A 144179-nucleotide genomic window follows, 5' to 3' on the forward strand; every position below is an offset into this window, starting at 1 on the left:
TTCCTGACCTCCATCAAGTGAGAATAGGGATCCTTTGTGTCAAATGAGTCCTTCAAAGCCATGCAGAGGCTAGCCCATAGGTGCTTGGGTTTTCTCATGACTCCAGTTCACACAAAGAATCTATACCCGGCAGTCAGTAGGCCTCCAATTGGAGAAGTAGAGCAGTATTAAAGGCAGGCCTATTTGATCACTCCAGGTTCACAGGAAGGGTGTCCAGTCCACCCTGACATTAGGCAAATGAGAGGCAAGGGAGCTTATTGTGGACACTGTCTTGGGCTGTGCCCCTCATGGAAACCTCCAGCCAGAGGTTATGATGAGTGTCTATATGGAAGAAGATGAGGGCCATGTGGCAGTGTTTTGGTTTGAATTGTGGTGTGGCAGTGGGAAGAGATGACTGGGTCCACCTGGGCTTGAACTCTGGTGTGATTCCCCTTGGAGACTGAGTTCTGGAACTGACCTCAGAGAAGTATTGCCGTGAATTGTGTCAGGATGTTAGGAGGCCACGCATGAGAGTCGCCCTTGGAAACTGAGATCTAGGCCCAGGCTGGCTTTCCACAGAGCACTGGGAATCTCAGCCCGGATATCACATGATTTTATTCTTAAAGACCTGGCAGCCATCGTGGAGAGTCCAAACACACGTGGACCTCACATTGTAGACCTCAATGGGCCTGGCTTCCTGTGACCTTTTGGCCACTCTTTGGGAAGCCCTGTTTGTGAGAGTTCCCCAGAGCTTTCGTTGAAATGAGCTTCCTCACCATTTAATGGTTCCTGAAGGAATGGAAACCCACAGTGCCTCCAACTTCATCCTTTAAAAATGGCTAGCTAGATAAATACCATGACATTTTTGAAATTCCCATGACCAGGTGGCACTGGAGAACCTTTGGATGTCCTGTTGCTGATCATGAGTGGACCAGACAGTGCCTTGATTGACTGGGTTTCATGAAAATGGTGTAAAACAGAGATGCCAGTAAGTTGGGGCCTGCTGAGTAGTGGGCCTAGAGCAGTGGTGTGCAGGTGTGTGATAAAACATCTGTGGTGGGGCCATGTGGATCTGCCATTGGCTTCCAAATGGCTTGTGACTGACATGGTGCAGTGAGCAGACCCTTCTATGTAAAGGCATCTTGTTATATGGAGAGGTTTCAGGGCAATGTTCAGAATCAGGTTGCTATGGTCAAGGGGGCAAGCTCTGTGGGATAGAAGCCTGGCTGGTGCATTCTCCTAGGACCTTGACCCACCACACGTGACAGAACTCCCTCCAGCACTGTGTCCCAGTTGAACTCCTTGTATTTCCTGAAGCAAATTCCAAACTCCCAGTGCAGCAGCAAGAAACACCAGGAAAAGTGGAGGATGACCAAATGGCTTCACAGTCCACACAGGGAGACACTTAGACCCCAGTGGCCACAGTTTACCTGCAAAGAGAGAATTCAGCACTTCTGCCTCATGTTCATTGGAAAATCAGAAACCATGTCCTCCAGGTCACATAGATGCAGACCTGGTTTGATGGTCTCACTACAAAGGAAGCTAAAGCTCCTGACAACAACATATATTTCAAGTGCCCAACCTCAGAAGCAGTTTCTCACAAAGTCTTTAGGCCAGCAGAGCTCCACGTTTGTGGAGTGTTTACCCTGTCCCTTACTCATGGAAACTAGTCTACCACCTCCAAGGTTGTGAACTCCTGAGCATTTTCCATTCCACATATGTATTCACAGCATTTCTAACTCTTCTCCTCAAATTGTGTCTTACTTATTGTGAAGGTAATCTCAAGGCAATGTTCTGGATGAGAGTGGGAAGATTTTTTTGTAGCACATATTGGCCTACACATTGGATTCATTTTCCTACTTTCCGTTCAAAATACTGAATCCCTGACACTAACCCATACCCTACTAGATTGTGACTACGAATACTAATATGATGGAGAAAAATAACTCAAACAGAATAGAAATACAGGCAGTTCAGAGCAGGCCTGGTGTATAGTTGGACTGGCCTTTGGCATTATAAAGGGTAGGTGTTATAAATCTAGTCCAATTTAATAGAAATAGTTCTCCATGTGCTTTGAATGTTAACAAATATGTGAATTCTGTCTCCCTTTCTCTGTAGCCTATTCAGCAACATGCATTTTCACATGCACATAGAGAATCCCACCTCCTATCCCACGTCCATTCTTGTGAGGTGGCTGACTTGGCAGATACAAACTGTGAGAAGAGATCACTCCTCCTAAACGCTGTTGGAACTGAGAATTCAACCTCCAGGTGAGCTTCCCACTTGAACAACATGGTACATAAATACATGTTCAGTAAAATAAATATTTTTGGATCTGTGGATGATAAATATTTCATGATGAATTTCGATTGGCATATATATTTCTACTCTTTAATGTCTGTGTTTGTGTGTGTGTGTTTTTTGTGTGTATATATATATATATATATATATATATATGTATACACACACACACACATACACACACTGTCCAGATTTTTCAAAATATGAAATGTATGTGTCATATTATATACTCCCTAAATTCATTCATGTTCATATATGTGGATTTATAATCAACTTTTCACAAGATTATTCTCAGAAATAGTCATCCACCTGCAATACATATTTGTTTCCTAGTGCTGAAATCCTAATATTTCTACAGTAACTGACCCAGTTTAACATGAATGCAAGTAGATTCCTATGGGACATGATGTGTATTTTGACGTTCATTTTTATTCTACACTGGTACATTACTATTTCTTCAGTTGATTCACATCACAGGATATGTATTTCATCCTCAAGTTCACAAATTTCCAGGCATTTATTTCCCTTTCAATCACTTCCTGCTTCAGAACACATGTATTCCTCCACGTTTCTTGACTGGTCTTTTCATGAGACTTCTTTCCAAACACATTCTTTTCCATTTCCATAATCCGTTGTGAAGCAAAACTCACACCCCCTTCATGGTGAACCATAACCCCAATATCACCATTAGATGTATAACTGGTTAGAATGAATGGTTGTGTATCAATATTAGATTTCCTATATATTTTCAGATATCAATGCAATCCATTATTTAAATTGGAACCTGTTATAATATTTATTCACAGTATGGTCTATTCATGCATTATCTCTATATTCATAGACCCAGGGTACACCTATTTGTACCCCCAAAGGCTAATTTATTTGTCTTCAACATATTACTCCCAGAAATGGTGGAAGAAACACTCATGTCACCTGATCTACATATACATTTTATCACAGTGATATTCTGGACACAAAATGCAAAGGTCACACTTATGATTGCACCAAAGCCTCATTGGAAAGTGAGCATGGATTACTAAAAACATCCTTGTCCAGGTTGCCTAATGCTCTCAAATGTCAATGCTATTGGTGACTACACATTTGTTTCTTCCTAAGATGATATATTCAACCTCAACCCCGTTGAAAATGTCTAATCCACTCACTCACTTCATATTTTGCCTGATTTCCTCATGTCTCTATTGATATCTGCTTTCCTACATATGTTCCCCAGTTCATCATTGTGACTGACTCTTCACATGTGCTGACGTTTACATTCACTCTCTAACCGACACCCTATTGCTAAAGAACTTTTGGTGCAAATTGCATACTCACTCTTCTTCCAAAACTTACCAACTATCTTCCTAATCCTACCTACTATCCCTTTTTGACTGGATGTTCTCTTCTACATTCAATCATCCAAGGTACAAGGTCCTATGCCATTGTATATCGATTTATCTGAGACATCTGTGCAGAAAGTCATTCAAAGCTAAGTATCCCAATCAAGGGCCCAATGCCCTTCTGGCCTTCAAATCTTACTTGGATTTCTGTTTTCATACATATATTTCACCTATATATTATTATAAATATCGCAGGTTCCCAATACCATTCTTCATCCAGCAGAGTGATTCCTAAGCCACATCAAACAGGTTCTTAACCCTAACCATACACTGTTCCCTCAATCTAACTTTACAGAAGAGCAGGGACAGAGTGGGTCTTACAATACAGGAATGTGGGGGATCTTCCACCTGCTGAGAACCTCAAAGGTCCATGCAGAAATGATCCCTGGAGAAGATGTAGGCAGCTATGAAGGACCTGAGAGAGCAGAAGTCATCTTCCATGGCAAACAACCTGGTCAGGATGAAGGGATGTGTCTGAATGAGCCTCTCTCTTCTTAATGTAGACAAGATGGACCAAAGCAGGCCTGTGTGGAGAGCTGTTCCTTGGTGCCTATGGTTGATATTCCATTCTAACTTGTGAAAGTGTCACAGGAAGGAGGGGCAGCCTCCATCTCATGGGAGCCTTGGAAGCAACTGTTAGGACACAGTGGTTGCCAAGGCAGTGACCTCATTCAGTTCCTGAAGGAAGTGACCTCACCTCACTTCCTTGGTGATGGAACTCTCTGAACTTGGGATCCAGGAAGCCAGGCACCCAGAGCCAGTCCCAGTCCCAGTCCCAGTGGGCTCACTTGTTTGGATTTACCAAGGACAGAGTCAGTCTTTCTTGGTACCCACTGAGGTGAGGATTGCCAAATGCCAGGAAAGCTCTGCAGAGGGGCCTTTCCTGAGAAAGCAGGTAGTGGCTCACCGCTGGCTCCTGACAACTTCACAGAGTTGGCCAAGGAGGCCAGATGTGAGACAGGACAGGCCCTTTCGGGGGAACATAGTATGGCCCACCAGTCAGACGACACTCCGGGCAGTCACAGACCAACTTGGAAGGAGGTGCCTTTGTGGGTGTGGGTGTGAGTTTGTGGTTTTGTCTCATGTTCTGAGAATAGGTAGGAAAGGCGGTTTGTTTGGTTTGGAGTGGACTGTTTCTAGTAAGGCTTTTGACAAGGCGAGTGTTTCTATGTTTGTGTATCCCACTGTGTCCCTGGTTGTAGACATTAGAAAAGAGAATGCATCAATGGATGTGTCCTGTCTAGTAGAAAGCTTCCCAGCATTCATCCTGCCCAATTGATGAATGGACTGCGGCTTGCCTTATGGATGGGCAACACCTACTATCTTCCTAAGTTCCTGTTTTCTTCCTGAATTCTGGCCACTCTCCAGAACAGGCTCATGGTTTTGTGTCCAAGATATGTACCACCTCCAAGCTCGGTGACATGGCCATGTACTGGATAGTTGAAAGGAATGGTGAGCATCTCAGAAAACTCAGATATCAGTGTGACCAGTAAAGTCTCCCTGGAGAACCCCTGCTTTGGGCCTTTGGCTTACCTATTGTTCTGTTGCCCTGAATGTCAGGAAGGCCTTTGCCTCAGGGCACCCCTTTGTGAAGCCTGAAGAAAACAGTTTTCAAATGGAAATGAATGGGCATCACCTATGGCTCTTTGCTTAATTGCTTTGCAAAGGGATGTGTCTGAATCAGCCTCTTGGCCCTGTGTGAGGCTGTGGCTTAGATAGTCAGCACCTCATGGATCCAAAGAAAGATCCCATGTGTGCATCCAAAGCCAAATTGGCACAAAAGCAGTCATCCTGGATGAGGTCTCTCGCCTTCCTCTGTAAGGTTCCTGACCTCCATCAAGTGAGAATAGGGATCCTTTGTGTCAAATGAGTCCTTCAAAGCCATGCAGAGGCTAGCCCATAGGTGCTTGGGTTTTCTCATGACTCCAGTTCACACAAAGAATCTATACCCGGCAGTCAGTAGGCCTCCAATTGGAGAAGTAGAGCAGTATTAAAGGCAGGCCTATTTGATCACTCCAGGTTCACAGGAAGGGTGTCCAGTCCACCCTGACATTAGGCAAATGAGAGGCAAGGGAGCTTATTGTGGACACTGTCTTGGGCTGTGCCCCTCATGGAAACCTCCAGCCAGAGGTTATGATGAGTGTCTATATGGAAGAAGATGAGGGCCATGTGGCAGTGTTTTGGTTTGAATTGTGGTGTGGCAGTGGGAAGAGATGACTGGGTCCACCTGGGCTTGAACTCTGGTGTGATTCCCCTTGGAGACTGAGTTCTGGAACTGACCTCAGAGAAGTATTGCCGTGAATTGTGTCAGGATGTTAGGAGGCCACGCATGAGAGTCGCCCTTGGAAACTGAGATCTAGGCCCAGGCTGGCTTTCCACAGAGCACTGGGAATCTCAGCCCGGATATCACATGATTTTATTCTTAAAGACCTGGCAGCCATCGTGGAGAGTCCAAACACACGTGGACCTCACATTGTAGACCTCAATGGGCCTGGCTTCCTGTGACCTTTTGGCCACTCTTTGGGAAGCCCTGTTTGTGAGAGTTCCCCAGAGCTTTCGTTGAAATGAGCTTCCTCACCATTTAATGGTTCCTGAAGGAATGGAAACCCACAGTGCCTCCAACTTCATCCTTTAAAAATGGCTAGCTAGATAAATACCATGACATTTTTGAAATTCCCATGACCAGGTGGCACTGGAGAACCTTTGGATGTCCTGTTGCTGATCATGAGTGGACCAGACAGTGCCTTGATTGACTGGGTTTCATGAAAATGGTGTAAAACAGAGATGCCAGTAAGTTGGGGCCTGCTGAGTAGTGGGCCTAGAGCAGTGGTGTGCAGGTGTGTGATAAAACATCTGTGGTGGGGCCATGTGGATCTGCCATTGGCTTCCAAATGGCTTGTGACTGACATGGTGCAGTGAGCAGACCCTTCTATGTAAAGGCATCTTGTTATATGGAGAGGTTTCAGGGCAATGTTCAGAATCAGGTTGCTATGGTCAAGGGGGCAAGCTCTGTGGGATAGAAGCCTGGCTGGTGCATTCTCCTAGGACCTTGACCCACCACACGTGACAGAACTCCCTCCAGCACTGTGTCCCAGTTGAACTCCTTGTATTTCCTGAAGCAAATTCCAAACTCCCAGTGCAGCAGCAAGAAACACCAGGAAAAGTGGAGGATGACCAAATGGCTTCACAGTCCACACAGGGAGACACTTAGACCCCAGTGGCCACAGTTTACCTGCAAAGAGAGAATTCAGCACTTCTGCCTCATGTTCATTGGAAAATCAGAAACCATGTCCTCCAGGTCACATAGATGCAGACCTGGTTTGATGGTCTCACTACAAAGGAAGCTAAAGCTCCTGACAACAACATATATTTCAAGTGCCCAACCTCAGAAGCAGTTTCTCACAAAGTCTTTAGGCCAGCAGAGCTCCACGTTTGTGGAGTGTTTACCCTGTCCCTTACTCATGGAAACTAGTCTACCACCTCCAAGGTTGTGAACTCCTGAGCATTTTCCATTCCACATATGTATTCACAGCATTTCTAACTCTTCTCCTCAAATTGTGTCTTACTTATTGTGAAGGTAATCTCAAGGCAATGTTCTGGATGAGAGTGGGAAGATTTTTTTGTAGCACATATTGGCCTACACATTGGATTCATTTTCCTACTTTCCGTTCAAAATACTGAATCCCTGACACTAACCCATACCCTACTAGATTGTGACTACGAATACTAATATGATGGAGAAAAATAACTCAAACAGAATAGAAATACAGGCAGTTCAGAGCAGGCCTGGTGTATAGTTGGACTGGCCTTTGGCATTATAAAGGGTAGGTGTTATAAATCTAGTCCAATTTAATAGAAATAGTTCTCCATGTGCTTTGAATGTTAACAAATATGTGAATTCTGTCTCCCTTTCTCTGTAGCCTATTCAGCAACATGCATTTTCACATGCACATAGAGAATCCCACCTCCTATCCCACGTCCATTCTTGTGAGGTGGCTGACTTGGCAGATACAAACTGTGAGAAGAGATCACTCCTCCTAAACGCTGTTGGAACTGAGAATTCAACCTCCAGGTGAGCTTCCCACTTGAACAACATGGTACATAAATACATGTTCAGTAAAATAAATATTTTTGGATCTGTGGATGATAAATATTTCATGATGAATTTCGATTGGCATATATATTTCTACTCTTTAATGTCTGTGTTTGTGTGTGTGTGTTTTTTGTGTGTATATATATATATATATATATATATATATGTATACACACACACACACATACACACACTGTCCAGATTTTTCAAAATATGAAATGTATGTGTCATATTATATACTCCCTAAATTCATTCATGTTCATATATGTGGATTTATAATCAACTTTTCACAAGATTATTCTCAGAAATAGTCATCCACCTGCAATACATATTTGTTTCCTAGTGCTGAAATCCTAATATTTCTACAGTAACTGACCCAGTTTAACATGAATGCAAGTAGATTCCTATGGGACATGATGTGTATTTTGACGTTCATTTTTATTCTACACTGGTACATTACTATTTCTTCAGTTGATTCACATCACAGGATATGTATTTCATCCTCAAGTTCACAAATTTCCAGGCATTTATTTCCCTTTCAATCACTTCCTGCTTCAGAACACATGTATTCCTCCACGTTTCTTGACTGGTCTTTTCATGAGACTTCTTTCCAAACACATTCTTTTCCATTTCCATAATCCGTTGTGAAGCAAAACTCACACCCCCTTCATGGTGAACCATAACCCCAATATCACCATTAGATGTATAACTGGTTAGAATGAATGGTTGTGTATCAATATTAGATTTCCTATATATTTTCAGATATCAATGCAATCCATTATTTAAATTGGAACCTGTTATAATATTTATTCACAGTATGGTCTATTCATGCATTATCTCTATATTCATAGACCCAGGGTACACCTATTTGTACCCCCAAAGGCTAATTTATTTGTCTTCAACATATTACTCCCAGAAATGGTGGAAGAAACACTCATGTCACCTGATCTACATATACATTTTATCACAGTGATATTCTGGACACAAAATGCAAAGGTCACACTTATGATTGCACCAAAGCCTCATTGGAAAGTGAGCATGGATTACTAAAAACATCCTTGTCCAGGTTGCCTAATGCTCTCAAATGTCAATGCTATTGGTGACTACACATTTGTTTCTTCCTAAGATGATATATTCAACCTCAACCCCGTTGAAAATGTCTAATCCACTCACTCACTTCATATTTTGCCTGATTTCCTCATGTCTCTATTGATATCTGCTTTCCTACATATGTTCCCCAGTTCATCATTGTGACTGACTCTTCACATGTGCTGACGTTTACATTCACTCTCTAACCGACACCCTATTGCTAAAGAACTTTTGGTGCAAATTGCATACTCACTCTTCTTCCAAAACTTACCAACTATCTTCCTAATCCTACCTACTATCCCTTTTTGACTGGATGTTCTCTTCTACATTCAATCATCCAAGGTACAAGGTCCTATGCCATTGTATATCGATTTATCTGAGACATCTGTGCAGAAAGTCATTCAAAGCTAAGTATCCCAATCAAGGGCCCAATGCCCTTCTGGCCTTCAAATCTTACTTGGATTTCTGTTTTCATACATATATTTCACCTATATATTATTATAAATATCGCAGGTTCCCAATACCATTCTTCATCCAGCAGAGTGATTCCTAAGCCACATCAAACAGGTTCTTAACCCTAACCATACACTGTTCCCTCAATCTAACTTTACAGAAGAGCAGGGACAGAGTGGGTCTTACAATACAGGAATGTGGGGGATCTTCCACCTGCTGAGAACCTCAAAGGTCCATGCAGAAATGATCCCTGGAGAAGATGTAGGCAGCTATGAAGGACCTGAGAGAGCAGAAGTCATCTTCCATGGCAAACAACCTGGTCAGGATGAAGGGATGTGTCTGAATGAGCCTCTCTCTTCTTAATGTAGACAAGATGGACCAAAGCAGGCCTGTGTGGAGAGCTGTTCCTTGGTGCCTATGGTTGATATTCCATTCTAACTTGTGAAAGTGTCACAGGAAGGAGGGGCAGCCTCCATCTCATGGGAGCCTTGGAAGCAACTGTTAGGACACAGTGGTTGCCAAGGCAGTGACCTCATTCAGTTCCTGAAGGAAGTGACCTCACCTCACTTCCTTGGTGATGGAACTCTCTGAACTTGGGATCCAGGAAGCCAGGCACCCAGAGCCAGTCCCAGTCCCAGTCCCAGTGGGCTCACTTGTTTGGATTTACCAAGGACAGAGTCAGTCTTTCTTGGTACCCACTGAGGTGAGGATTGCCAAATGCCAGGAAAGCTCTGCAGAGGGGCCTTTCCTGAGAAAGCAGGTAGTGGCTCACCGCTGGCTCCTGACAACTTCACAGAGTTGGCCAAGGAGGCCAGATGTGAGACAGGACAGGCCCTTTCGGGGGAACATAGTATGGCCCACCAGTCAGACGACACTCCGGGCAGTCACAGACCAACTTGGAAGGAGGTGCCTTTGTGGGTGTGGGTGTGAGTTTGTGGTTTTGTCTCATGTTCTGAGAATAGGTAGGAAAGGCGGTTTGTTTGGTTTGGAGTGGACTGTTTCTAGTAAGGCTTTTGACAAGGCGAGTGTTTCTATGTTTGTGTATCCCACTGTGTCCCTGGTTGTAGACATTAGAAAAGAGAAAGCATCAATGGATGTGTCCTGTCTAGTAGAAAGCTTCCCAGCATTCATCCTGCCCAATTGATGAATGGACTGTGGCTTGCCTTATGGATGGGCAACACCTACTATCTTCCTAAGTTCCTGTTTTCTTCCTGAATTCTGGCCACTCTCCAGAATAGGCTCATGGTTTTGTGTCCAAGATATGTACCACCTCCAAGCTCGGTGACATGGCCATGTACTGGATAGTTGAAAGGAATGGTGAGCATCTCAGAAAACTCAGATATCAGTGTGACCAGTAAAGTCTCCCTGGAGAACCCCTGCTTTGGGCCTTTGGCTTACCTATTGTTCTGTTGCCCTGAATGTCAGGAAGGCCTTTGCCTCAGGGCACCCCTTTGTGAAGCCTGAAGAAAACAGTTTTCAAATGGAAATGAATGGGCATCACCTATGGCTCTTTGCTTAATTGCTTTGCAAAGGGATGTGTCTGAATCAGCCTCTTGGCCCTGTGTGAGGCTGTGGCTTAGATAGTCAGCACCTCATGGATCCAAAGAAAGATCCCATGTGTGCATCCAAAGCCAAATTGGCACAAAAGCAGTCATCCTGGATGAGGTCTCTCGCCTTCCTCTGTAAGGTTCCTGACCTCCATCAAGTGAGAATAGGGATCCTTTGTGTCAAATGAGTCCTTCAAAGCCATGCAGAGGCTAGCCCATAGGTGCTTGGGTTTTCTCATGACTCCAGTTCACACAAAGAATCTATACCCGGCAGTCAGTAGGCCTCCAATTGGAGAAGTAGAGCAGTATTAAAGGCAGGCCTATTTGATCACTCCAGGTTCACAGGAAGGGTGTCCAGTCCACCCTGACATTAGGCAAATGAGAGGCAAGGGAGCTTATTGTGGACACTGTCTTGGGCTGTGCCCCTCATGGAAACCTCCAGCCAGAGGTTATGATGAGTGTCTATATGGAAGAAGATGAGGGCCATGTGGCAGTGTTTTGGTTTGAATTGTGGTGTGGCAGTGGGAAGAGATGACTGGGTCCACCTGGGCTTGAACTCTGGTGTGATTCCCCTTGGAGACTGAGTTCTGGAACTGACCTCAGAGAAGTATTGCCGTGAATTGTGTCGGGATGTTAGGAGGCCACGCATGAGAGTCGCCCTTGGAAACTGAGATCTAGGCCCAGGCTGGCTTTCCACAGAGCACTGGGAATCTCAGCCCGGATATCACATGATTTTATTCTTAAAGACCTGGCAGCCATCGTGGAGAGTCCAAACACACGTGGACCTCACATTGTAGACCTCAATGGGCCTGGCTTCCTGTGACCTTTTGGCCACTCTTTGGGAAGCCCTGTTTGTGAGAGTTCCCCAGAGCTTTCGTTGAAATGAGCTTCCTCACCATTTAATGGTTCCTGAAGGAATGGAAACCCACAGTGCCTCCAACTTCATCCTTTAAAAATGGCTAGCTAGATAAATACCATGACATTTTTGAAATTCCCATGACCAGGTGGCACTGGAGAACCTTTGGATGTCCTGTTGCTGATCATGAGTGGACCAGACAGTGCCTTGACTGACTGGGTTTCATGAAAATGGTGTAAAACAGAGATGCCAGTAAGTTGGGGCCTGCTGAGTAGTGGGCCTAGAGCAGTGGTGTGCAGGTGTGTGATAAAACATCTGTGGTGGGGCCATGTGGATCTGCCATTGGCTTCCAAATGGCTTGTGACTGACATGGTGCAGTGAGCAGACCCTTCTATGTAAAGGCATCTTGTTATATGGAGAGGTTTCAGGGCAATGTTCAGAATCAGGTTGCTATGGTCAAGGGGGAAAGCTCTGTGGGATAGAAGCCTGGCTGGTGCATTCTCCTAGGACCTTGACCCACCACACGTGACAGAACTCCCTCCAGCACTGTGTCCCAGTTGAACTCCTTGTATTTCCTGAAGCAAATTCCAAACTCCCAGTGCAGCAGCAAGAAACACCAGGAAAAGTGGAGGATGACCAAATGGCTTCACAGTCCACACAGGGAGACACTTAGACCCCAGTGGCCACAGTTTACCTGCAAAGAGAGAATTCAGCACTTCTGCCTCATGTTCATTGGAAAATCAGAAACCATGTCCTCCAGGTCACATAGATGCAGACCTGGTTTGATGGTCTCACTACAAAGGAAGCTAAAGCTCCTGACAACAACATATATTTCAAGTGCCCAACCTCAGAAGCAGTTTCTCACAAAGTCTTTAGGCCAGCAGAGCTCCACGTTTGTGGAGTGTTTACCCTGTCCCTTACTCATGGAAACTAGTCTACCACCTCCAAGGTTGTGAACTCCTGAGCATTTTCCATTCCACATATGTATTCACAGCATTTCTAACTCTTCTCCTCAAATTGTGTCTTACTTATTGTGAAGGTAATCTCAAGGCAATGTTCTGGATGAGAGTGGGAAGATTTTTTTGTAGCACATATTGGCCTACACATTGGATTCATTTTCCTATTTTCCGTTCGAAATACTGAATCCCTGACACTAACCCATACCCTACTAGATTGTGACTACGAATACTAATATGATGGAGAAAAATAACTCAAACAGAATAGAAATACAGGCAGTTCAGAGCAGGCCTGGTGTATAGTTGGACTGGCCTTTGGCATTATAAAGGGTAGGTGTTATAAATCTAGTCCAATTTAATAGAAATAGTTCTCCATGTGCTTTGAATGTTAACAAATATGTGAATTCTGTCTCCCTTTCTCTGTAGCCTATTCAGCAACATGCATTTTCACATGCACATAGAGAATCCCACCTCCTATCCCACGTCCATTCTTGTGAGGTGGCTGACTTGGCAGATACAAACTGTGAGAAGAGATCACTCCTCCTAAACGCTGTTGGAACTGAGAATTCAACCTCCAGGTGAGCTTCCCACTTGAACAACATGGTACATAAATACATGTTCAGTAAAATAAATATTTTTGGATCTGTGGATGATAAATATTTCATGATGAATTTCGATTGGCATATATATTTCTACTCTTTAATGTCTGTGTTTGTGTGTGTGTGTTTTTTGTGTGTATATATATATATATATATATATATATATATATATATATATATATATATACACACACACACACACATACACACACTGTCCAGATTTTTCAAAATATGAAATGTATGTGTCATATTATATACTCCCTAAATTCATTCATGTTCATATATGTGGATTTATAATCAACTTTTCACAAGATTATTCTCAGAAATAGTCATACACCTGCAATACATATTTGTTTCCTAGTGCTGAAATCCTAATATTTCTACAGTAACTGACCCAGTTTAACATGAATGCAAGTAGATTCCTATGGGACATGATGTGTATTTTGACGTTCATTTTTATTCAACACTGGTACATTACTATTTCTTCAGTTGATTCACATCACAGGATATGTATTTCATCCTCAAGTTCACAAATTTCCAGGCATTTATTTCCCTTTCAATCACTTCCTGCTTCAGAACACATGTATTCCTCCACGTTTCTTGACTGGTCTTTTCATGAGACTTCTTTCCAAACACATTCTTTTCCATTTCCATAATCCCTTGTGAAGCAAAACTCACACCCCCTTCATGGTGAACCATAACCCCAATATCACCATTAGATGTATAACTGGTTAGAATGAATGGTTGTGTATCAATATTAGATTTCCTATATATTTTCAGATATCAATGCAATCCATTATTTAAATTGGAACCTGTTATAATATTTATTCACAGTATGGTCTATTCATGCATTATCTCTATATTCATAGACCCAGGGTACACCTATTTGTACCCCCAAAGGCTAATTTATATGTCTTCAACATATTACTCCCAGAAATGGTGGAAGAAACACTCATGTCACCTGATCTACATATACATTTTATCACAGTGATATTCTGGACACAAAATGCAAAGGTCACACTTATGATTGCACCAAAGCCTCATTGGAAAGTGAGCATGGATTAATAAAAACATCCTTGTCCAGGTTGCCTAATGCTCTCAAATGTCAATGCTATTGGTGACTACACATTTGTTTCTTCCTAAGATGATATATTCAACCTCAACCCCGTTGAAAATGTCTAATCCACTCACTCACTTCATATTTTGCCTGATTTCCTCATGTCTCTTTTGATATCTGCTTTCCTACATATGTTCCCCAGTTCATCATTGTGACTGACTCTTCACATGTGCTGACGTTTACATTCACTCTCTAACCGACACCCTATTGCTAAAGAACTTTTGGTCCAAATTGCATACTCACTCTTCTTCCAAAACTTACCAACTATCTTCCTAATCCTACCTACTATCCCTTTTTGACTGGATGTTCTCTTCTACATTCAATCATCCAAGGTACAAGGTCCTATGCCATTGTATATCGATTTATCTGAGACATCTGTGCAGAAAGTCATTCAAAGCTAAGTATCCCAATCAAGGGCCCAATGCCCTTCTGGCCTTCAAATCTTACTTGGATTTCTGTTTTCATACATATATTTCACCTATATATTATTATACATATCGCAGGTTCCCAATACCATTCTTCATCCAGCAGAGTGATTCCTAAGCCACATCAAACAGGTTCTTAACCCTAACCATACACTGTTCCCTCAATCTAACTTTACAGAAGAGCAGGGACAGAGTGGGTCTTACAATACAGGAATGTGGGGGATCTTCCACCTGCTGAGAACCTCAAAGGCCCATGCAGAAATGATCCCTGGAGAAGATGTAGGCAGCTATGAAGGACCTGAGAGAGCAGAAGTCATCTTCCATGGCAAACAACCTGGTCAGGATGAAGGGATGTGTCTGAATGAGCCTCTCTCTTCTTAATGTAGACAAGATGGACCAAAGCAGGCCTGTGTGGAGAGCTGTTCCTTGGTGCCTATGGTTGATATTCCATTCTAACTTGTGAAAGTGTCACAGGAAGGAGGGGCAGCCTCCATCTCATGGGAGCCTTGGAAGCAACTGTTAGGACACAGTGGTTGCCAAGGCAGTGACCTCATTCAGTTCCTGAAGGAAGTGACCTCACCTCACTTCCTTGGTGATGGAACTCTCTGAACTTGGGATCCAGGAAGCCAGGCACCCAGAGCCAGTCCCAGTCCCAGTCCCAGTGGGCTCACTTGTTTGGATTTACCAAGGACAGAGTCAGTCTTTCTTGGTACCCACTGAGGTGAGGATTGCCAAATGCCAGGAAAGCTCTGCAGAGGGGCCTTTCCTGAGAAAGCAGGTAGTGGCTCACCGCTGGCTCCTGACAACTTCACAGAGTTGGCCAAGGAGGCCAGATGTGAGACAGGACAGGCCCTTTCGGGGGAACATAGTATGGCCCACCAGTCAGACGACACTCCGGGCAGTCACAGACCAACTTGGAAGGAGGTGCCTTTGTGGGTGTGGGTGTGAGTTTGTGGTTTTGTCTCATGTTCTGAGAATAGGTAGGAAAGGCGGTTTGTTTGGTTTGGAGTGGACTGTTTCTAGTAAGGCTTTTGACAAGGCGAGTGTTTCTATGTTTGTGTATCCCACTGTGTCCCTGGTTGTAGACATTAGAAAAGAGAATGCATCAATGGATGTGTCCTGTCTAGTAGAAAGCTTCCCAGCATTCATCCTGCCCAATTGATGAATGGACTGCGGCTTGCCTTATGGATGGGCGACACCTACTATCTTCCTAAGTTCCTGTTTTCTTCCTGAATTCTGGCCACTCTCCAGAACAGGCTCATGGTTTTGTGTCCAAGATATGTACCACCTCCAAGCTCGGTGACATGGCCATGTACTGGATAGTTGAAAGGAATGGTGAGCATCTCAGAAAACTCAGATATCAGTGTGACCAGTAAAGTCTCCCTGGAGAACCCCTGCTTTGGGCCTTTGGCTTACCTATTGTTCTGTTGCCCTGAATGTCAGGAAGGCCTTTGCCTCAGGGCACCCCTTTGTGAAGCCTGAAGAAAACAGTTTTCAAATGGAAATGAATGGGCATCACCTATGGCTCTTTGCTTAATTGCTTTGCAAAGGGATGTGTCTGAATCAGCCTCTTGGCCCTGTGTGAGGCTGTGGCTTAGATAGTCAGCACCTCATGGATCCAAAGAAAGATCCCATGTGTGCATCCAAAGCCAAATTGGCACAAAAGCAGTCATCCTGGATGAGGTCTCTCGCCTTCCTCTGTAAGGTTCCTGACCTCCATCAAGTGAGAATAGGGATCCTTTGTGTCAAATGAGTCCTTCAAAGCCATGCAGAGGCTAGCCCATAGGTGCTTGGGTTTTCTCATGACTCCAGTTCACACAAAGAATCTATACCCGGCAGTCAGTAGGCCTCCAATTGGAGAAGTAGAGCAGTATTAAAGGCAGGCCTATTTGATCACTCCAGGTTCACAGGAAGGGTGTCCAGTCCACCCTGACATTAGGCAAATGAGAGGCAAGGGAGCTTATTGTGGACACTGTCTTGGGCTGTGCCCCTCATGGAAACCTCCAGCCAGAGGTTATGATGAGTGTCTATATGGAAGAAGATGAGGGCCATGTGGCAGTGTTTTGGTTTGAATTGTGGTGTGGCAGTGGGAAGAGATGACTGGGTCCACCTAGGCTTGAACTCTGGTGTGATTCCCCTTGGAGACTGAGTTCTGGAACTGACCTCAGAGAAGTATTGCCGTGAATTGTGTCGGGATGTTAGGAGGCCACGCATGAGAGTCGCCCTTGGAAACTGAGATCTAGGCCCAGGCTGGCTTTCCACAGAGCACTGGGAATCTCAGCCCGGATATCACATGATTTTATTCTTAAAGACCTGGCAGCCATCGTGGAGAGTCCAAACACACGTGGACCTCACATTGTAGACCTCAATGGGCCTGGCTTCCTGTGACCTTTTGGCCACTCTTTGGGAAGCCCTGTTTGTGAGAGTTCCCCAGAGCTTTCGTTGAAATGAGCTTCCTCACCATTTAATGGTTCCTGAAGGAATGGAAACCCACAGTGCCTCCAACTTCATCCTTTAAAAATGGCTAGCTAGATAAATACCATGACATTTTTGAAATTCCCATGACCAGGTGGCACTGGAGAACCTTTGGATGTCCTGTTGCTGATCATGAGTGGACCAGACAGTGCCTTGATTGACTGGGTTTCATGAAAATGGTGTAAAACAGAGATGCCAGTAAGTTGGGGCCTGCTGAGTAGTGGGCCTAGAGCAGTGGTGTGCAGGTGTGTGATAAAACATCTGTGGTGGGGCCATGTGGATCTGCCATTGGCTTCCAAATGGCTTGTGACTGACATGGTGCAGTGAGCAGACCCTTCTATGTAAAGGCATCTTGTTATATGGAGAGGTTTCAGGGCAATGTTCAGAATCAGGTTGCTATGGTCAAGGGGGAAAGCTCTGTGGGATAGAAGCCTGGCTGGTGCATTCTCCTAGGACCTTGACCCACCACACGTGACAGAACTCCCTCCAGCACTGTGTCCCAGTTGAACTCCTTGTATTTCCTGAAGCAAATTCCAAACTCCCAGTGCAGCAGCAAGAAACACCAGGAAAAGTGGAGGATGACCAAATGGCTTCACAGTCCACACAGGGAGACACTTAGACCCCAGTGGCCACAGTTTACCTGCAAAGAGAGAATTCAGCACTTCTGCCTCATGTTCATTGGAAAATCAGAAACCATGTCCTCCAGGTCACATAGATGCAGACCTGGTTTGATGGTCTCACTACAAAGGAAGCTAAAGCTCCTGACAACAACATATATTTCAAGTGCCCAACCTCAGAAGCAGTTTCTCACAAAGTCTTTAGGCCAGCAGAGCTCCACGTTTGTGGAGTGTTTACCCTGTCCCTTACTCATGGAAACTAGTCTACCACCTCCAAGGTTGTGAACTCCTGAGCATTTTCCATTCCACATATGTATTCACAGCATTTCTAACTCTTCTCCTCAAATTGTGTCTTACTTATTGTGAAGGTAATCTCAAGGCAATGTTCTGGATGAGAGTGGGAAGATTTTTTTGTAGCACATATTGGCCTACACATTGGATTCATTTTCCTATTTTCCGTTCGAAATACTGAATCCCTGACACTAACCCATACCCTACTAGATTGTGACTACGAATACTAATATGATGGAGAAAAATAACTCAAACAGAATAGAAATACAGGCAGTTCAGAGCAGGCCTGTTGTATAGTTGGACTGGCCTTTGGCATTATAAAGGGTAGGTGTTATAAATCTAGTCCAATTTAATAGAAATAGTTCTCCATGTGCTTTGAATGTTAACAAATATGTGAATTCTGTCTCCCTTTCTCTGTAGCCTATTCAGCAACATGCATTTTCACATGCACATAGAGAATCCCACCTCCTATCCCACGTCCATTCTTGTGAGGTGGCTGACTTGGCAGATACAAACTGTGAGAAGAGATCACTCCTCCTAAACGCTGTTGGAACTGAGAATTCAACCTCCAGGTGAGCTTCCCACTTGAACAACATGGTACATAAATACATGTTCAGTAAAATAAATATTTTTGGATCTGTGGATGATAAATATTTCATGATGAATTTCGATCGGCATATATATTTCTACTCTTTAATGTCTGTGTTTGTGTGTGTGTGTTTTTTTGTATATATATATATATATATATATATATATATATATATATATATATACATACACACACACACATACACACACTGTCCAGATTTTTCAAAATATGAAATGTATGTGTCATATTATATACTCCCTAAATTCATTCATGTTCATATATGTGGATTTATAATCAACTTTTCACAAGATTATTCTCAGAAATAGTCATACACCTGCAATACATATTTGTTTCCTAGTGCTGAAATCCTAATATTTCTACAGTAACTGACCCAGTTTAACATGAATGCAAGTAGATTCCTATGGGACATGATGTGTATTTTGACGTTCATTTTTATTCAACACTGGTACATTACTATTTCTTCAGTTGATTCACATCACAGGATATGTATTTCATCCTCAAGTTCACAAATTTCCAGGCATTTATTTCCCTTTCAATCACTTCCTGCTTCAGAACACATGTATTCCTCCACGTTTCTTGACTGGTCTTTTCATGAGACTTCTTTCCAAACACATTCTTTTCCATTTCCATAATCCCTTGTGAAGCAAAACTCACACCCCCTTCATGGTGAACCATAACCCCAATATCACCATTAGATGTATAACTGGTTAGAATGAATGGTTGTGTATCAATATTAGATTTCCTATATATTTTCAGATATCAATGCAATCCATTATTTAAATTGGAACCTGTTATAATATTTATTCACAGTATGGTCTATTCATGCATTATCTCTATATTCATAGACCCAGGGTACACCTATTTGTACCCCCAAAGGCTAATTTATATGTCTTCAACATATTACTCCCAGAAATGGTGGAAGAAACACTCATGTCACCTGATCTACATATACATTTTATCACAGTGATATTCTGGACACAAAATGCAAAGGTCACACTTATGATTGCACCAAAGCCTCATTGGAAAGTGAGCATGGATTAATAAAAACATCCTTGTCCAGGTTGCCTAATGCTCTCAAATGTCAATGCTATTGGTGACTACACATTTGTTTCTTCCTAAGATGATATATTCAACCTCAACCCCGTTGAAAATGTCTAATCCACTCACTCACTTCATATTTTGCCTGATTTCCTCATGTCTCTTTTGATATCTGCTTTCCTACATATGTTCCCCAGTTCATCATTGTGACTGACTCTTCACATGTGCTGACGTTTACATTCACTCTCTAACCGACACCCTATTGCTAAAGAACTTTTGGTGCAAATTGCATACTCACTCTTCTTCCAAAACTTACCAACTATCTTCCTAATCCTACCTACTATCCCTTTTTGACTGGATGTTCTCTTCTACATTCAATCATCCAAGGTACAAGGTCCTATGCCATTGTATATCGATTTATCTGAGACATCTGTGCAGAAAGTCATTTAAAGCTAAGTATCCCAATCAAGGGCCCAATGCCCTTCTGGCCTTCAAATCTTACTTGGATTTCTGTTTTCATACATATATTTCACCTATATATTATTATACATATCGCAGGTTCCCAATACCATTCTTCATCCAGCAGAGTGATTCCTAAGCCACATCAAACAGGTTCTTAACCCTAACCATACACTGTTCCCTCAATCTAACTTTACAGAAGAGCAGGGACAGAGTGGGTCTTACAATACAGGAATGTGGGGGATCTTCCACCTGCTGAGAACCTCAAAGGCCCATGCAGAAATGATCCCTGGAGAAGATGTAGGCAGCTATGAAGGACCTGAGAGAGCAGAAGTCATCTTCCATGGCAAACAACCTGGTCAGGATGAAGGGATGTGTCTGAATGAGCCTCTCTCTTCTTAATGTAGACAAGATGGACCAAAGCAGGCCTGTGTGGAGAGCTGTTCCTTGGTGCCTATGGTTGATATTCCATTCTAACTTGTGAAAGTGTCACAGGAAGGAGGGGCAGCCTCCATCTCATGGGAGCCTTGGAAGCAACTGTTAGGACACAGTGGTTGCCAAGGCAGTGACCTCATTCAGTTCCTGAAGGAAGTGACCTCACCTCACTTCCTTGGTGATGGAACTCTCTGAACTTGGGATCCAGGAAGCCAGGCACCCAGAGCCAGTCCCAGTCCCAGTCCCAGTGGGCTCACTTGTTTGGATTTACCAAGGACAGAGTCAGTCTTTCTTGGTACCCACTGAGGTGAGGATTGCCAAATGCCAGGAAAGCTCTGCAGAGGGGCCTTTCCTGAGAAAGCAGGTAGTGGCTCACCGCTGGCTCCTGACAACTTCACAGAGTTGGCCAAGGAGGCCAGATGTGAGACAGGACAGGCCCTTTCGGGGGAACATAGTATGGCCCACCAGTCAGACGACACTCCGGGCAGTCACAGACCAACTTGGAAGGAGGTGCCTTTGTGGGTGTGGGTGTGAGTTTGTGGTTTTGTCTCATGTTCTGAGAATAGGTAGGAAAGGCGGTTTGTTTGGTTTGGAGTGGACTGTTTCTAGTAAGGCTTTTGACAAGGCGAGTGTTTCTATGTTTGTGTATCCCACTGTGTCCCTGGTTGTAGACATTAGAAAAGAGAATGCATCAATGGATGTGTCCTGTCTAGTAGAAAGCTTCCCAGCATTCATCCTGCCCAATTGATGAATGGACTGTGGCTTGCCTTATGGATGGGCGACACCTACTATCTTCCTAAGTTCCTGTTTTCTTCCTGAATTCTGGCCACTCTCCAGAACAGGCTCATGGTTTTGTGTCCAAGATATGTACCACCTCCAAGCTCGGTGACATGGCCATGTACTGGATAGTTGAAAGGAATGGTGAGCATCTCAGAAAACTCAGATATCAGTGTGACCAGTAAAGTCTCCCTGGAGAACCCCTGCTTTGGGCCTTTGGCTTACCTATTGTTCTGTTGCCCTGAATGTCAGGAAGGCCTTTGCCTCAGGGCACCCCTTTGTGAAGCCTGAAGAAAACAGTTTTCAAATGGAAATGAATGGGCATCACCTATGGCTCTTTGCTTAATTGCTTTGCAAAGGGATGTGTCTGAATCAGCCTCTTGGCCCTGTGTGAGGCTGTGGCTTAGATAGTCAGCACCTCATGGATCCAAAGAAAGATCCCATGTGTGCATCCAAAGCCAAATTGGCACAAAAGCAGTCATCCTGGATGAGGTCTCTCGCCTTCCTCTGTAAGGTTCCTGACCTCCATCAAGTGAGAATAGGGATCCTTTGTGTCAAATGAGTCCTTCAAAGCCATGCAGAGGCTAGCCCATAGGTGCTTGGGTTTTCTCATGACTCCAGTTCACACAAAGAATCTATACCCGGCAGTCAGTAGGCCTCCAATTGGAGAAGTAGAGCAGTATTAAAGGCAGGCCTATTTGATCACTCCAGGTTCACAGGAAGGGTGTCCAGTCCACCCTGACATTAGGCAAATGAGAGGCAAGGGAGCTTATTGTGGACACTGTCTTGGGCTGTGCCCCTCATGGAAACCTCCAGCCAGAGGTTATGATGAGTGTCTATATGGAAGAAGATGAGGGCCATGTGGCAGTGTTTTGGTTTGAATTGTGGTGTGGCAGTGGGAAGAGATGACTGGGTCCACCTAGGCTTGAACTCTGGTGTGATTCCCCTTGGAGACTGAGTTCTGGAACTGACCTCAGAGAAGTATTGCCGTGAATTGTGTCGGGATGTTAGGAGGCCACGCATGAGAGTCGCCCTTGGAAACTGAGATCTAGGCCCAGGCTGGCTTTCCACAGAGCACTGGGAATCTCAGCCCGGATATCACATGATTTTATTCTTAAAGACCTGGCAGCCATCGTGGAGAGTCCAAACACACGTGGACCTCACATTGTAGACCTCAATGGGCCTGGCTTCCTGTGACCTTTTGGCCATTCTTTGGGAAGCCCTGTTTGTGAGAGTTCCCCAGAGCTTTCGTTGAAATGAGCTTCCTCACCATTTAATGGTTCCTGAAGGAATGGAAACCCACAGTGCCTCCAACTTCATCCTTTAAAAATGGCTAGCTAGATAAATACCATGACATTTTTGAAATTCCCATGACCAGGTGGCACTGGAGAACCTTTGGATGTCCTGTTGCTGATCATGAGTGGACCAGACAGTGCCTTGATTGACTGGGTTTCATGAAAATGGTGTAAAACAGAGATGCCAGTAAGTTGGGGCCTGCTGAGTAGTGGGCCTAGAGCAGTGGTGTGCAGGTGTGTGATAAAACATCTGTGGTGGGGCCATGTGGATCTGCCATTGGCTTCCAAATGGCTTGTGACTGACATGGTGCAGTGAGCAGACCCTTCTATGTAAAGGCATCTTGTTATATGGAGAGGTTTCAGGGCAATGTTCAGAATCAGGTTGCTATGGTCAAGGGGGAAAGCTCTGTGGGATAGAAGCCTGGCTGGTGCATTCTCCTAGGACCTTGACCCACCACACGTGACAGAACTCCCTCCAGCACTGTGTCCCAGTTGAACTCCTTGTATTTCCTGAAGCAAATTCCAAACTCCCAGTGCAGCAGCAAGAAACACCAGGAAAAGTGGAGGATGACCAAATGGCTTCACAGTCCACACAGGGAGACACTTAGACCCCAGTGGCCACAGTTTACCTGCAAAGAGAGAATTCAGCACTTCTGCCTCATGTTCATTGGAAAATCAGAAACCATGTCCTCCAGGTCACATAGATGCAGACCTGGTTTGATGGTCTCACTACAAAGGAAGCTAAAGCTCCTGACAACAACATATATTTCAAGTGCCCAACCTCAGAAGCAGTTTCTCACAAAGTCTTTAGGCCAGCAGAGCTCCACGTTTGTGGAGTGTTTACCCTGTCCCTTACTCATGGAAACTAGTCTACCACCTCCAAGGTTGTGAACTCCTGAGCATTTTCCATTCCACATATGTATTCACAGCATTTCTAACTCTTCTCCTCAAATTGTGTCTTACTTATTGTGAAGGTAATCTCAAGGCAATGTTCTGGATGAGAGTGGGAAGATTTTTTTGTAGCACATATTGGCCTACACATTGGATTCATTTTCCTATTTTCCGTTCGAAATACTGAATCCCTGACACTAACCCATACCCTACTAGATTGTGACTACGAATACTAATATGATGGAGAAAAATAACTCAAACAGAATAGAAATACAGGCAGTTCAGAGCAGGCCTGGTGTATAGTTGGACTGGCCTTTGGCATTATAAAGGGTAGGTGTTATAAATCTAGTCCAATTTAATAGAAATAGTTCTCCATGTGCTTTGAATGTTAACAAATATGTGAATTCTGTCTCCCTTTCTCTGTAGCCTATTCAGCAACATGCATTTTCACATGCACATAGAGAATCCCACCTCCTATCCCACGTCCATTCTTGTGAGGTGGCTGACTTGGCAGATACAAACTGTGAGAAGAGATCACTCCTCCTAAACGCTGTTGGAACTGAGAATTCAACCTCCAGGTGAGCTTCCCACTTGAACAACATGGTACATAAATACATGTTCAGTAAAATAAATATTTTTGGATCTGTGGATGATAAATATTTCATGATGAATTTCGATTGGCATATATATTTCTACTCTTTAATGTCTGTGTTTGTGTGTGTGTGTTTTTTGTGTGTATATATATATATATATATATATATATATATATATGTATACACACACACACACATACACACACTGTCCAGATTTTTCAAAATATGAAATGTATGTGTCATATTATATACTCCCTAAATTCATTCATGTTCATATATGTGGATTTATAATCAACTTTTCACAAGATTATTCTCAGAAATAGTCATACACCTGCAATACATATTTGTTTCCTAGTGCTGAAATCCTAATATTTCTACAGTAACTGACCCAGTTTAACATGAATGCAAGTAGATTCCTATGGGACATGATGTGTATTTTGACGTTCATTTTTATTCAACACTGGTACATTACTATTTCTTCAGTTGATTCACATCACAGGATATGTATTTCATCCTCAAGTTCACAAATTTCCAGGCATTTATTTCCCTTTCAATCACTTCCTGCTTCAGAACACATGTATTCCTCCACGTTTCTTGACTGGTCTTTTCATGAGACTTCTTTCCAAACACATTCTTTTCCATTTCCATAATCCCTTGTGAAGCAAAACTCACACCCCCTTCATGGTGAACCATAACCCCAATATCACCATTAGATGTATAACTGGTTAGAATGAATGGTTGTGTATCAATATTAGATTTCCTATATATTTTCAGATATCAATGCAATCCATTATTTAAATTGGAACCTGTTATAATATTTATTCACAGTATGGTCTATTCATGCATTATCTCTATATTCATAGACCCAGGGTACACCTATTTGTACCCCCAAAGGCTAATTTATATGTCTTCAACATATTACTCCCAGAAATGGTGGAAGAAACACTCATGTCACCTGATCTACATATACATTTTATCACAGTGATATTCTGGACACAAAATGCAAAGGTCACACTTATGATTGCACCAAAGCCTCATTGGAAAGTGAGCATGGATTAATAAAAACATCCTTGTCCAGGTTGCCTAATGCTCTCAAATGTCAATGCTATTGGTGACTACACATTTGTTTCTTCCTAAGATGATATATTCAACCTCAACCCCGTTGAAAATGTCTAATCCACTCACTCACTTTATATTTTGCCTGATTTCCTCATGTCTCTATTGATATCTGCTTTCCTACATATGTTCCCCAGTTCATCATTGTGACTGACTCTTCACATGTGCTGCCGTTTACATTCACTCTCTAACCGACACCCTATTGCTAAAGAACTTTTGGTCCAAATTGCATACTCACTCTTCTTCCAAAACTTACCAACTATCTTCCTAATCCTACCTACTATCCCTTTTTGACTGGATGTTCTCTTCTACATTCAATCATCCAAGGTACAAGGTCCTATGCCATTGTATATCGATTTATCTGAGACATCTGTGCAGAAAGTCATTCAAAGCTAAGTATCCCAATCAAGGGCCCAATGCCCTTCTGGCCTTCAAATCTTACTTGGATTTCTGTTTTCATACATATATTTCACCTATATATTATTATAAATATTGCAGGTTCCCAATACCATTCTTCATCCAGCAGAGTGATTCCTAAGCCACATCAAACAGGTTCTTAACCCTAACCATACACTGTTCCCTCAATCTAACTTTACAGAAGAGCAGGGACAGAGTGGGTCTTACAATACAGGAATGTGGGGGATCTTCCACCTGCTGAGAAACTCAAAGGCCCATGCAGAAATGATCCCTGGAGAAGATGTAGGCAGCTATGAAGGACCTGAGAGAGCAGAAGTCATCTTCCATGGCAAACAACCTGGTCAGGATGAAGGGATGTGTCTGAATGAGCCTCTCTCTTCTTAATGTAGACAAGATGGACCAAAGCAGGCCTGTGTGGAGAGCTGTTCCTTGGTGCCTATGGTTGATATTCCATTCTAACTTGTGAAAGTGTCACAGGAAGGAGGGGCAGCCTCCATCTCATGGGAGCCTTGGAAGCAACTGTTAGGACACAGTGGTTGCCAAGGCAGTGACCTCATTCAGTTCCTGAAGGAAGTGACCTCACCTCACTTCCTTGGTGATGGAACTCTCTGAACTTGGGATCCAGGAAGCCAGGCACCCAGAGCCAGTCCCAGTCCCAGTCCCAGTGGGCTCACTTGTTTGGATTTACCAAGGACAGAGTCAGTCTTTCTTGGTACCCACTGAGGTGAGGATTGCCAAATGCCAGGAAAGCTCTGCAGAGGGGCCTTTCCTGAGAAAGCAGGTAGTGGCTCACCGCTGGCTCCTGACAACTTCACAGAGTTGGCCAAGGAGGCCAGATGTGAGACAGGACAGGCCCTTTCGGGGGAACATAGTATGGCCCACCAGTCAGACGACACTCCGGGCAGTCACAGACCAACTTGGAAGGAGGTGCCTTTGTGGGTGTGGGTGTGAGTTTGTGGTTTTGTCTCATGTTCTGAGAATAGGTAGGAAAGGCGGTTTGTTTGGTTTGGAGTGGACTGTTTCTAGTAAGGCTTTTGACAAGGCGAGTGTTTCTATGTTTGTGTATCCCACTGTGTCCCTGGTTGTAGACATTAGAAAAGAGAATGCATCAATGGATGTGTCCTGTCTAGTAGAAAGCTTCCCAGCATTCATCCTGCCCAATTTATGAATGGACTGCGGCTTGCCTTATGGATGGGCAACACCTACTATCTTCCTAAGTTCCTGTTTTCTTCCTGAATTGTGGCCACTCTCCAGAACAGGCTCATGGTTTTGTGTCCAAGATATGTACCACCTCCAAGCTCGGTGACATGGCCATGTACTGGATAGTTGAAAGGAATGGTGAGCATCTCAGAAAACTCAGATATCAGTGTGACCAGTAAAGTCTCCCTGGAGAACCCCTGCTTTGGGCCTTTGGCTTACCTATTGTTCTGTTGCCCTGAATGTCAGGAAGGCCTTTGCCTCAGGGCACCCCTTTGTGAAGCCTGAAGAAAACAGTTTTCAAATGGAAATGAATGGGCATCACCTATGGCTCTTTGCTTAATTGCTTTGCAAAGGGATGTGTCTGAATCAGCCTCTTGGCCCTGTGTGAGGCTGTGGCTTAGATACTCAGCACCTCATGGATCCAAAGAAAGATCCCATGTGTGCATCCAAAGCCAAATTGGCACAAAAGCAGTCATCCTGGATGAGGTCTCTCGCCTTCCTCTGTAAGGTTCCTGACCTCCATCAAGTGAGAATAGGGATCCTTTGTGTCAAATGAGTCCTTCAAAGCCATGCAGAGGCTAGCCCATAGGTGCTTGGGTTTTCTCATGACTCCAGTTCACACAAAGAATCTATACCCGGCAGTCAGTAGGCCTCCAATTGGAGAAGTAGAGCAGTATTAAAGGCAGGCCTGTTTGATCACTCCAGGTTCACAGGAAGGGTGTCCAGTCCACCCTGACATTAGGCAAATGAGAGGCAAGGGAGCTTATTGTGGACACTGTCTTGGGCTGTGCCCCTCATGGAAACCTCCAGCCAGAGGTTATGATGAGTGTCTATATGGAAGAAGATGAGGGCCATGTGGCAGTGTTTTGGTTTGAATTGTGGTGTGGCAGTGGGAAGAGATGACTGGGTCCACCTGGGCTTGAACTCTGGTGTGATTCCCCTTGGAGACTGAGTTCTGGAACTGACCTCAGAGAAGTATTGCCGTGAATTGTGTCGGGATGTTAGGAGGCCACGCATGAGAGTCGCCCTTGGAAACTGAGATCTAGGCCCAGGCTGGCTTTCCACAGAGCACTGGGAATCTCAGCCCGGATATCACATGATTTTATTCTTAAAGACCTGGCAGCCATCGTGGAGAGTCCAAACACACGTGGACCTCACATTGTAGACCTCAATGGGCCTGGCTTCCTGTGACCTTTTGGCCACTCTTTGGGAAGCCCTGTTTGTGAGAGTTCCCCAGAGCTTTCGTTGAAATGAGCTTCCTCACCATTTAATGGTTCCTGAAGGAATGGAAACCCACAGTGCCTCCAACTTCATCCTTTAAAAATGGCTAGCTAGATAAATACCATGACATTTTTGAAATTCCCATGACCAGGTGGCACTGGAGAACCTTTGGATGTCCTGTTGCTGATCATGAGTGGACCAGACAGTGCCTTGATTGACTGGGTTTCATGAAAATGGTGTAAAACAGAGATGCCAGTAAGTTGGGGCCTGCTGAGTAGTGGGCCTAGAGCAGTGGTGTGCAGGTGTGTGATAAAACATCTGTGGTGGGGCCATGTGGATCTGCCATTGGCTTCCAAATGGCTTGTGACTGACATGGTGCAGTGAGCAGACCCTTCTATGTAAAGGCATCTTGTTATATGGAGAGGTTTCAGGGCAATGTTCAGAATCAGGTTGCTATGGTCAAGGGGGCAAGCTCTGTGGGATAGAAGCCTGGCTGGTGCATTCTCCTAGGACCTTGACCCACCACACGTGACAGAACTCCCTCCAGCACTGTGTCCCAGTTGAACTCCTTGTATTTCCTGAAGCAAATTCCAAACTCCCAGTGCAGCAGCAAGAAACACCAGGAAAAGTGGAGGATGACCAAATGGCTTCACAGTCCACACAGGGAGACACTTAGACCCCAGTGGCCACAGTTTACCTGCAAAGAGAGAATTCAGCACTTCTGCCTCATGTTCATTGGAAAATCAGAAACCATGTCCTCCAGGTCACATAGATGCAGACCTGGTTTGATGGTCTCACTACAAAGGAAGCTAAAGCTCCTGACAACAACATATATTTCAAGTGCCCAACCTCAGAAGCAGTTTCTCACAAAGTCTTTAGGCCAGCAGAGCTCCACGTTTGTGGAGTGTTTACCCTGTCCCTTACTCATGGAAACTAGTCTACCACCTCCAAGGTTGTGAACTCCTGAGCATTTTCCATTCCACATATGTATTCACAGCATTTCTAACTCTTCTCCTCAAATTGTGTCTTACTTATTGTGAAGGTAATCTCAAGGCAATGTTCTGGATGAGAGTGGGAAGATTTTTTTGTAGCACATATTGGCCTACACATTGGATTCATTTTCCTATTTTCCGTTCGAAATACTGAATCCCTGACACTAACCCATACCCTACTAGATTGTGACTACGAATACTAATATGATGGAGAAAAATAACTCAAACAGAATAGAAATACAGGCAGTTCAGAGCAGGCCTGGTGTATAGTTGGACTGGCCTTTGGCATTATAAAGGGTAGGTGTTATAAATCTAGTCCAATTTAATAGAAATAGTTCTCCATGTGCTTTGAATGTTAACAAATATGTGAATTCTGTCTCCCTTTCTCTGTAGCCTATTCAGCAACATGCATTTTCACATGCACATAGAGAATCCCACCTCCTATCCCACGTCCATTCTTGTGAGGTGGCTGACTTGGCAGATACAAACTGTGAGAAGAGATCACTCCTCCTAAACGCTGTTGGAACTGAGAATTCAACCTCCAGGTGAGCTTCCCACTTGAACAACATGGTACATAAATACATGTTCAGTAAAATAAATATTTTTGGATCTGTGGATGATAAATATTTCATGATGAATTTCGATTGGCATATATATTTCTACTCTTTAATGTCTGTGTTTGTGTGTGTGTGTTTTTTGTGTGTATATATATATATATATATATATATATATGTATACACACACACACACATACACACACTGTCCAGATTTTTCAAAATATGAAATGTATGTGTCATATTATATACTCCCTAAATTCATTCATGTTCATATATGTGGATTTATAATCAACTTTTCACAAGATTATTCTCAGAAATAGTCATACACCTGCAATACATATTTGTTTCCTAGTGCTGAAATCCTAATATTTCTACAGTAACTGACCCAGTTTAACATGAATGCAAGTAGATTCCTATGGGACATGATGTGTATTTTGACGTTCATTTTTATTCAACACTGGTACATTACTATTTCTTCAGTTGATTCACATCACAGGATATGTATTTCATCCTCAAGTTCACAAATTTCCAGGCATTTATTTCCCTTTCAATCACTTCCTGCTTCAGAACACATGTATTCCTCCACGTTTCTTGACTGGTCTTTTCATGAGACTTCTTTCCAAACACATTCTTTTCCATTTCCATAATCCCTTGTGAAGCAAAACTCACACCCCCTTCATGGTGAACCATAACCCCAATATCACCATTAGATGTATAACTGGTTAGAATGAATGGTTGTGTATCAATATTAGATTTCCTATATATTTTCAGATATCAATGCAATCCATTATTTAAATTGGAACCTGTTATAATATTTATTCACAGTATGGTCTATTCATGCATTATCTCTATATTCATAGACCCAGGGTACACCTATTTGTACCCCCAAAGGCTAATTTATATGTCTTCAACATATTACTCCCAGAAATGGTGGAAGAAACACTCATGTCACCTGATCTACATATACATTTTATCACAGTGATATTCTGGACACAAAATGCAAAGGTCACACTTATGATTGCACCAAAGCCTCATTGGAAAGTGAGCATGGATTAATAAAAACATCCTTGTCCAGGTTGCCTAATGCTCTCAAATGTCAATGCTATTGGTGACTACACATTTGTTTCTTCCTAAGATGATATATTCAACCTCAACCCCGTTGAAAATGTCTAATCCACTCACTCACTTTATATTTTGCCTGATTTCCTCATGTCTCTATTGATATCTGCTTTCCTACATATGTTCCCCAGTTCATCATTGTGACTGACTCTTCACATGTGCTGCCGTTTACATTCACTCTCTAACCGACACCCTATTGCTAAAGAACTTTTGGTCCAAATTGCATACTCACTCTTCTTCCAAAACTTACCAACTATCTTCCTAATCCTACCTACTATCCCTTTTTGACTGGATGTTCTCTTCTACATTCAATCATCCAAGGTACAAGGTCCTATGCCATTGTATATCGATTTATCTGAGACATCTGTGCAGAAAGTCATTCAAAGCTAAGTATCCCAATCAAGGGCCCAATGCCCTTCTGGCCTTCAAATCTTACTTGGATTTCTGTTTTCATACATATATTTCACCTATATATTATTATAAATATTGCAGGTTCCCAATACCATTCTTCATCCAGCAGAGTGATTCCTAAGCCACATCAAACAGGTTCTTAACCCTAACCATACACTGTTCCCTCAATCTAACTTTACAGAAGAGCAGGGACAGAGTGGGTCTTACAATACAGGAATGTGGGGGATCTTCCACCTGCTGAGAAACTCAAAGGCCCATGCAGAAATGATCCCTGGAGAAGATGTAGGCAGCTATGAAGGACCTGAGAGAGCAGAAGTCATCTTCCATGGCAAACAACCTGGTCAGGATGAAGGGATGTGTCTGAATGAGCCTCTCTCTTCTTAATGTAGACAAGATGGACCAAAGCAGGCCTGTGTGGAGAGCTGTTCCTTGGTGCCTATGGTTGATATTCCATTCTAACTTGTGAAAGTGTCACAGGAAGGAGGGGCAGCCTCCATCTCATGGGAGCCTTGGAAGCAACTGTTAGGACACAGTGGTTGCCAAGGCAGTGACCTCATTCAGTTCCTGAAGGAAGTGACCTCACCTCACTTCCTTGGTGATGGAACTCTCTGAACTTGGGATCCAGGAAGCCAGGCACCCAGAGCCAGTCCCAGTCCCAGTCCCAGTGGGCTCACTTGTTTGGATTTACCAAGGACAGAGTCAGTCTTTCTTGGTACCCACTGAGGTGAGGATTGCCAAATGCCAGGAAAGCTCTGCAGAGGGGCCTTTCCTGAGAAAGCAGGTAGTGGCTCACCGCTGGCTCCTGACAACTTCACAGAGTTGGCCAAGGAGGCCAGATGTGAGACAGGACAGGCCCTTTCGGGGGAACATAGTATGGCCCACCAGTCAGACGACACTCCGGGCAGTCACAGACCAACTTGGAAGGAGGTGCCTTTGTGGGTGTGGGTGTGAGTTTGTGGTTTTGTCTCATGTTCTGAGAATAGGTAGGAAAGGCGGTTTGTTTGGTTTGGAGTGGACTGTTTCTAGTAAGGCTTTTGACAAGGCGAGTGTTTCTATGTTTGTGTATCCCACTGTGTCCCTGGTTGTAGACATTAGAAAAGAGAATGCATCAATGGATGTGTCCTGTCTAGTAGAAAGCTTCCCAGCATTCATCCTGCCCAATTTATGAATGGACTGCGGCTTGCCTTATGGATGGGCAACACCTACTATCTTCCTAAGTTCCTGTTTTCTTCCTGAATTGTGGCCACTCTCCAGAATAGGCTCATGGTTTTGTGTCCAAGATATGTACCACCTCCAAGCTCGGTGACATGGCCATGTACTGGATAGTTGAAAGGAATGGTGAGCATCTCAGAAAACTCAGATATCAGTGTGACCAGTAAAGTCTCCCTGGAGAACCCCTGCTTTGGGCCTTTGGCTTACCTATTGTTCTGTTGCCCTGAATGTCAGGAAGGCCTTTGCCTCAGGGCACCCCTTTGTGAAGCCTGAAGAAAACAGTTTTCAAATGGAAATGAATGGGCATCACCTATGGCTCTTTGCTTAATTGCTTTGCAAAGGGATGTGTCTGAATCAGCCTCTTGGCCCTGTGTGAGGCTGTGGCTTAGATACTCAGCACCTCATGGATCCAAAGAAAGATCCCATGTGTGCATCCAAAGCCAAATTGGCACAAAAGCAGTCATCCTGGATGAGGTCTCTCGCCTTCCTCTGTAAGGTTCCTGACCTCCATCAAGTGAGAATAGGGATCCTTTGTGTCAAATGAGTCCTTCAAAGCCATGCAGAGGCTAGCCCATAGGTGCTTGGGTTTTCTCATGACTCCAGTTCACACAAAGAATCTATACCCGGCAGTCAGTAGGCCTCCAATTGGAGAAGTAGAGCAGTATTAAAGGCAGGCCTGTTTGATCACTCCAGGTTCACAGGAAGGGTGTCCAGTCCACCCTGACATTAGGCAAATGAGAGGCAAGGGAGCTTATTGTGGACACTGTCTTGGGCTGTGCCCCTCATGGAAACCTCCAGCCAGAGGTTATGATGAGTGTCTATATGGAAGAAGATGAGGGCCATGTGGCAGTGTTTTGGTTTGAATTGTGGTGTGGCAGTGGGAAGAGATGACTGGGTCCACCTGGGCTTGAACTCTGGTGTGATTCCCCTTGGAGACTGAGTTCTGGAACTGACCTCAGAGAAGTATTGCCGTGAATTGTGTCGGGATGTTAGGAGGCCACGCATGAGAGTCGCCCTTGGAAACTGAGATCTAGGCCCAGGCTGGCTTTCCACAGAGCACTGGGAATCTCAGCCCGGATATCACATGATTTTATTCTTAAAGACCTGGCAGCCATCGTGGAGAGTCCAAACACACGTGGACCTCACATTGTAGACCTCAATGGGCCTGGCTTCCTGTGACCTTTTGGCCACTCTTTGGGAAGCCCTGTTTGTGAGAGTTCCCCAGAGCTTTCGTTGAAATGAGCTTCCTCACCATTTAATGGTTCCTGAAGGAATGGAAACCCACAGTGCCTCCAACTTCATCCTTTAAAAATGGCTAGCTAGATAAATACCATGACATTTTTGAAATTCCCATGACCAGGTGGCACTGGAGAACCTTTGGATGTCCTGTTGCTGATCATGAGTGGACCAGACAGTGCCTTGATTGACTGGGTTTCATGAAAATGGTGTAAAACAGAGATGCCAGTAAGTTGGGGCCTGCTGAGTAGTGGGCCTAGAGCAGTGGTGTGCAGGTGTGTGATAAAACATCTGTGGTGGGGCCATGTGGATCTGCCATTGGCTTCCAAATGGCTTGTGACTGACATGGTGCAGTGAGCAGACCCTTCTATGTAAAGGCATCTTGTTATATGGAGAGGTTTCAGGGCAATGTTCAGAATCAGGTTGCTATGGTCAAGGGGGAAAGCTCTGTGGGATAGAAGCCTGGCTGGTGCATTCTCCTAGGACCTTGACCCACCACACGTGACAGAACTCCCTCCAGCACTGTGTCCCAGTTGAACTCCTTGTATTTCCTGAAGCAAATTCCAAACTCCCAGTGCAGCAGCAAGAAACACCAGGAAAAGTGGAGGATGACCAAATGGCTTCACAGTCCACACAGGGAGACACTTAGACCCCAGTGGCCACAGTTTACCTGCAAAGAGAGAATTCAGCACTTCTGCCTCATGTTCATTGGAAAATCAGAAACCATGTCCTCCAGGTCACATAGATGCAGACCTGGTTTGATGGTCTCACTACAAAGGAAGCTAAAGCTCCTGACAACAACATATATTTCAAGTGCCCAACCTCAGAAGCAGTTTCTCACAAAGTCTTTAGGCCAGCAGAGCTCCACGTTTGTGGAGTGTTTACCCTGTCCCTTACTCATGGAAACTAGTCTACCACCTCCAAGGTTGTGAACTCCTGAGCATTTTCCATTCCACATATGTATTCACAGCATTTCTAACTCTTCTCCTCAAATTGTGTCTTACTTATTGTGAAGGTAATCTCAAGGCAATGTTCTGGATGAGAGTGGGAAGATTTTTTTGTAGCACATATTGGCCTACACATTGGATTCATTTTCCTATTTTCCGTTCGAAATACTGAATCCCTGACACTAACCCATACCCTACTAGATTGTGACTACGAATACTAATATGATGGAGAAAAATAACTCAAACAGAATAGAAATACAGGCAGTTCAGAGCAGGCCTGGTGTATAGTTGGACTGGCCTTTGGCATTATAAAGGGTAGGTGTTATAAATCTAGTCCAATTTAATAGAAATAGTTCTCCATGTGCTTTGAATGTTAACAAATATGTGAATTCTGTCTCCCTTTCTCTGTAGCCTATTCAGCAACATGCATTTTCACATGCACATAGAGAATCCCACCTCCTATCCCACGTCCATTCTTGTGAGGTGGCTGACTTGGCAGATACAAACTGTGAGAAGAGATCACTCCTCCTAAACGCTGTTGGAACTGAGAATTCAACCTCCAGGTGAGCTTCCCACTTGAACAACATGGTACATAAATACATGTTCAGTAAAATAAATATTTTTGGATCTGTGGATGATAAATATTTCATGATGAATTTCGATTGGCATATATATTTCTACTCTTTAATGTCTGTGTTTGTGTGTGTGTGTTTTTTGTGTGTATATATATATATATATATGTATATATATATATATATATATATATACACACACACACACACATACACACACTGTCCAGATTTTTCAATATATGAAATGTATGTGTCATATTATATACTCCCTAAATTCATTCATGTTCATATATGTGGATTTATAATCAACTTTTCACAAGATTATTCTCAGAAATAGTCATACACCTGCAATACATATTTGTTTCCTAGTGCTGAAATCCTAATATTTCTACAGTAACTGACCCAGTTTAACATGAATGCAAGTAGATTCCTATGGGACATGATGTGTATTTTGACGTTCATTTTTATTCAACACTGGTACATTACTATTTCTTCAGTTGATTCACATCACAGGATATGTATTTCATCCTCAAGTTCACAAATTTCCAGGCATTTATTTCCCTTTCAATCACTTCCTGCTTCAGAACACATGTATTCCTCCACGTTTCTTGACTGGTCTTTTCATGAGACTTCTTTCCAAACACATTCTTTTCCATTTCCATAATCCCTTGTGAAGCAAAACTCACACCCCCTTCATGGTGAACCATAACCCCAATATCACCATTAGATGTATAACTGGTTAGAATGAATGGTTGTGTATCAATATTAGATTTCCTATATATTTTCAGATATCAATGCAATCCATTATTTAAATTGGAACCTGTTATAATATTTATTCACAGTATGGTCTATTCATGCATTATCTCTATATTCATAGACCCAGGGTACACCTATTTGTACCCCCAAAGGCTAATTTATATGTCTTCAACATATTACTCCCAGAAATGGTGGAAGAAACACTCATGTCACCTGATCTACATATACATTTTATCACAGTGATATTCTGGACACAAAATGCAAAGGTCACACTTATGATTGCACCAAAGCCTCATTGGAAAGTGAGCATGGATTAATAAAAACATCCTTGTCCAGGTTGCCTAATGCTCTCAAATGTCAATGCTATTGGTGACTACACATTTGTTTCTTCCTAAGATGATATATTCAACCTCAACCCCGTTGAAAATGTCTAATCCACTCACTCACTTCATATTTTGCCTGATTTCCTCATGTCTCTTTTGATATCTGCTTTCCTACATATGTTCCCCAGTTCATCATTGTGACTGACTCTTCACATGTGCTGACGTTTACATTCACTCTCTAACCGACACCCTATTGCTAAAGAACTTTTGGTGCAAATTGCATACTCACTCTTCTTCCAAAACTTACCAACTATCTTCCTAATCCTACCTACTATCCCTTTTTGACTGGATGTTCTCTTCTACATTCAATCATCCAAGGTACAAGGTCCTATGCCATTGTATATCGATTTATCTGAGACATCTGTGCAGAAAGTCATTCAAAGCTAAGTATCCCAATCAAGGGCCCAATGCCCTTCTGGCCTTCAAATCTTACTTGGATTTCTGTTTTCATACATATATTTCACCTATATATTATTATACATATCGCAGGTTCCCAATACCATTCTTCATCCAGCAGAGTGATTCCTAAGCCACATCAAACAGGTTCTTAACCCTAACCATACACTGTTCCCTCAATCTAACTTTACAGAAGAGCAGGGACAGAGTGGGTCTTACAATACAGGAATGTGGGGGATCTTCCACCTGCTGAGAACCTCAAAGGCCCATGCAGAAATGATCCCTGGAGAAGATGTAGGCAGCTATGAAGGACCTGAGAGAGCAGAAGTCATCTTCCATGGCAAACAACCTGGTCAGGATGAAGGGATGTGTCTGAATGAGCCTCTCTCTTCTTAATGTAGACAAGATGGACCAAAGCAGGCCTGTGTGGAGAGCTGTTCCTTGGTGCCTATGGTTGATATTCCATTCTAACTTGTGAAAGTGTCACAGGAAGGAGGGGCAGCCTCCATCTCATGGGAGCCTTGGAAGCAACTGTTAGGACACAGTGGTTGCCAAGGCAGTGACCTCATTCAGTTCCTGAAGGAAGTGACCTCACCTCACTTCCTTGGTGATGGAACTCTCTGAACTTGGGATCCAGGAAGCCAGGCACCCAGAGCCAGTCCCAGTCCCAGTCCCAGTGGGCTCACTTGTTTGGATTTACCAAGGACAGAGTCAGTCTTTCTTGGTACCCACTGAGGTGAGGATTGCCAAATGCCAGGAAAGCTCTGCAGAGGGGCCTTTCCTGAGAAAGCAGGTAGTGGCTCACCGCTGGCTCCTGACAACTTCACAGAGTTGGCCAAGGAGGCCAGATGTGAGACAGGACAGGCCCTTTCGGGGGAACATAGTATGGCCCACCAGTCAGACGACACTCCGGGCAGTCACAGACCAACTTGGAAGGAGGTGCCTTTGTGGGTGTGGGTGTGAGTTTGTGGTTTTGTCTCATGTTCTGAGAATAGGTAGGAAAGGCGGTTTGTTTGGTTTGGAGTGGACTGTTTCTAGTAAGGCTTTTGACAAGGCGAGTGTTTCTATGTTTGTGTATCCCACTGTGTCCCTGGTTGTAGACATTAGAAAAGAGAATGCATCAATGGATGTGTCCTGTCTAGTAGAAAGCTTCCCAGCATTCATCCTGCCCAATTGATGAATGGACTGCGGCTTGCCTTATGGATGGGCAACACCTACTATCTTCCTAAGTTCCTGTTTTCTTCCTGAATTCTGGCCACTCTCCAGAACAGGCTCATGGTTTTGTGTCCAAGATATGTACCACCTCCAAGCTCGGTGACATGGCCATGTACTGGATAGTTGAAAGGAATGGTGAGCATCTCAGAAAACTCAGATATCAGTGTGACCAGTAAAGTCTCCCTGGAGAACCCCTGCTTTGGGCCTTTGGCTTACCTATTGTTCTGTTGCCCTGAATGTCAGGAAGGCCTTTGCCTCAGGGCACCCCTTTGTGAAGCCTGAAGAAAACAGTTTTCAAATGGAAATGAATGGGCATCACCTATGGCTCTTTGCTTAATTGCTTTGCAAAGGGATGTGTCTGAATCAGCCTCTTGGCCCTGTGTGAGGCTGTGGCTTAGATAGTCAGCACCTCATGGATCCAAAGAAAGATCCCATGTGTGCATCCAAAGCCAAATTGGCACAAAAGCAGTCATCCTGGATGAGGTCTCTCGCCTTCCTCTGTAAGGTTCCTGACCTCCATCAAGTGAGAATAGGGATCCTTTGTGTCAAATGAGTCCTTCAAAGCCATGCAGAGGCTAGCCCATAGGTGCTTGGGTTTTCTCATGACTCCAGTTCACACAAAGAATCTATACCCGGCAGTCAGTAGGCCTCCAATTGGAGAAGTAGAGCAGTATTAAAGGCAGGCCTATTTGATCACTCCAGGTTCACAGGAAGGGTGTCCAGTCCACCCTGACATTAGGCAAATGAGAGGCAAGGGAGCTTATTGTGGACACTGTCTTGGGCTGTGCCCCTCATGGAAACCTCCAGCCAGAGGTTATGATGAGTGTCTATATGGAAGAAGATGAGGGCCATGTGGCAGTGTTTTGGTTTGAATTGTGGTGTGGCAGTGGGAAGAGATGACTGGGTCCACCTGGGCTTGAACTCTGGTGTGATTCCCCTTGGAGACTGAGTTCTGGAACTGACCTCAGAGAAGTATTGCCGTGAATTGTGTCAGGATGTTAGGAGGCCACGCATGAGAGTCGCCCTTGGAAACTGAGATCTAGGCCCAGGCTGGCTTTCCACAGAGCACTGGGAATCTCAGCCCGGATATCACATGATTTTATTCTTAAAGACCTGGCAGCCATCGTGGAGAGTCCAAACACACGTGGACCTCACATTGTAGACCTCAATGGGCCTGGCTTCCTGTGACCTTTTGGCCACTCTTTGGGAAGCCCTGTTTGTGAGAGTTCCCCAGAGCTTTCGTTGAAATGAGCTTCCTCACCATTTAATGGTTCCTGAAGGAATGGAAACCCACAGTGCCTCCAACTTCATCCTTTAAAAATGGCTAGCTAGATAAATACCATGACATTTTTGAAATTCCCATGACCAGGTGGCACTGGAGAACCTTTGGATGTCCTGTTGCTGATCATGAGTGGACCAGACAGTGCCTTGATTGACTGGGTTTCATGAAAATGGTGTAAAACAGAGATGCCAGTAAGTTGGGGCCTGCTGAGTAGTGGGCCTAGAGCAGTGGTGTGCAGGTGTGTGATAAAACATCTGTGGTGGGGCCATGTGGATCTGCCATTGGCTTCCAAATGGCTTGTGACTGACATGGTGCAGTGAGCAGACCCTTCTATGTAAAGGCATCTTGTTATATGGAGAGGTTTCAGGGCAATGTTCAGAATCAGGTTGCTATGGTCAAGGGGGCAAGCTCTGTGGGATAGAAGCCTGGCTGGTGCATTCTCCTAGGACCTTGACCCACCACACGTGACAGAACTCCCTCCAGCACTGTGTCCCAGTTGAACTCCTTGTATTTCCTGAAGCAAATTCCAAACTCCCAGTGCAGCAGCAAGAAACACCAGGAAAAGTGGAGGATGACCAAATGGCTTCACAGTCCACACAGGGAGACACTTAGACCCCAGTGGCCACAGTTTACCTGCAAAGAGAGAATTCAGCACTTCTGCCTCATGTTCATTGGAAAATCAGAAACCATGTCCTCCAGGTCACATAGATGCAGACCTGGTTTGATGGTCTCACTACAAAGGAAGCTAAAGCTCCTGACAACAACATATATTTCAAGTGCCCAACCTCAGAAGCAGTTTCTCACAAAGTCTTTAGGCCAGCAGAGCTCCACGTTTGTGGAGTGTTTACCCTGTCCCTTACTCATGGAAACTAGTCTACCACCTCCAAGGTTGTGAACTCCTGAGCATTTTCCATTCCACATATGTATTCACAGCATTTCTAACTCTTCTCCTCAAATTGTGTCTTACTTATTGTGAAGGTAATCTCAAGGCAATGTTCTGGATGAGAGTGGGAAGATTTTTTTGTAGCACATATTGGCCTACACATTGGATTCATTTTCCTACTTTCCGTTCAAAATACTGAATCCCTGACACTAACCCATACCCTACTAGATTGTGACTACGAATACTAATATGATGGAGAAAAATAACTCAAACAGAATAGAAATACAGGCAGTTCAGAGCAGGCCTGGTGTATAGTTGGACTGGCCTTTGGCATTATAAAGGGTAGGTGTTATAAATCTAGTCCAATTTAATAGAAATAGTTCTCCATGTGCTTTGAATGTTAACAAATATGTGAATTCTGTCTCCCTTTCTCTGTAGCCTATTCAGCAACATGCATTTTCACATGCACATAGAGAATCCCACCTCCTATCCCACGTCCATTCTTGTGAGGTGGCTGACTTGGCAGATACAAACTGTGAGAAGAGATCACTCCTCCTAAACGCTGTTGGAACTGAGAATTCAACCTCCAGGTGAGCTTCCCACTTGAACAACATGGTACATAAATACATGTTCAGTAAAATAAATATTTTTGGATCTGTGGATGATAAATATTTCATGATGAATTTCGATTGGCATATATATTTCTACTCTTTAATGTCTGTGTTTGTGTGTGTGTGTTTTTTGTGTGTATATATATATATATATATATATATATATGTATACACACACACACACATACACACACTGTCCAGATTTTTCAAAATATGAAATGTATGTGTCATATTATATACTCCCTAAATTCATTCATGTTCATATATGTGGATTTATAATCAACTTTTCACAAGATTATTCTCAGAAATAGTCATCCACCTGCAATACATATTTGTTTCCTAGTGCTGAAATCCTAATATTTCTACAGTAACTGACCCAGTTTAACATGAATGCAAGTAGATTCCTATGGGACATGATGTGTATTTTGACGTTCATTTTTATTCTACACTGGTACATTACTATTTCTTCAGTTGATTCACATCACAGGATATGTATTTCATCCTCAAGTTCACAAATTTCCAGGCATTTATTTCCCTTTCAATCACTTCCTGCTTCAGAACACATGTATTCCTCCACGTTTCTTGACTGGTCTTTTCATGAGACTTCTTTCCAAACACATTCTTTTCCATTTCCATAATCCGTTGTGAAGCAAAACTCACACCCCCTTCATGGTGAACCATAACCCCAATATCACCATTAGATGTATAACTGGTTAGAATGAATGGTTGTGTATCAATATTAGATTTCCTATATATTTTCAGATATCAATGCAATCCATTATTTAAATTGGAACCTGTTATAATATTTATTCACAGTATGGTCTATTCATGCATTATCTCTATATTCATAGACCCAGGGTACACCTATTTGTACCCCCAAAGGCTAATTTATTTGTCTTCAACATATTACTCCCAGAAATGGTGGAAGAAACACTCATGTCACCTGATCTACATATACATTTTATCACAGTGATATTCTGGACACAAAATGCAAAGGTCACACTTATGATTGCACCAAAGCCTCATTGGAAAGTGAGCATGGATTACTAAAAACATCCTTGTCCAGGTTGCCTAATGCTCTCAAATGTCAATGCTATTGGTGACTACACATTTGTTTCTTCCTAAGATGATATATTCAACCTCAACCCCGTTGAAAATGTCTAATCCACTCACTCACTTCATATTTTGCCTGATTTCCTCATGTCTCTATTGATATCTGCTTTCCTACATATGTTCCCCAGTTCATCATTGTGACTGACTCTTCACATGTGCTGACGTTTACATTCACTCTCTAACCGACACCCTATTGCTAAAGAACTTTTGGTGCAAATTGCATACTCACTCTTCTTCCAAAACTTACCAACTATCTTCCTAATCCTACCTACTATCCCTTTTTGACTGGATGTTCTCTTCTACATTCAATCATCCAAGGTACAAGGTCCTATGCCATTGTATATCGATTTATCTGAGACATCTGTGCAGAAAGTCATTCAAAGCTAAGTATCCCAATCAAGGGCCCAATGCCCTTCTGGCCTTCAAATCTTACTTGGATTTCTGTTTTCATACATATATTTCACCTATATATTATTATAAATATCGCAGGTTCCCAATACCATTCTTCATCCAGCAGAGTGATTCCTAAGCCACATCAAACAGGTTCTTAACCCTAACCATACACTGTTCCCTCAATCTAACTTTACAGAAGAGCAGGGACAGAGTGGGTCTTACAATACAGGAATGTGGGGGATCTTCCACCTGCTGAGAACCTCAAAGGTCCATGCAGAAATGATCCCTGGAGAAGATGTAGGCAGCTATGAAGGACCTGAGAGAGCAGAAGTCATCTTCCATGGCAAACAACCTGGTCAGGATGAAGGGATGTGTCTGAATGAGCCTCTCTCTTCTTAATGTAGACAAGATGGACCAAAGCAGGCCTGTGTGGAGAGCTGTTCCTTGGTGCCTATGGTTGATATTCCATTCTAACTTGTGAAAGTGTCACAGGAAGGAGGGGCAGCCTCCATCTCATGGGAGCCTTGGAAGCAACTGTTAGGACACAGTGGTTGCCAAGGCAGTGACCTCATTCAGTTCCTGAAGGAAGTGACCTCACCTCACTTCCTTGGTGATGGAACTCTCTGAACTTGGGATCCAGGAAGCCAGGCACCCAGAGCCAGTCCCAGTCCCAGTCCCAGTGGGCTCACTTGTTTGGATTTACCAAGGACAGAGTCAGTCTTTCTTGGTACCCACTGAGGTGAGGATTGCCAAATGCCAGGAAAGCTCTGCAGAGGGGCCTTTCCTGAGAAAGCAGGTAGTGGCTCACCGCTGGCTCCTGACAACTTCACAGAGTTGGCCAAGGAGGCCAGATGTGAGACAGGACAGGCCCTTTCGGGGGAACATAGTATGGCCCACCAGTCAGACGACACTCCGGGCAGTCACAGACCAACTTGGAAGGAGGTGCCTTTGTGGGTGTGGGTGTGAGTTTGTGGTTTTGTCTCATGTTCTGAGAATAGGTAGGAAAGGCGGTTTGTTTGGTTTGGAGTGGACTGTTTCTAGTAAGGCTTTTGACAAGGCGAGTGTTTCTATGTTTGTGTATCCCACTGTGTCCCTGGTTGTAGACATTAGAAAAGAGAATGCATCAATGGATGTGTCCTGTCTAGTAGAAAGCTTCCCAGCATTCATCCTGCCCAATTGATGAATGGACTGCGGCTTGCCTTATGGATGGGCAACACCTACTATCTTCCTAAGTTCCTGTTTTCTTCCTGAATTCTGGCCACTCTCCAGAACAGGCTCATGGTTTTGTGTCCAAGATATGTACCACCTCCAAGCTCGGTGACATGGCCATGTACTGGATAGTTGAAAGGAATGGTGAGCATCTCAGAAAACTCAGATATCAGTGTGACCAGTAAAGTCTCCCTGGAGAACCCCTGCTTTGGGCCTTTGGCTTACCTATTGTTCTGTTGCCCTGAATGTCAGGAAGGCCTTTGCCTCAGGGCACCCCTTTGTGAAGCCTGAAGAAAACAGTTTTCAAATGGAAATGAATGGGCATCACCTATGGCTCTTTGCTTAATTGCTTTGCAAAGGGATGTGTCTGAATCAGCCTCTTGGCCCTGTGTGAGGCTGTGGCTTAGATAGTCAGCACCTCATGGATCCAAAGAAAGATCCCATGTGTGCATCCAAAGCCAAATTGGCACAAAAGCAGTCATCCTGGATGAGGTCTCTCGCCTTCCTCTGTAAGGTTCCTGACCTCCATCAAGTGAGAATAGGGATCCTTTGTGTCAAATGAGTCCTTCAAAGCCATGCAGAGGCTAGCCCATAGGTGCTTGGGTTTTCTCATGACTCCAGTTCACACAAAGAATCTATACCCGGCAGTCAGTAGGCCTCCAATTGGAGAAGTAGAGCAGTATTAAAGGCAGGCCTATTTGATCACTCCAGGTTCACAGGAAGGGTGTCCAGTCCACCCTGACATTAGGCAAATGAGAGGCAAGGGAGCTTATTGTGGACACTGTCTTGGGCTGTGCCCCTCATGGAAACCTCCAGCCAGAGGTTATGATGAGTGTCTATATGGAAGAAGATGAGGGCCATGTGGCAGTGTTTTGGTTTGAATTGTGGTGTGGCAGTGGGAAGAGATGACTGGGTCCACCTGGGCTTGAACTCTGGTGTGATTCCCCTTGGAGACTGAGTTCTGGAACTGACCTCAGAGAAGTATTGCCGTGAATTGTGTCAGGATGTTAGGAGGCCACGCATGAGAGTCGCCCTTGGAAACTGAGATCTAGGCCCAGGCTGGCTTTCCACAGAGCACTGGGAATCTCAGCCCGGATATCACATGATTTTATTCTTAAAGACCTGGCAGCCATCGTGGAGAGTCCAAACACACGTGGACCTCACATTGTAGACCTCAATGGGCCTGGCTTCCTGTGACCTTTTGGCCACTCTTTGGGAAGCCCTGTTTGTGAGAGTTCCCCAGAGCTTTCGTTGAAATGAGCTTCCTCACCATTTAATGGTTCCTGAAGGAATGGAAACCCACAGTGCCTCCAACTTCATCCTTTAAAAATGGCTAGCTAGATAAATACCATGACATTTTTGAAATTCCCATGACCAGGTGGCACTGGAGAACCTTTGGATGTCCTGTTGCTGATCATGAGTGGACCAGACAGTGCCTTGATTGACTGGGTTTCATGAAAATGGTGTAAAACAGAGATGCCAGTAAGTTGGGGCCTGCTGAGTAGTGGGCCTAGAGCAGTGGTGTGCAGGTGTGTGATAAAACATCTGTGGTGGGGCCATGTGGATCTGCCATTGGCTTCCAAATGGCTTGTGACTGACATGGTGCAGTGAGCAGACCCTTCTATGTAAAGGCATCTTGTTATATGGAGAGGTTTCAGGGCAATGTTCAGAATCAGGTTGCTATGGTCAAGGGGGCAAGCTCTGTGGGATAGAAGCCTGGCTGGTGCATTCTCCTAGGACCTTGACCCACCACACGTGACAGAACTCCCTCCAGCACTGTGTCCCAGTTGAACTCCTTGTATTTCCTGAAGCAAATTCCAAACTCCCAGTGCAGCAGCAAGAAACACCAGGAAAAGTGGAGGATGACCAAATGGCTTCACAGTCCACACAGGGAGACACTTAGACCCCAGTGGCCACAGTTTACCTGCAAAGAGAGAATTCAGCACTTCTGCCTCATGTTCATTGGAAAATCAGAAACCATGTCCTCCAGGTCACATAGATGCAGACCTGGTTTGATGGTCTCACTACAAAGGAAGCTAAAGCTCCTGACAACAACATATATTTCAAGTGCCCAACCTCAGAAGCAGTTTCTCACAAAGTCTTTAGGCCAGCAGAGCTCCACGTTTGTGGAGTGTTTACCCTGTCCCTTACTCATGGAAACTAGTCTACCACCTCCAAGGTTGTGAACTCCTGAGCATTTTCCATTCCACATATGTATTCACAGCATTTCTAACTCTTCTCCTCAAATTGTGTCTTACTTATTGTGAAGGTAATCTCAAGGCAATGTTCTGGATGAGAGTGGGAAGATTTTTTTGTAGCACATATTGGCCTACACATTGGATTCATTTTCCTACTTTCCGTTCAAAATACTGAATCCCTGACACTAACCCATACCCTACTAGATTGTGACTACGAATACTAATATGATGGAGAAAAATAACTCAAACAGAATAGAAATACAGGCAGTTCAGAGCAGGCCTGGTGTATAGTTGGACTGGCCTTTGGCATTATAAAGGGTAGGTGTTATAAATCTAGTCCAATTTAATAGAAATAGTTCTCCATGTGCTTTGAATGTTAACAAATATGTGAATTCTGTCTCCCTTTCTCTGTAGCCTATTCAGCAACATGCATTTTCACATGCACATAGAGAATCCCACCTCCTATCCCACGTCCATTCTTGTGAGGTGGCTGACTTGGCAGATACAAACTGTGAGAAGAGATCACTCCTCCTAAACGCTGTTGGAACTGAGAATTCAACCTCCAGGTGAGCTTCCCACTTGAACAACATGGTACATAAATACATGTTCAGTAAAATAAATATTTTTGGATCTGTGGATGATAAATATTTCATGATGAATTTCGATTGGCATATATATTTCTACTCTTTAATGTCTGTGTTTGTGTGTGTGTGTTTTTTGTGTGTATATATATATATATATATATATATATATGTATACACACACACACACATACACACACTGTCCAGATTTTTCAAAATATGAAATGTATGTGTCATATTATATACTCCCTAAATTCATTCATGTTCATATATGTGGATTTATAATCAACTTTTCACAAGATTATTCTCAGAAATAGTCATCCACCTGCAATACATATTTGTTTCCTAGTGCTGAAATCCTAATATTTCTACAGTAACTGACCCAGTTTAACATGAATGCAAGTAGATTCCTATGGGACATGATGTGTATTTTGACGTTCATTTTTATTCTACACTGGTACATTACTATTTCTTCAGTTGATTCACATCACAGGATATGTATTTCATCCTCAAGTTCACAAATTTCCAGGCATTTATTTCCCTTTCAATCACTTCCTGCTTCAGAACACATGTATTCCTCCACGTTTCTTGACTGGTCTTTTCATGAGACTTCTTTCCAAACACATTCTTTTCCATTTCCATAATCCGTTGTGAAGCAAAACTCACACCCCCTTCATGGTGAACCATAACCCCAATATCACCATTAGATGTATAACTGGTTAGAATGAATGGTTGTGTATCAATATTAGATTTCCTATATATTTTCAGATATCAATGCAATCCATTATTTAAATTGGAACCTGTTATAATATTTATTCACAGTATGGTCTATTCATGCATTATCTCTATATTCATAGACCCAGGGTACACCTATTTGTACCCCCAAAGGCTAATTTATTTGTCTTCAACATATTACTCCCAGAAATGGTGGAAGAAACACTCATGTCACCTGATCTACATATACATTTTATCACAGTGATATTCTGGACACAAAATGCAAAGGTCACACTTATGATTGCACCAAAGCCTCATTGGAAAGTGAGCATGGATTACTAAAAACATCCTTGTCCAGGTTGCCTAATGCTCTCAAATGTCAATGCTATTGGTGACTACACATTTGTTTCTTCCTAAGATGATATATTCAACCTCAACCCCGTTGAAAATGTCTAATCCACTCACTCACTTCATATTTTGCCTGATTTCCTCATGTCTCTATTGATATCTGCTTTCCTACATATGTTCCCCAGTTCATCATTGTGACTGACTCTTCACATGTGCTGACGTTTACATTCACTCTCTAACCGACACCCTATTGCTAAAGAACTTTTGGTGCAAATTGCATACTCACTCTTCTTCCAAAACTTACCAACTATCTTCCTAATCCTACCTACTATCCCTTTTTGACTGGATGTTCTCTTCTACATTCAATCATCCAAGGTACAAGGTCCTATGCCATTGTATATCGATTTATCTGAGACATCTGTGCAGAAAGTCATTCAAAGCTAAGTATCCCAATCAAGGGCCCAATGCCCTTCTGGCCTTCAAATCTTACTTGGATTTCTGTTTTCATACATATATTTCACCTATATATTATTATAAATATCGCAGGTTCCCAATACCATTCTTCATCCAGCAGAGTGATTCCTAAGCCACATCAAACAGGTTCTTAACCCTAACCATACACTGTTCCCTCAATCTAACTTTACAGAAGAGCAGGGACAGAGTGGGTCTTACAATACAGGAATGTGGGGGATCTTCCACCTGCTGAGAACCTCAAAGGTCCATGCAGAAATGATCCCTGGAGAAGATGTAGGCAGCTATGAAGGACCTGAGAGAGCAGAAGTCATCTTCCATGGCAAACAACCTGGTCAGGATGAAGGGATGTGTCTGAATGAGCCTCTCTCTTCTTAATGTAGACAAGATGGACCAAAGCAGGCCTGTGTGGAGAGCTGTTCCTTGGTGCCTATGGTTGATATTCCATTCTAACTTGTGAAAGTGTCACAGGAAGGAGGGGCAGCCTCCATCTCATGGGAGCCTTGGAAGCAACTGTTAGGACACAGTGGTTGCCAAGGCAGTGACCTCATTCAGTTCCTGAAGGAAGTGACCTCACCTCACTTCCTTGGTGATGGAACTCTCTGAACTTGGGATCCAGGAAGCCAGGCACCCAGAGCCAGTCCCAGTCCCAGTCCCAGTGGGCTCACTTGTTTGGATTTACCAAGGACAGAGTCAGTCTTTCTTGGTACCCACTGAGGTGAGGATTGCCAAATGCCAGGAAAGCTCTGCAGAGGGGCCTTTCCTGAGAAAGCAGGTAGTGGCTCACCGCTGGCTCCTGACAACTTCACAGAGTTGGCCAAGGAGGCCAGATGTGAGACAGGACAGGCCCTTTCGGGGGAACATAGTATGGCCCACCAGTCAGACGACACTCCGGGCAGTCACAGACCAACTTGGAAGGAGGTGCCTTTGTGGGTGTGGGTGTGAGTTTGTGGTTTTGTCTCATGTTCTGAGAATAGGTAGGAAAGGCGGTTTGTTTGGTTTGGAGTGGACTGTTTCTAGTAAGGCTTTTGACAAGGCGAGTGTTTCTATGTTTGTGTATCCCACTGTGTCCCTGGTTGTAGACATTAGAAAAGAGAAAGCATCAATGGATGTGTCCTGTCTAGTAGAAAGCTTCCCAGCATTCATCCTGCCCAATTGATGAATGGACTGTGGCTTGCCTTATGGATGGGCAACACCTACTATCTTCCTAAGTTCCTGTTTTCTTCCTGAATTCTGGCCACTCTCCAGAATAGGCTCATGGTTTTGTGTCCAAGATATGTACCACCTCCAAGCTCGGTGACATGGCCATGTACTGGATAGTTGAAAGGAATGGTGAGCATCTCAGAAAACTCAGATATCAGTGTGACCAGTAAAGTCTCCCTGGAGAACCCCTGCTTTGGGCCTTTGGCTTACCTATTGTTCTGTTGCCCTGAATGTCAGGAAGGCCTTTGCCTCAGGGCACCCCTTTGTGAAGCCTGAAGAAAACAGTTTTCAAATGGAAATGAATGGGCATCACCTATGGCTCTTTGCTTAATTGCTTTGCAAAGGGATGTGTCTGAATCAGCCTCTTGGCCCTGTGTGAGGCTGTGGCTTAGATAGTCAGCACCTCATGGATCCAAAGAAAGATCCCATGTGTGCATCCAAAGCCAAATTGGCACAAAAGCAGTCATCCTGGATGAGGTCTCTCGCCTTCCTCTGTAAGGTTCCTGACCTCCATCAAGTGAGAATAGGGATCCTTTGTGTCAAATGAGTCCTTCAAAGCCATGCAGAGGCTAGCCCATAGGTGCTTGGGTTTTCTCATGACTCCAGTTCACACAAAGAATCTATACCCGGCAGTCAGTAGGCCTCCAATTGGAGAAGTAGAGCAGTATTAAAGGCAGGCCTATTTGATCACTCCAGGTTCACAGGAAGGGTGTCCAGTCCACCCTGACATTAGGCAAATGAGAGGCAAGGGAGCTTATTGTGGACACTGTCTTGGGCTGTGCCCCTCATGGAAACCTCCAGCCAGAGGTTATGATGAGTGTCTATATGGAAGAAGATGAGGGCCATGTGGCAGTGTTTTGGTTTGAATTGTGGTGTGGCAGTGGGAAGAGATGACTGGGTCCACCTGGGCTTGAACTCTGGTGTGATTCCCCTTGGAGACTGAGTTCTGGAACTGACCTCAGAGAAGTATTGCCGTGAATTGTGTCGGGATGTTAGGAGGCCACGCATGAGAGTCGCCCTTGGAAACTGAGATCTAGGCCCAGGCTGGCTTTCCACAGAGCACTGGGAATCTCAGCCCGGATATCACATGATTTTATTCTTAAAGACCTGGCAGCCATCGTGGAGAGTCCAAACACACGTGGACCTCACATTGTAGACCTCAATGGGCCTGGCTTCCTGTGACCTTTTGGCCACTCTTTGGGAAGCCCTGTTTGTGAGAGTTCCCCAGAGCTTTCGTTGAAATGAGCTTCCTCACCATTTAATGGTTCCTGAAGGAATGGAAACCCACAGTGCCTCCAACTTCATCCTTTAAAAATGGCTAGCTAGATAAATACCATGACATTTTTGAAATTCCCATGACCAGGTGGCACTGGAGAACCTTTGGATGTCCTGTTGCTGATCATGAGTGGACCAGACAGTGCCTTGATTGACTGGGTTTCATGAAAATGGTGTAAAACAGAGATGCCAGTAAGTTGGGGCCTGCTGAGTAGTGGGCCTAGAGCAGTGGTGTGCAGGTGTGTGATAAAACATCTGTGGTGGGGCCATGTGGATCTGCCATTGGCTTCCAAATGGCTTGTGACTGACATGGTGCAGTGAGCAGACCCTTCTATGTAAAGGCATCTTGTTATATGGAGAGGTTTCAGGGCAATGTTCAGAATCAGGTTGCTATGGTCAAGGGGGAAAGCTCTGTGGGATAGAAGCCTGGCTGGTGCATTCTCCTAGGACCTTGACCCACCACACGTGACAGAACTCCCTCCAGCACTGTGTCCCAGTTGAACTCCTTGTATTTCCTGAAGCAAATTCCAAACTCCCAGTGCAGCAGCAAGAAACACCAGGAAAAGTGGAGGATGACCAAATGGCTTCACAGTCCACACAGGGAGACACTTAGACCCCAGTGGCCACAGTTTACCTGCAAAGAGAGAATTCAGCACTTCTGCCTCATGTTCATTGGAAAATCAGAAACCATGTCCTCCAGGTCACATAGATGCAGACCTGGTTTGATGGTCTCACTACAAAGGAAGCTAAAGCTCCTGACAACAACATATATTTCAAGTGCCCAACCTCAGAAGCAGTTTCTCACAAAGTCTTTAGGCCAGCAGAGCTCCACGTTTGTGGAGTGTTTACCCTGTCCCTTACTCATGGAAACTAGTCTACCACCTCCAAGGTTGTGAACTCCTGAGCATTTTCCATTCCACATATGTATTCACAGCATTTCTAACTCTTCTCCTCAAATTGTGTCTTACTTATTGTGAAGGTAATCTCAAGGCAATGTTCTGGATGAGAGTGGGAAGATTTTTTTGTAGCACATATTGGCCTACACATTGGATTCATTTTCCTATTTTCCGTTCGAAATACTGAATCCCTGACACTAACCCATACCCTACTAGATTGTGACTACGAATACTAATATGATGGAGAAAAATAACTCAAACAGAATAGAAATACAGGCAGTTCAGAGCAGGCCTGGTGTATAGTTGGACTGGCCTTTGGCATTATAAAGGGTAGGTGTTATAAATCTAGTCCAATTTAATAGAAATAGTTCTCCATGTGCTTTGAATGTTAACAAATATGTGAATTCTGTCTCCCTTTCTCTGTAGCCTATTCAGCAACATGCATTTTCACATGCACATAGAGAATCCCACCTCCTATCCCACGTCCATTCTTGTGAGGTGGCTGACTTGGCAGATACAAACTGTGAGAAGAGATCACTCCTCCTAAACGCTGTTGGAACTGAGAATTCAACCTCCAGGTGAGCTTCCCACTTGAACAACATGGTACATAAATACATGTTCAGTAAAATAAATATTTTTGGATCTGTGGATGATAAATATTTCATGATGAATTTCGATCGGCATATATATTTCTACTCTTTAATGTCTGTGTTTGTGTGTGTGTGTTTTTTTGTATATATATATATATATATATATATATATATATATATATATATATATATATATATATATACATACACACACACACATACACACACTGTCCAGATTTTTCAAAATATGAAATGTATGTGTCATATTATATACTCCCTAAATTCATTCATGTTCATATATGTGGATTTATAATCAACTTTTCACAAGATTATTCTCAGAAATAGTCATCCACCTGCAATACATATTTGTTTCCTAGTGCTGAAATCCTAATATTTCTACAGTAACTGACCCAGTTTAACATGAATGCAAGTAGATTCCTATGGGACATGATGTGTATTTTGACGTTCATTTTTATTCAACACTGGTACATTACTATTTCTTCAGTTGATTCACATCACAGGATATGTATTTCATCCTCAAGTTCACAAATTTCCAGGCATTTATTTCCCTTTCAATCACTTCCTGCTTCAGAACACATGTATTCCTCCACGTTTCTTGACTGGTCTTTTCATGAGACTTCTTTCCAAACACATTCTTTTCCATTTCCATAATCCCTTGTGAAGCAAAACTCACACCCCCTTCATGGTGAACCATAACCCCAATATCACCATTAGATGTATAACTGGTTAGAATGAATGGTTGTGTATCAATATTAGATTTCCTATATATTTTCAGATATCAATGCAATCCATTATTTAAATTGGAACCTGTTATAATATTTATTCACAGTATGGTCTATTCATGCATTATCTCTATATTCATAGACCCAGGGTACACCTATTTGTACCCCCAAAGGCTAATTTATATGTCTTCAACATATTACTCCCAGAAATGGTGGAAGAAACACTCATGTCACCTGATCTACATATACATTTTATCACAGTGATATTCTGGACACAAAATGCAAAGGTCACACTTATGATTGCACCAAAGCCTCATTGGAAAGTGAGCATGGATTAATAAAAACATCCTTGTCCAGGTTGCCTAATGCTCTCAAATGTCAATGCTATTGGTGACTACACATTTGTTTCTTCCTAAGATGATATATTCAACCTCAACCCCGTTGAAAATGTCTAATCCACTCACTCACTTCATATTTTGCCTGATTTCCTCATGTCTCTTTTGATATCTGCTTTCCTACATATGTTCCCCAGTTCATCATTGTGACTGACTCTTCACATGTGCTGACGTTTACATTCACTCTCTAACCGACACCCTATTGCTAAAGAACTTTTGGTCCAAATTGCATACTCACTCTTCTTCCAAAACTTACCAAATATCTTCCTAATCCTACCTACTATCCCTTTTTGACTGGATGTTCTCTTCTACATTCAATCATCCAAGGTACAAGGTCCTATGCCATTGTATATCGATTTATCTGAGACATCTGTGCAGAAAGTCATTCAAAGCTAAGTATCCCAATCAAGGGCCCAATGCCCTTCTGGCCTTCAAATCTTACTTGGATTTCTGTTTTCATACATATATTTCACCTATATATTATTATACATATCGCAGGTTCCCAATACCATTCTTCATCCAGCAGAGTGATTCCTAAGCCACATCAAACAGGTTCTTAACCCTAACCATACACTGTTCCCTCAATCTAACTTTACAGAAGAGCAGGGACAGAGTGGGTCTTACAATACAGGAATGTGGGGGATCTTCCACCTGCTGAGAACCTCAAAGGCCCATGCAGAAATGATCCCTGGAGAAGATGTAGGCAGCTATGAAGGACCTGAGAGAGCAGAAGTCATCTTCCATGGCAAACAACCTGGTCAGGATGAAGGGATGTGTCTGAATGAGCCTCTCTCTTCTTAATGTAGACAAGATGGACCAAAGCAGGCCTGTGTGGAGAGCTGTTCCTTGGTGCCTATGGTTGATATTCCATTCTAACTTGTGAAAGTGTCACAGGAAGGAGGGGCAGCCTCCATCTCATGGGAGCCTTGGAAGCAACTGTTAGGACACAGTGGTTGCCAAGGCAGTGACCTCATTCAGTTCCTGAAGGAAGTGACCTCACCTCACTTCCTTGGTGATGGAACTCTCTGAACTTGGGATCCAGGAAGCCAGGCACCCAGAGCCAGTCCCAGTCCCAGTCCCAGTGGGCTCACTTGTTTGGATTTACCAAGGACAGAGTCAGTCTTTCTTGGTACCCACTGAGGTGAGGATTGCCAAATGCCAGGAAAGCTCTGCAGAGGGGCCTTTCCTGAGAAAGCAGGTAGTGGCTCACCGCTGGCTCCTGACAACTTCACAGAGTTGGCCAAGGAGGCCAGATGTGAGACAGGACAGGCCCTTTCGGGGGAACATAGTATGGCCCACCAGTCAGACGACACTCCGGGCAGTCACAGACCAACTTGGAAGGAGGTGCCTTTGTGGGTGTGGGTGTGAGTTTGTGGTTTTGTCTCATGTTCTGAGAATAGGTAGGAAAGGCGGTTTGTTTGGTTTGGAGTGGACTGTTTCTAGTAAGGCTTTTGACAAGGCGAGTGTTTCTATGTTTGTGTATCCCACTGTGTCCCTGGTTGTAGACATTAGAAAAGAGAATGCATCAATGGATGTGTCCTGTCTAGTAGAAAGCTTCCCAGCATTCATCCTGCCCAATTGATGAATGGACTGCGGCTTGCCTTATGGATGGGCGACACCTACTATCTTCCTAAGTTCCTGTTTTCTTCCTGAATTCTGGCCACTCTCCAGAACAGGCTCATGGTTTTGTGTCCAAGATATGTACCACCTCCAAGCTCGGTGACATGGCCATGTACTGGATAGTTGAAAGGAATGGTGAGCATCTCAGAAAACTCAGATATCAGTGTGACCAGTAAAGTCTCCCTGGAGAACCCCTGCTTTGGGCCTTTGGCTTACCTATTGTTCTGTTGCCCTGAATGTCAGGAAGGCCTTTGCCTCAGGGCACCCCTTTGTGAAGCCTGAAGAAAACAGTTTTCAAATGGAAATGAATGGGCATCACCTATGGCTCTTTGCTTAATTGCTTTGCAAAGGGATGTGTCTGAATCAGCCTCTTGGCCCTGTGTGAGGCTGTGGCTTAGATAGTCAGCACCTCATGGATCCAAAGAAAGATCCCATGTGTGCATCCAAAGCCAAATTGGCACAAAAGCAGTCATCCTGGATGAGGTCTCTCGCCTTCCTCTGTAAGGTTCCTGACCTCCATCAAGTGAGAATAGGGATCCTTTGTGTCAAATGAGTCCTTCAAAGCCATGCAGAGGCTAGCCCATAGGTGCTTGGGTTTTCTCATGACTCCAGTTCACACAAAGAATCTATACCCGGCAGTCAGTAGGCCTCCAATTGGAGAAGTAGAGCAGTATTAAAGGCAGGCCTATTTGATCACTCCAGGTTCACAGGAAGGGTGTCCAGTCCACCCTGACATTAGGCAAATGAGAGGCAAGGGAGCTTATTGTGGACACTGTCTTGGGCTGTGCCCCTCATGGAAACCTCCAGCCAGAGGTTATGATGAGTGTCTATATGGAAGAAGATGAGGGCCATGTGGCAGTGTTTTGGTTTGAATTGTGGTGTGGCAGTGGGAAGAGATGACTGGGTCCACCTAGGCTTGAACTCTGGTGTGATTCCCCTTGGAGACTGAGTTCTGGAACTGACCTCAGAGAAGTATTGCCGTGAATTGTGTCGGGATGTTAGGAGGCCACGCATGAGAGTCGCCCTTGGAAACTGAGATCTAGGCCCAGGCTGGCTTTCCACAGAGCACTGGGAATCTCAGCCCGGATATCACATGATTTTATTCTTAAAGACCTGGCAGCCATCGTGGAGAGTCCAAACACACGTGGACCTCACATTGTAGACCTCAATGGGCCTGGCTTCCTGTGACCTTTTGGCCACTCTTTGGGAAGCCCTGTTTGTGAGAGTTCCCCAGAGCTTTCGTTGAAATGAGCTTCCTCACCATTTAATGGTTCCTGAAGGAATGGAAACCCACAGTGCCTCCAACTTCATCCTTTAAAAATGGCTAGCTAGATAAATACCATGACATTTTTGAAATTCCCATGACCAGGTGGCACTGGAGAACCTTTGGATGTCCTGTTGCTGATCATGAGTGGACCAGACAGTGCCTTGATTGACTGGGTTTCATGAAAATGGTGTAAAACAGAGATGCCAGTAAGTTGGGGCCTGCTGAGTAGTGGGCCTAGAGCAGTGGTGTGCAGGTGTGTGATAAAACATCTGTGGTGGGGCCATGTGGATCTGCCATTGGCTTCCAAATGGCTTGTGACTGACATGGTGCAGTGAGCAGACCCTTCTATGTAAAGGCATCTTGTTATATGGAGAGGTTTCAGGGCAATGTTCAGAATCAGGTTGCTATGGTCAAGGGGGAAAGCTCTGTGGGATAGAAGCCTGGCTGGTGCATTCTCCTAGGACCTTGACCCACCACACGTGACAGAACTCCCTCCAGCACTGTGTCCCAGTTGAACTCCTTGTATTTCCTGAAGCAAATTCCAAACTCCCAGTGCAGCAGCAAGAAACACCAGGAAAAGTGGAGGATGACCAAATGGCTTCACAGTCCACACAGGGAGACACTTAGACCCCAGTGGCCACAGTTTACCTGCAAAGAGAGAATTCAGCACTTCTGCCTCATGTTCATTGGAAAATCAGAAACCATGTCCTCCAGGTCACATAGATGCAGACCTGGTTTGATGGTCTCACTACAAAGGAAGCTAAAGCTCCTGACAACAACATATATTTCAAGTGCCCAACCTCAGAAGCAGTTTCTCACAAAGTCTTTAGGCCAGCAGAGCTCCACGTTTGTGGAGTGTTTACCCTGTCCCTTACTCATGGAAACTAGTCTACCACCTCCAAGGTTGTGAACTCCTGAGCATTTTCCATTCCACATATGTATTCACAGCATTTCTAACTCTTCTCCTCAAATTGTGTCTTACTTATTGTGAAGGTAATCTCAAGGCAATGTTCTGGATGAGAGTGGGAAGATTTTTTTGTAGCACATATTGGCCTACACATTGGATTCATTTTCCTATTTTCCGTTCGAAATACTGAATCCCTGACACTAACCCATACCCTACTAGATTGTGACTACGAATACTAATATGATGGAGAAAAATAACTCAAACAGAATAGAAATACAGGCAGTTCAGAGCAGGCCTGGTGTATAGTTGGACTGGCCTTTGGCATTATAAAGGGTAGGTGTTATAAATCTAGTCCAATTTAATAGAAATAGTTCTCCATGTGCTTTGAATGTTAACAAATATGTGAATTCTGTCTCCCTTTCTCTGTAGCCTATTCAGCAACATGCATTTTCACATGCACATAGAGAATCCCACCTCCTATCCCACGTCCATTCTTGTGAGGTGGCTGACTTGGCAGATACAAACTGTGAGAAGAGATCACTCCTCCTAAACGCTGTTGGAACTGAGAATTCAACCTCCAGGTGAGCTTCCCACTTGAACAACATGGTACATAAATACATGTTCAGTAAAATAAATATTTTTGGATCTGTGGATGATAAATATTTCATGATGAATTTCGATCGGCATATATATTTCTACTCTTTAATGTCTGTGTTTGTGTGTGTGTGTTTTTTTGTATATATATATATATATATATATATATATATATATATATATATATATATATATATATATATACATACACACACACACATACACACACTGTCCAGATTTTTCAAAATATGAAATGTATGTGTCATATTATATACTCCCTAAATTCATTCATGTTCATATATGTGGATTTATAATCAACTTTTCACAAGATTATTCTCAGAAATAGTCATACACCTGCAATACATATTTGTTTCCTAGTGCTGAAATCCTAATATTTCTACAGTAACTGACCCAGTTTAACATGAATGCAAGTAGATTCCTATGGGACATGATGTGTATTTTGACGTTCATTTTTATTCAACACTGGTACATTACTATTTCTTCAGTTGATTCACATCACAGGATATGTATTTCATCCTCAAGTTCACAAATTTCCAGGCATTTATTTCCCTTTCAATCACTTCCTGCTTCAGAACACATGTATTCCTCCACGTTTCTTGACTGGTCTTTTCATGAGACTTCTTTCCAAACACATTCTTTTCCATTTCCATAATCCCTTGTGAAGCAAAACTCACACCCCCTTCATGGTGAACCATAACCCCAATATCACCATTAGATGTATAACTGGTTAGAATGAATGGTTGTGTATCAATATTAGATTTCCTATATATTTTCAGATATCAATGCAATCCATTATTTAAATTGGAACCTGTTATAATATTTATTCACAGTATGGTCTATTCATGCATTATCTCTATATTCATAGACCCAGGGTACACCTATTTGTACCCCCAAAGGCTAATTTATATGTCTTCAACATATTACTCCCAGAAATGGTGGAAGAAACACTCATGTCACCTGATCTACATATACATTTTATCACAGTGATATTCTGGACACAAAATGCAAAGGTCACACTTATGATTGCACCAAAGCCTCATTGGAAAGTGAGCATGGATTAATAAAAACATCCTTGTCCAGGTTGCCTAATGCTCTCAAATGTCAATGCTATTGGTGACTACACATTTGTTTCTTCCTAAGATGATATATTCAACCTCAACCCCGTTGAAAATGTCTAATCCACTCACTCACTTCATATTTTGCCTGATTTCCTCATGTCTCTTTTGATATCTGCTTTCCTACATATGTTCCCCAGTTCATCATTGTGACTGACTCTTCACATGTGCTGACGTTTACATTCACTCTCTAACCGACACCCTATTGCTAAAGAACTTTTGGTGCAAATTGCATACTCACTCTTCTTCCAAAACTTACCAACTATCTTCCTAATCCTACCTACTATCCCTTTTTGACTGGATGTTCTCTTCTACATTCAATCATCCAAGGTACAAGGTCCTATGCCATTGTATATCGATTTATCTGAGACATCTGTGCAGAAAGTCATTCAAAGCTAAGTATCCCAATCAAGGGCCCAATGCCCTTCTGGCCTTCAAATCTTACTTGGATTTCTGTTTTCATACATATATTTCACCTATATATTATTATACATATCGCAGGTTCCCAATACCATTCTTCATCCAGCAGAGTGATTCCTAAGCCACATCAAACAGGTTCTTAACCCTAACCATACACTGTTCCCTCAATCTAACTTTACAGAAGAGCAGGGACAGAGTGGGTCTTACAATACAGGAATGTGGGGGATCTTCCACCTGCTGAGAACCTCAAAGGCCCATGCAGAAATGATCCCTGGAGAAGATGTAGGCAGCTATGAAGGACCTGAGAGAGCAGAAGTCATCTTCCATGGCAAACAACCTGGTCAGGATGAAGGGATGTGTCTGAATGAGCCTCTCTCTTCTTAATGTAGACAAGATGGACCAAAGCAGGCCTGTGTGGAGAGCTGTTCCTTGGTGCCTATGGTTGATATTCCATTCTAACTTGTGAAAGTGTCACAGGAAGGAGGGGCAGCCTCCATCTCATGGGAGCCTTGGAAGCAACTGTTAGGACACAGTGGTTGCCAAGGCAGTGACCTCATTCAGTTCCTGAAGGAAGTGACCTCACCTCACTTCCTTGGTGATGGAACTCTCTGAACTTGGGATCCAGGAAGCCAGGCACCCAGAGCCAGTCCCAGTCCCAGTCCCAGTGGGCTCACTTGTTTGGATTTACCAAGGACAGAGTCAGTCTTTCTTGGTACCCACTGAGGTGAGGATTGCCAAATGCCAGGAAAGCTCTGCAGAGGGGCCTTTCCTGAGAAAGCAGGTAGTGGCTCACCGCTGGCTCCTGACAACTTCACAGAGTTGGCCAAGGAGGCCAGATGTGAGACAGGACAGGCCCTTTCGGGGGAACATAGTATGGCCCACCAGTCAGACGACACTCTGGGCAGTCACAGACCAACTTGGAAGGAGGTGCCTTTGTGGGTGTGGGTGTGAGTTTGTGGTTTTGTCTCATGTTCTGAGAATAGGTAGGAAAGGCGGTTTGTTTGGTTTGGAGTGGACTGTTTCTAGTAAGGCTTTTGACAAGGCGAGTGTTTCTATGTTTGTGTATCCCACTGTGTCCCTGGTTGTAGACATTAGAAAAGAGAATGCATCAATGGATGTGTCCTGTCTAGTAGAAAGCTTCCCAGCATTCATCCTGCCCAATTGATGAATGGACTGTGGCTTGCCTTATGGATGGGCGACACCTACTATCTTCCTAAGTTCCTGTTTTCTTCCTGAATTCTGGCCACTCTCCAGAACAGGCTCATGGTTTTGTGTCCAAGATATGTACCACCTCCAAGCTCGGTGACATGGCCATGTACTGGATAGTTGAAAGGAATGGTGAGCATCTCAGAAAACTCAGATATCAGTGTGACCAGTAAAGTCTCCCTGGAGAACCCCTGCTTTGGGCCTTTGGCTTACCTATTGTTCTGTTGCCCTGAATGTCAGGAAGGCCTTTGCCTCAGGGCACCCCTTTGTGAAGCCTGAAGAAAACAGTTTTCAAATGGAAATGAATGGGCATCACCTATGGCTCTTTGCTTAATTGCTTTGCAAAGGGATGTGTCTGAATCAGCCTCTTGGCCCTGTGTGAGGCTGTGGCTTAGATAGTCAGCACCTCATGGATCCAAAGAAAGATCCCATGTGTGCATCCAAAGCCAAATTGGCACAAAAGCAGTCATCCTGGATGAGGTCTCTCGCCTTCCTCTGTAAGGTTCCTGACCTCCATCAAGTGAGAATAGGGATCCTTTGTGTCAAATGAGTCCTTCAAAGCCATGCAGAGGCTAGCCCATAGGTGCTTGGGTTTTCTCATGACTCCAGTTCACACAAAGAATCTATACCCGGCAGTCAGTAGGCCTCCAATTGGAGAAGTAGAGCAGTATTAAAGGCAGGCCTATTTGATCACTCCAGGTTCACAGGAAGGGTGTCCAGTCCACCCTGACATTAGGCAAATGAGAGGCAAGGGAGCTTATTGTGGACACTGTCTTGGGCTGTGCCCCTCATGGAAACCTCCAGCCAGAGGTTATGATGAGTGTCTATATGGAAGAAGATGAGGGCCATGTGGCAGTGTTTTGGTTTGAATTGTGGTGTGGCAGTGGGAAGAGATGACTGGGTCCACCTAGGCTTGAACTCTGGTGTGATTCCCCTTGGAGACTGAGTTCTGGAACTGACCTCAGAGAAGTATTGCCGTGAATTGTGTCGGGATGTTAGGAGGCCACGCATGAGAGTCGCCCTTGGAAACTGAGATCTAGGCCCAGGCTGGCTTTCCACAGAGCACTGGGAATCTCAGCCCGGATATCACATGATTTTATTCTTAAAGACCTGGCAGCCATCGTGGAGAGTCCAAACACACGTGGACCTCACATTGTAGACCTCAATGGGCCTGGCTTCCTGTGACCTTTTGGCCACGCTTTGGGAAGCCCTGTTTGTGAGAGTTCCCCAGAGCTTTCGTTGAAATGAGCTTCCTCACCATTTAATGGTTCCTGAAGGAATGGAAACCCACAGTGCCTCCAACTTCATCCTTTAAAAATGGCTAGCTAGATAAATACCATGACATTTTTGAAATTCCCATGACCAGGTGGCACTGGAGAACCTTTGGATGTCCTGTTGCTGATCATGAGTGGACCAGACAGTGCCTTGACTGACTGGGTTTCATGAAAATGGTGTAAAACAGAGATGCCAGTAAGTTGGGGCCTGCTGAGTAGTGGGCCTAGAGCAGTGGTGTGCAGGTGTGTGATAAAACATCTGTGGTGGGGCCATGTGGATCTGCCATTGGCTTCCAAATGGCTTGTGACTGACATGGTGCAGTGAGCAGACCCTTCTATGTAAAGGCATCTTGTTATATGGAGAGGTTTCAGGGCAATGTTCAGAATCAGGTTGCTATGGTCAAGGGGGAAAGCTCTGTGGGATAGAAGCCTGGCTGGTGCATTCTCCTAGGACCTTGACCCACCACACGTGACAGAACTCCCTCCAGCACTGTGTCCCAGTTGAACTCCTTGTATTTCCTGAAGCAAATTCCAAACTCCCAGTGCAGCAGCAAGAAACACCAGGAAAAGTGGAGGATGACCAAATGGCTTCACAGTCCACACAGGGAGACACTTAGACCCCAGTGGCCACAGTTTACCTGCAAAGAGAGAATTCAGCACTTCTGCCTCATGTTCATTGGAAAATCAGAAACCATGTCCTCCAGGTCACATAGATGCAGACCTGGTTTGATGGTCTCACTACAAAGGAAGCTAAAGCTCCTGACAACAACATATATTTCAAGTGCCCAACCTCAGAAGCAGTTTCTCACAAAGTCTTTAGGCCAGCAGAGCTCCACATTTGTGGAGTGTTTACCCTGTCCCTTACTCATGGAAACTAGTCTACCACCTCCAAGGTTGTGAACTCCTGAGCATTTTCCATTCCACATATGTATTCACAGCATTTCTAACTCTTCTCCTCAAATTGTGTCTTACTTATTGTGAAGGTAATCTCAAGGCAATGTTCTGGATGAGAGTGGGAAGATTTTTTTGTAGCACATATTGGCCTACACATTGGATTCATTTTCCTATTTTCCGTTCGAAATACTGAATCCCTGACACTAACCCATACCCTACTAGATTGTGACTACGAATACTAATATGATGGAGAAAAATAACTCAAACAGAATAGAAATACAGGCAGTTCAGAGCAGGCCTGGTGTATAGTTGGACTGGCCTTTGGCATTATAAAGGGTAGGTGTTATAAATCTAGTCCAATTTAATAGAAATAGTTCTCCATGTGCTTTGAATGTTAACAAATATGTGAATTCTGTCTCCCTTTCTCTGTAGCCTATTCAGCAACATGCATTTTCACATGCACATAGAGAATCCCACCTCCTATCCCACGTCCATTCTTGTGAGGTGGCTGACTTGGCAGATACAAACTGTGAGAAGAGATCACTCCTCCTAAACGCTGTTGGAACTGAGAATTCAACCTCCAGGTGAGCTTCCCACTTGAACAACATGGTACATAAATACATGTTCAGTAAAATAAATATTTTTGGATCTGTGGATGATAAATATTTCATGATGAATTTCGATTGGCATATATATTTCTACTCTTTAATGTCTGTGTTTGTGTGTGTGTGTTTTTTGTGTGTATATATATATATATATATATATATATATATGTATACACACACACACACATACACACACTGTCCAGATTTTTCAAAATATGAAATGTATGTGTCATATTATATACTCCCTAAATTCATTCATGTTCATATATGTGGATTTATAATCAACTTTTCACAAGATTATTCTCAGAAATAGTCATACACCTGCAATACATATTTGTTTCCTAGTGCTGAAATCCTAATATTTCTACAGTAACTGACCCAGTTTAACATGAATGCAAGTAGATTCCTATGGGACATGATGTGTATTTTGACGTTCATTTTTATTCAACACTGGTACATTACTATTTCTTCAGTTGATTCACATCACAGGATATGTATTTCATCCTCAAGTTCACAAATTTCCAGGCATTTATTTCCCTTTCAATCACTTCCTGCTTCAGAACACATGTATTCCTCCACGTTTCTTGACTGGTCTTTTCATGAGACTTCTTTCCAAACACATTCTTTTCCATTTCCATAATCCCTTGTGAAGCAAAACTCACACCCCCTTCATGGTGAACCATAACCCCAATATCACCATTAGATGTATAACTGGTTAGAATGAATGGTTGTGTATCAATATTAGATTTCCTATATATTTTCAGATATCAATGCAATCCATTATTTAAATTGGAACCTGTTATAATATTTATTCACAGTATGGTCTATTCATGCATTATCTCTATATTCATAGACCCAGGGTACACCTATTTGTACCCCCAAAGGCTAATTTATATGTCTTCAACATATTACTCCCAGAAATGGTGGAAGAAACACTCATGTCACCTGATCTACATATACATTTTATCACAGTGATATTCTGGACACAAAATGCAAAGGTCACACTTATGATTGCACCAAAGCCTCATTGGAAAGTGAGCATGGATTAATAAAAACATCCTTGTCCAGGTTGCCTAATGCTCTCAAATGTCAATGCTATTGGTGACTACACATTTGTTTCTTCCTAAGATGATATATTCAACCTCAACCCCGTTGAAAATGTCTAATCCACTCACTCACTTTATATTTTGCCTGATTTCCTCATGTCTCTATTGATATCTGCTTTCCTACATATGTTCCCCAGTTCATCATTGTGACTGACTCTTCACATGTGCTGCCGTTTACATTCACTCTCTAACCGACACCCTATTGCTAAAGAACTTTTGGTCCAAATTGCATACTCACTCTTCTTCCAAAACTTACCAACTATCTTCCTAATCCTACCTACTATCCCTTTTTGACTGGATGTTCTCTTCTACATTCAATCATCCAAGGTACAAGGTCCTATGCCATTGTATATCGATTTATCTGAGACATCTGTGCAGAAAGTCATTCAAAGCTAAGTATCCCAATCAAGGGCCCAATGCCCTTCTGGCCTTCAAATCTTACTTGGATTTCTGTTTTCATACATATATTTCACCTATATATTATTATACATATCGCAGGTTCCCAATACCATTCTTCATCCAGCAGAGTGATTCCTAAGCCACATCAAACAGGTTCTTAACCCTAACCATACACTGTTCCCTCAATCTAACTTTACAGAAGAGCAGGGACAGAGTGGGTCTTACAATACAGGAATGTGGGGGATCTTCCACCTGCTGAGAAACTCAAAGGCCCATGCAGAAATGATCCCTGGAGAAGATGTAGGCAGCTATGAAGGACCTGAGAGAGCAGAAGTCATCTTCCATGGCAAACAACCTGGTCAGGATGAAGGGATGTGTCTGAATGAGCCTCTCTCTTCTTAATGTAGACAAGATGGACCAAAGCAGGCCTGTGTGGAGAGCTGTTCCTTGGTGCCTATGGTTGATATTCCATTCTAACTTGTGAAAGTGTCACAGGAAGGAGGGGCAGCCTCCATCTCATGGGAGCCTTGGAAGCAACTGTTAGGACACAGTGGTTGCCAAGGCAGTGACCTCATTCAGTTCCTGAAGGAAGTGACCTCACCTCACTTCCTTGGTGATGGAACTCTCTGAACTTGGGATCCAGGAAGCCAGGCACCCAGAGCCAGTCCCAGTCCCAGTCCCAGTGGGCTCACTTGTTTGGATTTACCAAGGACAGAGTCAGTCTTTCTTGGTACCCACTGAGGTGAGGATTGCCAAATGCCAGGAAAGCTCTGCAGAGGGGCCTTTCCTGAGAAAGCAGGTAGTGGCTCACCGCTGGCTCCTGACAACTTCACAGAGTTGGCCAAGGAGGCCAGATGTGAGACAGGACAGGCCCTTTCGGGGGAACATAGTATGGCCCACCAGTCAGACGACACTCCGGGCAGTCACAGACCAACTTGGAAGGAGGTGCCTTTGTGGGTGTGGGTGTGAGTTTGTGGTTTTGTCTCATGTTCTGAGAATAGGTAGGAAAGGCGGTTTGTTTGGTTTGGAGTGGACTGTTTCTAGTAAGGCTTTTGACAAGGCGAGTGTTTCTATGTTTGTGTATCCCACTGTGTCCCTGGTTGTAGACATTAGAAAAGAGAATGCATCAATGGATGTGTCCTGTCTAGTAGAAAGCTTCCCAGCATTCATCCTGCCCAATTGATGAATGGACTGCGGCTTGCCTTATGGATGGGCGACACCTACTATCTTCCTAAGTTCCTGTTTTCTTCCTGAATTCTGGCCACTCTCCAGAACAGGCTCATGGTTTTGTGTCCAAGATATGTACCACCTCCAAGCTCGGTGACATGGCCATGTACTGGATAGTTGAAAGGAATGGTGAGCATCTCAGAAAACTCAGATATCAGTGTGACCAGTAAAGTCTCCCTGGAGAACCCCTGCTTTGGGCCTTTGGCTTACCTATTGTTCTGTTGCCCTGAATGTCAGGAAGGCCTTTGCCTCAGGGCACCCCTTTGTGAAGCCTGAAGAAAACAGTTTTCAAATGGAAATGAATGGGCATCACCTATGGCTCTTTGCTTAATTGCTTTGCAAAGGGATGTGTCTGAATCAGCCTCTTGGCCCTGTGTGAGGCTGTGGCTTAGATAGTCAGCACCTCATGGATCCAAAGAAAGATCCCATGTGTGCATCCAAAGCCAAATTGGCACAAAAGCAGTCATCCTGGATGAGGTCTCTCGCCTTCCTCTGTAAGGTTCCTGACCTCCATCAAGTGAGAATAGGGATCCTTTGTGTCAAATGAGTCCTTCAAAGCCATGCAGAGGCTAGCCCATAGGTGCTTGGGTTTTCTCATGACTCCAGTTCACACAAAGAATCTATACCCGGCAGTCAGTAGGCCTCCAATTGGAGAAGTAGAGCAGTATTAAAGGCAGGCCTATTTGATCACTCCAGGTTCACAGGAAGGGTGTCCAGTCCACCCTGACATTAGGCAAATGAGAGGCAAGGGAGCTTATTGTGGACACTGTCTTGGGCTGTGCCCCTCATGGAAACCTCCAGCCAGAGGTTATGATGAGTGTCTATATGGAAGAAGATGAGGGCCATGTGGCAGTGTTTTGGTTTGAATTGTGGTGTGGCAGTGGGAAGAGATGACTGGGTCCACCTGGGCTTGAACTCTGGTGTGATTCCCCTTGGAGACTGAGTTCTGGAACTGACCTCAGAGAAGTATTGCCGTGAATTGTGTCGGGATGTTAGGAGGCCACGCATGAGAGTCGCCCTTGGAAACTGAGATCTAGGCCCAGGCTGGCTTTCCACAGAGCACTGGGAATCTCAGCCCGGATATCACATGATTTTATTCTTAAAGACCTGGCAGCCATCGTGGAGAGTCCAAACACACGTGGACCTCACATTGTAGACCTCAATGGGCCTGGCTTCCTGTGACCTTTTGGCCACTCTTTGGGAAGCCCTGTTTGTGAGAGTTCCCCAGAGCTTTCGTTGAAATGAGCTTCCTCACCATTTAATGGTTCCTGAAGGAATGGAAACCCACAGTGCCTCCAACTTCATCCTTTAAAAATGGCTAGCTAGATAAATACCATGACATTTTTGAAATTCCCATGACCAGGTGGCACTGGAGAACCTTTGGATGTCCTGTTGCTGATCATGAGTGGACCAGACAGTGCCTTGATTGACTGGGTTTCATGAAAATGGTGTAAAACAGAGATGCCAGTAAGTTGGGGCCTGCTGAGTAGTGGGCCTAGAGCAGTGGTGTGCAGGTGTGTGATAAAACATCTGTGGTGGGGCCATGTAGATCTGCCATTGGCTTCCAAATGGCTTGTGACTGACATGGTGCAGTGAGCAGACCCTTCTATGTAAAGGCATCTTGTTATATGGAGAGGTTTCAGGGCAATGTTCAGAATCAGGTTGCTATGGTCAAGGGGGAAAGCTCTGTGGGATAGAAGCCTGGCTGGTGCATTCTCCTAGGACCTTGACCCACCACACGTGACAGAACTCCCTCCAGCACTGTGTCCCAGTTGAACTCCTTGTATTTCCTGAAGCAAATTCCAAACTCCCAGTGCAGCAGCAAGAAACACCAGGAAAAGTGGAGGATGACCAAATGGCTTCACAGTCCACACAGGGAGACACTTAGACCCCAGTGGCCACAGTTTACCTGCAAAGAGAGAATTCAGCACTTCTGCCTCATGTTCATTGGAAAATCAGAAACCATGTCCTCCAGGTCACATAGATGCAGACCTGGTTTGATGGTCTCACTACAAAGGAAGCTAAAGCTCCTGACAACAACATATATTTCAAGTGCCCAACCTCAGAAGCAGTTTCTCACAAAGTCTTTAGGCCAGCAGAGCTCCACGTTTGTGGAGTGTTTACCCTGTCCCTTACTCATGGAAACTAGTCTACCACCTCCAAGGTTGTGAACTCCTGAGCATTTTCCATTCCACATATGTATTCACAGCATTTCTAACTCTTCTCCTCAAATTGTGTCTTACTTATTGTGAAGGTAATCTCAAGGCAATGTTCTGGATGAGAGTGGGAAGATTTTTTTGTAGCACATATTGGCCTACACATTGGATTCATTTTCCTATTTTCCGTTCGAAATACTGAATCCCTGACACTAACCCATACCCTACTAGATTGTGACTACGAATACTAATATGATGGAGAAAAATAACTCAAACAGAATAGAAATACAGGCAGTTCAGAGCAGGCCTGGTGTATAGTTGGACTGGCCTTTGGCATTATAAAGGGTAGGTGTTATAAATCTAGTCCAATTTAATAGAAATAGTTCTCCATGTGCTTTGAATGTTAACAAATATGTGAATTCTGTCTCCCTTTCTCTGTAGCCTATTCAGCAACATGCATTTTCACATGCACATAGAGAATCCCACCTCCTATCCCACGTCCATTCTTGTGAGGTGGCTGACTTGGCAGATACAAACTGTGAGAAGAGATCACTCCTCCTAAACGCTGTTGGAACTGAGAATTCAACCTCCAGGTGAGCTTCCCACTTGAACAACATGGTACATAAATACATGTTCAGTAAAATAAATATTTTTGGATCTGTGGATGATAAATATTTCATGATGAATTTCGATTGGCATATATATTTCTACTCTTTAATGTCTGTGTTTGTGTGTGTGTGTTTTTTGTGTGTATATATATATATATATATATATATATATATATATATATATACACACACACACACACATACACACACTGTCCAGATTTTTCAAAATATGAAATGTATGTGTCATATTATATACTCCCTAAATTCATTCATGTTCATATATGTGGATTTATAATCAACTTTTCACAAGATTATTCTCAGAAATAGTCATACACCTGCAATACATATTTGTTTCCTAGTGCTGAAATCCTAATATTTCTACAGTAACTGACCCAGTTTAACATGAATGCAAGTAGATTCCTATGGGACATGATGTGTATTTTGACGTTCATTTTTATTCAACACTGGTACATTACTATTTCTTCAGTTGATTCACATCACAGGATATGTATTTCATCCTCAAGTTCACAAATTTCCAGGCATTTATTTCCCTTTCAATCACTTCCTGCTTCAGAACACATGTATTCCTCCACGTTTCTTGACTGGTCTTTTCATGAGACTTCTTTCCAAACACATTCTTTTCCATTTCCATAATCCCTTGTGAAGCAAAACTCACACCCCCTTCATGGTGAACCATAACCCCAATATCACCATTAGATGTATAACTGGTTAGAATGAATGGTTGTGTATCAATATTAGATTTCCTATATATTTTCAGATATCAATGCAATCCATTATTTAAATTGGAACCTGTTATAATATTTATTCACAGTATGGTCTATTCATGCATTATCTCTATATTCATAGACCCAGGGTACACCTATTTGTACCCCCAAAGGCTAATTTATATGTCTTCAACATATTACTCCCAGAAATGGTGGAAGAAACACTCATGTCACCTGATCTACATATACATTTTATCACAGTGATATTCTGGACACAAAATGCAAAGGTCACACTTATGATTGCACCAAAGCCTCATTGGAAAGTGAGCATGGATTAATAAAAACATCCTTGTCCAGGTTGCCTAATGCTCTCAAATGTCAATGCTATTGGTGACTACACATTTGTTTCTTCCTAAGATGATATATTCAACCTCAACCCCGTTGAAAATGTCTAATCCACTCACTCACTTTATATTTTGCCTGATTTCCTCATGTCTCTATTGATATCTGCTTTCCTACATATGTTCCCCAGTTCATCATTGTGACTGACTCTTCACATGTGCTGCCGTTTACATTCACTCTCTAACCGACACCCTATTGCTAAAGAACTTTTGGTCCAAATTGCATACTCACTCTTCTTCCAAAACTTACCAACTATCTTCCTAATCCTACCTACTATCCCTTTTTGACTGGATGTTCTCTTCTACATTCAATCATCCAAGGTACAAGGTCCTATGCCATTGTATATCGATTTATCTGAGACATCTGTGCAGAAAGTCATTCAAAGCTAAGTATCCCAATCAAGGGCCCAATGCCCTTCTGGCCTTCAAATCTTACTTGGATTTCTGTTTTCATACATATATTTCACCTATATATTATTATAAATATTGCAGGTTCCCAATACCATTCTTCATCCAGCAGAGTGATTCCTAAGCCACATCAAACAGGTTCTTAACCCTAACCATACACTGTTCCCTCAATCTAACTTTACAGAAGAGCAGGGACAGAGTGGGTCTTACAATACAGGAATGTGGGGGATCTTCCACCTGCTGAGAAACTCAAAGGCCCATGCAGAAATGATCCCTGGAGAAGATGTAGGCAGCTATGAAGGACCTGAGAGAGCAGAAGTCATCTTCCATGGCAAACAACCTGGTCAGGATGAAGGGATGTGTCTGAATGAGCCTCTCTCTTCTTAATGTAGACAAGATGGACCAAAGCAGGCCTGTGTGGAGAGCTGTTCCTTGGTGCCTATGGTTGATATTCCATTCTAACTTGTGAAAGTGTCACAGGAAGGAGGGGCAGCCTCCATCTCATGGGAGCCTTGGAAGCAACTGTTAGGACACAGTGGTTGCCAAGGCAGTGACCTCATTCAGTTCCTGAAGGAAGTGACCTCACCTCACTTCCTTGGTGATGGAACTCTCTGAACTTGGGATCCAGGAAGCCAGGCACCCAGAGCCAGTCCCAGTCCCAGTCCCAGTGGGCTCACTTGTTTGGATTTACCAAGGACAGAGTCAGTCTTTCTTGGTACCCACTGAGGTGAGGATTGCCAAATGCCAGGAAAGCTCTGCAGAGGGGCCTTTCCTGAGAAAGCAGGTAGTGGCTCACCGCTGGCTCCTGACAACTTCACAGAGTTGGCCAAGGAGGCCAGATGTGAGACAGGACAGGCCCTTTCGGGGGAACATAGTATGGCCCACCAGTCAGACGACACTCCGGGCAGTCACAGACCAACTTGGAAGGAGGTGCCTTTGTGGGTGTGGGTGTGAGTTTGTGGTTTTGTCTCATGTTCTGAGAATAGGTAGGAAAGGCGGTTTGTTTGGTTTGGAGTGGACTGTTTCTAGTAAGGCTTTTGACAAGGCGAGTGTTTCTATGTTTGTGTATCCCACTGTGTCCCTGGTTGTAGACATTAGAAAAGAGAATGCATCAATGGATGTGTCCTGTCTAGTAGAAAGCTTCCCAGCATTCATCCTGCCCAATTTATGAATGGACTGCGGCTTGCCTTATGGATGGGCAACACCTACTATCTTCCTAAGTTCCTGTTTTCTTCCTGAATTGTGGCCACTCTCCAGAACAGGCTCATGGTTTTGTGTCCAAGATATGTACCACCTCCAAGCTCGGTGACATGGCCATGTACTGGATAGTTGAAAGGAATGGTGAGCATCTCAGAAAACTCAGATATCAGTGTGACCAGTAAAGTCTCCCTGGAGAACCCCTGCTTTGGGCCTTTGGCTTACCTATTGTTCTGTTGCCCTGAATGTCAGGAAGGCCTTTGCCTCAGGGCACCCCTTTGTGAAGCCTGAAGAAAACAGTTTTCAAATGGAAATGAATGGGCATCACCTATGGCTCTTTGCTTAATTGCTTTGCAAAGGGATGTGTCTGAATCAGCCTCTTGGCCCTGTGTGAGGCTGTGGCTTAGATACTCAGCACCTCATGGATCCAAAGAAAGATCCCATGTGTGCATCCAAAGCCAAATTGGCACAAAAGCAGTCATCCTGGATGAGGTCTCTCGCCTTCCTCTGTAAGGTTCCTGACCTCCATCAAGTGAGAATAGGGATCCTTTGTGTCAAATGAGTCCTTCAAAGCCATGCAGAGGCTAGCCCATAGGTGCTTGGGTTTTCTCATGACTCCAGTTCACACAAAGAATCTATACCCGGCAGTCAGTAGGCCTCCAATTGGAGAAGTAGAGCAGTATTAAAGGCAGGCCTGTTTGATCACTCCAGGTTCACAGGAAGGGTGTCCAGTCCACCCTGACATTAGGCAAATGAGAGGCAAGGGAGCTTATTGTGGACACTGTCTTGGGCTGTGCCCCTCATGGAAACCTCCAGCCAGAGGTTATGATGAGTGTCTATATGGAAGAAGATGAGGGCCATGTGGCAGTGTTTTGGTTTGAATTGTGGTGTGGCAGTGGGAAGAGATGACTGGGTCCACCTGGGCTTGAACTCTGGTGTGATTCCCCTTGGAGACTGAGTTCTGGAACTGACCTCAGAGAAGTATTGCCGTGAATTGTGTCGGGATGTTAGGAGGCCACGCATGAGAGTCGCCCTTGGAAACTGAGATCTAGGCCCAGGCTGGCTTTCCACAGAGCACTGGGAATCTCAGCCCGGATATCACATGATTTTATTCTTAAAGACCTGGCAGCCATCGTGGAGAGTCCAAACACACGTGGACCTCACATTGTAGACCTCAATGGGCCTGGCTTCCTGTGACCTTTTGGCCACTCTTTGGGAAGCCCTGTTTGTGAGAGTTCCCCAGAGCTTTCGTTGAAATGAGCTTCCTCACCATTTAATGGTTCCTGAAGGAATGGAAACCCACAGTGCCTCCAACTTCATCCTTTAAAAATGGCTAGCTAGATAAATACCATGACATTTTTGAAATTCCCATGACCAGGTGGCACTGGAGAACCTTTGGATGTCCTGTTGCTGATCATGAGTGGACCAGACAGTGCCTTGATTGACTGGGTTTCATGAAAATGGTGTAAAACAGAGATGCCAGTAAGTTGGGGCCTGCTGAGTAGTGGGCCTAGAGCAGTGGTGTGCAGGTGTGTGATAAAACATCTGTGGTGGGGCCATGTGGATCTGCCATTGGCTTCCAAATGGCTTGTGACTGACATGGTGCAGTGAGCAGACCCTTCTATGTAAAGGCATCTTGTTATATGGAGAGGTTTCAGGGCAATGTTCAGAATCAGGTTGCTATGGTCAAGGGGGCAAGCTCTGTGGGATAGAAGCCTGGCTGGTGCATTCTCCTAGGACCTTGACCCACCACACGTGACAGAACTCCCTCCAGCACTGTGTCCCAGTTGAACTCCTTGTATTTCCTGAAGCAAATTCCAAACTCCCAGTGCAGCAGCAAGAAACACCAGGAAAAGTGGAGGATGACCAAATGGCTTCACAGTCCACACAGGGAGACACTTAGACCCCAGTGGCCACAGTTTACCTGCAAAGAGAGAATTCAGCACTTCTGCCTCATGTTCATTGGAAAATCAGAAACCATGTCCTCCAGGTCACATAGATGCAGACCTGGTTTGATGGTCTCACTACAAAGGAAGCTAAAGCTCCTGACAACAACATATATTTCAAGTGCCCAACCTCAGAAGCAGTTTCTCACAAAGTCTTTAGGCCAGCAGAGCTCCACGTTTGTGGAGTGTTTACCCTGTCCCTTACTCATGGAAACTAGTCTACCACCTCCAAGGTTGTGAACTCCTGAGCATTTTCCATTCCACATATGTATTCACAGCATTTCTAACTCTTCTCCTCAAATTGTGTCTTACTTATTGTGAAGGTAATCTCAAGGCAATGTTCTGGATGAGAGTGGGAAGATTTTTTTGTAGCACATATTGGCCTACACATTGGATTCATTTTCCTATTTTCCGTTCGAAATACTGAATCCCTGACACTAACCCATACCCTACTAGATTGTGACTACGAATACTAATATGATGGAGAAAAATAACTCAAACAGAATAGAAATACAGGCAGTTCAGAGCAGGCCTGGTGTATAGTTGGACTGGCCTTTGGCATTATAAAGGGTAGGTGTTATAAATCTAGTCCAATTTAATAGAAATAGTTCTCCATGTGCTTTGAATGTTAACAAATATGTGAATTCTGTCTCCCTTTCTCTGTAGCCTATTCAGCAACATGCATTTTCACATGCACATAGAGAATCCCACCTCCTATCCCACGTCCATTCTTGTGAGGTGGCTGACTTGGCAGATACAAACTGTGAGAAGAGATCACTCCTCCTAAACGCTGTTGGAACTGAGAATTCAACCTCCAGGTGAGCTTCCCACTTGAACAACATGGTACATAAATACATGTTCAGTAAAATAAATATTTTTGGATCTGTGGATGATAAATATTTCATGATGAATTTCGATTGGCATATATATTTCTACTCTTTAATGTCTGTGTTTGTGTGTGTGTGTTTTTTGTGTGTATATATATATATATATATATATATATATATGTATACACACACACACACATACACACACTGTCCAGATTTTTCAAAATATGAAATGTATGTGTCATATTATATACTCCCTAAATTCATTCATGTTCATATATGTGGATTTATAATCAACTTTTCACAAGATTATTCTCAGAAATAGTCATACACCTGCAATACATATTTGTTTCCTAGTGCTGAAATCCTAATATTTCTACAGTAACTGACCCAGTTTAACATGAATGCAAGTAGATTCCTATGGGACATGATGTGTATTTTGACGTTCATTTTTATTCAACACTGGTACATTACTATTTCTTCAGTTGATTCACATCACAGGATATGTATTTCATCCTCAAGTTCACAAATTTCCAGGCATTTATTTCCCTTTCAATCACTTCCTGCTTCAGAACACATGTATTCCTCCACGTTTCTTGACTGGTCTTTTCATGAGACTTCTTTCCAAACACATTCTTTTCCATTTCCATAATCCCTTGTGAAGCAAAACTCACACCCCCTTCATGGTGAACCATAACCCCAATATCACCATTAGATGTATAACTGGTTAGAATGAATGGTTGTGTATCAATATTAGATTTCCTATATATTTTCAGATATCAATGCAATCCATTATTTAAATTGGAACCTGTTATAATATTTATTCACAGTATGGTCTATTCATGCATTATCTCTATATTCATAGACCCAGGGTACACCTATTTGTACCCCCAAAGGCTAATTTATATGTCTTCAACATATTACTCCCAGAAATGGTGGAAGAAACACTCATGTCACCTGATCTACATATACATTTTATCACAGTGATATTCTGGACACAAAATGCAAAGGTCACACTTATGATTGCACCAAAGCCTCATTGGAAAGTGAGCATGGATTAATAAAAACATCCTTGTCCAGGTTGCCTAATGCTCTCAAATGTCAATGCTATTGGTGACTACACATTTGTTTCTTCCTAAGATGATATATTCAACCTCAACCCCGTTGAAAATGTCTAATCCACTCACTCACTTTATATTTTGCCTGATTTCCTCATGTCTCTATTGATATCTGCTTTCCTACATATGTTCCCCAGTTCATCATTGTGACTGACTCTTCACATGTGCTGCCGTTTACATTCACTCTCTAACCGACACCCTATTGCTAAAGAACTTTTGGTCCAAATTGCATACTCACTCTTCTTCCAAAACTTACCAACTATCTTCCTAATCCTACCTACTATCCCTTTTTGACTGGATGTTCTCTTCTACATTCAATCATCCAAGGTACAAGGTCCTATGCCATTGTATATCGATTTATCTGAGACATCTGTGCAGAAAGTCATTCAAAGCTAAGTATCCCAATCAAGGGCCCAATGCCCTTCTGGCCTTCAAATCTTACTTGGATTTCTGTTTTCATACATATATTTCACCTATATATTATTATAAATATTGCAGGTTCCCAATACCATTCTTCATCCAGCAGAGTGATTCCTAAGCCACATCAAACAGGTTCTTAACCCTAACCATACACTGTTCCCTCAATCTAACTTTACAGAAGAGCAGGGACAGAGTGGGTCTTACAATACAGGAATGTGGGGGATCTTCCACCTGCTGAGAAACTCAAAGGCCCATGCAGAAATGATCCCTGGAGAAGATGTAGGCAGCTATGAAGGACCTGAGAGAGCAGAAGTCATCTTCCATGGCAAACAACCTGGTCAGGATGAAGGGATGTGTCTGAATGAGCCTCTCTCTTCTTAATGTAGACAAGATGGACCAAAGCAGGCCTGTGTGGAGAGCTGTTCCTTGGTGCCTATGGTTGATATTCCATTCTAACTTGTGAAAGTGTCACAGGAAGGAGGGGCAGCCTCCATCTCATGGGAGCCTTGGAAGCAACTGTTAGGACACAGTGGTTGCCAAGGCAGTGACCTCATTCAGTTCCTGAAGGAAGTGACCTCACCTCACTTCCTTGGTGATGGAACTCTCTGAACTTGGGATCCAGGAAGCCAGGCACCCAGAGCCAGTCCCAGTCCCAGTCCCAGTGGGCTCACTTGTTTGGATTTACCAAGGACAGAGTCAGTCTTTCTTGGTACCCACTGAGGTGAGGATTGCCAAATGCCAGGAAAGCTCTGCAGAGGGGCCTTTCCTGAGAAAGCAGGTAGTGGCTCACCGCTGGCTCCTGACAACTTCACAGAGTTGGCCAAGGAGGCCAGATGTGAGACAGGACAGGCCCTTTCGGGGGAACATAGTATGGCCCACCAGTCAGACGACACTCCGGGCAGTCACAGACCAACTTGGAAGGAGGTGCCTTTGTGGGTGTGGGTGTGAGTTTGTGGTTTTGTCTCATGTTCTGAGAATAGGTAGGAAAGGCGGTTTGTTTGGTTTGGAGTGGACTGTTTCTAGTAAGGCTTTTGACAAGGCGAGTGTTTCTATGTTTGTGTATCCCACTGTGTCCCTGGTTGTAGACATTAGAAAAGAGAATGCATCAATGGATGTGTCCTGTCTAGTAGAAAGCTTCCCAGCATTCATCCTGCCCAATTTATGAATGGACTGCGGCTTGCCTTATGGATGGGCAACACCTACTATCTTCCTAAGTTCCTGTTTTCTTCCTGAATTGTGGCCACTCTCCAGAATAGGCTCATGGTTTTGTGTCCAAGATATGTACCACCTCCAAGCTCGGTGACATGGCCATGTACTGGATAGTTGAAAGGAATGGTGAGCATCTCAGAAAACTCAGATATCAGTGTGACCAGTAAAGTCTCCCTGGAGAACCCCTGCTTTGGGCCTTTGGCTTACCTATTGTTCTGTTGCCCTGAATGTCAGGAAGGCCTTTGCCTCAGGGCACCCCTTTGTGAAGCCTGAAGAAAACAGTTTTCAAATGGAAATGAATGGGCATCACCTATGGCTCTTTGCTTAATTGCTTTGCAAAGGGATGTGTCTGAATCAGCCTCTTGGCCCTGTGTGAGGCTGTGGCTTAGATACTCAGCACCTCATGGATCCAAAGAAAGATCCCATGTGTGCATCCAAAGCCAAATTGGCACAAAAGCAGTCATCCTGGATGAGGTCTCTCGCCTTCCTCTGTAAGGTTCCTGACCTCCATCAAGTGAGAATAGGGATCCTTTGTGTCAAATGAGTCCTTCAAAGCCATGCAGAGGCTAGCCCATAGGTGCTTGGGTTTTCTCATGACTCCAGTTCACACAAAGAATCTATACCCGGCAGTCAGTAGGCCTCCAATTGGAGAAGTAGAGCAGTATTAAAGGCAGGCCTGTTTGATCACTCCAGGTTCACAGGAAGGGTGTCCAGTCCACCCTGACATTAGGCAAATGAGAGGCAAGGGAGCTTATTGTGGACACTGTCTTGGGCTGTGCCCCTCATGGAAACCTCCAGCCAGAGGTTATGATGAGTGTCTATATGGAAGAAGATGAGGGCCATGTGGCAGTGTTTTGGTTTGAATTGTGGTGTGGCAGTGGGAAGAGATGACTGGGTCCACCTGGGCTTGAACTCTGGTGTGATTCCCCTTGGAGACTGAGTTCTGGAACTGACCTCAGAGAAGTATTGCCGTGAATTGTGTCGGGATGTTAGGAGGCCACGCATGAGAGTCGCCCTTGGAAACTGAGATCTAGGCCCAGGCTGGCTTTCCACAGAGCACTGGGAATCTCAGCCCGGATATCACATGATTTTATTCTTAAAGACCTGGCAGCCATCGTGGAGAGTCCAAACACACGTGGACCTCACATTGTAGACCTCAATGGGCCTGGCTTCCTGTGACCTTTTGGCCACTCTTTGGGAAGCCCTGTTTGTGAGAGTTCCCCAGAGCTTTCGTTGAAATGAGCTTCCTCACCATTTAATGGTTCCTGAAGGAATGGAAACCCACAGTGCCTCCAACTTCATCCTTTAAAAATGGCTAGCTAGATAAATACCATGACATTTTTGAAATTCCCATGACCAGGTGGCACTGGAGAACCTTTGGATGTCCTGTTGCTGATCATGAGTGGACCAGACAGTGCCTTGATTGACTGGGTTTCATGAAAATGGTGTAAAACAGAGATGCCAGTAAGTTGGGGCCTGCTGAGTAGTGGGCCTAGAGCAGTGGTGTGCAGGTGTGTGATAAAACATCTGTGGTGGGGCCATGTGGATCTGCCATTGGCTTCCAAATGGCTTGTGACTGACATGGTGCAGTGAGCAGACCCTTCTATGTAAAGGCATCTTGTTATATGGAGAGGTTTCAGGGCAATGTTCAGAATCAGGTTGCTATGGTCAAGGGGGAAAGCTCTGTGGGATAGAAGCCTGGCTGGTGCATTCTCCTAGGACCTTGACCCACCACACGTGACAGAACTCCCTCCAGCACTGTGTCCCAGTTGAACTCCTTGTATTTCCTGAAGCAAATTCCAAACTCCCAGTGCAGCAGCAAGAAACACCAGGAAAAGTGGAGGATGACCAAATGGCTTCACAGTCCACACAGGGAGACACTTAGACCCCAGTGGCCACAGTTTACCTGCAAAGAGAGAATTCAGCACTTCTGCCTCATGTTCATTGGAAAATCAGAAACCATGTCCTCCAGGTCACATAGATGCAGACCTGGTTTGATGGTCTCACTACAAAGGAAGCTAAAGCTCCTGACAACAACATATATTTCAAGTGCCCAACCTCAGAAGCAGTTTCTCACAAAGTCTTTAGGCCAGCAGAGCTCCACGTTTGTGGAGTGTTTACCCTGTCCCTTACTCATGGAAACTAGTCTACCACCTCCAAGGTTGTGAACTCCTGAGCATTTTCCATTCCACATATGTATTCACAGCATTTCTAACTCTTCTCCTCAAATTGTGTCTTACTTATTGTGAAGGTAATCTCAAGGCAATGTTCTGGATGAGAGTGGGAAGATTTTTTTGTAGCACATATTGGCCTACACATTGGATTCATTTTCCTATTTTCCGTTCGAAATACTGAATCCCTGACACTAACCCATACCCTACTAGATTGTGACTACGAATACTAATATGATGGAGAAAAATAACTCAAACAGAATAGAAATACAGGCAGTTCAGAGCAGGCCTGGTGTATAGTTGGACTGGCCTTTGGCATTATAAAGGGTAGGTGTTATAAATCTAGTCCAATTTAATAGAAATAGTTCTCCATGTGCTTTGAATGTTAACAAATATGTGAATTCTGTCTCCCTTTCTCTGTAGCCTATTCAGCAACATGCATTTTCACATGCACATAGAGAATCCCACCTCCTATCCCACGTCCATTCTTGTGAGGTGGCTGACTTGGCAGATACAAACTGTGAGAAGAGATCACTCCTCCTAAACGCTGTTGGAACTGAGAATTCAACCTCCAGGTGAGCTTCCCACTTGAACAACATGGTACATAAATACATGTTCAGTAAAATAAATATTTTTGGATCTGTGGATGATAAATATTTCATGATGAATTTCGATTGGCATATATATTTCTACTCTTTAATGTCTGTGTTTGTGTGTGTGTGTTTTTTGTGTGTATATATATATATATATATGTATATATATATATATATATATATATACACACACACACACACATACACACACTGTCCAGATTTTTCAATATATGAAATGTATGTGTCATATTATATACTCCCTAAATTCATTCATGTTCATATATGTGGATTTATAATCAACTTTTCACAAGATTATTCTCAGAAATAGTCATACACCTGCAATACATATTTGTTTCCTAGTGCTGAAATCCTAATATTTCTACAGTAACTGACCCAGTTTAACATGAATGCAAGTAGATTCCTATGGGACATGATGTGTATTTTGACGTTCATTTTTATTCAACACTGGTACATTACTATTTCTTCAGTTGATTCACATCACAGGATATGTATTTCATCCTCAAGTTCACAAATTTCCAGGCATTTATTTCCCTTTCAATCACTTCCTGCTTCAGAACACATGTATTCCTCCACGTTTCTTGACTGGTCTTTTCATGAGACTTCTTTCCAAACACATTCTTTTCCATTTCCATAATCCCTTGTGAAGCAAAACTCACACCCCCTTCATGGTGAACCATAACCCCAATATCACCATTAGATGTATAACTGGTTAGAATGAATGGTTGTGTATCAATATTAGATTTCCTATATATTTTCAGATATCAATGCAATCCATTATTTAAATTGGAACCTGTTATAATATTTATTCACAGTATGGTCTATTCATGCATTATCTCTATATTCATAGACCCAGGGTACACCTATTTGTACCCCCAAAGGCTAATTTATATGTCTTCAACATATTACTCCCAGAAATGGTGGAAGAAACACTCATGTCACCTGATCTACATATACATTTTATCACAGTGATATTCTGGACACAAAATGCAAAGGTCACACTTATGATTGCACCAAAGCCTCATTGGAAAGTGAGCATGGATTAATAAAAACATCCTTGTCCAGGTTGCCTAATGCTCTCAAATGTCAATGCTATTGGTGACTACACATTTGTTTCTTCCTAAGATGATATATTCAACCTCAACCCCGTTGAAAATGTCTAATCCACTCACTCACTTCATATTTTGCCTGATTTCCTCATGTCTCTTTTGATATCTGCTTTCCTACATATGTTCCCCAGTTCATCATTGTGACTGACTCTTCACATGTGCTGACGTTTACATTCACTCTCTAACCGACACCCTATTGCTAAAGAACTTTTGGTGCAAATTGCATACTCACTCTTCTTCCAAAACTTACCAACTATCTTCCTAATCCTACCTACTATCCCTTTTTGACTGGATGTTCTCTTCTACATTCAATCATCCAAGGTACAAGGTCCTATGCCATTGTATATCGATTTATCTGAGACATCTGTGCAGAAAGTCATTCAAAGCTAAGTATCCCAATCAAGGGCCCAATGCCCTTCTGGCCTTCAAATCTTACTTGGATTTCTGTTTTCATACATATATTTCACCTATATATTATTATACATATCGCAGGTTCCCAATACCATTCTTCATCCAGCAGAGTGATTCCTAAGCCACATCAAACAGGTTCTTAACCCTAACCATACACTGTTCCCTCAATCTAACTTTACAGAAGAGCAGGGACAGAGTGGGTCTTACAATACAGGAATGTGGGGGATCTTCCACCTGCTGAGAACCTCAAAGGCCCATGCAGAAATGATCCCTGGAGAAGATGTAGGCAGCTATGAAGGACCTGAGAGAGCAGAAGTCATCTTCCATGGCAAACAACCTGGTCAGGATGAAGGGATGTGTCTGAATGAGCCTCTCTCTTCTTAATGTAGACAAGATGGACCAAAGCAGGCCTGTGTGGAGAGCTGTTCCTTGGTGCCTATGGTTGATATTCCATTCTAACTTGTGAAAGTGTCACAGGAAGGAGGGGCAGCCTCCATCTCATGGGAGCCTTGGAAGCAACTGTTAGGACACAGTGGTTGCCAAGGCAGTGACCTCATTCAGTTCCTGAAGGAAGTGACCTCACCTCACTTCCTTGGTGATGGAACTCTCTGAACTTGGGATCCAGGAAGCCAGGCACCCAGAGCCAGTCCCAGTCCCAGTCCCAGTGGGCTCACTTGTTTGGATTTACCAAGGACAGAGTCAGTCTTTCTTGGTACCCACTGAGGTGAGGATTGCCAAATGCCAGGAAAGCTCTGCAGAGGGGCCTTTCCTGAGAAAGCAGGTAGTGGCTCACCGCTGGCTCCTGACAACTTCACAGAGTTGGCCAAGGAGGCCAGATGTGAGACAGGACAGGCCCTTTCGGGGGAACATAGTATGGCCCACCAGTCAGACGACACTCCGGGCAGTCACAGACCAACTTGGAAGGAGGTGCCTTTGTGGGTGTGGGTGTGAGTTTGTGGTTTTGTCTCATGTTCTGAGAATAGGTAGGAAAGGCGGTTTGTTTGGTTTGGAGTGGACTGTTTCTAGTAAGGCTTTTGACAAGGCGAGTGTTTCTATGTTTGTGTATCCCACTGTGTCCCTGGTTGTAGACATTAGAAAAGAGAATGCATCAATGGATGTGTCCTGTCTAGTAGAAAGCTTCCCAGCATTCATCCTGCCCAATTGATGAATGGACTGCGGCTTGCCTTATGGATGGGCAACACCTACTATCTTCCTAAGTTCCTGTTTTCTTCCTGAATTCTGGCCACTCTCCAGAACAGGCTCATGGTTTTGTGTCCAAGATATGTACCACCTCCAAGCTCGGTGACATGGCCATGTACTGGATAGTTGAAAGGAATGGTGAGCATCTCAGAAAACTCAGATATCAGTGTGACCAGTAAAGTCTCCCTGGAGAACCCCTGCTTTGGGCCTTTGGCTTACCTATTGTTCTGTTGCCCTGAATGTCAGGAAGGCCTTTGCCTCAGGGCACCCCTTTGTGAAGCCTGAAGAAAACAGTTTTCAAATGGAAATGAATGGGCATCACCTATGGCTCTTTGCTTAATTGCTTTGCAAAGGGATGTGTCTGAATCAGCCTCTTGGCCCTGTGTGAGGCTGTGGCTTAGATAGTCAGCACCTCATGGATCCAAAGAAAGATCCCATGTGTGCATCCAAAGCCAAATTGGCACAAAAGCAGTCATCCTGGATGAGGTCTCTCGCCTTCCTCTGTAAGGTTCCTGACCTCCATCAAGTGAGAATAGGGATCCTTTGTGTCAAATGAGTCCTTCAAAGCCATGCAGAGGCTAGCCCATAGGTGCTTGGGTTTTCTCATGACTCCAGTTCACACAAAGAATCTATACCCGGCAGTCAGTAGGCCTCCAATTGGAGAAGTAGAGCAGTATTAAAGGCAGGCCTATTTGATCACTCCAGGTTCACAGGAAGGGTGTCCAGTCCACCCTGACATTAGGCAAATGAGAGGCAAGGGAGCTTATTGTGGACACTGTCTTGGGCTGTGCCCCTCATGGAAACCTCCAGCCAGAGGTTATGATGAGTGTCTATATGGAAGAAGATGAGGGCCATGTGGCAGTGTTTTGGTTTGAATTGTGGTGTGGCAGTGGGAAGAGATGACTGGGTCCACCTGGGCTTGAACTCTGGTGTGATTCCCCTTGGAGACTGAGTTCTGGAACTGACCTCAGAGAAGTATTGCCGTGAATTGTGTCAGGATGTTAGGAGGCCACGCATGAGAGTCGCCCTTGGAAACTGAGATCTAGGCCCAGGCTGGCTTTCCACAGAGCACTGGGAATCTCAGCCCGGATATCACATGATTTTATTCTTAAAGACCTGGCAGCCATCGTGGAGAGTCCAAACACACGTGGACCTCACATTGTAGACCTCAATGGGCCTGGCTTCCTGTGACCTTTTGGCCACTCTTTGGGAAGCCCTGTTTGTGAGAGTTCCCCAGAGCTTTCGTTGAAATGAGCTTCCTCACCATTTAATGGTTCCTGAAGGAATGGAAACCCACAGTGCCTCCAACTTCATCCTTTAAAAATGGCTAGCTAGATAAATACCATGACATTTTTGAAATTCCCATGACCAGGTGGCACTGGAGAACCTTTGGATGTCCTGTTGCTGATCATGAGTGGACCAGACAGTGCCTTGATTGACTGGGTTTCATGAAAATGGTGTAAAACAGAGATGCCAGTAAGTTGGGGCCTGCTGAGTAGTGGGCCTAGAGCAGTGGTGTGCAGGTGTGTGATAAAACATCTGTGGTGGGGCCATGTGGATCTGCCATTGGCTTCCAAATGGCTTGTGACTGACATGGTGCAGTGAGCAGACCCTTCTATGTAAAGGCATCTTGTTATATGGAGAGGTTTCAGGGCAATGTTCAGAATCAGGTTGCTATGGTCAAGGGGGCAAGCTCTGTGGGATAGAAGCCTGGCTGGTGCATTCTCCTAGGACCTTGACCCACCACACGTGACAGAACTCCCTCCAGCACTGTGTCCCAGTTGAACTCCTTGTATTTCCTGAAGCAAATTCCAAACTCCCAGTGCAGCAGCAAGAAACACCAGGAAAAGTGGAGGATGACCAAATGGCTTCACAGTCCACACAGGGAGACACTTAGACCCCAGTGGCCACAGTTTACCTGCAAAGAGAGAATTCAGCACTTCTGCCTCATGTTCATTGGAAAATCAGAAACCATGTCCTCCAGGTCACATAGATGCAGACCTGGTTTGATGGTCTCACTACAAAGGAAGCTAAAGCTCCTGACAACAACATATATTTCAAGTGCCCAACCTCAGAAGCAGTTTCTCACAAAGTCTTTAGGCCAGCAGAGCTCCACGTTTGTGGAGTGTTTACCCTGTCCCTTACTCATGGAAACTAGTCTACCACCTCCAAGGTTGTGAACTCCTGAGCATTTTCCATTCCACATATGTATTCACAGCATTTCTAACTCTTCTCCTCAAATTGTGTCTTACTTATTGTGAAGGTAATCTCAAGGCAATGTTCTGGATGAGAGTGGGAAGATTTTTTTGTAGCACATATTGGCCTACACATTGGATTCATTTTCCTACTTTCCGTTCAAAATACTGAATCCCTGACACTAACCCATACCCTACTAGATTGTGACTACGAATACTAATATGATGGAGAAAAATAACTCAAACAGAATAGAAATACAGGCAGTTCAGAGCAGGCCTGGTGTATAGTTGGACTGGCCTTTGGCATTATAAAGGGTAGGTGTTATAAATCTAGTCCAATTTAATAGAAATAGTTCTCCATGTGCTTTGAATGTTAACAAATATGTGAATTCTGTCTCCCTTTCTCTGTAGCCTATTCAGCAACATGCATTTTCACATGCACATAGAGAATCCCACCTCCTATCCCACGTCCATTCTTGTGAGGTGGCTGACTTGGCAGATACAAACTGTGAGAAGAGATCACTCTTCCTAAACGCTGTTGGAACTGAGAATTCAACCTCCAGGTGAGCTTCCCACTTGAACAACATGGTACATAAATACATGTTCAGTAAAATAAATATTTTTGGATCTGTGGATGATAAATATTTCATGATGAATTTCGATCGGCATATATATTTCTACTCTTTAATGTCTGTGTTTGTGTGTGTGTGTTTTTTTGTGTGTATATATATATATATATATATATATATATATATATATATATATACACACACACATACACACACTGTCCAGATTTTTCAAAATATGAAATGTATGTGTCATATTATATACTCCCTAAATTCATTCATGTTCATATATGTGGATTTATAATCAACTTTTCACAAGATTATTCTCAGAAATAGTCATCCACCTGCAATACATATTTGTTTCCTAGTGCTGAAATCCTAATATTTCTACAGTAACTGACCCAGTTTAACATGAATGCAAGTAGATTCCTATGGGACATGATGTGTATTTTGACGTTCATTTTTATTCAACACTGGTACATTACTATTTCTTCAGTTGATTCACATCACAGGATATGTATTTCATCCTCAAGTTCACAAATTTCCAGGCATTTATTTCCCTTTCAATCACTTCCTGCTTCAGAACACATGTATTCCTCCACGTTTCTTGACTGGTCTTTTCATGAGACTTCTTTCCAAACACATTCTTTTCCATTTCCATAATCCGTTGTGAAGCAAAACTCACACCCCCTTCATGGTGAACCATAACCCCAATATCACCATTAGATGTATAACTGGTTAGAATGAATGGTTGTGTATCAATATTAGATTTCCTATATATTTTCAGATATCAATGCAATCCATTATTTAAATTGGAACCTGTTATAATATTTATTCACAGTATGGTCTATTCATGCATTATCTCTATATTCATAGACCCAGGGTACACCTATTTGTACCCCCAAAGGCTAATTTATTTGTCTTCAACATATTACTCCCAGAAATGGTGGAAGAAACACTCATGTCACCTGATCTACATATACATTTTATCACAGTGATATTCTGGACACAAAATGCAAAGGTCACACTTATGATTGCACCAAAGCCTCATTGGAAAGTGAGCATGGATTACTAAAAACATCCTTGTCCAGGTTGCCTAATGCTCTCAAATGTCAATGCTATTGGTGACTACACATTTGTTTCTTCCTAAGATGATATATTCAACCTCAACCCCGTTGAAAATGTCTAATCCACTCACTCACTTCATATTTTGCCTGATTTCCTCATGTCTCTATTGATATCTGCTTTCCTACATATGTTCCCCAGTTCATCATTGTGACTGACTCTTCACATGTGCTGACGTTTACATTCACTCTCTAACCGACACCCTATTGCTAAAGAACTTTTGGTGCAAATTGCATACTCACTCTTCTTCCAAAACTTACCAACTATCTTCCTAATCCTACCTACTATCCCTTTTTGACTGGATGTTCTCTTCTACATTCAATCATCCAAGGTACAAGGTCCTATGCCATTGTATATCGATTTATCTGAGACATCTGTGCAGAAAGTCATTCAAAGCTAAGTATCCCAATCAAGGGCCCAATGCCCTTCTGGCCTTCAAATCTTACTTGGATTTCTGTTTTCATACATATATTTCACCTATATATTATTATAAATATCGCAGGTTCCCAATACCATTCTTCATCCAGCAGAGTGATTCCTAAGCCACATCAAACAGGTTCTTAACCCTAACCATACACTGTTCCCTCAATCTAACTTTACAGAAGAGCAGGGACAGAGTGGGTCTTACAATACAGGAATGTGGGGGATCTTCCACCTGCTGAGAACCTCAAAGGTCCATGCAGAAATGATCCCTGGAGAAGATGTAGGCAGCTATGAAGGACCTGAGAGAGCAGAAGTCATCTTCCATGGCAAACAACCTGGTCAGGATGAAGGGATGTGTCTGAATGAGCCTCTCTCTTCTTAATGTAGACAAGATGGACCAAAGCAGGCCTGTGTGGAGAGCTGTTCCTTGGTGCCTATGGTTGATATTCCATTCTAACTTGTGAAAGTGTCACAGGAAGGAGGGGCAGCCTCCATCTCATGGGAGCCTTGGAAGCAACTGTTAGGACACAGTGGTTGCCAAGGCAGTGACCTCATTCAGTTCCTGAAGGAAGTGACCTCACCTCACTTCCTTGGTGATGGAACTCTCTGAACTTGGGATCCAGGAAGCCAGGCACCCAGAGCCAGTCCCAGTCCCAGTCCCAGTGGGCTCACTTGTTTGGATTTACCAAGGACAGAGTCAGTCTTTCTTGGTACCCACTGAGGTGAGGATTGCCAAATGCCAGGAAAGCTCTGCAGAGGGGCCTTTCCTGAGAAAGCAGGTAGTGGCTCACCGCTGGCTCCTGACAACTTCACAGAGTTGGCCAAGGAGGCCAGATGTGAGACAGGACAGGCCCTTTCGGGGGAACATAGTATGGCCCACCAGTCAGACGACACTCCGGGCAGTCACAGACCAACTTGGAAGGAGGTGCCTTTGTGGGTGTGGGTGTGAGTTTGTGGTTTTGTCTCATGTTCTGAGAATAGGTAGGAAAGGCGGTTTGTTTGGTTTGGAGTGGACTGTTTCTAGTAAGGCTTTTGACAAGGCGAGTGTTTCTATGTTTGTGTATCCCACTGTGTCCCTGGTTGTAGACATTAGAAAAGAGAAAGCATCAATGGATGTGTCCTGTCTAGTAGAAAGCTTCCCAGCATTCATCCTGCCCAATTGATGAATGGACTGTGGCTTGCCTTATGGATGGGCAACACCTACTATCTTCCTAAGTTCCTGTTTTCTTCCTGAATTCTGGCCACTCTCCAGAATAGGCTCATGGTTTTGTGTCCAAGATATGTACCACCTCCAAGCTCGGTGACATGGCCATGTACTGGATAGTTGAAAGGAATGGTGAGCATCTCAGAAAACTCAGATATCAGTGTGACCAGTAAAGTCTCCCTGGAGAACCCCTGCTTTGGGCCTTTGGCTTACCTATTGTTCTGTTGCCCTGAATGTCAGGAAGGCCTTTGCCTCAGGGCACCCCTTTGTGAAGCCTGAAGAAAACAGTTTTCAAATGGAAATGAATGGGCATCACCTATGGCTCTTTGCTTAATTGCTTTGCAAAGGGATGTGTCTGAATCAGCCTCTTGGCCCTGTGTGAGGCTGTGGCTTAGATAGTCAGCACCTCATGGATCCAAAGAAAGATCCCATGTGTGCATCCAAAGCCAAATTGGCACAAAAGCAGTCATCCTGGATGAGGTCTCTCGCCTTCCTCTGTAAGGTTCCTGACCTCCATCAAGTGAGAATAGGGATCCTTTGTGTCAAATGAGTCCTTCAAAGCCATGCAGAGGCTAGCCCATAGGTGCTTGGGTTTTCTCATGACTCCAGTTCACACAAAGAATCTATACCCGGCAGTCAGTAGGCCTCCAATTGGAGAAGTAGAGCAGTATTAAAGGCAGGCCTGTTTGATCACTCCAGGTTCACAGGAAGGGTGTCCAGTCCACCCTGACATTAGGCAAATGAGAGGCAAGGGAGCTTATTGTGGACACTGTCTTGGGCTGTGCCCCTCATGGAAACCTCCAGCCAGAGGTTATGATGAGTGTCTATATGGAAGAAGATGAGGGCCATGTGGCAGTGTTTTGGTTTGAATTGTGGTGTGGCAGTGGGAAGAGATGACTGGGTCCACCTGGGCTTGAACTCTGGTGTGATTCCCCTTGGAGACTGAGTTCTGGAACTGACCTCAGAGAAGTATTGCCGTGAATTGTGTCGGGATGTTAGGAGGCCACGCATGAGAGTCGCCCTTGGAAACTGAGATCTAGGCCCAGGCTGGCTTTCCACAGAGCACTGGGAATCTCAGCCCGGATATCACATGATTTTATTCTTAAAGACCTGGCAGCCATCGTGGAGAGTCCAAACACACGTGGACCTCACATTGTAGACCTCAATGGGCCTGGCTTCCTGTGACCTTTTGGCCACTCTTTGGGAAGCCCTGTTTGTGAGAGTTCCCCAGAGCTTTCGTTGAAATGAGCTTCCTCACCATTTAATGGTTCCTGAAGGAATGGAAACCCACAGTGCCTCCAACTTCATCCTTTAAAAATGGCTAGCTAGATAAATACCATGACATTTTTGAAATTCCCATGACCAGGTGGCACTGGAGAACCTTTGGATGTCCTGTTGCTGATCATGAGTGGACCAGACAGTGCCTTGATTGACTGGGTTTCATAAAAATGGTGTAAAACAGAGATGCCAGTAAGTTGGGGCCTGCTGAGTAGTGGGCCTAGAGCAGTGGTGTGCAGGTGTGTGATAAAACATCTGTGGTGGGGCCATGTGGATCTGCCATTGGCTTCCAAATGGCTTGTGACTGACATGGTGCAGTGAGCAGACCCTTCTATGTAAAGGCATCTTGTTATATGGAGAGGTTTCAGGGCAATGTTCAGAATCAGGTTGCTATGGTCAAGGGGGAAAGCTCTGTGGGATAGAAGCCTGGCTGGTGCATTCTCCTAGGACCTTGACCCACCACACGTGACAGAACTCCCTCCAGCACTGTGTCCCAGTTGAACTCCTTGTATTTCCTGAAGCAAATTCCAAACTCCCAGTGCAGCAGCAAGAAACACCAGGAAAAGTGGAGGATGACCAAATGGCTTCACAGTCCACACAGGGAGACACTTAGACCCCAGTGGCCACAGTTTACCTGCAAAGAGAGAATTCAGCACTTCTGCCTCATGTTCATTGGAAAATCAGAAACCATGTCCTCCAGGTCACATAGATGCAGACCTGGTTTGATGGTCTCACTACAAAGGAAGCTAAAGCTCCTGACAACAACATATATTTCAAGTGCCCAACCTCAGAAGCAGTTTCTCACAAAGTCTTTAGGCCAGCAGAGCTCCACGTTTGTGGAGTGTTTACCCTGTCCCTTACTCATGGAAACTAGTCTACCACCTCCAAGGTTGTGAACTCCTGAGCATTTTCCATTCCACATATGTATTCACAGCATTTCTAACTCTTCTCCTCAAATTGTGTCTTACTTATTGTGAAGGTAATCTCAAGGCAATGTTCTGGATGAGAGTGGGAAGATTTTTTTGTAGCACATATTGGCCTACACATTGGATTCATTTTCCTATTTTCCGTTCGAAATACTGAATCCCTGACACTAACCCATACCCTACTAGATTGTGACTACGAATACTAATATGATGGAGAAAAATAACTCAAACAGAATAGAAATACAGGCAGTTCAGAGCAGGCCTGGTGTATAGTTGGACTGGCCTTTGGCATTATAAAGGGTAGGTGTTATAAATCTAGTCCAATTTAATAGAAATAGTTCTCCATGTGCTTTGAATGTTAACAAATATGTGAATTCTGTCTCCCTTTCTCTGTAGCCTATTCAGCAACATGCATTTTCACATGCACATAGAGAATCCCACCTCCTATCCCACGTCCATTCTTGTGAGGTGGCTGACTTGGCAGATACAAACTGTGAGAAGAGATCACTCCTCCTAAACGCTGTTGGAACTGAGAATTCAACCTCCAGGTGAGCTTCCCACTTGAACAACATGGTACATAAATACATGTTCAGTAAAATAAATATTTTTGGATCTGTGGATGATAAATATTTCATGATGAATTTCGATTGGCATATATATTTCTACTCTTTAATGTCTGTGTTTGTGTGTGTGTGTTTTTTGTGTGTATATATATATATATATATGTATATATATATATATATATATATATACACACACACACACACATACACACACTGTCCAGATTTTTCAATATATGAAATGTATGTGTCATATTATATACTCCCTAAATTCATTCATGTTCATATATGTGGATTTATAATCAACTTTTCACAAGATTATTCTCAGAAATAGTCATCCACCTGCAATACATATTTGTTTCCTAGTGCTGAAATCCTAATATTTCTACAGTAACTGACCCAGTTTAACATGAATGCAAGTAGATTCCTATGGGACATGATGTGTATTTTGACGTTCATTTTTATTCAACACTGGTACATTACTATTTCTTCAGTTGATTCACATCACAGGATATGTATTTCATCCTCAAGTTCACAAATTTCCAGGCATTTATTTCCCTTTCAATCACTTCCTGCTTCAGAACACATGTATTCCTCCACGTTTCTTGACTGGTCTTTTCATGAGACTTCTTTCCAAACACATTCTTTTCCATTTCCATAATCCCTTGTGAAGCAAAACTCACACCCCCTTCATGGTGAACCATAACCCCAATATCACCATTAGATGTATAACTGGTTAGAATGAATGGTTGTGTATCAATATTAGATTTCCTATATATTTTCAGATATCAATGCAATCCATTATTTAAATTGGAACCTGTTATAATATTTATTCACAGTATGGTCTATTCATGCATTATCTCTATATTCATAGACCCAGGGTACACCTATTTGTACCCCCAAAGGCTAATTTATATGTCTTCAACATATTACTCCCAGAAATGGTGGAAGAAACACTCATGTCACCTGATCTACATATACATTTTATCACAGTGATATTCTGGACACAAAATGCAAAGGTCACACTTATGATTGCACCAAAGCCTCATTGGAAAGTGAGCATGGATTAATAAAAACATCCTTGTCCAGGTTGCCTAATGCTCTCAAATGTCAATGCTATTGGTGACTACACATTTGTTTCTTCCTAAGATGATATATTCAACCTCAACCCCGTTGAAAATGTCTAATCCACTCACTCACTTCATATTTTGCCTGATTTCCTCATGTCTCTTTTGATATCTGCTTTCCTACATATGTTCCCCAGTTCATCATTGTGACTGACTCTTCACATGTGCTGACGTTTACATTCACTCTCTAACCGACACCCTATTGCTAAAGAACTTTTGGTGCAAATTGCATACTCACTCTTCTTCCAAAACTTACCAACTATCTTCCTAATCCTACCTACTATCCCTTTTTGACTGGATGTTCTCTTCTACATTCAATCATCCAAGGTACAAGGTCCTATGCCATTGTATATCGATTTATCTGAGACATCTGTGCAGAAAGTCATTCAAAGCTAAGTATCCCAATCAAGGGCCCAATGCCCTTCTGGCCTTCAAATCTTACTTGGATTTCTGTTTTCATACATATATTTCACCTATATATTATTATACATATCGCAGGTTCCCAATACCATTCTTCATCCAGCAGAGTGATTCCTAAGCCACATCAAACAGGTTCTTAACCCTAACCATACACTGTTCCCTCAATCTAACTTTACAGAAGAGCAGGGACAGAGTGGGTCTTACAATACAGGAATGTGGGGGATCTTCCACCTGCTGAGAACCTCAAAGGCCCATGCAGAAATGATCCCTGGAGAAGATGTAGGCAGCTATGAAGGACCTGAGAGAGCAGAAGTCATCTTCCATGGCAAACAACCTGGTCAGGATGAAGGGATGTGTCTGAATGAGCCTCTCTCTTCTTAATGTAGACAAGATGGACCAAAGCAGGCCTGTGTGGAGAGCTGTTCCTTGGTGCCTATGGTTGATATTCCATTCTAACTTGTGAAAGTGTCACAGGAAGGAGGGGCAGCCTCCATCTCATGGGAGCCTTGGAAGCAACTGTTAGGACACAGTGGTTGCCAAGGCAGTGACCTCATTCAGTTCCTGAAGGAAGTGACCTCACCTCACTTCCTTGGTGATGGAACTCTCTGAACTTGGGATCCAGGAAGCCAGGCACCCAGAGCCAGTCCCAGTCCCAGTCCCAGTGGGCTCACTTGTTTGGATTTACCAAGGACAGAGTCAGTCTTTCTTGGTACCCACTGAGGTGAGGATTGCCAAATGCCAGGAAAGCTCTGCAGAGGGGCCTTTCCTGAGAAAGCAGGTAGTGGCTCACCGCTGGCTCCTGACAACTTCACAGAGTTGGCCAAGGAGGCCAGATGTGAGACAGGACAGGCCCTTTCGGGGGAACATAGTATGGCCCACCAGTCAGACGACACTCCGGGCAGTCACAGACCAACTTGGAAGGAGGTGCCTTTGTGGGTGTGGGTGTGAGTTTGTGGTTTTGTCTCATGTTCTGAGAATAGGTAGGAAAGGCGGTTTGTTTGGTTTGGAGTGGACTGTTTCTAGTAAGGCTTTTGACAAGGCGAGTGTTTCTATGTTTGTGTATCCCACTGTGTCCCTGGTTGTAGACATTAGAAAAGAGAATGCATCAATGGATGTGTCCTGTCTAGTAGAAAGCTTCCCAGCATTCATCCTGCCCAATTGATGAATGGACTGCGGCTTGCCTTATGGATGGGCAACACCTACTATCTTCCTAAGTTCCTGTTTTCTTCCTGAATTCTGGCCACTCTCCAGAACAGGCTCATGGTTTTGTGTCCAAGATATGTACCACCTCCAAGCTCGGTGACATGGCCATGTACTGGATAGTTGAAAGGAATGGTGAGCATCTCAGAAAACTCAGATATCAGTGTGACCAGTAAAGTCTCCCTGGAGAACCCCTGCTTTGGGCCTTTGGCTTACCTATTGTTCTGTTGCCCTGAATGTCAGGAAGGCCTTTGCCTCAGGGCACCCCTTTGTGAAGCCTGAAGAAAACAGTTTTCAAATGGAAATGAATGGGCATCACCTATGGCTCTTTGCTTAATTGCTTTGCAAAGGGATGTGTCTGAATCAGCCTCTTGGCCCTGTGTGAGGCTGTGGCTTAGATAGTCAGCACCTCATGGATCCAAAGAAAGATCCCATGTGTGCATCCAAAGCCAAATTGGCACAAAAGCAGTCATCCTGGATGAGGTCTCTCGCCTTCCTCTGTAAGGTTCCTGACCTCCATCAAGTGAGAATAGGGATCCTTTGTGTCAAATGAGTCCTTCAAAGCCATGCAGAGGCTAGCCCATAGGTGCTTGGGTTTTCTCATGACTCCAGTTCACACAAAGAATCTATACCCGGCAGTCAGTAGGCCTCCAATTGGAGAAGTAGAGCAGTATTAAAGGCAGGCCTATTTGATCACTCCAGGTTCACAGGAAGGGTGTCCAGTCCACCCTGACATTAGGCAAATGAGAGGCAAGGGAGCTTATTGTGGACACTGTCTTGGGCTGTGCCCCTCATGGAAACCTCCAGCCAGAGGTTATGATGAGTGTCTATATGGAAGAAGATGAGGGCCATGTGGCAGTGTTTTGGTTTGAATTGTGGTGTGGCAGTGGGAAGAGATGACTGGGTCCACCTGGGCTTGAACTCTGGTGTGATTCCCCTTGGAGACTGAGTTCTGGAACTGACCTCAGAGAAGTATTGCCGTGAATTGTGTCAGGATGTTAGGAGGCCACGCATGAGAGTCGCCCTTGGAAACTGAGATCTAGGCCCAGGCTGGCTTTCCACAGAGCACTGGGAATCTCAGCCCGGATATCACATGATTTTATTCTTAAAGACCTGGCAGCCATCGTGGAGAGTCCAAACACACGTGGACCTCACATTGTAGACCTCAATGGGCCTGGCTTCCTGTGACCTTTTGGCCACTCTTTGGGAAGCCCTGTTTGTGAGAGTTCCCCAGAGCTTTCGTTGAAATGAGCTTCCTCACCATTTAATGGTTCCTGAAGGAATGGAAACCCACAGTGCCTCCAACTTCATCCTTTAAAAATGGCTAGCTAGATAAATACCATGACATTTTTGAAATTCCCATGACCAGGTGGCACTGGAGAACCTTTGGATGTCCTGTTGCTGATCATGAGTGGACCAGACAGTGCCTTGATTGACTGGGTTTCATGAAAATGGTGTAAAACAGAGATGCCAGTAAGTTGGGGCCTGCTGAGTAGTGGGCCTAGAGCAGTGGTGTGCAGGTGTGTGATAAAACATCTGTGGTGGGGCCATGTGGATCTGCCATTGGCTTCCAAATGGCTTGTGACTGACATGGTGCAGTGAGCAGACCCTTCTATGTAAAGGCATCTTGTTATATGGAGAGGTTTCAGGGCAATGTTCAGAATCAGGTTGCTATGGTCAAGGGGGCAAGCTCTGTGGGATAGAAGCCTGGCTGGTGCATTCTCCTAGGACCTTGACCCACCACACGTGACAGAACTCCCTCCAGCACTGTGTCCCAGTTGAACTCCTTGTATTTCCTGAAGCAAATTCCAAACTCCCAGTGCAGCAGCAAGAAACACCAGGAAAAGTGGAGGATGACCAAATGGCTTCACAGTCCACACAGGGAGACACTTAGACCCCAGTGGCCACAGTTTACCTGCAAAGAGAGAATTCAGCACTTCTGCCTCATGTTCATTGGAAAATCAGAAACCATGTCCTCCAGGTCACATAGATGCAGACCTGGTTTGATGGTCTCACTACAAAGGAAGCTAAAGCTCCTGACAACAACATATATTTCAAGTGCCCAACCTCAGAAGCAGTTTCTCACAAAGTCTTTAGGCCAGCAGAGCTCCACGTTTGTGGAGTGTTTACCCTGTCCCTTACTCATGGAAACTAGTCTACCACCTCCAAGGTTGTGAACTCCTGAGCATTTTCCATTCCACATATGTATTCACAGCATTTCTAACTCTTCTCCTCAAATTGTGTCTTACTTATTGTGAAGGTAATCTCAAGGCAATGTTCTGGATGAGAGTGGGAAGATTTTTTTGTAGCACATATTGGCCTACACATTGGATTCATTTTCCTACTTTCCGTTCAAAATACTGAATCCCTGACACTAACCCATACCCTACTAGATTGTGACTACGAATACTAATATGATGGAGAAAAATAACTCAAACAGAATAGAAATACAGGCAGTTCAGAGCAGGCCTGGTGTATAGTTGGACTGGCCTTTGGCATTATAAAGGGTAGGTGTTATAAATCTAGTCCAATTTAATAGAAATAGTTCTCCATGTGCTTTGAATGTTAACAAATATGTGAATTCTGTCTCCCTTTCTCTGTAGCCTATTCAGCAACATGCATTTTCACATGCACATAGAGAATCCCACCTCCTATCCCACGTCCATTCTTGTGAGGTGGCTGACTTGGCAGATACAAACTGTGAGAAGAGATCACTCTTCCTAAACGCTGTTGGAACTGAGAATTCAACCTCCAGGTGAGCTTCCCACTTGAACAACATGGTACATAAATACATGTTCAGTAAAATAAATATTTTTGGATCTGTGGATGATAAATATTTCATGATGAATTTCGATCGGCATATATATTTCTACTCTTTAATGTCTGTGTTTGTGTGTGTGTGTTTTTTTGTGTGTATATATATATATATATATATATATATATATATATATATATATATATATATACACACACACATACACACACTGTCCAGATTTTTCAAAATATGAAATGTATGTGTCATATTATATACTCCCTAAATTCATTCATGTTCATATATGTGGATTTATAATCAACTTTTCACAAGATTATTCTCAGAAATAGTCATACACCTGCAATACATATTTGTTTCCTAGTGCTGAAATCCTAATATTTCTACAGTAACTGACCCAGTTTAACATGAATGCAAGTAGATTCCTATGGGACATGATGTGTATTTTGACGTTCATTTTTATTCAACACTGGTACATTACTATTTCTTCAGTTGATTCACATCACAGGATATGTATTTCATCCTCAAGTTCACAAATTTCCAGGCATTTATTTCCCTTTCAATCACTTCCTGCTTCAGAACACATGTATTCCTCCACGTTTCTTGACTGGTCTTTTCATGAGACTTCTTTCCAAACACATTCTTTTCCATTTCCATAATCCCTTGTGAAGCAAAACTCACACCCCCTTCATGGTGAACCATAACCCCAATATCACCATTAGATGTATAACTGGTTAGAATGAATGGTTGTGTATCAATATTAGATTTCCTATATATTTTCAGATATCAATGCAATCCATTATTTAAATTGGAACCTGTTATAATATTTATTCACAGTATGGTCTATTCATGCATTATCTCTATATTCATAGACCCAGGGTACACCTATTTGTACCCCCAAAGGCTAATTTATTTGTCTTCAACATATTACTCCCAGAAATGGTGGAAGAAACACTCATGTCACCTGATCTACATATACATTTTATCACAGTGATATTCTGGACACAAAATGCAAAGGTCACACTTATGATTGCACCAAAGCCTCATTGGAAAGTGAGCATGGATTACTAAAAACATCCTTGTCCAGGTTGCCTAATGCTCTCAAATGTCAATGCTATTGGTGACTACACATTTGTTTCTTCCTAAGATGATATATTCAACCTCAACCCCGTTGAAAATGTCTAATCCACTCACTCACTTCATATTTTGCCTGATTTCCTCATGTCTCTATTGATATCTGCTTTCCTACATATGTTCCCCAGTTCATCATTGTGACTGACTCTTCACATGTGCTGACGTTTACATTCACTCTCTAACCGACACCCTATTGCTAAAGAACTTTTGGTGCAAATTGCATACTCACTCTTCTTCCAAAACTTACCAACTATCTTCCTAATCCTACCTACTATCCCTTTTTGACTGGATGTTCTCTTCTACATTCAATCATCCAAGGTACAAGGTCCTATGCCATTGTATATCGATTTATCTGAGACATCTGTGCAGAAAGTCATTCAAAGCTAAGTATCCCAATCAAGGGCCCAATGCCCTTCTGGCCTTCAAATCTTACTTGGATTTCTGTTTTCATACATATATTTCACCTATATATTATTATAAATATCGCAGGTTCCCAATACCATTCTTCATCCAGCAGAGTGATTCCTAAGCCACATCAAACAGGTTCTTAACCCTAACCATACACTGTTCCCTCAATCTAACTTTACAGAAGAGCAGGGACAGAGTGGGTCTTACAATACAGGAATGTGGGGGATCTTCCACCTGCTGAGAACCTCAAAGGTCCATGCAGAAATGATCCCTGGAGAAGATGTAGGCAGCTATGAAGGACCTGAGAGAGCAGAAGTCATCTTCCATGGCAAACAACCTGGTCAGGATGAAGGGATGTGTCTGAATGAGCCTCTCTCTTCTTAATGTAGACAAGATGGACCAAAGCAGGCCTGTGTGGAGAGCTGTTCCTTGGTGCCTATGGTTGATATTCCATTCTAACTTGTGAAAGTGTCACAGGAAGGAGGGGCAGCCTCCATCTCATGGGAGCCTTGGAAGCAACTGTTAGGACACAGTGGTTGCCAAGGCAGTGACCTCATTCAGTTCCTGAAGGAAGTGACCTCACCTCACTTCCTTGGTGATGGAACTCTCTGAACTTGGGATCCAGGAAGCCAGGCACCCAGAGCCAGTCCCAGTCCCAGTCCCAGTGGGCTCACTTGTTTGGATTTACCAAGGACAGAGTCAGTCTTTCTTGGTACCCACTGAGGTGAGGATTGCCAAATGCCAGGAAAGCTCTGCAGAGGGGCCTTTCCTGAGAAAGCAGGTAGTGGCTCACCGCTGGCTCCTGACAACTTCACAGAGTTGGCCAAGGAGGCCAGATGTGAGACAGGACAGGCCCTTTCGGGGGAACATAGTATGGCCCACCAGTCAGACGACACTCCGGGCAGTCACAGACCAACTTGGAAGGAGGTGCCTTTGTGGGTGTGGGTGTGAGTTTGTGGTTTTGTCTCATGTTCTGAGAATAGGTAGGAAAGGCGGTTTGTTTGGTTTGGAGTGGACTGTTTCTAGTAAGGCTTTTGACAAGGCGAGTGTTTCTATGTTTGTGTATCCCACTGTGTCCCTGGTTGTAGACATTAGAAAAGAGAAAGCATCAATGGATGTGTCCTGTCTAGTAGAAAGCTTCCCAGCATTCATCCTGCCCAATTGATGAATGGACTGTGGCTTGCCTTATGGATGGGCAACACCTACTATCTTCCTAAGTTCCTGTTTTCTTCCTGAATTCTGGCCACTCTCCAGAATAGGCTCATGGTTTTGTGTCCAAGATATGTACCACCTCCAAGCTCGGTGACATGGCCATGTACTGGATAGTTGAAAGGAATGGTGAGCATCTCAGAAAACTCAGATATCAGTGTGACCAGTAAAGTCTCCCTGGAGAACCCCTGCTTTGGGCCTTTGGCTTACCTATTGTTCTGTTGCCCTGAATGTCAGGAAGGCCTTTGCCTCAGGGCACCCCTTTGTGAAGCCTGAAGAAAACAGTTTTCAAATGGAAATGAATGGGCATCACCTATGGCTCTTTGCTTAATTGCTTTGCAAAGGGATGTGTCTGAATCAGCCTCTTGGCCCTGTGTGAGGCTGTGGCTTAGATAGTCAGCACCTCATGGATCCAAAGAAAGATCCCATGTGTGCATCCAAAGCCAAATTGGCACAAAAGCAGTCATCCTGGATGAGGTCTCTCGCCTTCCTCTGTAAGGTTCCTGACCTCCATCAAGTGAGAATAGGGATCCTTTGTGTCAAATGAGTCCTTCAAAGCCATGCAGAGGCTAGCCCATAGGTGCTTGGGTTTTCTCATGACTCCAGTTCACACAAAGAATCTATACCCGGCAGTCAGTAGGCCTCCAATTGGAGAAGTAGAGCAGTATTAAAGGCAGGCCTATTTGATCACTCCAGGTTCACAGGAAGGGTGTCCAGTCCACCCTGACATTAGGCAAATGAGAGGCAAGGGAGCTTATTGTGGACACTGTCTTGGGCTGTGCCCCTCATGGAAACCTCCAGCCAGAGGTTATGATGAGTGTCTATATGGAAGAAGATGAGGGCCATGTGGCAGTGTTTTGGTTTGAATTGTGGTGTGGCAGTGGGAAGAGATGACTGGGTCCACCTGGGCTTGAACTCTGGTGTGATTCCCCTTGGAGACTGAGTTCTGGAACTGACCTCAGAGAAGTATTGCCGTGAATTGTGTCGGGATGTTAGGAGGCCACGCATGAGAGTCGCCCTTGGAAACTGAGATCTAGGCCCAGGCTGGCTTTCCACAGAGCACTGGGAATCTCAGCCCGGATATCACATGATTTTATTCTTAAAGACCTGGCAGCCATCGTGGAGAGTCCAAACACACGTGGACCTCACATTGTAGACCTCAATGGGCCTGGCTTCCTGTGACCTTTTGGCCACTCTTTGGGAAGCCCTGTTTGTGAGAGTTCCCCAGAGCTTTCGTTGAAATGAGCTTCCTCACCATTTAATGGTTCCTGAAGGAATGGAAACCCACAGTGCCTCCAACTTCATCCTTTAAAAATGGCTAGCTAGATAAATACCATGACATTTTTGAAATTCCCATGACCAGGTGGCACTGGAGAACCTTTGGATGTCCTGTTGCTGATCATGAGTGGACCAGACAGTGCCTTGATTGACTGGGTTTCATGAAAATGGTGTAAAACAGAGATGCCAGTAAGTTGGGGCCTGCTGAGTAGTGGGCCTAGAGCAGTGGTGTGCAGGTGTGTGATAAAACATCTGTGGTGGGGCCATGTGGATCTGCCATTGGCTTCCAAATGGCTTGTGACTGACATGGTGCAGTGAGCAGACCCTTCTATGTAAAGGCATCTTGTTATATGGAGAGGTTTCAGGGCAATGTTCAGAATCAGGTTGCTATGGTCAAGGGGGAAAGCTCTGTGGGATAGAAGCCTGGCTGGTGCATTCTCCTAGGACCTTGACCCACCACACGTGACAGAACTCCCTCCAGCACTGTGTCCCAGTTGAACTCCTTGTATTTCCTGAAGCAAATTCCAAACTCCCAGTGCAGCAGCAAGAAACACCAGGAAAAGTGGAGGATGACCAAATGGCTTCACAGTCCACACAGGGAGACACTTAGACCCCAGTGGCCACAGTTTACCTGCAAAGAGAGAATTCAGCACTTCTGCCTCATGTTCATTGGAAAATCAGAAACCATGTCCTCCAGGTCACATAGATGCAGACCTGGTTTGATGGTCTCACTACAAAGGAAGCTAAAGCTCCTGACAACAACATATATTTCAAGTGCCCAACCTCAGAAGCAGTTTCTCACAAAGTCTTTAGGCCAGCAGAGCTCCACGTTTGTGGAGTGTTTACCCTGTCCCTTACTCATGGAAACTAGTCTACCACCTCCAAGGTTGTGAACTCCTGAGCATTTTCCATTCCACATATGTATTCACAGCATTTCTAACTCTTCTCCTCAAATTGTGTCTTACTTATTGTGAAGGTAATCTCAAGGCAATGTTCTGGATGAGAGTGGGAAGATTTTTTTGTAGCACATATTGGCCTACACATTGGATTCATTTTCCTATTTTCCGTTCGAAATACTGAATCCCTGACACTAACCCATACCCTACTAGATTGTGACTACGAATACTAATATGATGGAGAAAAATAACTCAAACAGAATAGAAATACAGGCAGTTCAGAGCAGGCCTGTTGTATAGTTGGACTGGCCTTTGGCATTATAAAGGGTAGGTGTTATAAATCTAGTCCAATTTAATAGAAATAGTTCTCCATGTGCTTTGAATGTTAACAAATATGTGAATTCTGTCTCCCTTTCTCTGTAGCCTATTCAGCAACATGCATTTTCACATGCACATAGAGAATCCCACCTCCTATCCCACGTCCATTCTTGTGAGGTGGCTGACTTGGCAGATACAAACTGTGAGAAGAGATCACTCCTCCTAAACGCTGTTGGAACTGAGAATTCAACCTCCAGGTGAGCTTCCCACTTGAACAACATGGTACATAAATACATGTTCAGTAAAATAAATATTTTTGGATCTGTGGATGATAAATATTTCATGATGAATTTCGATCGGCATATATATTTCTACTCTTTAATGTCTGTGTTTGTGTGTGTGTGTTTTTTTGTATATATATATATATATATATATATATATATATATATATATATATATATATATACATACACACACACACATACACACACTGTCCAGATTTTTCAAAATATGAAATGTATGTGTCATATTATATACTCCCTAAATTCATTCATGTTCATATATGTGGATTTATAATCAACTTTTCACAAGATTATTCTCAGAAATAGTCATCCACCTGCAATACATATTTGTTTCCTAGTGCTGAAATCCTAATATTTCTACAGTAACTGACCCAGTTTAACATGAATGCAAGTAGATTCCTATGGGACATGATGTGTATTTTGACGTTCATTTTTATTCAACACTGGTACATTACTATTTCTTCAGTTGATTCACATCACAGGATATGTATTTCATCCTCAAGTTCACAAATTTCCAGGCATTTATTTCCCTTTCAATCACTTCCTGCTTCAGAACACATGTATTCCTCCACGTTTCTTGACTGGTCTTTTCATGAGACTTCTTTCCAAACACATTCTTTTCCATTTCCATAATCCCTTGTGAAGCAAAACTCACACCCCCTTCATGGTGAACCATAACCCCAATATCACCATTAGATGTATAACTGGTTAGAATGAATGGTTGTGTATCAATATTAGATTTCCTATATATTTTCAGATATCAATGCAATCCATTATTTAAATTGGAACCTGTTATAATATTTATTCACAGTATGGTCTATTCATGCATTATCTCTATATTCATAGACCCAGGGTACACCTATTTGTACCCCCAAAGGCTAATTTATATGTCTTCAACATATTACTCCCAGAAATGGTGGAAGAAACACTCATGTCACCTGATCTACATATACATTTTATCACAGTGATATTCTGGACACAAAATGCAAAGGTCACACTTATGATTGCACCAAAGCCTCATTGGAAAGTGAGCATGGATTAATAAAAACATCCTTGTCCAGGTTGCCTAATGCTCTCAAATGTCAATGCTATTGGTGACTACACATTTGTTTCTTCCTAAGATGATATATTCAACCTCAACCCCGTTGAAAATGTCTAATCCACTCACTCACTTCATATTTTGCCTGATTTCCTCATGTCTCTTTTGATATCTGCTTTCCTACATATGTTCCCCAGTTCATCATTGTGACTGACTCTTCACATGTGCTGACGTTTACATTCACTCTCTAACCGACACCCTATTGCTAAAGAACTTTTGGTGCAAATTGCATACTCACTCTTCTTCCAAAACTTACCAACTATCTTCCTAATCCTACCTACTATCCCTTTTTGACTGGATGTTCTCTTCTACATTCAATCATCCAAGGTACAAGGTCCTATGCCATTGTATATCGATTTATCTGAGACATCTGTGCAGAAAGTCATTCAAAGCTAAGTATCCCAATCAAGGGCCCAATGCCCTTCTGGCCTTCAAATCTTACTTGGATTTCTGTTTTCATACATATATTTCACCTATATATTATTATACATATCGCAGGTTCCCAATACCATTCTTCATCCAGCAGAGTGATTCCTAAGCCACATCAAACAGGTTCTTAACCCTAACCATACACTGTTCCCTCAATCTAACTTTACAGAAGAGCAGGGACAGAGTGGGTCTTACAATACAGGAATGTGGGGGATCTTCCACCTGCTGAGAACCTCAAAGGCCCATGCAGAAATGATCCCTGGAGAAGATGTAGGCAGCTATGAAGGACCTGAGAGAGCAGAAGTCATCTTCCATGGCAAACAACCTGGTCAGGATGAAGGGATGTGTCTGAATGAGCCTCTCTCTTCTTAATGTAGACAAGATGGACCAAAGCAGGCCTGTGTGGAGAGCTGTTCCTTGGTGCCTATGGTTGATATTCCATTCTAACTTGTGAAAGTGTCACAGGAAGGAGGGGCAGCCTCCATCTCATGGGAGCCTTGGAAGCAACTGTTAGGACACAGTGGTTGCCAAGGCAGTGACCTCATTCAGTTCCTGAAGGAAGTGACCTCACCTCACTTCCTTGGTGATGGAACTCTCTGAACTTGGGATCCAGGAAGCCAGGCACCCAGAGCCAGTCCCAGTCCCAGTCCCAGTGGGCTCACTTGTTTGGATTTACCAAGGACAGAGTCAGTCTTTCTTGGTACCCACTGAGGTGAGGATTGCCAAATGCCAGGAAAGCTCTGCAGAGGGGCCTTTCCTGAGAAAGCAGGTAGTGGCTCACCGCTGGCTCCTGACAACTTCACAGAGTTGGCCAAGGAGGCCAGATGTGAGACAGGACAGGCCCTTTCGGGGGAACATAGTATGGCCCACCAGTCAGACGACACTCCGGGCAGTCACAGACCAACTTGGAAGGAGGTGCCTTTGTGGGTGTGGGTGTGAGTTTGTGGTTTTGTCTCATGTTCTGAGAATAGGTAGGAAAGGCGGTTTGTTTGGTTTGGAGTGGACTGTTTCTAGTAAGGCTTTTGACAAGGCGAGTGTTTCTATGTTTGTGTATCCCACTGTGTCCCTGGTTGTAGACATTAGAAAAGAGAATGCATCAATGGATGTGTCCTGTCTAGTAGAAAGCTTCCCAGCATTCATCCTGCCCAATTGATGAATGGACTGCGGCTTGCCTTATGGATGGGCGACACCTACTATCTTCCTAAGTTCCTGTTTTCTTCCTGAATTCTGGCCACTCTCCAGAACAGGCTCATGGTTTTGTGTCCAAGATATGTACCACCTCCAAGCTCGGTGACATGGCCATGTACTGGATAGTTGAAAGGAATGGTGAGCATCTCAGAAAACTCAGATATCAGTGTGACCAGTAAAGTCTCCCTGGAGAACCCCTGCTTTGGGCCTTTGGCTTACCTATTGTTCTGTTGCCCTGAATGTCAGGAAGGCCTTTGCCTCAGGGCACCCCTTTGTGAAGCCTGAAGAAAACAGTTTTCAAATGGAAATGAATGGGCATCACCTATGGCTCTTTGCTTAATTGCTTTGCAAAGGGATGTGTCTGAATCAGCCTCTTGGCCCTGTGTGAGGCTGTGGCTTAGATAGTCAGCACCTCATGGATCCAAAGAAAGATCCCATGTGTGCATCCAAAGCCAAATTGGCACAAAAGCAGTCATCCTGGATGAGGTCTCTCGCCTTCCTCTGTAAGGTTCCTGACCTCCATCAAGTGAGAATAGGGATCCTTTGTGTCAAATGAGTCCTTCAAAGCCATGCAGAGGCTAGCCCATAGGTGCTTGGGTTTTCTCATGACTCCAGTTCACACAAAGAATCTATACCCGGCAGTCAGTAGGCCTCCAATTGGAGAAGTAGAGCAGTATTAAAGGCAGGCCTATTTGATCACTCCAGGTTCACAGGAAGGGTGTCCAGTCCACCCTGACATTAGGCAAATGAGAGGCAAGGGAGCTTATTGTGGACACTGTCTTGGGCTGTGCCCCTCATGGAAACCTCCAGCCAGAGGTTATGATGAGTGTCTATATGGAAGAAGATGAGGGCCATGTGGCAGTGTTTTGGTTTGAATTGTGGTGTGGCAGTGGGAAGAGATGACTGGGTCCACCTAGGCTTGAACTCTGGTGTGATTCCCCTTGGAGACTGAGTTCTGGAACTGACCTCAGAGAAGTATTGCCGTGAATTGTGTCGGGATGTTAGGAGGCCACGCATGAGAGTCGCCCTTGGAAACTGAGATCTAGGCCCAGGCTGGCTTTCCACAGAGCACTGGGAATCTCAGCCCGGATATCACATGATTTTATTCTTAAAGACCTGGCAGCCATCGTGGAGAGTCCAAACACACGTGGACCTCACATTGTAGACCTCAATGGGCCTGGCTTCCTGTGACCTTTTGGCCACTCTTTGGGAAGCCCTGTTTGTGAGAGTTCCCCAGAGCTTTCGTTGAAATGAGCTTCCTCACCATTTAATGGTTCCTGAAGGAATGGAAACCCACAGTGCCTCCAACTTCATCCTTTAAAAATGGCTAGCTAGATAAATACCATGACATTTTTGAAATTCCCATGACCAGGTGGCACTGGAGAACCTTTGGATGTCCTGTTGCTGATCATGAGTGGACCAGACAGTGCCTTGATTGACTGGGTTTCATGAAAATGGTGTAAAACAGAGATGCCAGTAAGTTGGGGCCTGCTGAGTAGTGGGCCTAGAGCAGTGGTGTGCAGGTGTGTGATAAAACATCTGTGGTGGGGCCATGTGGATCTGCCATTGGCTTCCAAATGGCTTGTGACTGACATGGTGCAGTGAGCAGACCCTTCTATGTAAAGGCATCTTGTTATATGGAGAGGTTTCAGGGCAATGTTCAGAATCAGGTTGCTATGGTCAAGGGGGAAAGCTCTGTGGGATAGAAGCCTGGCTGGTGCATTCTCCTAGGACCTTGACCCACCACACGTGACAGAACTCCCTCCAGCACTGTGTCCCAGTTGAACTCCTTGTATTTCCTGAAGCAAATTCCAAACTCCCAGTGCAGCAGCAAGAAACACCAGGAAAAGTGGAGGATGACCAAATGGCTTCACAGTCCACACAGGGAGACACTTAGACCCCAGTGGCCACAGTTTACCTGCAAAGAGAGAATTCAGCACTTCTGCCTCATGTTCATTGGAAAATCAGAAACCATGTCCTCCAGGTCACATAGATGCAGACCTGGTTTGATGGTCTCACTACAAAGGAAGCTAAAGCTCCTGACAACAACATATATTTCAAGTGCCCAACCTCAGAAGCAGTTTCTCACAAAGTCTTTAGGCCAGCAGAGCTCCACGTTTGTGGAGTGTTTACCCTGTCCCTTACTCATGGAAACTAGTCTACCACCTCCAAGGTTGTGAACTCCTGAGCATTTTCCATTCCACATATGTATTCACAGCATTTCTAACTCTTCTCCTCAAATTGTGTCTTACTTATTGTGAAGGTAATCTCAAGGCAATGTTCTGGATGAGAGTGGGAAGATTTTTTTGTAGCACATATTGGCCTACACATTGGATTCATTTTCCTATTTTCCGTTCGAAATACTGAATCCCTGACACTAACCCATACCCTACTAGATTGTGACTACGAATACTAATATGATGGAGAAAAATAACTCAAACAGAATAGAAATACAGGCAGTTCAGAGCAGGCCTGGTGTATAGTTGGACTGGCCTTTGGCATTATAAAGGGTAGGTGTTATAAATCTAGTCCAATTTAATAGAAATAGTTCTCCATGTGCTTTGAATGTTAACAAATATGTGAATTCTGTCTCCCTTTCTCTGTAGCCTATTCAGCAACATGCATTTTCACATGCACATAGAGAATCCCACCTCCTATCCCACGTCCATTCTTGTGAGGTGGCTGACTTGGCAGATACAAACTGTGAGAAGAGATCACTCCTCCTAAACGCTGTTGGAACTGAGAATTCAACCTCCAGGTGAGCTTCCCACTTGAACAACATGGTACATAAATACATGTTCAGTAAAATAAATATTTTTGGATCTGTGGATGATAAATATTTCATGATGAATTTCGATCGGCATATATATTTCTACTCTTTAATGTCTGTGTTTGTGTGTGTGTGTTTTTTTGTATATATATATATATATATATATATATATATATATATATATATATATATATATATATATATACATACACACACACACATACACACACTGTCCAGATTTTTCAAAATATGAAATGTATGTGTCATATTATATACTCCCTAAATTCATTCATGTTCATATATGTGGATTTATAATCAACTTTTCACAAGATTATTCTCAGAAATAGTCATCCACCTGCAATACATATTTGTTTCCTAGTGCTGAAATCCTAATATTTCTACAGTAACTGACCCAGTTTAACATGAATGCAAGTAGATTCCTATGGGACATGATGTGTATTTTGACGTTCATTTTTATTCAACACTGGTACATTACTATTTCTTCAGTTGATTCACATCACAGGATATGTATTTCATCCTCAAGTTCACAAATTTCCAGGCATTTATTTCCCTTTCAATCACTTCCTGCTTCAGAACACATGTATTCCTCCACGTTTCTTGACTGGTCTTTTCATGAGACTTCTTTCCAAACACATTCTTTTCCATTTCCATAATCCCTTGTGAAGCAAAACTCACACCCCCTTCATGGTGAACCATAACCCCAATATCACCATTAGATGTATAACTGGTTAGAATGAATGGTTGTGTATCAATATTAGATTTCCTATATATTTTCAGATATCAATGCAATCCATTATTTAAATTGGAACCTGTTATAATATTTATTCACAGTATGGTCTATTCATGCATTATCTCTATATTCATAGACCCAGGGTACACCTATTTGTACCCCCAAAGGCTAATTTATATGTCTTCAACATATTACTCCCAGAAATGGTGGAAGAAACACTCATGTCACCTGATCTACATATACATTTTATCACAGTGATATTCTGGACACAAAATGCAAAGGTCACACTTATGATTGCACCAAAGCCTCATTGGAAAGTGAGCATGGATTAATAAAAACATCCTTGTCCAGGTTGCCTAATGCTCTCAAATGTCAATGCTATTGGTGACTACACATTTGTTTCTTCCTAAGATGATATATTCAACCTCAACCCCGTTGAAAATGTCTAATCCACTCACTCACTTCATATTTTGCCTGATTTCCTCATGTCTCTTTTGATATCTGCTTTCCTACATATGTTCCCCAGTTCATCATTGTGACTGACTCTTCACATGTGCTGACGTTTACATTCACTCTCTAACCGACACCCTATTGCTAAAGAACTTTTGGTGCAAATTGCATACTCACTCTTCTTCCAAAACTTACCAACTATCTTCCTAATCCTACCTACTATCCCTTTTTGACTGGATGTTCTCTTCTACATTCAATCATCCAAGGTACAAGGTCCTATGCCATTGTATATCGATTTATCTGAGACATCTGTGCAGAAAGTCATTCAAAGCTAAGTATCCCAATCAAGGGCCCAATGCCCTTCTGGCCTTCAAATCTTACTTGGATTTCTGTTTTCATACATATATTTCACCTATATATTATTATACATATCGCAGGTTCCCAATACCATTCTTCATCCAGCAGAGTGATTCCTAAGCCACATCAAACAGGTTCTTAACCCTAACCATACACTGTTCCCTCAATCTAACTTTACAGAAGAGCAGGGACAGAGTGGGTCTTACAATACAGGAATGTGGGGGATCTTCCACCTGCTGAGAACCTCAAAGGCCCATGCAGAAATGATCCCTGGAGAAGATGTAGGCAGCTATGAAGGACCTGAGAGAGCAGAAGTCATCTTCCATGGCAAACAACCTGGTCAGGATGAAGGGATGTGTCTGAATGAGCCTCTCTCTTCTTAATGTAGACAAGATGGACCAAAGCAGGCCTGTGTGGAGAGCTGTTCCTTGGTGCCTATGGTTGATATTCCATTCTAACTTGTGAAAGTGTCACAGGAAGGAGGGGCAGCCTCCATCTCATGGGAGCCTTGGAAGCAACTGTTAGGACACAGTGGTGGCCAAGGCAGTGACCTCATTCAGTTCCTGAAGGAAGTGACCTCACCTCACTTCCTTGGTGATGGAACTCTCTGAACTTGGGATCCAGGAAGCCAGGCACCCAGAGCCAGTCCCAGTCCCAGTCCCAGTGGGCTCACTTGTTTGGATTTACCAAGGACAGAGTCAGTCTTTCTTGGTACCCACTGAGGTGAGGATTGCCAAATGCCAGGAAAGCTCTGCAGAGGGGCCTTTCCTGAGAAAGCAGGTAGTGGCTCACCGCTGGCTCCTGACAACTTCACAGAGTTGGCCAAGGAGGCCAGATGTGAGACAGGACAGGCCCTTTCGGGGGAACATAGTATGGCCCACCAGTCAGACGACACTCTGGGCAGTCACAGACCAACTTGGAAGGAGGTGCCTTTGTGGGTGTGGGTGTGAGTTTGTGGTTTTGTCTCATGTTCTGAGAATAGGTAGGAAAGGCGGTTTGTTTGGTTTGGAGTGGACTGTTTCTAGTAAGGCTTTTGACAAGGCGAGTGTTTCTATGTTTGTGTATCCCACTGTGTCCCTGGTTGTAGACATTAGAAAAGAGAATGCATCAATGGATGTGTCCTGTCTAGTAGAAAGCTTCCCAGCATTCATCCTGCCCAATTGATGAATGGACTGTGGCTTGCCTTATGGATGGGCGACACCTACTATCTTCCTAAGTTCCTGTTTTCTTCCTGAATTCTGGCCACTCTCCAGAACAGGCTCATGGTTTTGTGTCCAAGATATGTACCACCTCCAAGCTCGGTGACATGGCCATGTACTGGATAGTTGAAAGGAATGGTGAGCATCTCAGAAAACTCAGATATCAGTGTGACCAGTAAAGTCTCCCTGGAGAACCCCTGCTTTGGGCCTTTGGCTTACCTATTGTTCTGTTGCCCTGAATGTCAGGAAGGCCTTTGCCTCAGGGCACCCCTTTGTGAAGCCTGAAGAAAACAGTTTTCAAATGGAAATGAATGGGCATCACCTATGGCTCTTTGCTTAATTGCTTTGCAAAGGGATGTGTCTGAATCAGCCTCTTGGCCCTGTGTGAGGCTGTGGCTTAGATAGTCAGCACCTCATGGATCCAAAGAAAGATCCCATGTGTGCATCCAAAGCCAAATTGGCACAAAAGCAGTCATCCTGGATGAGGTCTCTCGCCTTCCTCTGTAAGGTTCCTGACCTCCATCAAGTGAGAATAGGGATCCTTTGTGTCAAATGAGTCCTTCAAAGCCATGCAGAGGCTAGCCCATAGGTGCTTGGGTTTTCTCATGACTCCAGTTCACACAAAGAATCTATACCCGGCAGTCAGTAGGCCTCCAATTGGAGAAGTAGAGCAGTATTAAAGGCAGGCCTATTTGATCACTCCAGGTTCACAGGAAGGGTGTCCAGTCCACCCTGACATTAGGCAAATGAGAGGCAAGGGAGCTTATTGTGGACACTGTCTTGGGCTGTGCCCCTCATGGAAACCTCCAGCCAGAGGTTATGATGAGTGTCTATATGGAAGAAGATGAGGGCCATGTGGCAGTGTTTTGGTTTGAATTGTGGTGTGGCAGTGGGAAGAGATGACTGGGTCCACCTAGGCTTGAACTCTGGTGTGATTCCCCTTGGAGACTGAGTTCTGGAACTGACCTCAGAGAAGTATTGCCGTGAATTGTGTCGGGATGTTAGGAGGCCACGCATGAGAGTCGCCCTTGGAAACTGAGATCTAGGCCCAGGCTGGCTTTCCACAGAGCACTGGGAATCTCAGCCCGGATATCACATGATTTTATTCTTAAAGACCTGGCAGCCATCGTGGAGAGTCCAAACACACGTGGACCTCACATTGTAGACCTCAATGGGCCTGGCTTCCTGTGACCTTTTGGCCACTCTTTGGGAAGCCCTGTTTGTGAGAGTTCCCCAGAGCTTTCGTTGAAATGAGCTTCCTCACCATTTAATGGTTCCTGAAGGAATGGAAACCCACAGTGCCTCCAACTTCATCCTTTAAAAATGGCTAGCTAGATAAATACCATGACATTTTTGAAATTCCCATGACCAGGTGGCACTGGAGAACCTTTGGATGTCCTGTTGCTGATCATGAGTGGACCAGACAGTGCCTTGATTGACTGGGTTTCATGAAAATGGTGTAAAACAGAGATGCCAGTAAGTTGGGGCCTGCTGAGTAGTGGGCCTAGAGCAGTGGTGTGCAGGTGTGTGATAAAACATCTGTGGTGGGGCCATGTGGATCTGCCATTGGCTTCCAAATGGCTTGTGACTGACATGGTGCAGTGAGCAGACCCTTCTATGTAAAGGCATCTTGTTATATGGAGAGGTTTCAGGGCAATGTTCAGAATCAGGTTGCTATGGTCAAGGGGGAAAGCTCTGTGGGATAGAAGCCTGGCTGGTGCATTCTCCTAGGACCTTGACCCACCACACGTGACAGAACTCCCTCCAGCACTGTGTCCCAGTTGAACTCCTTGTATTTCCTGAAGCAAATTCCAAACTCCCAGTGCAGCAGCAAGAAACACCAGGAAAAGTGGAGGATGACCAAATGGCTTCACAGTCCACACAGGGAGACACTTAGACCCCAGTGGCCACAGTTTACCTGCAAAGAGAGAATTCAGCACTTCTGCCTCATGTTCATTGGAAAATCAGAAACCATGTCCTCCAGGTCACATAGATGCAGACCTGGTTTGATGGTCTCACTACAAAGGAAGCTAAAGCTCCTGACAACAACATATATTTCAAGTGCCCAACCTCAGAAGCAGTTTCTCACAAAGTCTTTAGGCCAGCAGAGCTCCACGTTTGTGGAGTGTTTACCCTGTCCCTTACTCATGGAAACTAGTCTACCACCTCCAAGGTTGTGAACTCCTGAGCATTTTCCATTCCACATATGTATTCACAGCATTTCTAACTCTTCTCCTCAAATTGTGTCTTACTTATTGTGAAGGTAATCTCAAGGCAATGTTCTGGATGAGAGTGGGAAGATTTTTTTGTAGCACATATTGGCCTACACATTGGATTCATTTTCCTATTTTCCGTTCGAAATACTGAATCCCTGACACTAACCCATACCCTACTAGATTGTGACTACGAATACTAATATGATGGAGAAAAATAACTCAAACAGAATAGAAATACAGGCAGTTCAGAGCAGGCCTGGTGTATAGTTGGACTGGCCTTTGGCATTATAAAGGGTAGGTGTTATAAATCTAGTCCAATTTAATAGAAATAGTTCTCCATGTGCTTTGAATGTTAACAAATATGTGAATTCTGTCACCCTTTCTCTGTAGCCTATTCAGCAACATGCATTTTCACATGCACATAGAGAATCCCACCTCCTATCCCACGTCCATTCTTGTGAGGTGGCTGACTTGGCAGATACAAACTGTGAGAAGAGATCACTCCTCCTAAACGCTGTTGGAACTGAGAATTCAACCTCCAGGTGAGCTTCCCACTTGAACAACATGGTACATAAATACATGTTCAGTAAAATAAATATTTTTGGATCTGTGGATGATAAATATTTCATGATGAATTTCGATTGGCATATATATTTCTACTCTTTAATGTCTGTGTTTGTGTGTGTGTGTTTTTTGTGTGTATATATATATATATATATATATATATATATATATATGTATACACACACACACACATACACACACTGTCCAGATTTTTCAAAATATGAAATGTATGTGTCATATTATATACTCCCTAAATTCATTCATGTTCATATATGTGGATTTATAATCAACTTTTCACAAGATTATTCTCAGAAATAGTCATACACCTGCAATACATATTTGTTTCCTAGTGCTGAAATCCTAATATTTCTACAGTAACTGACCCAGTTTAACATGAATGCAAGTAGATTCCTATGGGACATGATGTGTATTTTGACGTTCATTTTTATTCAACACTGGTACATTACTATTTCTTCAGTTGATTCACATCACAGGATATGTATTTCATCCTCAAGTTCACAAATTTCCAGGCATTTATTTCCCTTTCAATCACTTCCTGCTTCAGAACACATGTATTCCTCCACGTTTCTTGACTGGTCTTTTCATGAGACTTCTTTCCAAACACATTCTTTTCCATTTCCATAATCCCTTGTGAAGCAAAACTCACACCCCCTTCATGGTGAACCATAACCCCAATATCACCATTAGATGTATAACTGGTTAGAATGAATGGTTGTGTATCAATATTAGATTTCCTATATATTTTCAGATATCAATGCAATCCATTATTTAAATTGGAACCTGTTATAATATTTATTCACAGTATGGTCTATTCATGCATTATCTCTATATTCATAGACCCAGGGTACACCTATTTGTACCCCCAAAGGCTAATTTATATGTCTTCAACATATTACTCCCAGAAATGGTGGAAGAAACACTCATGTCACCTGATCTACATATACATTTTATCACAGTGATATTCTGGACACAAAATGCAAAGGTCACACTTATGATTGCACCAAAGCCTCATTGGAAAGTGAGCATGGATTAATAAAAACATCCTTGTCCAGGTTGCCTAATGCTCTCAAATGTCAATGCTATTGGTGACTACACATTTGTTTCTTCCTAAGATGATATATTCAACCTCAACCCCGTTGAAAATGTCTAATCCACTCACTCACTTTATATTTTGCCTGATTTCCTCATGTCTCTATTGATATCTGCTTTCCTACATATGTTCCCCAGTTCATCATTGTGACTGACTCTTCACATGTGCTGCCGTTTACATTCACTCTCTAACCGACACCCTATTGCTAAAGAACTTTTGGTCCAAATTGCATACTCACTCTTCTTCCAAAACTTACCAACTATCTTCCTAATCCTACCTACTATCCCTTTTTGACTGGATGTTCTCTTCTACATTCAATCATCCAAGGTACAAGGTCCTATGCCATTGTATATCGATTTATCTGAGACATCTGTGCAGAAAGTCATTCAAAGCTAAGTATCCCAATCAAGGGCCCAATGCCCTTCTGGCCTTCAAATCTTACTTGGATTTCTGTTTTCATACATATATTTCACCTATATATTATTATACATATCGCAGGTTCCCAATACCATTCTTCATCCAGCAGAGTGATTCCTAAGCCACATCAAACAGGTTCTTAACCCTAACCATACACTGTTCCCTCAATCTAACTTTACAGAAGAGCAGGGACAGAGTGGGTCTTACAATACAGGAATGTGGGGGATCTTCCACCTGCTGAGAAACTCAAAGGCCCATGCAGAAATGATCCCTGGAGAAGATGTAGGCAGCTATGAAGGACCTGAGAGAGCAGAAGTCATCTTCCATGGCAAACAACCTGGTCAGGATGAAGGGATGTGTCTGAATGAGCCTCTCTCTTCTTAATGTAGACAAGATGGACCAAAGCAGGCCTGTGTGGAGAGCTGTTCCTTGGTGCCTATGGTTGATATTCCATTCTAACTTGTGAAAGTGTCACAGGAAGGAGGGGCAGCCTCCATCTCATGGGAGCCTTGGAAGCAACTGTTAGGACACAGTGGTTGCCAAGGCAGTGACCTCATTCAGTTCCTGAAGGAAGTGACCTCACCTCACTTCCTTGGTGATGGAACTCTCTGAACTTGGGATCCAGGAAGCCAGGCACCCAGAGCCAGTCCCAGTCCCAGTCCCAGTGGGCTCACTTGTTTGGATTTACCAAGGACAGAGTCAGTCTTTCTTGGTACCCACTGAGGTGAGGATTGCCAAATGCCAGGAAAGCTCTGCAGAGGGGCCTTTCCTGAGAAAGCAGGTAGTGGCTCACCGCTGGCTCCTGACAACTTCACAGAGTTGGCCAAGGAGGCCAGATGTGAGACAGGACAGGCCCTTTCGGGGGAACATAGTATGGCCCACCAGTCAGACGACACTCCGGGCAGTCACAGACCAACTTGGAAGGAGGTGCCTTTGTGGGTGTGGGTGTGAGTTTGTGGTTTTGTCTCATGTTCTGAGAATAGGTAGGAAAGGCGGTTTGTTTGGTTTGGAGTGGACTGTTTCTAGTAAGGCTTTTGACAAGGCGAGTGTTTCTATGTTTGTGTATCCCACTGTGTCCCTGGTTGTAGACATTAGAAAAGAGAATGCATCAATGGATGTGTCCTGTCTAGTAGAAAGCTTCCCAGCATTCATCCTGCCCAATTGATGAATGGACTGCGGCTTGCCTTATGGATGGGCGACACCTACTATCTTCCTAAGTTCCTGTTTTCTTCCTGAATTCTGGCCACTCTCCAGAACAGGCTCATGGTTTTGTGTCCAAGATATGTACCACCTCCAAGCTCGGTGACATGGCCATGTACTGGATAGTTGAAAGGAATGGTGAGCATCTCAGAAAACTCAGATATCAGTGTGACCAGTAAAGTCTCCCTGGAGAACCCCTGCTTTGGGCCTTTGGCTTACCTATTGTTCTGTTGCCCTGAATGTCAGGAAGGCCTTTGCCTCAGGGCACCCCTTTGTGAAGCCTGAAGAAAACAGTTTTCAAATGGAAATGAATGGGCATCACCTATGGCTCTTTGCTTAATTGCTTTGCAAAGGGATGTGTCTGAATCAGCCTCTTGGCCCTGTGTGAGGCTGTGGCTTAGATAGTCAGCACCTCATGGATCCAAAGAAAGATCCCATGTGTGCATCCAAAGCCAAATTGGCACAAAAGCAGTCATCCTGGATGAGGTCTCTCGCCTTCCTCTGTAAGGTTCCTGACCTCCATCAAGTGAGAATAGGGATCCTTTGTGTCAAATGAGTCCTTCAAAGCCATGCAGAGGCTAGCCCATAGGTGCTTGGGTTTTCTCATGACTCCAGTTCACACAAAGAATCTATACCCGGCAGTCAGTAGGCCTCCAATTGGAGAAGTAGAGCAGTATTAAAGGCAGGCCTATTTGATCACTCCAGGTTCACAGGAAGGGTGTCCAGTCCACCCTGACATTAGGCAAATGAGAGGCAAGGGAGCTTATTGTGGACACTGTCTTGGGCTGTGCCCCTCATGGAAACCTCCAGCCAGAGGTTATGATGAGTGTCTATATGGAAGAAGATGAGGGCCATGTGGCAGTGTTTTGGTTTGAATTGTGGTGTGGCAGTGGGAAGAGATGACTGGGTCCACCTGGGCTTGAACTCTGGTGTGATTCCCCTTGGAGACTGAGTTCTGGAACTGACCTCAGAGAAGTATTGCCGTGAATTGTGTCGGGATGTTAGGAGGCCACGCATGAGAGTCGCCCTTGGAAACTGAGATCTAGGCCCAGGCTGGCTTTCCACAGAGCACTGGGAATCTCAGCCCGGATATCACATGATTTTATTCTTAAAGACCTGGCAGCCATCGTGGAGAGTCCAAACACACGTGGACCTCACATTGTAGACCTCAATGGGCCTGGCTTCCTGTGACCTTTTGGCCACTCTTTGGGAAGCCCTGTTTGTGAGAGTTCCCCAGAGCTTTCGTTGAAATGAGCTTCCTCACCATTTAATGGTTCCTGAAGGAATGGAAACCCACAGTGCCTCCAACTTCATCCTTTAAAAATGGCTAGCTAGATAAATACCATGACATTTTTGAAATTCCCATGACCAGGTGGCACTGGAGAACCTTTGGATGTCCTGTTGCTGATCATGAGTGGACCAGACAGTGCCTTGATTGACTGGGTTTCATGAAAATGGTGTAAAACAGAGATGCCAGTAAGTTGGGGCCTGCTGAGTAGTGGGCCTAGAGCAGTGGTGTGCAGGTGTGTGATAAAACATCTGTGGTGGGGCCATGTGGATCTGCCATTGGCTTCCAAATGGCTTGTGACTGACATGGTGCAGTGAGCAGACCCTTCTATGTAAAGGCATCTTGTTATATGGAGAGGTTTCAGGGCAATGTTCAGAATCAGGTTGCTATGGTCAAGGGGGAAAGCTCTGTGGGATAGAAGCCTGGCTGGTGCATTCTCCTAGGACCTTGACCCACCACACGTGACAGAACTCCCTCCAGCACTGTGTCCCAGTTGAACTCCTTGTATTTCCTGAAGCAAATTCCAAACTCCCAGTGCAGCAGCAAGAAACACCAGGAAAAGTGGAGGATGACCAAATGGCTTCACAGTCCACACAGGGAGACACTTAGACCCCAGTGGCCACAGTTTACCTGCAAAGAGAGAATTCAGCACTTCTGCCTCATGTTCATTGGAAAATCAGAAACCATGTCCTCCAGGTCACATAGATGCAGACCTGGTTTGATGGTCTCACTACAAAGGAAGCTAAAGCTCCTGACAACAACATATATTTCAAGTGCCCAACCTCAGAAGCAGTTTCTCACAAAGTCTTTAGGCCAGCAGAGCTCCACGTTTGTGGAGTGTTTACCCTGTCCCTTACTCATGGAAACTAGTCTACCACCTCCAAGGTTGTGAACTCCTGAGCATTTTCCATTCCACATATGTATTCACAGCATTTCTAACTCTTCTCCTCAAATTGTGTCTTACTTATTGTGAAGGTAATCTCAAGGCAATGTTCTGGATGAGAGTGGGAAGATTTTTTTGTAGCACATATTGGCCTACACATTGGATTCATTTTCCTATTTTCCGTTCGAAATACTGAATCCCTGACACTAACCCATACCCTACTAGATTGTGACTACGAATACTAATATGATGGAGAAAAATAACTCAAACAGAATAGAAATACAGGCAGTTCAGAGCAGGCCTGGTGTATAGTTGGACTGGCCTTTGGCATTATAAAGGGTAGGTGTTATAAATCTAGTCCAATTTAATAGAAATAGTTCTCCATGTGCTTTGAATGTTAACAAATATGTGAATTCTGTCTCCCTTTCTCTGTAGCCTATTCAGCAACATGCATTTTCACATGCACATAGAGAATCCCACCTCCTATCCCACGTCCATTCTTGTGAGGTGGCTGACTTGGCAGATACAAACTGTGAGAAGAGATCACTCCTCCTAAACGCTGTTGGAACTGAGAATTCAACCTCCAGGTGAGCTTCCCACTTGAACAACATGGTACATAAATACATGTTCAGTAAAATAAATATTTTTGGATCTGTGGATGATAAATATTTCATGATGAATTTCGATTGGCATATATATTTCTACTCTTTAATGTCTGTGTTTGTGTGTGTGTGTTTTTTGTGTGTATATATATATATATATATATATATATATATATATATATATATATACACACACACACACACATACACACACTGTCCAGATTTTTCAAAATATGAAATGTATGTGTCATATTATATACTCCCTAAATTCATTCATGTTCATATATGTGGATTTATAATCAACTTTTCACAAGATTATTCTCAGAAATAGTCATACACCTGCAATACATATTTGTTTCCTAGTGCTGAAATCCTAATATTTCTACAGTAACTGACCCAGTTTAACATGAATGCAAGTAGATTCCTATGGGACATGATGTGTATTTTGACGTTCATTTTTATTCAACACTGGTACATTACTATTTCTTCAGTTGATTCACATCACAGGATATGTATTTCATCCTCAAGTTCACAAATTTCCAGGCATTTATTTCCCTTTCAATCACTTCCTGCTTCAGAACACATGTATTCCTCCACGTTTCTTGACTGGTCTTTTCATGAGACTTCTTTCCAAACACATTCTTTTCCATTTCCATAATCCCTTGTGAAGCAAAACTCACACCCCCTTCATGGTGAACCATAACCCCAATATCACCATTAGATGTATAACTGGTTAGAATGAATGGTTGTGTATCAATATTAGATTTCCTATATATTTTCAGATATCAATGCAATCCATTATTTAAATTGGAACCTGTTATAATATTTATTCACAGTATGGTCTATTCATGCATTATCTCTATATTCATAGACCCAGGGTACACCTATTTGTACCCCCAAAGGCTAATTTATATGTCTTCAACATATTACTCCCAGAAATGGTGGAAGAAACACTCATGTCACCTGATCTACATATACATTTTATCACAGTGATATTCTGGACACAAAATGCAAAGGTCACACTTATGATTGCACCAAAGCCTCATTGGAAAGTGAGCATGGATTAATAAAAACATCCTTGTCCAGGTTGCCTAATGCTCTCAAATGTCAATGCTATTGGTGACTACACATTTGTTTCTTCCTAAGATGATATATTCAACCTCAACCCCGTTGAAAATGTCTAATCCACTCACTCACTTCATATTTTGCCTGATTTCCTCATGTCTCTTTTGATATCTGCTTTCCTACATATGTTCCCCAGTTCATCATTGTGACTGACTCTTCACATGTGCTGACGTTTACATTCACTCTCTAACCGACACCCTATTGCTAAAGAACTTTTGGTCCAAATTGCATACTCACTCTTCTTCCAAAACTTACCAACTATCTTCCTAATCCTACCTACTATCCCTTTTTGACTGGATGTTCTCTTCTACATTCAATCATCCAAGGTACAAGGTCCTATGCCATTGTATATCGATTTATCTGAGACATCTGTGCAGAAAGTCATTCAAAGCTAAGTATCCCAATCAAGGGCCCAATGCCCTTCTGGCCTTCAAATCTTACTTGGATTTCTGTTTTCATACATATATTTCACCTATATATTATTATACATATCGCAGGTTCCCAATACCATTCTTCATCCAGCAGAGTGATTCCTAAGCCACATCAAACAGGTTCTTAACCCTAACCATACACTGTTCCCTCAATCTAACTTTACAGAAGAGCAGGGACAGAGTGGGTCTTACAATACAGGAATGTGGGGGATCTTCCACCTGCTGAGAAACTCAAAGGCCCATGCAGAAATGATCCCTGGAGAAGATGTAGGCAGCTATGAAGGACCTGAGAGAGCAGAAGTCATCTTCCATGGCAAACAACCTGGTCAGGATGAAGGGATGTGTCTGAATGAGCCTCTCTCTTCTTAATGTAGACAAGATGGACCAAAGCAGGCCTGTGTGGAGAGCTGTTCCTTGGTGCCTATGGTTGATATTCCATTCTAACTTGTGAAAGTGTCACAGGAAGGAGGGGCAGCCTCCATCTCATGGGAGCCTTGGAAGCAACTGTTAGGACACAGTGGTTGCCAAGGCAGTGACCTCATTCAGTTCCTGAAGGAAGTGACCTCACCTCACTTCCTTGGTGATGGAACTCTCTGAACTTGGGATCCAGGAAGCCAGGCACCCAGAGCCAGTCCCAGTCCCAGTCCCAGTGGGCTCACTTGTTTGGATTTACCAAGGACAGAGTCAGTCTTTCTTGGTACCCACTGAGGTGAGGATTGCCAAATGCCAGGAAAGCTCTGCAGAGGGGCCTTTCCTGAGAAAGCAGGTAGTGGCTCACCGCTGGCTCCTGACAACTTCACAGAGTTGGCCAAGGAGGCCAGATGTGAGACAGGACAGGCCCTTTCGGGGGAACATAGTATGGCCCACCAGTCAGACGACACTCCGGGCAGTCACAGACCAACTTGGAAGGAGGTGCCTTTGTGGGTGTGGGTGTGAGTTTGTGGTTTTGTCTCATGTTCTGAGAATAGGTAGGAAAGGCGGTTTGTTTGGTTTGGAGTGGACTGTTTCTAGTAAGGCTTTTGACAAGGCGAGTGTTTCTATGTTTGTGTATCCCACTGTGTCCCTGGTTGTAGACATTAGAAAAGAGAATGCATCAATGGATGTGTCCTGTCTAGTAGAAAGCTTCCCAGCATTCATCCTGCCCAATTGATGAATGGACTGCGGCTTGCCTTATGGATGGGCGACACCTACTATCTTCCTAAGTTCCTGTTTTCTTCCTGAATTCTGGCCACTCTCCAGAACAGGCTCATGGTTTTGTGTCCAAGATATGTACCACCTCCAAGCTCGGTGACATGGCCATGTACTGGATAGTTGAAAGGAATGGTGAGCATCTCAGAAAACTCAGATATCAGTGTGACCAGTAAAGTCTCCCTGGAGAACCCCTGCTTTGGGCCTTTGGCTTACCTATTGTTCTGTTGCCCTGAATGTCAGGAAGGCCTTTGCCTCAGGGCACCCCTTTGTGAAGCCTGAAGAAAACAGTTTTCAAATGGAAATGAATGGGCATCACCTATGGCTCTTTGCTTAATTGCTTTGCAAAGGGATGTGTCTGAATCAGCCTCTTGGCCCTGTGTGAGGCTGTGGCTTAGATAGTCAGCACCTCATGGATCCAAAGAAAGATCCCATGTGTGCATCCAAAGCCAAATTGGCACAAAAGCAGTCATCCTGGATGAGGTCTCTCGCCTTCCTCTGTAAGGTTCCTGACCTCCATCAAGTGAGAATAGGGATCCTTTGTGTCAAATGAGTCCTTCAAAGCCATGCAGAGGCTAGCCCATAGGTGCTTGGGTTTTCTCATGACTCCAGTTCACACAAAGAATCTATACCCGGCAGTCAGTAGGCCTCCAATTGGAGAAGTAGAGCAGTATTAAAGGCAGGCCTATTTGATCACTCCAGGTTCACAGGAAGGGTGTCCAGTCCACCCTGACATTAGGCAAATGAGAGGCAAGGGAGCTTATTGTGGACACTGTCTTGGGCTGTGCCCCTCATGGAAACCTCCAGCCAGAGGTTATGATGAGTGTCTATATGGAAGAAGATGAGGGCCATGTGGCAGTGTTTTGGTTTGAATTGTGGTGTGGCAGTGGGAAGAGATGACTGGGTCCACCTAGGCTTGAACTCTGGTGTGATTCCCCTTGGAGACTGAGTTCTGGAACTGACCTCAGAGAAGTATTGCCGTGAATTGTGTCGGGATGTTAGGAGGCCACGCATGAGAGTCGCCCTTGGAAACTGAGATCTAGGCCCAGGCTGGCTTTCCACAGAGCACTGGGAATCTCAGCCCGGATATCACATGATTTTATTCTTAAAGACCTGGCAGCCATCGTGGAGAGTCCAAACACACGTGGACCTCACATTGTAGACCTCAATGGGCCTGGCTTCCTGTGACCTTTTGGCCACTCTTTGGGAAGCCCTGTTTGTGAGAGTTCCCCAGAGCTTTCGTTGAAATGAGCTTCCTCACCATTTAATGGTTCCTGAAGGAATGGAAACCCACAGTGCCTCCAACTTCATCCTTTAAAAATGGCTAGCTAGATAAATACCATGACATTTTTGAAATTCCCATGACCAGGTGGCACTGGAGAACCTTTGGATGTCCTGTTGCTGATCATGAGTGGACCAGACAGTGCCTTGATTGACTGGGTTTCATGAAAATGGTGTAAAACAGAGATGCCAGTAAGTTGGGGCCTGCTGAGTAGTGGGCCTAGAGCAGTGGTGTGCAGGTGTGTGATAAAACATCTGTGGTGGGGCCATGTGGATCTGCCATTGGCTTCCAAATGGCTTGTGACTGACATGGTGCAGTGAGCAGACCCTTCTATGTAAAGGCATCTTGTTATATGGAGAGGTTTCAGGGCAATGTTCAGAATCAGGTTGCTATGGTCAAGGGGGAAAGCTCTGTGGGATAGAAGCCTGGCTGGTGCATTCTCCTAGGACCTTGACCCACCACACGTGACAGAACTCCCTCCAGCACTGTGTCCCAGTTGAACTCCTTGTATTTCCTGAAGCAAATTCCAAACTCCCAGTGCAGCAGCAAGAAACACCAGGAAAAGTGGAGGATGACCAAATGGCTTCACAGTCCACACAGGGAGACACTTAGACCCCAGTGGCCACAGTTTACCTGCAAAGAGAGAATTCAGCACTTCTGCCTCATGTTCATTGGAAAATCAGAAACCATGTCCTCCAGGTCACATAGATGCAGACCTGGTTTGATGGTCTCACTACAAAGGAAGCTAAAGCTCCTGACAACAACATATATTTCAAGTGCCCAACCTCAGAAGCAGTTTCTCACAAAGTCTTTAGGCCAGCAGAGCTCCACGTTTGTGGAGTGTTTACCCTGTCCCTTACTCATGGAAACTAGTCTACCACCTCCAAGGTTGTGAACTCCTGAGCATTTTCCATTCCACATATGTATTCACAGCATTTCTAACTCTTCTCCTCAAATTGTGTCTTACTTATTGTGAAGGTAATCTCAAGGCAATGTTCTGGATGAGAGTGGGAAGATTTTTTTGTAGCACATATTGGCCTACACATTGGATTCATTTTCCTATTTTCCGTTCGAAATACTGAATCCCTGACACTAACCCATACCCTACTAGATTGTGACTACGAATACTAATATGATGGAGAAAAATAACTCAAACAGAATAGAAATACAGGCAGTTCAGAGCAGGCCTGTTGTATAGTTGGACTGGCCTTTGGCATTATAAAGGGTAGGTGTTATAAATCTAGTCCAATTTAATAGAAATAGTTCTCCATGTGCTTTGAATGTTAACAAATATGTGAATTCTGTCTCCCTTTCTCTGTAGCCTATTCAGCAACATGCATTTTCACATGCACATAGAGAATCCCACCTCCTATCCCACGTCCATTCTTGTGAGGTGGCTGACTTGGCAGATACAAACTGTGAGAAGAGATCACTCCTCCTAAACGCTGTTGGAACTGAGAATTCAACCTCCAGGTGAGCTTCCCACTTGAACAACATGGTACATAAATACATGTTCAGTAAAATAAATATTTTTGGATCTGTGGATGATAAATATTTCATGATGAATTTCGATCGGCATATATATTTCTACTCTTTAATGTCTGTGTTTGTGTGTGTGTGTTTTTTTGTATATATATATATATATATATATATATATATATATATATATATATATATATATATATATATACATACACACACACACATACACACACTGTCCAGATTTTTCAAAATATGAAATGTATGTGTCATATTATATACTCCCTAAATTCATTCATGTTCATATATGTGGATTTATAATCAACTTTTCACAAGATTATTCTCAGAAATAGTCATACACCTGCAATACATATTTGTTTCCTAGTGCTGAAATCCTAATATTTCTACAGTAACTGACCCAGTTTAACATGAATGCAAGTAGATTCCTATGGGACATGATGTGTATTTTGACGTTCATTTTTATTCAACACTGGTACATTACTATTTCTTCAGTTGATTCACATCACAGGATATGTATTTCATCCTCAAGTTCACAAATTTCCAGGCATTTATTTCCCTTTCAATCACTTCCTGCTTCAGAACACATGTATTCCTCCACGTTTCTTGACTGGTCTTTTCATGAGACTTCTTTCCAAACACATTCTTTTCCATTTCCATAATCCCTTGTGAAGCAAAACTCACACCCCCTTCATGGTGAACCATAACCCCAATATCACCATTAGATGTATAACTGGTTAGAATGAATGGTTGTGTATCAATATTAGATTTCCTATATATTTTCAGATATCAATGCAATCCATTATTTAAATTGGAACCTGTTATAATATTTATTCACAGTATGGTCTATTCATGCATTATCTCTATATTCATAGACCCAGGGTACACCTATTTGTACCCCCAAAGGCTAATTTATATGTCTTCAACATATTACTCCCAGAAATGGTGGAAGAAACACTCATGTCACCTGATCTACATATACATTTTATCACAGTGATATTCTGGACACAAAATGCAAAGGTCACACTTATGATTGCACCAAAGCCTCATTGGAAAGTGAGCATGGATTAATAAAAACATCCTTGTCCAGGTTGCCTAATGCTCTCAAATGTCAATGCTATTGGTGACTACACATTTGTTTCTTCCTAAGATGATATATTCAACCTCAACCCCGTTGAAAATGTCTAATCCACTCACTCACTTCATATTTTGCCTGATTTCCTCATGTCTCTTTTGATATCTGCTTTCCTACATATGTTCCCCAGTTCATCATTGTGACTGACTCTTCACATGTGCTGACGTTTACATTCACTCTCTAACCGACACCCTATTGCTAAAGAACTTTTGGTGCAAATTGCATACTCACTCTTCTTCCAAAACTTACCAACTATCTTCCTAATCCTACCTACTATCCCTTTTTGACTGGATGTTCTCTTCTACATTCAATCATCCAAGGTACAAGGTCCTATGCCATTGTATATCGATTTATCTGAGACATCTGTGCAGAAAGTCATTCAAAGCTAAGTATCCCAATCAAGGGCCCAATGCCCTTCTGGCCTTCAAATCTTACTTGGATTTCTGTTTTCATACATATATTTCACCTATATATTATTATACATATCGCAGGTTCCCAATACCATTCTTCATCCAGCAGAGTGATTCCTAAGCCACATCAAACAGGTTCTTAACCCTAACCATACACTGTTCCCTCAATCTAACTTTACAGAAGAGCAGGGACAGAGTGGGTCTTACAATACAGGAATGTGGGGGATCTTCCACCTGCTGAGAACCTCAAAGGCCCATGCAGAAATGATCCCTGGAGAAGATGTAGGCAGCTATGAAGGACCTGAGAGAGCAGAAGTCATCTTCCATGGCAAACAACCTGGTCAGGATGAAGGGATGTGTCTGAATGAGCCTCTCTCTTCTTAATGTAGACAAGATGGACCAAAGCAGGCCTGTGTGGAGAGCTGTTCCTTGGTGCCTATGGTTGATATTCCATTCTAACTTGTGAAAGTGTCACAGGAAGGAGGGGCAGCCTCCATCTCATGGGAGCCTTGGAAGCAACTGTTAGGACACAGTGGTTGCCAAGGCAGTGACCTCATTCAGTTCCTGAAGGAAGTGACCTCACCTCACTTCCTTGGTGATGGAACTCTCTGAACTTGGGATCCAGGAAGCCAGGCACCCAGAGCCAGTCCCAGTCCCAGTCCCAGTGGGCTCACTTGTTTGGATTTACCAAGGACAGAGTCAGTCTTTCTTGGTACCCACTGAGGTGAGGATTGCCAAATGCCAGGAAAGCTCTGCAGAGGGGCCTTTCCTGAGAAAGCAGGTAGTGGCTCACCGCTGGCTCCTGACAACTTCACAGAGTTGGCCAAGGAGGCCAGATGTGAGACAGGACAGGCCCTTTCGGGGGAACATAGTATGGCCCACCAGTCAGACGACACTCCGGGCAGTCACAGACCAACTTGGAAGGAGGTGCCTTTGTGGGTGTGGGTGTGAGTTTGTGGTTTTGTCTCATGTTCTGAGAATAGGTAGGAAAGGCGGTTTGTTTGGTTTGGAGTGGACTGTTTCTAGTAAGGCTTTTGACAAGGCGAGTGTTTCTATGTTTGTGTATCCCACTGTGTCCCTGGTTGTAGACATTAGAAAAGAGAATGCATCAATGGATGTGTCCTGTCTAGTAGAAAGCTTCCCAGCATTCATCCTGCCCAATTGATGAATGGACTGTGGCTTGCCTTATGGATGGGCGACACCTACTATCTTCCTAAGTTCCTGTTTTCTTCCTGAATTCTGGCCACTCTCCAGAACAGGCTCATGGTTTTGTGTCCAAGATATGTACCACCTCCAAGCTCGGTGACATGGCCATGTACTGGATAGTTGAAAGGAATGGTGAGCATCTCAGAAAACTCAGATATCAGTGTGACCAGTAAAGTCTCCCTGGAGAACCCCTGCTTTGGGCCTTTGGCTTACCTATTGTTCTGTTGCCCTGAATGTCAGGAAGGCCTTTGCCTCAGGGCACCCCTTTGTGAAGCCTGAAGAAAACAGTTTTCAAATGGAAATGAATGGGCATCACCTATGGCTCTTTGCTTAATTGCTTTGCAAAGGGATGTGTCTGAATCAGCCTCTTGGCCCTGTGTGAGGCTGTGGCTTAGATAGTCAGCACCTCATGGATCCAAAGAAAGATCCCATGTGTGCATCCAAAGCCAAATTGGCACAAAAGCAGTCATCCTGGATGAGGTCTCTCGCCTTCCTCTGTAAGGTTCCTGACCTCCATCAAGTGAGAATAGGGATCCTTTGTGTCAAATGAGTCCTTCAAAGCCATGCAGAGGCTAGCCCATAGGTGCTTGGGTTTTCTCATGACTCCAGTTCACACAAAGAATCTATACCCGGCAGTCAGTAGGCCTCCAATTGGAGAAGTAGAGCAGTATTAAAGGCAGGCCTATTTGATCACTCCAGGTTCACAGGAAGGGTGTCCAGTCCACCCTGACATTAGGCAAATGAGAGGCAAGGGAGCTTATTGTGGACACTGTCTTGGGCTGTGCCCCTCATGGAAACCTCCAGCCAGAGGTTATGATGAGTGTCTATATGGAAGAAGATGAGGGCCATGTGGCAGTGTTTTGGTTTGAATTGTGGTGTGGCAGTGGGAAGAGATGACTGGGTCCACCTAGGCTTGAACTCTGGTGTGATTCCCCTTGGAGACTGAGTTCTGGAACTGACCTCAGAGAAGTATTGCCGTGAATTGTGTCGGGATGTTAGGAGGCCACGCATGAGAGTCGCCCTTGGAAACTGAGATCTAGGCCCAGGCTGGCTTTCCACAGAGCACTGGGAATCTCAGCCCGGATATCACATGATTTTATTCTTAAAGACCTGGCAGCCATCGTGGAGAGTCCAAACACACGTGGACCTCACATTGTAGACCTCAATGGGCCTGGCTTCCTGTGACCTTTTGGCCATTCTTTGGGAAGCCCTGTTTGTGAGAGTTCCCCAGAGCTTTCGTTGAAATGAGCTTCCTCACCATTTAATGGTTCCTGAAGGAATGGAAACCCACAGTGCCTCCAACTTCATCCTTTAAAAATGGCTAGCTAGATAAATACCATGACATTTTTGAAATTCCCATGACCAGGTGGCACTGGAGAACCTTTGGATGTCCTGTTGCTGATCATGAGTGGACCAGACAGTGCCTTGATTGACTGGGTTTCATGAAAATGGTGTAAAACAGAGATGCCAGTAAGTTGGGGCCTGCTGAGTAGTGGGCCTAGAGCAGTGGTGTGCAGGTGTGTGATAAAACATCTGTGGTGGGGCCATGTGGATCTGCCATTGGCTTCCAAATGGCTTGTGACTGACATGGTGCAGTGAGCAGACCCTTCTATGTAAAGGCATCTTGTTATATGGAGAGGTTTCAGGGCAATGTTCAGAATCAGGTTGCTATGGTCAAGGGGGAAAGCTCTGTGGGATAGAAGCCTGGCTGGTGCATTCTCCTAGGACCTTGACCCACCACACGTGACAGAACTCCCTCCAGCACTGTGTCCCAGTTGAACTCCTTGTATTTCCTGAAGCAAATTCCAAACTCCCAGTGCAGCAGCAAGAAACACCAGGAAAAGTGGAGGATGACCAAATGGCTTCACAGTCCACACAGGGAGACACTTAGACCCCAGTGGCCACAGTTTACCTGCAAAGAGAGAATTCAGCACTTCTGCCTCATGTTCATTGGAAAATCAGAAACCATGTCCTCCAGGTCACATAGATGCAGACCTGGTTTGATGGTCTCACTACAAAGGAAGCTAAAGCTCCTGACAACAACATATATTTCAAGTGCCCAACCTCAGAAGCAGTTTCTCACAAAGTCTTTAGGCCAGCAGAGCTCCACGTTTGTGGAGTGTTTACCCTGTCCCTTACTCATGGAAACTAGTCTACCACCTCCAAGGTTGTGAACTCCTGAGCATTTTCCATTCCACATATGTATTCACAGCATTTCTAACTCTTCTCCTCAAATTGTGTCTTACTTATTGTGAAGGTAATCTCAAGGCAATGTTCTGGATGAGAGTGGGAAGATTTTTTTGTAGCACATATTGGCCTACACATTGGATTCATTTTCCTATTTTCCGTTCGAAATACTGAATCCCTGACACTAACCCATACCCTACTAGATTGTGACTACGAATACTAATATGATGGAGAAAAATAACTCAAACAGAATAGAAATACAGGCAGTTCAGAGCAGGCCTGGTGTATAGTTGGACTGGCCTTTGGCATTATAAAGGGTAGGTGTTATAAATCTAGTCCAATTTAATAGAAATAGTTCTCCATGTGCTTTGAATGTTAACAAATATGTGAATTCTGTCTCCCTTTCTCTGTAGCCTATTCAGCAACATGCATTTTCACATGCACATAGAGAATCCCACCTCCTATCCCACGTCCATTCTTGTGAGGTGGCTGACTTGGCAGATACAAACTGTGAGAAGAGATCACTCCTCCTAAACGCTGTTGGAACTGAGAATTCAACCTCCAGGTGAGCTTCCCACTTGAACAACATGGTACATAAATACATGTTCAGTAAAATAAATATTTTTGGATCTGTGGATGATAAATATTTCATGATGAATTTCGATTGGCATATATATTTCTACTCTTTAATGTCTGTGTTTGTGTGTGTGTGTTTTTTGTGTGTATATATATATATATATATATATATATATATATATATATATATGTATACACACACACACACATACACACACTGTCCAGATTTTTCAAAATATGAAATGTATGTGTCATATTATATACTCCCTAAATTCATTCATGTTCATATATGTGGATTTATAATCAACTTTTCACAAGATTATTCTCAGAAATAGTCATACACCTGCAATACATATTTGTTTCCTAGTGCTGAAATCCTAATATTTCTACAGTAACTGACCCAGTTTAACATGAATGCAAGTAGATTCCTATGGGACATGATGTGTATTTTGACGTTCATTTTTATTCAACACTGGTACATTACTATTTCTTCAGTTGATTCACATCACAGGATATGTATTTCATCCTCAAGTTCACAAATTTCCAGGCATTTATTTCCCTTTCAATCACTTCCTGCTTCAGAACACATGTATTCCTCCACGTTTCTTGACTGGTCTTTTCATGAGACTTCTTTCCAAACACATTCTTTTCCATTTCCATAATCCCTTGTGAAGCAAAACTCACACCCCCTTCATGGTGAACCATAACCCCAATATCACCATTAGATGTATAACTGGTTAGAATGAATGGTTGTGTATCAATATTAGATTTCCTATATATTTTCAGATATCAATGCAATCCATTATTTAAATTGGAACCTGTTATAATATTTATTCACAGTATGGTCTATTCATGCATTATCTCTATATTCATAGACCCAGGGTACACCTATTTGTACCCCCAAAGGCTAATTTATATGTCTTCAACATATTACTCCCAGAAATGGTGGAAGAAACACTCATGTCACCTGATCTACATATACATTTTATCACAGTGATATTCTGGACACAAAATGCAAAGGTCACACTTATGATTGCACCAAAGCCTCATTGGAAAGTGAGCATGGATTAATAAAAACATCCTTGTCCAGGTTGCCTAATGCTCTCAAATGTCAATGCTATTGGTGACTACACATTTGTTTCTTCCTAAGATGATATATTCAACCTCAACCCCGTTGAAAATGTCTAATCCACTCACTCACTTTATATTTTGCCTGATTTCCTCATGTCTCTATTGATATCTGCTTTCCTACATATGTTCCCCAGTTCATCATTGTGACTGACTCTTCACATGTGCTGCCGTTTACATTCACTCTCTAACCGACACCCTATTGCTAAAGAACTTTTGGTCCAAATTGCATACTCACTCTTCTTCCAAAACTTACCAACTATCTTCCTAATCCTACCTACTATCCCTTTTTGACTGGATGTTCTCTTCTACATTCAATCATCCAAGGTACAAGGTCCTATGCCATTGTATATCGATTTATCTGAGACATCTGTGCAGAAAGTCATTCAAAGCTAAGTATCCCAATCAAGGGCCCAATGCCCTTCTGGCCTTCAAATCTTACTTGGATTTCTGTTTTCATACATATATTTCACCTATATATTATTATAAATATTGCAGGTTCCCAATACCATTCTTCATCCAGCAGAGTGATTCCTAAGCCACATCAAACAGGTTCTTAACCCTAACCATACACTGTTCCCTCAATCTAACTTTACAGAAGAGCAGGGACAGAGTGGGTCTTACAATACAGGAATGTGGGGGATCTTCCACCTGCTGAGAAACTCAAAGGCCCATGCAGAAATGATCCCTGGAGAAGATGTAGGCAGCTATGAAGGACCTGAGAGAGCAGAAGTCATCTTCCATGGCAAACAACCTGGTCAGGATGAAGGGATGTGTCTGAATGAGCCTCTCTCTTCTTAATGTAGACAAGATGGACCAAAGCAGGCCTGTGTGGAGAGCTGTTCCTTGGTGCCTATGGTTGATATTCCATTCTAACTTGTGAAAGTGTCACAGGAAGGAGGGGCAGCCTCCATCTCATGGGAGCCTTGGAAGCAACTGTTAGGACACAGTGGTTGCCAAGGCAGTGACCTCATTCAGTTCCTGAAGGAAGTGACCTCACCTCACTTCCTTGGTGATGGAACTCTCTGAACTTGGGATCCAGGAAGCCAGGCACCCAGAGCCAGTCCCAGTCCCAGTCCCAGTGGGCTCACTTGTTTGGATTTACCAAGGACAGAGTCAGTCTTTCTTGGTACCCACTGAGGTGAGGATTGCCAAATGCCAGGAAAGCTCTGCAGAGGGGCCTTTCCTGAGAAAGCAGGTAGTGGCTCACCGCTGGCTCCTGACAACTTCACAGAGTTGGCCAAGGAGGCCAGATGTGAGACAGGACAGGCCCTTTCGGGGGAACATAGTATGGCCCACCAGTCAGACGACACTCCGGGCAGTCACAGACCAACTTGGAAGGAGGTGCCTTTGTGGGTGTGGGTGTGAGTTTGTGGTTTTGTCTCATGTTCTGAGAATAGGTAGGAAAGGCGGTTTGTTTGGTTTGGAGTGGACTGTTTCTAGTAAGGCTTTTGACAAGGCGAGTGTTTCTATGTTTGTGTATCCCACTGTGTCCCTGGTTGTAGACATTAGAAAAGAGAATGCATCAATGGATGTGTCCTGTCTAGTAGAAAGCTTCCCAGCATTCATCCTGCCCAATTTATGAATGGACTGCGGCTTGCCTTATGGATGGGCAACACCTACTATCTTCCTAAGTTCCTGTTTTCTTCCTGAATTGTGGCCACTCTCCAGAACAGGCTCATGGTTTTGTGTCCAAGATATGTACCACCTCCAAGCTCGGTGACATGGCCATGTACTGGATAGTTGAAAGGAATGGTGAGCATCTCAGAAAACTCAGATATCAGTGTGACCAGTAAAGTCTCCCTGGAGAACCCCTGCTTTGGGCCTTTGGCTTACCTATTGTTCTGTTGCCCTGAATGTCAGGAAGGCCTTTGCCTCAGGGCACCCCTTTGTGAAGCCTGAAGAAAACAGTTTTCAAATGGAAATGAATGGGCATCACCTATGGCTCTTTGCTTAATTGCTTTGCAAAGGGATGTGTCTGAATCAGCCTCTTGGCCCTGTGTGAGGCTGTGGCTTAGATACTCAGCACCTCATGGATCCAAAGAAAGATCCCATGTGTGCATCCAAAGCCAAATTGGCACAAAAGCAGTCATCCTGGATGAGGTCTCTCGCCTTCCTCTGTAAGGTTCCTGACCTCCATCAAGTGAGAATAGGGATCCTTTGTGTCAAATGAGTCCTTCAAAGCCATGCAGAGGCTAGCCCATAGGTGCTTGGGTTTTCTCATGACTCCAGTTCACACAAAGAATCTATACCCGGCAGTCAGTAGGCCTCCAATTGGAGAAGTAGAGCAGTATTAAAGGCAGGCCTGTTTGATCACTCCAGGTTCACAGGAAGGGTGTCCAGTCCACCCTGACATTAGGCAAATGAGAGGCAAGGGAGCTTATTGTGGACACTGTCTTGGGCTGTGCCCCTCATGGAAACCTCCAGCCAGAGGTTATGATGAGTGTCTATATGGAAGAAGATGAGGGCCATGTGGCAGTGTTTTGGTTTGAATTGTGGTGTGGCAGTGGGAAGAGATGACTGGGTCCACCTGGGCTTGAACTCTGGTGTGATTCCCCTTGGAGACTGAGTTCTGGAACTGACCTCAGAGAAGTATTGCCGTGAATTGTGTCGGGATGTTAGGAGGCCACGCATGAGAGTCGCCCTTGGAAACTGAGATCTAGGCCCAGGCTGGCTTTCCACAGAGCACGGGGAATCTCAGCCCGGATATCACATGATTTTATTCTTAAAGACCTGGCAGCCATCGTGGAGAGTCCAAACACACGTGGACCTCACATTGTAGACCTCAATGGGCCTGGCTTCCTGTGACCTTTTGGCCACTCTTTGGGAAGCCCTGTTTGTGAGAGTTCCCCAGAGCTTTCGTTGAAATGAGCTTCCTCACCATTTAATGGTTCCTGAAGGAATGGAAACCCACAGTGCCTCCAACTTCATCCTTTAAAAATGGCTAGCTAGATAAATACCATGACATTTTTGAAATTCCCATGACCAGGTGGCACTGGAGAACCTTTGGATGTCCTGTTGCTGATCATGAGTGGACCAGACAGTGCCTTGATTGACTGGGTTTCATGAAAATGGTGTAAAACAGAGATGCCAGTAAGTTGGGGCCTGCTGAGTAGTGGGCCTAGAGCAGTGGTGTGCAGGTGTGTGATAAAACATCTGTGGTGGGGCCATGTGGATCTGCCATTGGCTTCCAAATGGCTTGTGACTGACATGGTGCAGTGAGCAGACCCTTCTATGTAAAGGCATCTTGTTATATGGAGAGGTTTCAGGGCAATGTTCAGAATCAGGTTGCTATGGTCAAGGGGGCAAGCTCTGTGGGATAGAAGCCTGGCTGGTGCATTCTCCTAGGACCTTGACCCACCACACGTGACAGAACTCCCTCCAGCACTGTGTCCCAGTTGAACTCCTTGTATTTCCTGAAGCAAATTCCAAACTCCCAGTGCAGCAGCAAGAAACACCAGGAAAAGTGGAGGATGACCAAATGGCTTCACAGTCCACACAGGGAGACACTTAGACCCCAGTGGCCACAGTTTACCTGCAAAGAGAGAATTCAGCACTTCTGCCTCATGTTCATTGGAAAATCAGAAACCATGTCCTCCAGGTCACATAGATGCAGACCTGGTTTGATGGTCTCACTACAAAGGAAGCTAAAGCTCCTGACAACAACATATATTTCAAGTGCCCAACCTCAGAAGCAGTTTCTCACAAAGTCTTTAGGCCAGCAGAGCTCCACGTTTGTGGAGTGTTTACCCTGTCCCTTACTCATGGAAACTAGTCTACCACCTCCAAGGTTGTGAACTCCTGAGCATTTTCCATTCCACATATGTATTCACAGCATTTCTAACTCTTCTCCTCAAATTGTGTCTTACTTATTGTGAAGGTAATCTCAAGGCAATGTTCTGGATGAGAGTGGGAAGATTTTTTTGTAGCACATATTGGCCTACACATTGGATTCATTTTCCTATTTTCCGTTCGAAATACTGAATCCCTGACACTAACCCATACCCTACTAGATTGTGACTACGAATACTAATATGATGGAGAAAAATAACTCAAACAGAATAGAAATACAGGCAGTTCAGAGCAGGCCTGGTGTATAGTTGGACTGGCCTTTGGCATTATAAAGGGTAGGTGTTATAAATCTAGTCCAATTTAATAGAAATAGTTCTCCATGTGCTTTGAATGTTAACAAATATGTGAATTCTGTCTCCCTTTCTCTGTAGCCTATTCAGCAACATGCATTTTCACATGCACATAGAGAATCCCACCTCCTATCCCACGTCCATTCTTGTGAGGTGGCTGACTTGGCAGATACAAACTGTGAGAAGAGATCACTCCTCCTAAACGCTGTTGGAACTGAGAATTCAACCTCCAGGTGAGCTTCCCACTTGAACAACATGGTACATAAATACATGTTCAGTAAAATAAATATTTTTGGATCTGTGGATGATAAATATTTCATGATGAATTTCGATTGGCATATATATTTCTACTCTTTAATGTCTGTGTTTGTGTGTGTGTGTTTTTTGTGTGTATATATATATATATATATATATATATATATGTATACACACACACACACATACACACACTGTCCAGATTTTTCAAAATATGAAATGTATGTGTCATATTATATACTCCCTAAATTCATTCATGTTCATATATGTGGATTTATAATCAACTTTTCACAAGATTATTCTCAGAAATAGTCATACACCTGCAATACATATTTGTTTCCTAGTGCTGAAATCCTAATATTTCTACAGTAACTGACCCAGTTTAACATGAATGCAAGTAGATTCCTATGGGACATGATGTGTATTTTGACGTTCATTTTTATTCAACACTGGTACATTACTATTTCTTCAGTTGATTCACATCACAGGATATGTATTTCATCCTCAAGTTCACAAATTTCCAGGCATTTATTTCCCTTTCAATCACTTCCTGCTTCAGAACACATGTATTCCTCCACGTTTCTTGACTGGTCTTTTCATGAGACTTCTTTCCAAACACATTCTTTTCCATTTCCATAATCCCTTGTGAAGCAAAACTCACACCCCCTTCATGGTGAACCATAACCCCAATATCACCATTAGATGTATAACTGGTTAGAATGAATGGTTGTGTATCAATATTAGATTTCCTATATATTTTCAGATATCAATGCAATCCATTATTTAAATTGGAACCTGTTATAATATTTATTCACAGTATGGTCTATTCATGCATTATCTCTATATTCATAGACCCAGGGTACACCTATTTGTACCCCCAAAGGCTAATTTATATGTCTTCAACATATTACTCCCAGAAATGGTGGAAGAAACACTCATGTCACCTGATCTACATATACATTTTATCACAGTGATATTCTGGACACAAAATGCAAAGGTCACACTTATGATTGCACCAAAGCCTCATTGGAAAGTGAGCATGGATTAATAAAAACATCCTTGTCCAGGTTGCCTAATGCTCTCAAATGTCAATGCTATTGGTGACTACACATTTGTTTCTTCCTAAGATGATATATTCAACCTCAACCCCGTTGAAAATGTCTAATCCACTCACTCACTTTATATTTTGCCTGATTTCCTCATGTCTCTATTGATATCTGCTTTCCTACATATGTTCCCCAGTTCATCATTGTGACTGACTCTTCACATGTGCTGCCGTTTACATTCACTCTCTAACCGACACCCTATTGCTAAAGAACTTTTGGTCCAAATTGCATACTCACTCTTCTTCCAAAACTTACCAACTATCTTCCTAATCCTACCTACTATCCCTTTTTGACTGGATGTTCTCTTCTACATTCAATCATCCAAGGTACAAGGTCCTATGCCATTGTATATCGATTTATCTGAGACATCTGTGCAGAAAGTCATTCAAAGCTAAGTATCCCAATCAAGGGCCCAATGCCCTTCTGGCCTTCAAATCTTACTTGGATTTCTGTTTTCATACATATATTTCACCTATATATTATTATAAATATTGCAGGTTCCCAATACCATTCTTCATCCAGCAGAGTGATTCCTAAGCCACATCAAACAGGTTCTTAACCCTAACCATACACTGTTCCCTCAATCTAACTTTACAGAAGAGCAGGGACAGAGTGGGTCTTACAATACAGGAATGTGGGGGATCTTCCACCTGCTGAGAAACTCAAAGGCCCATGCAGAAATGATCCCTGGAGAAGATGTAGGCAGCTATGAAGGACCTGAGAGAGCAGAAGTCATCTTCCATGGCAAACAACCTGGTCAGGATGAAGGGATGTGTCTGAATGAGCCTCTCTCTTCTTAATGTAGACAAGATGGACCAAAGCAGGCCTGTGTGGAGAGCTGTTCCTTGGTGCCTATGGTTGATATTCCATTCTAACTTGTGAAAGTGTCACAGGAAGGAGGGGCAGCCTCCATCTCATGGGAGCCTTGGAAGCAACTGTTAGGACACAGTGGTTGCCAAGGCAGTGACCTCATTCAGTTCCTGAAGGAAGTGACCTCACCTCACTTCCTTGGTGATGGAACTCTCTGAACTTGGGATCCAGGAAGCCAGGCACCCAGAGCCAGTCCCAGTCCCAGTCCCAGTGGGCTCACTTGTTTGGATTTACCAAGGACAGAGTCAGTCTTTCTTGGTACCCACTGAGGTGAGGATTGCCAAATGCCAGGAAAGCTCTGCAGAGGGGCCTTTCCTGAGAAAGCAGGTAGTGGCTCACCGCTGGCTCCTGACAACTTCACAGAGTTGGCCAAGGAGGCCAGATGTGAGACAGGACAGGCCCTTTCGGGGGAACATAGTATGGCCCACCAGTCAGACGACACTCCGGGCAGTCACAGACCAACTTGGAAGGAGGTGCCTTTGTGGGTGTGGGTGTGAGTTTGTGGTTTTGTCTCATGTTCTGAGAATAGGTAGGAAAGGCGGTTTGTTTGGTTTGGAGTGGACTGTTTCTAGTAAGGCTTTTGACAAGGCGAGTGTTTCTATGTTTGTGTATCCCACTGTGTCCCTGGTTGTAGACATTAGAAAAGAGAATGCATCAATGGATGTGTCCTGTCTAGTAGAAAGCTTCCCAGCATTCATCCTGCCCAATTTATGAATGGACTGCGGCTTGCCTTATGGATGGGCAACACCTACTATCTTCCTAAGTTCCTGTTTTCTTCCTGAATTGTGGCCACTCTCCAGAATAGGCTCATGGTTTTGTGTCCAAGATATGTACCACCTCCAAGCTCGGTGACATGGCCATGTACTGGATAGTTGAAAGGAATGGTGAGCATCTCAGAAAACTCAGATATCAGTGTGACCAGTAAAGTCTCCCTGGAGAACCCCTGCTTTGGGCCTTTGGCTTACCTATTGTTCTGTTGCCCTGAATGTCAGGAAGGCCTTTGCCTCAGGGCACCCCTTTGTGAAGCCTGAAGAAAACAGTTTTCAAATGGAAATGAATGGGCATCACCTATGGCTCTTTGCTTAATTGCTTTGCAAAGGGATGTGTCTGAATCAGCCTCTTGGCCCTGTGTGAGGCTGTGGCTTAGATACTCAGCACCTCATGGATCCAAAGAAAGATCCCATGTGTGCATCCAAAGCCAAATTGGCACAAAAGCAGTCATCCTGGATGAGGTCTCTCGCCTTCCTCTGTAAGGTTCCTGACCTCCATCAAGTGAGAATAGGGATCCTTTGTGTCAAATGAGTCCTTCAAAGCCATGCAGAGGCTAGCCCATAGGTGCTTGGGTTTTCTCATGACTCCAGTTCACACAAAGAATCTATACCCGGCAGTCAGTAGGCCTCCAATTGGAGAAGTAGAGCAGTATTAAAGGCAGGCCTGTTTGATCACTCCAGGTTCACAGGAAGGGTGTCCAGTCCACCCTGACATTAGGCAAATGAGAGGCAAGGGAGCTTATTGTGGACACTGTCTTGGGCTGTGCCCCTCATGGAAACCTCCAGCCAGAGGTTATGATGAGTGTCTATATGGAAGAAGATGAGGGCCATGTGGCAGTGTTTTGGTTTGAATTGTGGTGTGGCAGTGGGAAGAGATGACTGGGTCCACCTGGGCTTGAACTCTGGTGTGATTCCCCTTGGAGACTGAGTTCTGGAACTGACCTCAGAGAAGTATTGCCGTGAATTGTGTCGGGATGTTAGGAGGCCACGCATGAGAGTCGCCCTTGGAAACTGAGATCTAGGCCCAGGCTGGCTTTCCACAGAGCACTGGGAATCTCAGCCCGGATATCACATGATTTTATTCTTAAAGACCTGGCAGCCATCGTGGAGAGTCCAAACACACGTGGACCTCACATTGTAGACCTCAATGGGCCTGGCTTCCTGTGACCTTTTGGCCACTCTTTGGGAAGCCCTGTTTGTGAGAGTTCCCCAGAGCTTTCGTTGAAATGAGCTTCCTCACCATTTAATGGTTCCTGAAGGAATGGAAACCCACAGTGCCTCCAACTTCATCCTTTAAAAATGGCTAGCTAGATAAATACCATGACATTTTTGAAATTCCCATGACCAGGTGGCACTGGAGAACCTTTGGATGTCCTGTTGCTGATCATGAGTGGACCAGACAGTGCCTTGATTGACTGGGTTTCATGAAAATGGTGTAAAACAGAGATGCCAGTAAGTTGGGGCCTGCTGAGTAGTGGGCCTAGAGCAGTGGTGTGCAGGTGTGTGATAAAACATCTGTGGTGGGGCCATGTGGATCTGCCATTGGCTTCCAAATGGCTTGTGACTGACATGGTGCAGTGAGCAGACCCTTCTATGTAAAGGCATCTTGTTATATGGAGAGGTTTCAGGGCAATGTTCAGAATCAGGTTGCTATGGTCAAGGGGGAAAGCTCTGTGGGATAGAAGCCTGGCTGGTGCATTCTCCTAGGACCTTGACCCACCACACGTGACAGAACTCCCTCCAGCACTGTGTCCCAGTTGAACTCCTTGTATTTCCTGAAGCAAATTCCAAACTCCCAGTGCAGCAGCAAGAAACACCAGGAAAAGTGGAGGATGACCAAATGGCTTCACAGTCCACACAGGGAGACACTTAGACCCCAGTGGCCACAGTTTACCTGCAAAGAGAGAATTCAGCACTTCTGCCTCATGTTCATTGGAAAATCAGAAACCATGTCCTCCAGGTCACATAGATGCAGACCTGGTTTGATGGTCTCACTACAAAGGAAGCTAAAGCTCCTGACAACAACATATATTTCAAGTGCCCAACCTCAGAAGCAGTTTCTCACAAAGTCTTTAGGCCAGCAGAGCTCCACGTTTGTGGAGTGTTTACCCTGTCCCTTACTCATGGAAACTAGTCTACCACCTCCAAGGTTGTGAACTCCTGAGCATTTTCCATTCCACATATGTATTCACAGCATTTCTAACTCTTCTCCTCAAATTGTGTCTTACTTATTGTGAAGGTAATCTCAAGGCAATGTTCTGGATGAGAGTGGGAAGATTTTTTTGTAGCACATATTGGCCTACACATTGGATTCATTTTCCTATTTTCCGTTCGAAATACTGAATCCCTGACACTAACCCATACCCTACTAGATTGTGACTACGAATACTAATATGATGGAGAAAAATAACTCAAACAGAATAGAAATACAGGCAGTTCAGAGCAGGCCTGGTGTATAGTTGGACTGGCCTTTGGCATTATAAAGGGTAGGTGTTATAAATCTAGTCCAATTTAATAGAAATAGTTCTCCATGTGCTTTGAATGTTAACAAATATGTGAATTCTGTCTCCCTTTCTCTGTAGCCTATTCAGCAACATGCATTTTCACATGCACATAGAGAATCCCACCTCCTATCCCACGTCCATTCTTGTGAGGTGGCTGACTTGGCAGATACAAACTGTGAGAAGAGATCACTCCTCCTAAACGCTGTTGGAACTGAGAATTCAACCTCCAGGTGAGCTTCCCACTTGAACAACATGGTACATAAATACATGTTCAGTAAAATAAATATTTTTGGATCTGTGGATGATAAATATTTCATGATGAATTTCGATTGGCATATATATTTCTACTCTTTAATGTCTGTGTTTGTGTGTGTGTGTTTTTTGTGTGTATATATATATATATATATGTATATATATATATATATATATATATATACACACACACACACACATACACACACTGTCCAGATTTTTCAATATATGAAATGTATGTGTCATATTATATACTCCCTAAATTCATTCATGTTCATATATGTGGATTTATAATCAACTTTTCACAAGATTATTCTCAGAAATAGTCATACACCTGCAATACATATTTGTTTCCTAGTGCTGAAATCCTAATATTTCTACAGTAACTGACCCAGTTTAACATGAATGCAAGTAGATTCCTATGGGACATGATGTGTATTTTGACGTTCATTTTTATTCAACACTGGTACATTACTATTTCTTCAGTTGATTCACATCACAGGATATGTATTTCATCCTCAAGTTCACAAATTTCCAGGCATTTATTTCCCTTTCAATCACTTCCTGCTTCAGAACACATGTATTCCTCCACGTTTCTTGACTGGTCTTTTCATGAGACTTCTTTCCAAACACATTCTTTTCCATTTCCATAATCCCTTGTGAAGCAAAACTCACACCCCCTTCATGGTGAACCATAACCCCAATATCACCATTAGATGTATAACTGGTTAGAATGAATGGTTGTGTATCAATATTAGATTTCCTATATATTTTCAGATATCAATGCAATCCATTATTTAAATTGGAACCTGTTATAATATTTATTCACAGTATGGTCTATTCATGCATTATCTCTATATTCATAGACCCAGGGTACACCTATTTGTACCCCCAAAGGCTAATTTATATGTCTTCAACATATTACTCCCAGAAATGGTGGAAGAAACACTCATGTCACCTGATCTACATATACATTTTATCACAGTGATATTCTGGACACAAAATGCAAAGGTCACACTTATGATTGCACCAAAGCCTCATTGGAAAGTGAGCATGGATTAATAAAAACATCCTTGTCCAGGTTGCCTAATGCTCTCAAATGTCAATGCTATTGGTGACTACACATTTGTTTCTTCCTAAGATGATATATTCAACCTCAACCCCGTTGAAAATGTCTAATCCACTCACTCACTTCATATTTTGCCTGATTTCCTCATGTCTCTTTTGATATCTGCTTTCCTACATATGTTCCCCAGTTCATCATTGTGACTGACTCTTCACATGTGCTGACGTTTACATTCACTCTCTAACCGACACCCTATTGCTAAAGAACTTTTGGTGCAAATTGCATACTCACTCTTCTTCCAAAACTTACCAACTATCTTCCTAATCCTACCTACTATCCCTTTTTGACTGGATGTTCTCTTCTACATTCAATCATCCAAGGTACAAGGTCCTATGCCATTGTATATCGATTTATCTGAGACATCTGTGCAGAAAGTCATTCAAAGCTAAGTATCCCAATCAAGGGCCCAATGCCCTTCTGGCCTTCAAATCTTACTTGGATTTCTGTTTTCATACATATATTTCACCTATATATTATTATACATATCGCAGGTTCCCAATACCATTCTTCATCCAGCAGAGTGATTCCTAAGCCACATCAAACAGGTTCTTAACCCTAACCATACACTGTTCCCTCAATCTAACTTTACAGAAGAGCAGGGACAGAGTGGGTCTTACAATACAGGAATGTGGGGGATCTTCCACCTGCTGAGAAACTCAAAGGCCCATGCAGAAATGATCCCTGGAGAAGATGTAGGCAGCTATGAAGGACCTGAGAGAGCAGAAGTCATCTTCCATGGCAAACAACCTGGTCAGGATGAAGGGATGTGTCTGAATGAGCCTCTCTCTTCTTAATGTAGACAAGATGGACCAAAGCAGGCCTGTGTGGAGAGCTGTTCCTTGGTGCCTATGGTTGATATTCCATTCTAACTTGTGAAAGTGTCACAGGAAGGAGGGGCAGCCTCCATCTCATGGGAGCCTTGGAAGCAACTGTTAGGACACAGTGGTTGCCAAGGCAGTGACCTCATTCAGTTCCTGAAGGAAGTGACCTCACCTCACTTCCTTGGTGATGGAACTCTCTGAACTTGGGATCCAGGAAGCCAGGCACCCAGAGCCAGTCCCAGTCCCAGTCCCAGTGGGCTCACTTGTTTGGATTTACCAAGGACAGAGTCAGTCTTTCTTGGTACCCACTGAGGTGAGGATTGCCAAATGCCAGGAAAGCTCTGCAGAGGGGCCTTTCCTGAGAAAGCAGGTAGTGGCTCACCGCTGGCTCCTGACAACTTCACAGAGTTGGCCAAGGAGGCCAGATGTGAGACAGGACAGGCCCTTTCGGGGGAACATAGTATGGCCCACCAGTCAGACGACACTCCGGGCAGTCACAGACCAACTTGGAAGGAGGTGCCTTTGTGGGTGTGGGTGTGAGTTTGTGGTTTTGTCTCATGTTCTGAGAATAGGTAGGAAAGGCGGTTTGTTTGGTTTGGAGTGGACTGTTTCTAGTAAGGCTTTTGACAAGGCGAGTGTTTCTATGTTTGTGTATCCCACTGTGTCCCTGGTTGTAGACATTAGAAAAGAGAATGCATCAATGGATGTGTCCTGTCTAGTAGAAAGCTTCCCAGCATTCATCCTGCCCAATTGATGAATGGACTGCGGCTTGCCTTATGGATGGGCAACACCTACTATCTTCCTAAGTTCCTGTTTTCTTCCTGAATTCTGGCCACTCTCCAGAACAGGCTCATGGTTTTGTGTCCAAGATATGTACCACCTCCAAGCTCGGTGACATGGCCATGTACTGGATAGTTGAAAGGAATGGTGAGCATCTCAGAAAACTCAGATATCAGTGTGACCAGTAAAGTCTCCCTGGAGAACCCCTGCTTTGGGCCTTTGGCTTACCTATTGTTCTGTTGCCCTGAATGTCAGGAAGGCCTTTGCCTCAGGGCACCCCTTTGTGAAGCCTGAAGAAAACAGTTTTCAAATGGAAATGAATGGGCATCACCTATGGCTCTTTGCTTAATTGCTTTGCAAAGGGATGTGTCTGAATCAGCCTCTTGGCCCTGTGTGAGGCTGTGGCTTAGATAGTCAGCACCTCATGGATCCAAAGAAAGATCCCATGTGTGCATCCAAAGCCAAATTGGCACAAAAGCAGTCATCCTGGATGAGGTCTCTCGCCTTCCTCTGTAAGGTTCCTGACCTCCATCAAGTGAGAATAGGGATCCTTTGTGTCAAATGAGTCCTTCAAAGCCATGCAGAGGCTAGCCCATAGGTGCTTGGGTTTTCTCATGACTCCAGTTCACACAAAGAATCTATACCCGGCAGTCAGTAGGCCTCCAATTGGAGAAGTAGAGCAGTATTAAAGGCAGGCCTATTTGATCACTCCAGGTTCACAGGAAGGGTGTCCAGTCCACCCTGACATTAGGCAAATGAGAGGCAAGGGAGCTTATTGTGGACACTGTCTTGGGCTGTGCCCCTCATGGAAACCTCCAGCCAGAGGTTATGATGAGTGTCTATATGGAAGAAGATGAGGGCCATGTGGCAGTGTTTTGGTTTGAATTGTGGTGTGGCAGTGGGAAGAGATGACTGGGTCCACCTGGGCTTGAACTCTGGTGTGATTCCCCTTGGAGACTGAGTTCTGGAACTGACCTCAGAGAAGTATTGCCGTGAATTGTGTCAGGATGTTAGGAGGCCACGCATGAGAGTCGCCCTTGGAAACTGAGATCTAGGCCCAGGCTGGCTTTCCACAGAGCACTGGGAATCTCAGCCCGGATATCACATGATTTTATTCTTAAAGACCTGGCAGCCATCGTGGAGAGTCCAAACACACGTGGACCTCACATTGTAGACCTCAATGGGCCTGGCTTCCTGTGACCTTTTGGCCACTCTTTGGGAAGCCCTGTTTGTGAGAGTTCCCCAGAGCTTTCGTTGAAATGAGCTTCCTCACCATTTAATGGTTCCTGAAGGAATGGAAACCCACAGTGCCTCCAACTTCATCCTTTAAAAATGGCTAGCTAGATAAATACCATGACATTTTTGAAATTCCCATGACCAGGTGGCACTGGAGAACCTTTGGATG

Source organism: Spermophilus citellus (assembly GCF_964194105.1).
Source record: "Spermophilus citellus genome assembly, chromosome: 12".
In the NCBI taxonomy this organism is placed as follows: domain Eukaryota; kingdom Metazoa; phylum Chordata; class Mammalia; order Rodentia; family Sciuridae; genus Spermophilus; species Spermophilus citellus.